The 111,652-nt window shown below is 43.6% G+C and overlaps 11 protein-coding genes across 12 annotated transcripts; 5 read left to right on the top strand and 6 right to left on the bottom strand.

Moving 5' to 3' along the window:
* The first annotated feature begins 742 nt into the window (after nt 1–742).
* Nucleotides 743–6,486, top strand: LOC128302994 (phenoloxidase 8-like). The gene is made up of 10 exons (XM_053039845.1): nt 743–1,306; nt 1,367–1,822; nt 1,906–2,530; nt 2,588–2,828; nt 2,891–3,080; nt 4,150–5,040; nt 5,105–5,206; nt 5,275–5,902; nt 5,975–6,218; nt 6,285–6,486. Exons 1-10 carry the CDS (start codon nt 743–745, stop codon nt 6,484–6,486), a joined length of 4,143 nt encoding a protein of 1,380 aa, XP_052895805.1.
* Nucleotides 6,487–7,631: 1,145 nt separating this feature from the next.
* Nucleotides 7,632–17,453, top strand: LOC128302993 (uncharacterized). Its single transcript, XM_053039844.1, has 16 exons — nt 7,632–8,156; nt 8,237–8,590; nt 8,665–8,766; nt 8,841–9,468; nt 9,534–9,783; nt 9,860–10,049; nt 11,171–11,767; nt 11,829–12,284; nt 12,349–12,973; nt 13,037–13,277; nt 14,993–15,563; nt 15,631–15,984; nt 16,060–16,161; nt 16,241–16,868; nt 16,934–17,183; nt 17,252–17,453. The coding sequence occupies exons 1-16, from the start codon at nt 7,632–7,634 to the stop codon at nt 17,451–17,453; spliced, it is 6,075 nt and encodes a 2,024-aa protein (XP_052895804.1).
* LOC128302199 (phenoloxidase 8-like) lies at nt 11,198–13,594 on the top strand. The gene is made up of 5 exons (XM_053038957.1): nt 11,198–11,767; nt 11,829–12,284; nt 12,349–12,973; nt 13,037–13,277; nt 13,383–13,594. Exons 1-5 carry the CDS (start codon nt 11,198–11,200, stop codon nt 13,582–13,584), a joined length of 2,094 nt encoding a protein of 697 aa, XP_052894917.1. The 3' UTR covers nt 13,585–13,594.
* A 1,197-nt stretch (nt 17,454–18,650) lies between the features above and the next one.
* Nucleotides 18,651–19,995, bottom strand: LOC128302992 (odorant receptor 82a-like). The gene is made up of 4 exons (XM_053039843.1): nt 19,517–19,995; nt 18,990–19,428; nt 18,771–18,923; nt 18,651–18,704 (listed from the first exon to the last, which is right to left on the bottom strand). The coding sequence occupies exons 1-4, from the start codon at nt 19,993–19,995 to the stop codon at nt 18,651–18,653; spliced, it is 1,125 nt and encodes a 374-aa protein (XP_052895803.1).
* A 28,131-nt stretch (nt 19,996–48,126) lies between these two features.
* Nucleotides 48,127–65,315, bottom strand: LOC128300174 (uncharacterized). Its single transcript, XM_053036145.1, has 7 exons — nt 65,251–65,315; nt 53,964–54,080; nt 53,132–53,208; nt 52,208–52,722; nt 51,954–52,086; nt 50,136–50,584; nt 48,127–49,918 (listed from the first exon to the last, which is right to left on the bottom strand). Exons 2-6 carry the CDS (start codon nt 54,061–54,063, stop codon nt 50,141–50,143), a joined length of 1,269 nt encoding a protein of 422 aa, XP_052892105.1. The 5' UTR covers nt 54,064–54,080; nt 65,251–65,315; the 3' UTR covers nt 48,127–49,918; nt 50,136–50,140.
* Nucleotides 54,824–58,159, bottom strand: LOC128302991 (odorant receptor 9a-like). The gene is made up of 5 exons (XM_053039842.1): nt 58,068–58,159; nt 55,780–56,319; nt 55,196–55,640; nt 54,977–55,129; nt 54,824–54,886 (listed from the first exon to the last, which is right to left on the bottom strand). The coding sequence occupies exons 1-5, from the start codon at nt 58,157–58,159 to the stop codon at nt 54,824–54,826; spliced, it is 1,293 nt and encodes a 430-aa protein (XP_052895802.1).
* Nucleotides 65,316–80,423: 15,108 nt separating the features above from the next.
* On the bottom strand, nt 80,424–82,823 carry LOC128302990 (ionotropic receptor 75a-like). Its single transcript, XM_053039841.1, has 4 exons — nt 82,488–82,823; nt 81,802–82,194; nt 80,926–81,744; nt 80,424–80,807 (listed from the first exon to the last, which is right to left on the bottom strand). Exons 1-4 carry the CDS (start codon nt 82,821–82,823, stop codon nt 80,424–80,426), a joined length of 1,932 nt encoding a protein of 643 aa, XP_052895801.1.
* Nucleotides 82,824–83,478: 655 nt separating this feature from the next.
* Nucleotides 83,479–87,380, top strand: LOC128305493 (uncharacterized). The gene is made up of 5 exons (XM_053042962.1): nt 83,479–83,933; nt 84,145–84,233; nt 84,304–84,595; nt 84,655–84,938; nt 85,402–87,380. The coding sequence occupies exons 1-5, from the start codon at nt 83,687–83,689 to the stop codon at nt 85,492–85,494; spliced, it is 1,005 nt and encodes a 334-aa protein (XP_052898922.1). The 5' UTR covers nt 83,479–83,686; the 3' UTR covers nt 85,495–87,380.
* A 373-nt stretch (nt 87,381–87,753) lies between these two features.
* On the bottom strand, nt 87,754–94,447 carry LOC128305492 (serine-rich adhesin for platelets-like). The gene is made up of 6 exons (XM_053042961.1): nt 94,339–94,447; nt 90,503–92,388; nt 90,024–90,415; nt 89,834–89,953; nt 89,669–89,771; nt 87,754–89,599 (listed from the first exon to the last, which is right to left on the bottom strand). The coding sequence occupies exons 2-6, from the start codon at nt 92,381–92,383 to the stop codon at nt 89,534–89,536; spliced, it is 2,562 nt and encodes an 853-aa protein (XP_052898921.1). The 5' UTR covers nt 92,384–92,388; nt 94,339–94,447; the 3' UTR covers nt 87,754–89,533.
* A 346-nt stretch (nt 94,448–94,793) lies between these two features.
* LOC128304579 (DNA polymerase epsilon subunit 4) lies at nt 94,794–95,540 on the bottom strand. 2 transcript variants are annotated; one of them, XM_053041781.1, is made up of 2 exons: nt 95,147–95,540; nt 94,794–95,071 (listed from the first exon to the last, which is right to left on the bottom strand). In XM_053041781.1, exons 1-2 carry the CDS (start codon nt 95,538–95,540, stop codon nt 94,812–94,814), a joined length of 654 nt encoding a protein of 217 aa, XP_052897741.1. In that variant the 3' UTR covers nt 94,794–94,811. The 2 variants fall into 2 exon arrangements, with proteins under 2 accessions (XP_052897741.1, XP_052897742.1); XM_053041782.1 differs by having other exon boundaries at nt 94,794–95,062; nt 95,147–95,536.
* A 227-nt stretch (nt 95,541–95,767) lies between these two features.
* Nucleotides 95,768–96,443, top strand: LOC128304416 (uncharacterized). Its single transcript, XM_053041605.1, has 2 exons — nt 95,768–95,895; nt 95,954–96,443. Exons 1-2 carry the CDS (start codon nt 95,849–95,851, stop codon nt 96,369–96,371), a joined length of 465 nt encoding a protein of 154 aa, XP_052897565.1. The 5' UTR covers nt 95,768–95,848; the 3' UTR covers nt 96,372–96,443.
* Nucleotides 96,444–111,652: the final 15,209 nt, after the last annotated feature.

The raw sequence follows: 111,652 nt of genomic DNA, 5'->3' as shown, positions 1-111,652 counted from the left end.
AAATAGACGATCTCTTTGATGTCCTTATCCTTACTACTCAGATGAACTCTAGGTTGCTGAAGAAGCTAACCGCTCTAGAAGCCTAAGAAGAACTAACACTTTGCGTTACGGGTTGCAAGATCAACTTTAAGTCGTCGACCCACAATTTGAGCAGTGTGTTCAGATGGAACTCCTGAATCTCATGTCTTTTCGAAGGTTTTTTGACATCTTGGATATCATTAACGGTGCTGGCACAGACCCATAGGAACAGAATCTATCCTATAGATCTTGTACAGTACGAGCTAAAGGACTTCTTTATCCATGAGTTTCGTCTCTGTTTAGCTCGAGGTTAAAAACTAGCTGTGGTGGTTGGACATTCTGAAGCTGCAGATGGTCCAGAACACTACCTGAATGGTACTTTTGCTGACACCAGCTGAGCATAAAGCAAAGACGATAGCATGGTCAGTTCATCAAGATTTCAATTTCTCAAGCATTCGAGCTACTAAAAAAGCGACTATCAGTTGTCCCCATTCTGTCTAATGCCCAGTTTCCTCTTCGGGGTTAAACTTAGCTAAACTCTCTAAACCCTTATCAGTGTGTGTTGCGGTTAGGTGCGTAAAATGTGTCCAAAATTAGGCAGAGCAACAATTTTTGGCAACGGATATAAAACAGCTCGATTGGCAAGCACCCGAAACAGTAGCATTCAATCTACGACCCCAGTGTGTCCGGTTTCGCGTCCCCTTGGCAAGACGGTGTCAGCACGATGGCTACGGTACGGGACAAATTTCGCGGGCTGCTGCAGCATCCGTACGAACCGCTGTTTCTGCCCAAAAACCAGGGCCAACTGTTCTACGATCTGCCGGAGAATTTCTTCACCGAACGGTACCGACCGATCGGGCAGAATTTGATCAATCGGTTCGGTGCGTCCGCCATACCGCCACAGGGTGCGAGCGCGGACACGCCTGTGATGAATCGCGTCTCGATCAACAGTATCCAGGAGCCGGATTTAGCGTTTGCCGAGGCCATTCCGCGGCGTGGTGCCTTTTCGCTCTTCATTCCGGCGCATCGCCAGATCGCGGGACGCTTGATCGCGCTATTTCTGGAGCAACCGGACGCAGACACGCTGGGCGATGTGGCGGCATTCGCGCGTGATCGTCTGAACGGGCCACTGTTTCAGTACGCTCTGTCCAGTGCGGTGCTGCATCGCACGGATACGGAAGATGTGCCGGTGCCTTCGTTTTTGCACCTGTTTCCAGACCGGTTTGTAGATCCGGCCATATTCCCACAAATGCTGGAGGAAGGTCGTGCTGTTTTGCAAGCAAACCGGGTATGTGTTACTGTGTGGCTGGAATTGTCGAGCCGATGATTGTATTGTATCTCCGTACAGATGTCCGTAGACATTCCGATGAACTACACAGCCTCAGAACGTGTGACGGAGCAGCGGTTGGCGTACTTCCGCGAGGATATCGGTGTGAACCTGCACCACTGGCACTGGCATCTGGTGTATCCCGGGGATGGGCCCGATCGAGTAGTGCGAAAGAACCGCCGCGGTGAGCTTTTCTACTACATGCATCAGCAGATGATTGCCAGATATCAGGTCGAGCGGTACAGCCAGGGGTTGGGCAATGTGACGCAACTAAACAACCTTCGGGCACCCGTTCCGGAACCGTACTATCCGAAAATTCTGCGAAGTGCCAACAATCGTACGTATCCGGCACGGTACACCAACATGACGATGGAAGATGTCCAGCGCGCCGACGATCAGCTGCGGGTGATCATTGCGGATGTGGAGCGTCAACTTCAACGCATCGTCGAAGCGATCGATGCGGGCGTAGTCGTGCAGGTAGGCGCAATCTCGGATGAAGCAATGCGGGATATCCGGACGACGGAAGTAATCTTGAGCACGATCCCTTTTTTTTTCGACAGCCAGGAGGACAACGCACCCAGCTGGACAATTTCCGGGGCATTGACATCCTGGGGGATATTATTGAGAGTTCTGCCCTGTCGGTTAATCGGGACTTTTACGGCGATACGCACAACAGCGGACACATTCTGCTTTCCTTCATCCACGATCCGCGGGGCGAATTTCTGGAGAGCTTCGGCGTGATGGGTGACGTGACGACGGCCATGCGCGATCCCATCTTCTACCGTTGGCACACTTACGTGAACAATCTGTTCCAGCGCCACAAGCTACGGTTTGCGCCGTACGGTCCAGCTGACCTGAGCAATCCGGGCGTTATCCTGAACAGCCTCGAAACGGAGCTGGATCGTCAGGGAAGTGTGAAGAATTTGTTCCTCACGTTCTGGCAACGTTCGCAGGTCGATCTGGGCGCGGGGCTGGATTTCGGCCCGGAGGGCAACGTGTTCGTTACCTTCACACACCTGCAGCATGCCCCGTTCAACTTCCGGCTGCAGGTAGCTTACACTGGCCAACCGAAGCCCGCGACAGTGCGCCTCTTTCTCGCACCGAAACGCAACGAACGTGGCGCGACGCTGACGTTCGAGGAGCAACGACGGCTTGCCATCGAGATGGATACCTTCCGGGTGAACTGTAGGTATTAAAGCGCTCGAAACAATTCCACCCAGCTAACTGGTATGGTTTTTGCAGTGCTGCCTGGCACGAACAACATCATACGCCGCTCGGTGAACTCGAGCGTCACGATCCCGTACGAGCGGACCTTCCGCAACGTGGGCCAATCGAACGCGGGTGATGAATCGTTCCGGTTCTGCGGGTGCGGATGGCCATCGCATATGCTTGTGCCGAAGGGTGATGCAATCGGCGTGGAGTATGATCTGTTCGCTATGCTGTCCAACCACGAGCGGGATGTAGTGAATCCGCTGTTTGACGAGTGAGTGATCGAGTGAGTTCGTCGAAAGGTACATAATTCATCTGTACCTCTTTTTTTTCCAGAAAAATGGGATGCAACGATGCACATTCGTTCTGCGGTTTGCGTGATCGTACGTATCCGGATGCCCGCAACATGGGTTTCCCGCTCGATCGTCGCGTACCGAACGGGGTTCAATCGTTTAAGGACTTCATTGCGCCATATCCGAACATGCGTGTCGCCACGGTGACGGTTCGCTTCACCAACACGGTCGTGGCGCGAACGTAAGTATTCCAGGATGTGCAATTTCTGGATCAAATAGTAATGACGATCGCTTGTACGACGCTTTTTTTTGCTAGTAGACAGAACAAATGAGCTTTGGAAATTTTTGGAAATAAAAAGCATTTTTTTGAAAAATTATACAAGTGGAAGATATTTTTCTAATGAGTTCTAGTTTATATCTTAAGGTATAGACATTAGAAGCTACTGATGTATAAGGTCTATACATAAGTTTTGACGGTTTTTATGCTTATTATTTATGGTTTATTTTATGTTTAAAACTTCGTCCCCCGAGAACCATCGTATAATGAGAGAATATTATGGCAATCACGCTTTACCGGAAAGAACGCGCCAGAGGTGGTTTCAACGGTTTGTAAGTGGCAACTTTAGTATGGAAAATGAAGAAGGATAGAATGAAAGATGGAGAACTGGAGACAACACTTAATAAAGACCCTACAAAAACACAGCCTCAGTTGGGAAATATGTTTTGGGTTACTCAGCCAGCCATTTGTCAATGTTGAAAAGCATTAGGCATGATCCGGCAGGGCATTGGGTGCCACATGAGCTAAAGCAAGCTCATGGAGCATGGCTTGACCGCGCAGCACTTCCAGAATTGAACCACAACCGGATTTCTTTTTTTCTGAAGGAATCTACAATCTACCCAAATGATGGGAAAAGGTTGTACAAAGTGACGAAAGTTACTTTTCTAAATAAATCCGAAATCGGGGCTATGATGGCACCTAATACTAATGTAATGTAACGCTTTTAATCTAAAGACAGAACGGCTAAATCGCTTATCTGCTTGTAATGCGCAAGCGTGCACAGGAAGTGCAATGTACTCGCCTGCGGTGTAACGACTACGATAAGTAAGTTATTCAACTTTCGTTTAACAACATCTGTTGCTAATTGGATTCTAATCAATGCAGCTAACAATTGCATACGAGTGTAAAACGTTTTAGGTATAAATATGTGGCCCTTAAGCTAGATTAGCCAGTCACTTCAGACAGTGCTTGAAACCCTCTAGAGGAAAGTTTCTAGTGCACACAAGTTCTAGTTCCCAAAGTAGCGCAAAATGTCGGACATCGAAACAGGATTCCTGTGTCTGATGACACGTCCAACGGAGCCACTGTTCTATCCAAAGTACAACGGCGAGATCTACATGGATCTACCCAGCGAGTATCTGCCGGAGCGCTATCAACCCATTGCGGACGCCATTAAAACACAACACGGATCGGTTGCGAAGCACCACATCACCATCAAACCGGTTGCCGAGTTGCCGGACTTCAGCTACACGGCCCGTGTACCACGCGACGGTGACTTTAATCTGTTCAATCCCGCCCAACGGCATACCGCGGGCCGGTTGATCGCGGATCTGATCGCCCAGCCCGACCCGGAAACGATGCTATCGGTGGCCGCCTATGCGCGCGATCGTCTCAACCCGACCATGTTCCAGTATGCGCTGGCCGTCGCGTTGGTGCATCGGAAGGATACGGGCAGCGTACCGGTGCCATCGTTTCTGGAAATGTTTCCCACCCGGTTCGTCGATCCGGCCCTGTTTCCCAAGCTGCGCGAGGAGGGTTTCGCCGTGCGGCAGGGGCAACGGGTGGCAATCGAGGTGCCACACAATGCGACCGCATCGGAGGCCGATCCGGAGCAGCAGTTGGCGTACTTCCGCGAGGACATCGGCGTGAACTTGCACCATTGGCACTGGCATCTGGTGTACCCGCAGGAGGGCCCGCTGGAGGTGGTGGGTAAGGATCGACGGGGCGAGCTGTTCTACTACATGCACCGTCAGATCACGGCGCGCTACAACGTGGAACGGTTCTGCAATCGGATGCCAGCGACGAAAGCGTTGAAAAATATGCGCGAACCCATCCCGGAGGCGTACTTTCCGAAGTTGCTGAACAGTGCGCTCAACAGAACGTACCCGGGCCGAGCGGCCAACATGGTGCTGAGTGTAAGTGAGATCGTGGGATCAGGGGCAAAGAGATTCAGATTTGTAAAAATTAAATCCCTCACAGCATGTCAACCGTCCGGAAGATGACGCCGTCACGACCATTCTGGAGCTGGAAGCATCGCTGGGAAAGATCAAAGAGGCAATACGGTCAGGATTTGCCCTCGCGGTAAGGCAATGCTCTTTTCTGATCTCCGATCTGTTTCGCTTCAGTCGATTAACACTTCTCTTCTGCAGGAGGACGGCACGCGAGTCCCGCTGGATGCAACGATCGGGATCGATGTGCTTGGAAATCTCATCGAAAACTCGGATCTTTCGGTGAATGTGCCGTACTACGGCAACTACCATTCGCTCGGCCACGTCCTCATCGGGTACATCCACGATCCGGACAATCTGTACCACGAAGGGCACGGTGTGATGGGTGAGTTCACCACGGCGATGCGCGATCCCACCTTTTACCGTTTCCATCACCACGTGGACGATGTGTTCGATATGCACAAGCAGAAGCTTCCGGCGTACAGCGAGCCGGAGCTTTCGTTTCCGGGCGTATCGATCGCGGACGCCACGGTACAAATAACGAGTGGCAAGGCGGCCCGAAACCGGTTGCTCACCTTCTGGCAACGGTCGCAGGTTGATCTGGGGACGGGGTTAGATTTTGGCCCGCATGGTAACGTGTTGGTAACGTTTACCCACCTTCAGCACGCACCGTTCGCGTATCAAATCATGGTGCACAACGAAACGGCCGAACAGAAGAAGGGTACGGTGCGGATCTTCCTGGCGCCGATTTACGATGCCCAGGGCGAACAGCTGCTGTTGAGCGAGCAGCGTCGTTACGTGGTGGAGATGGACAAGTTTGTCGTGAGCTGTGAGTATTGTGTTGCTGGAAGTACTGGAGAGGTTATGTTCGCTTCTTAACTCATCGCCGCTTCGTCCACAGTGCATCCGGGTGAAAATAGAATCATCCGACATTCGGAGCAATCGAGCGTGACCATACCGTACGAAAGGACTTTCCGGCGGGTCGATGCCTCCAACATGCCCGGCTCGGAAAGCTTTCGGTTCTGCAATTGTGGCTGGCCTGCTCATATGCTGCTGCCCAAGGGCCATCCCGATGGGCAACCGTTCGAACTGTTTATTATGGTGTCTGACTACAAGGATGATGCAGTTCGTCAGGGTTTTAATCCGTAAGTTCCCAGCTTGTCTCATGTAGTTTCTTTGCATTAAACATACGTTTTTCCATACCCTTGCAGGAACGAGAACTGTAACGATTCACACTCGTACTGTGGCTTGCGGGATCAGCTGTACCCCGATCGTCGTGCCATGGGCTTCCCCTTCGATCGTTTGCCGTCTTCCGAAGATCATTTGATGAGAGATTTTGTTGGTCGATTTTCCAACATGAGTCGCACTGTGGCGGAGGTACTGTTTACCAATACGGTCATTTCGCGCACATAACTGACTACCGGATATGGATAAAGAGAAAAGTCGACGGACATTGAAATCTTCAAATTGTGCTATGAAGTAGGAGAAAATGGGACTATCAAAATATACTTATAATTGAGCATGCAAAACAATGTTTCTACATAGCTTATATTTTATCTGAAATACGACAAAATGAAATTAAAGAACGGATTGAGAAGAATTCTTGGACCCCTGCATGTGGAAAGAGCACATGAGTTGTACGGTGACTTCACTATCAAGCCTTGAATTTTACTCGTCTAACTCCGGTGAGCTGGTTATGTCATAAGATTGACACCGGACAATCAAGCTTGGAGAGTCTTGCTGGTGCGTCAACACACAAACAGGAGGAGTTTGACATATATTTAGACTAACATTACGAAGATATCTTATATCACAAAATGAGAGCGTGTAGATAGTTAGATTGTTTAATTTGTTCTGTTCTTAAGAACCTACATGGCGGTAAGGTCAAGGCACCTATCTTCACATGACAAGACTCATTCCCAATTACATCCGGAGTGATCAACCGAACGTAAGAATATTGGTCAGAAATGCCTTAAAACTCACTACAAATACCAAAAACATGAGGAAAATCAGCTTCCATGAGCGAGTACCGATCAAATATTGGAATCGATAAGAATACTCTTGCCAGTACAGTCAGAAGATCCAAACCCCAATCCCCAGTAAGTTGTATGCTCCAAATATATAAGAGAAAACTAATCAGAACTCATAAAATTTTAAACAATATTACTATACATGCAATAATCTTTTGACGTCCAGGCTTTGCAGTTTCTTATCCATTTTTTTTTGTTTTGAGAAACCCACCGCACACACTAAAGCGATCTGAGATTTCTGTGTTGCTCCATGGGCCTCAAGTATGTTGCTTACGCCGATGCACATTAATAGATGCAGATAAAAATGCATTATCGCAATTGCAGTGGTTTTCAACCGCAAACAAACAAAAAAACTCATTTTTAGCAAGAGAATTGCATGCACGCGTAAGATTGCAGCGCCATCGCGAAACGGTATATAATGCAGGCGAGTATGTGCTGCCAGCATCACAAACGGTGTGTGCCACAGTAATCGAGTGTACAAATAACGACAGCAAACTCTTGGGAAGCGATCTCCGTGCGCAAGTGAAAATGGCTGACAACAGGAAACTTTTGGCATTGCTGCAGCGCCCACTGGAACCAACGTTCTACCCGAAGGACAACGGTAAAACGGTGGTGGATCTTCCGGACAATTACCTTACCGAACGGTACAAACCCATTGGCGAATCGCTGCAAACCCGGTTCTCGGAGGATGTGGATACGCGCATTGCGGTGCGGGCAGCGGCACTGCCGGACATTTCCTTCGCCGAGGTGATCCCGCGGCGGGGCGATTTTTCGCTCTTCATTCCGAAACATCGCCAAATTGCGGGTGATCTGATCAACCTGTTCATGAGCCAGCCGGACGTGGATACGCTGATGAGTGCCGGATCGTACGCTAGGGATCGCTTGAACCCGATCCTGTTCCAGTATGCGATGGCGGTAGCGATCCAGCATCGGCCGGACACGAAGAATCTACCCATTCCCAGCTTTCTCGAGCTGTTCCCGGACTCGTTCGTTGATCCGACCACAATCCCGCAACTCCGAGAGGAAGGTGCGGTCGTTGCACAAAAAGATCGGGTAAGGTTTACTAAGAGGGCCATTTTCGAATATTTCCCGAGAGCGTCATGGAATCCTCATGCGAATTCTTGATATTATAGATAACCATAGACATTAAAATGAACTACACTGCCTCGGATCGTGAGGAAGAACAGCGGTTGGCGTACTTCCGCGAGGATATCGGCGTGAACCTTCACCACTGGCACTGGCATCTGGTGTACCCGGGTGAGGGACCCAACAATGTCGTGAACAAAGATCGTCGCGGGGAGCTGTTCTACTACATGCATCAGCAGCTGATCGCTCGCTACAATGTGGACCGGTTCTGCAACCGGTTGGCTCGTGTACGCCCACTGACCAGCTTACGGGAGGCCCTGCCCGAAGGATACTTCCCGAAGATTGTTCGTAGTTTGACGAATCGTGCGTTTCCGTCACGTCCGCAGAACACAATCCTGCGGGTAGGTTGGATCGAGATTGGAACGATGGGGCACTATACTATTTACCTATATCGCACTTCGCATGTTCTTTGCAGGATTTGAATCGGATCGAAGACGATGTGGTTCTTACGATAAACGACATTGAGCGTTGGGGTAGTCGCATTGCGGAGAGTATCGATGGTGGTTACGTTGTTGCGGTAAGTGTAGCAGTAGAAATGCAACAGAGTCAGGAGAAACTAAACGGAACTGCTGGTCCACTTTTGTTTTCTAGCCTGGAGGAAACAGAGTTCCGTTGGATGAGCAGACGGGTATCGACGTGCTGGGCAACATCATGGAACCGTCAGCCCTTTCCGTCAACAGCCAGTTCTACGGCAACTATCACGGCCATATGCACAATCTGATCGCCTTCAGCCATGATCCGGAGAACCGTTTCCTGGAGGGATATGGTGTGGTGGGCGAGTTCCAGACGGCAATGCGTGATCCAGCATTCTACCGTCTGCACGCCCAGGTGGACAACATGTTCCATCGCTACAAGCGTACCCTTCAGCCGTACAACGCTAACCAGCTGGGATATGCCGGTGTGCAGATACAATCGTTTGGTGTACAGTTGAATCGAGCCAATGCGCCGGCAAACGTGTTGCTGACGTACTGGCAACGATCGCAAATTGATTTGGCCACCGGACTTGACTTCGGACCGCAAGGAAATGTGTTTGCGTCCTTCACGCATCTGCAACACGCACCGTTCACATACCGGATCACGGTAAATAACACTAGTGGTGCGGCACGCCGTGGTACTTGCCGCATTTTCATAGCACCCAAGGTGGACGAACGGAACACTGCGCTGACCATGGATGAGCAGCGTCTGCTGATGGTGGAGTTGGACAAGTTCCGCGTCAATTGTGAGTGTCTCCCTCTATCAGCGACTGTGACTCAACAGTACCTCACTCCGCTTATCTTCCCACAGTGACTCCTGGAACGAATAATCTGGTGCGTCGCTCGGAACAATCCAGTGTCACCATCCCGTACGAGAGAACCTTCCGCCCGATGGCATTGTCCAACATAAATCTACCAGAAACGGAGCAGTTCCGCTTCTGCAACTGTGGCTGGCCACATCATCTGCTGCTGCCGAAGGGTTCTTCCGAGGGTATGAAGTTCGATCTGTTTGTAATGATCTCGAACTTTGCAGATGACACAGTCAACCAGGAGTTTGATGAGTAAGCTCTTCATGGGACATCGGTCGTAAAGGAAGTAAAGGCACTAATGGGATTGTTTTGGCTTCTCGTGCTTTAGGAACATCAACTGCAATGATTCACACTCGTTCTGTGGCATCCGTGATCAGCTGTATCCGGATAAGCGACACATGGGATTCCCGTTCGATCGTCGGATTCCTGTTGCGATGCGTACACTGTCCGATTTTACGCGCCCGAACTCTAACATGACCAACATTGAGGTGAACGTTCGCTTCACCAACACCGTCATCGCCAGAACCTGAGGCATCCATTTGAAGCTTTAACAAGGTAGGCCGTCCCTATTGAGTGTTATCGTTGAGTTGGGTTTGAAACTAAGCAGAGCAGTTGTAATCTTCGAATACCGCTCTAATTTTAACCCGTAGCTAAGGCTCTTGACATTGCTGAGATGGATACAGATACACGATCTTATAACGCATGGAATCTGATGTTAAAAACGAATGATTATAATTTAATAATAATAAAGTGCTGCATATGAAAAATGTACGTAGGTGTACGACCATTCTTACTGGCGGCTAGTGATGTCAGTTGCTAACCACTGCGAATGATAGTGTTTCGTATGTAAAATATTTGAGATATCTCCATGTCTACGAATCACAGCTTGAAATCGAAGAATGTACAAAGACGTCAGGTGGATCTTGATTACTGGAATTTCCAATGGCAAGAATAATTCTTCGAAGATTTTCTCATTGTCCACCGTTTAAAATTGTGGCTTAAATTGCCAAATTGTGACTACTTGATTTATTTGGACGAACATTTGGGTGTTTATGAGGGGACAATTCATTAAACATCTCATCAATCCTCGGCTAATATCCCATTTTATTATGTAAAACCCTCAAAACAGTTACAGACCTTCGTTTCGAGTGTAGTGACGTGTGTCAGTAATTATTATTTTTGCATTATCTCAGGTCGTGAAGCGGCGTGTGCTTGTGTGGGAATCTTCATATAGACAACTACTGGCAATATTTGATGCATAAAAGTCGTAACTTTAAACTATCCGGAGGAATTTTTGCTGAAATAGAGGGTGATTATCAGTTAAACATGTACTCAAAATCAATCACAGATGAAGATCATTGCACTAATACACACTGGTAGATGATGCTGCACTTTAAAATTCAACACACTCAAGGTCGTTAGAAGAACGGAAGCCTCCAGCTTTTGGCAGGGTGATTGTTACCAAAAATGATTGCGGTTTTTTACTGCATGTTTGGGTGGCATTTTTATCATTTCTGCAACACACAAAAACACACCACCACCATGCACTAGATGTACTGCAAACTGCATCAATTAAGTTGTATATATAGCGCTAATGTAGATAAAGGGGAAATTATTGTTCTACTTGTCGCGCGTTAAGATTGTTGCAGCATTGCAAGCAGTTAGCATGGCTGATTTAACACAAAAGTTCCATGGCCTTCTACAACACCCACTGGAGCCGCTGTTTCTCTCTAAAAACAATGGAACGCTGTTCTACGATCTACCGGAAAGGTTCCTAACGTCCCGGTATCGTCCGATAGGGCAAAATCTGGCCAATCGCTTCGGACCGAACGCGTCATCTTCGACGCAAGTTAGCAACGATACGGGCGTGCAGCCCACGGTGGTAACCATACGTGATCTGCAGGAACTCCCGGACCTATCCTTTGCTTCGTGGGTGCAACGTCGTGACGCATTTTCGCTGTTCAATTCCGAACATCGGAAAGCGGCAGGGAAGCTGATTAAGCTCTTTCTCAACCAACCGGACGCGGATACGTTAGTCGATGTGGCTGCTTACTCGCGTGATCGGCTAAATGGGCCCATGTTTCAGTACGCACTGTCGGTGGCACTGTTGCATCGCCCGGATACGAAGAGCGTGCCCGTACCGACGATGTTACACCTATTTCCCGATCAGTTCATTGATCCAGCCACCAATCCAAAGATGATGGAGGAAGGATCGATTGTGCTGGATGAGAACAGGGTGAATGTTTAAGGTTAATCCGTTCCGAAGTATTTTTACAGAGTGCTTTTCTCGCCTGCAGATGGCTATTAGCATACCGGCGAACTTTACCGCAAACGACAATGAACCGGAACAGCGGATGGCTTTCTTTCGCGAAGATATTGGCATAAATCTTCACCACTGGCACTGGCATTTGACGTACCCCGGTTCCGGCCCACCGGAAGTCGTACGAAAGGATCGTCGTGGAGAGCTGTTCTACTACATGCACCAGCAGATACTAGCCCGCTACCAAGTGGATCGTTTTGCCCAGGGCCTTGGACGACTAGAGCCATTGGTGAATCTACGGGAGCCGCTCCGTGAAGCTTACTATCCGAAGCTTTTGCGCTCGGCAAACAATCGTACATTCTCTGCCCGTTATCCCGGAATGACACTGAGCGATGTGGTCCGAACCAGTGACCGAACGGAAGTTAGAATTGGCGATATTGAATCATCGATTACGCGTCTGCTAGCGGCGATCGATGCCGGATCAGCCATTAATGTATGTGCCGGAGTGTGATTTTTACTATCACAACGTGTTTATTGGTCATCTTCAATACTTGCAGACTGATGGAAGCCATGTACCGCTGGATGACGCTAAAGGAATCGACATATTGGGCAACATCATCGAACGATCGGCTCTTTCGATCAATCGCAGTTTATACGGCGATCTGCACAATTCGGGCCACACACTATTGGCCTACATCCACGATCCCCGTGGCACCTATCTGGAGTCGTTCGGCGTGATGGGAGGAGTAGCGACCGCGATGCGCGATCCCGTGTTCTACCGCTGGCATAAGTTCGTGGACAATCTCTTTGTCAGGCACAAGGCTCGGCTCGCTCCGTACACTTCACCCGAGCTCTCCAACAGCAACGTTACGCTGGTTGCACTCGAAACGCAACTGGATCGCACCGATGGCGCTAAGAACAGTTTGGTGACGTACCTTGAGCGGTCCCAGGCAGATCTTGGCTCCGGGCTAGATTTCGGACCGTCCGGTACTGCCTTCGTTAGCTTCACCCATCTTCAGTGCGCACCGTTCGTCTATCGACTCAGCATCAACTCATCTGCACGTGGGCGACGCGACACGATACGCATCTTTTTGCTGCCACGCCAAGACGAACAGGGACGCCCATTGTCATTTGACGACCGACGCACGCTGGCCATCGAACTGGACAGCTTCCGTGTAAATTGTGAGCATTGCATAATTTTCATTAACCCAACGGGAAAGATAATGAATAATTTTGTTTCGCCAGTACGCTCCGGTATGAACACTATCGTACGACGATCGGATAGCTCCAGCATTACCATCCCGTACGAGCGGACCTTTGGGAACGTTGTGCAGGCCAATGCGGGCAATGTGCAATCGCGATTCTGTGGTTGCGGTTGGCCAGCACATATGCTGCTGCCGAAAGGGAATGCGAACGGCGTTGAGTATGATTTGTTTGCCATGGTCTCCCGGTTCGAGGACGATAACGCTAACGTGGAGTATGATGAGTAAGTCCGGTGGAGATTGCGACTGGAAGGCATTTGATTGGTTGCTATGGTAGCTGATATGCATGCTGGGTTTCTCTTTTTCTCCCTTTAACCAACTAAAAACAGGAACACTGGATGTGACGATTCGTACTCGTTCTGTGGATTGAGAGACCGCGTCTATCCAAGCCGCCGTGCGATGGGTTTTCCGTTCGACAGACGAGCAGCAAACAGCGTACGATCAGTTGGCGATTTTGTTGCACCATACAAAAACATGCGACTAACTACGGTCACCTTACGGTTCATGAACAGTGTTATCGATCGACCATAATGCTGTTGATAATGATGGGACTTGGAATGGAACTACGGAAACTTTGCAATAATAATGAAATTTTAAATAAACACCTATAATGCATTTACAAAACACTATAAACAATGAAATCACTGGAATATTTCGATAAGACAAACTGCTATCTTACTTCAGCAGATGAAAGAATTTATTATATTGGATGAAATAAATGTTAACATGTAAAATAATAGGCTTAACATCTACAGCGGAAACCGTTTAGATTCGCGAGATTCGTTCCCTCCCAAGATGTTATGGGAATAATTGATTATCTTTAAAAATTTCAAAATATATGCTCATGTGCTGAAAGTATGATAGGAAATATCAACGTAATCTTTATTGAATTTCATAATACAGCGTGTACAAATAAAGACGGCACAGAACAGAATCAATCTAGCAATTGAAACGGAAAATACTTGTACTCTGATTTCAGAGTTCCAAAATTTCTACTTTCAAGTAAATTAGTTTTTAATAGTCAGCTATCTTCTAGACCTTCTAGCCAGCCCTTTGTCTGGTTAGTTGATAGTTTTTGTGAGCTAAAGAACCTGCATCTCATAATTCATGCTCGTTTACGAACTTTCTTGAGTTTTACGAATCAGGCTTGGCAAGCTCTTGGAGCACTGCATCATGTCATTGAAAAAAACACCGGATAACCCAATTATTTAAGTATTTTGAGTTGACCACACGGAATTGACAAACGGATGTCTGAAGGTGGAGGTCACTTTAAAGGGAAGACAATAACGTTGAGGTGAACGAGTAAACGATTTACATATTTGTGTATATTCTAACTTAACTCGACAATTAAACTATTGACAGGCCGTTTTTCATTCTGCGGATATAAATAATGTTGTAAAATGTTTATTAATATTGGATTAATATTGTAATGAAGTATTACAGTACCAGGTAATACTTTAAAATCCTTGAGTAAATAAAATAGGAGTAGTAATAAAATTCTTTTAAATATTGAACAAGTATTTTGATCTTTTTGTCACGTTGTAATACAAATGTTAAAGATAAAGGTAAAGATGTTGGTCTGATCCATTAGTCTAACCATCCAAAGGTAATGGAAGCCTTCAGATCGATTGGATTCTAAACATAATTTACTATACACTTCAAATAAATATTTTATAGTTCTAGCAAACATGGTCGGATGCATGCTAAGCAGAGCAGTAAATGAAATCTTGATAATTTTCGGTTAAATTCGTTCGTTGAACCGAACCGCAGAAGGCAAGCGATAGTGGCGGTTGAAGTCAAAATAATGCTTCTAAATTATCGTCACATTTAGGCTAGTTTGTGGTTTTCGTGCGCAATCTAACTCGGTATATAAGAGCGTTGCAAATCGACAGCATCATCAACAGTTTGACGAGGTCAGCCGACTGTAAAGCGTGTGCAGAAATTCAACAGTGCCCCGTAGCATCATCAGCCAGCGTCCAGTAAAGATGTCCAACAACAGGAACCTTCTTGCCCTGCTGCAGCGCCCACTGGAACCGACGTTCTACCCGAAGGACAATGGTAAAACGGTGGTCGATCTGCCGGAGAACTTCCTTACCGAGCGTTACCGTCCGATCGGTGCCTCGCTGCAGAGCCGCTTTGGTAATGATGCCGATACGCGCATTCCGGTGCGCAACATAGCGCCGCCGAGCATTTCCTTTGCCGAGGTTGTACCGCGCCGGGGTGGCTTTTCGCTGTTCAACCCCAAGCACCGTCAGATTGCGGGAGACCTCATCAACCTGTTCATGAGCCAGCCGGACGTGGATACGCTGATGAGCGCGGCGGCCTATTCGCGTGATCGTTTGAATCCGATCCTGTTCCAGTACGCGTTGTCGGTTGCTATTCAGCATCGGCCAGATACGAAGGATTTGAACATTCCATCCTTCCTCGAGCTGTTCCCCGATTCGTTCGTTGATCCGTCCACATTCCCCAAGCTGCGTGAGGAGGGTTCCATTGTGCAGGCGGAAAACAGAGTAAGTTGGGGCGAGTTTAGCGCCGGAAGATCGCATGTCTAATGTACTCTTATTGTCTATCGCCTAGATGACTATCGACATTCCATTGAATTATACCGCCTCGGATCGGGAAGATGAACAGCGGTTGGCGTACTTCCGCGAGGATATCGGTGTGAACCTTCACCACTGGCACTGGCATCTGGTGTACCCGGGCGAAGGCCCGAGCAATGTTGTGAACAAGGATCGTCGCGGGGAGCTGTTCTACTACATGCATCAGCAGCTGATCGCTCGCTACAATGTGGAACGTTTCTGCAACCGTCTTGCTCGTGTGCGTCCGCTGACCAACTTGCGTGAGCCTGTGCCGGAAGGATACTTCCCCAAGATCATCCGTAGCTTGAACAACCGTGCCTTCCCACCACGTCCGCAGAACACGGTCCTCAGGGTAAGTGCCTTTCAGCAAAGTATAGAACCTTCAGTTGGGCAAACACTGTAGCCAGGAATGTATTATTCTCGTCAGGATATCAACCGTGTGGATGATAGCGTTGTCTTCACCGTAAGCGATCTCGAACGCTCGGAGGCTCGTATTGCGGAGAGCATTGACGGTGGATATGTTGTAGCAGTAAGTTGATTAGTTTATTTGGTTTAGTTCACTTTCAAAGACAATATCCTTTACATTCTTGAACTCCTTCCTACCGTAGCCGGGTGGTAATCGAATTCCGCTGGATGAGCGTACCGGTATTGATGTGCTGGGTAACATCATGGAACCGTCGGCCCTTTCCGTCAACAGCCAGTTCTACGGCAACTATCACGGAAACTTGCACAACATCCTTGCGTACAGCCACGATCCGGACAACCGTTTCCTGGAGGGTTACGGTGTGATTGGCGAGTTCCAGACGGCTATGCGCGATCCTACGTTCTACCGTCTGCACTCGCAGGTGGACAACATGTTCCATCGCTACAAGCGTACCCTTCAGCCGTACAACGTCAACCAGCTCAACTACGACGGTGTCCAGATTCAGTCGCTTGGAGTTCAGCTGAACCGTGCCAATGCGCCGGCGAATGTGTTGCTCTCGTACTGGCAACGATCGCAGGTCGATCTTGCCACCGGTCTGGACTTCGGACCGGAAGGTAATGTGTTTGCGTCCTTCACGCATCTGCAACACGCACCGTTCACCTTCCGACTGACGGTGAACAACAACACGGGCGCCACCCGTCGTGGTACATGCCGTATCTTTATCGGACCGAAGGTGGACGAACGGAACACTGCGCTGACCATGGATGAGCAGCGTCTGCTGATGGTGGAGTTGGACAAGTTCACCGTGAACTGTAAGACAATTGCGCGCTATTGCAATTGACCGATCGTAACTGATATTACCGATGTTGCTTTTCAGTGAATGCCGGTACGAACAACATTGTGCGCCGCTCGGAGCAGTCCAGCGTGACCATCCCGTACGAGAGAACGTTCCGTCAGGTTGCGCTGTCCAACATTAACGAACCGAGCACGGAAATGTTCCGCTTCTGCAACTGTGGCTGGCCGCATCATCTGCTGATCCCGAAGGGTTCACCGGAAGGCATGCAGTTCGATCTGTTCGCCATGATCTCGAACTATGCCGACGATACCGTCAACCAGGAGTTTGATGAGTGCGTATTGCCCTTTTTTCAATTATCCTCTTATTCTCATCAACGAATTTCTTTTTATCTATCTTTAGGAACGTTAACTGCAACGACTCACACTCGTTCTGCGGACTGCGTGATCAGCTGTACCCCGATCGTCGTGCGATGGGCTATCCGTTCGATCGCCGCATGCCAACCACTGTTAGAAGTTTGCCCGATTTTACCCGCGGCAACACCAACATGGCTACGGCACAGGTGCAGATTCGCTTCACCAACACCGTCATCGCCAGAACTTAAAAACATTGAAGAGATTTTCCTGGAAAGCGGGGTCGCTTAAGACATTTGATTCGAACGGGTTCGACACTTTTATAATGCATTTATTTTATCCCCAATAAATTCAATTTATTATTCAATAGCATTCCTACGCATTATGCTGCTTGCAAACTTAAACTTGAAAGAAACTCGTGTTGATTTGAGATGCGCCTTTATTAAAACATTCAATTGTGAAACGATATTTGTAATGTTGTTGTTTAAGTAATATAATACCAACAGGGTTTTATTACGAGCCATGTTAGGCTGTGATTCTAATAACGTAATTCAATATAACCTTAATAACACAGAATAATATTCAAATTGTGGTTGGATAACTTTGCAGAAGAATCATTCATATGAATCTCATTCATTAAGGAATCAAGGACGAGTCAATTCGTCGAAGATGCATGAATCTCAAAAGATTAATAAATTTGTAAAGTTTATAAATTCTGAAATATGTTGAACATCTAGGAATCCATAGATTTAAGAGTTTCCAGTTGTCCCCTTGCAACTACACTTTGTAAACATTTTTTGCGGGGGCTGAAATGATTTACATTTAGCACTTATTTATAATTTAGGTATCGTGATATTGTTAAATAAAACTAATAGTTTAATTTGACTACAGTAATCAAAAGAATCTTTAGAGATTCACGTACTTTTGAAGGGTTGTTCGCAATGTTCAATAATTTAGGAAACTTTAAATTAGAAATTCGGCCTGTTCGGTGGTGTATTGGTAGCGGCGCGGGTTTTCACACAACAGGAACCGGTACAAAATCCCATCCGGACCAATCATCCCCATAAGCAGAACGGACTATCCTGCTGTGGGTAAAACAAAATTAAAGAAAGCCAGAAAATGCAGACCTAGATCGCTTGAGGTTGTTGTGCCGGTAAAGAGGAAGAAAATAGAAATTCAGAGTCATTCGTCTTAAAGATGCATTCGAATTCATGAATCTGATTCCGATTGATTCAACAATAGTTTGAATTGGTTAATTAGGCCTCCTTGATTCCCATGTAATGCCAAGGGATTTAAGGAATTTCTTTCGGCATAATTCTTTAGCGCATCTTTAGCATATCTTTAGCGACCCACCTCCCAGACACAACCAACCAGTGAGTTGACGAAACAAATGAACCAAAAGTGAAACGTTGATAGCAGCTGCAGAACTCACTATGCATGCAGCCATTCTACTCCATCAGCGACATAAGCAGAGCTACGTACGATCCAGCGGAGTTCAGAATCTGTAAAACGTGGTGGAATAAAATACTGAAGCTCATATACTTGTGATCGGGCAAGATATACCGTACCGCCTTCAGCGTGGGCAGCGATGCCTCGGTAAATCCTGACTTGGCGTTCACCGGTTTGTTCGCTCGCATCATGCAGTTGATCAACATTTTTTGCGTGCGCACATCCGCCTCATACCAGTTGCTTTTGTACACAGCATCGTGCACCAGTGTGCTCTGGAATCGAATCGATATTGCAGACGAGCGCTGTGTTAAGCCACAAATCACACTGTATTCCTTTACCTCATGATACAGCTGCGAGCCGTAGTAGCAATAGTAGGTAATCTGTATAGTGATGGCCGTCCCGTACGCTACATAAACCACCATAATGCTGGTGCCCGCCGAAATGACCAACTGGAACCCGAGCATGCACAGCAGCACCGACGAGATGAGCAGTTGATTCAGGATGACGTTCTTGTACGCATCGATGACACGATCCGCCAGGTGCAGTATATGCTTGTGGTACTCGATGAGTTTCCCGAGCTGGCCGTTACCGACCGCATCGAACTGCAGGTTCTCGAACCGCTGCTGTATGATGACAAAGTGTGCCACCAGGCAGGAGGAAAACGTACCGAACGAAGCATCACACGCGACACAATCCAGCACGACCCAGAATATGGCTACGCTGCACCAAACAAAGAAAGCCGTGAAGGTCACCGGATGTTTCACATCCAGCGGGAAGCTGTTCCGGAGCGTGGGAACAAAGCGCAAGAGAATGAAAGCTTTCGGTTTGTCGTGGCTCAAAAAGGAAAGGCAGCAAAGAAACTTACTCCATCAGCAGTGGCAGTTTCCAGTCCGCCTGCTCGGACAGGACGACCAGCACGAGAGCAGCACCCACGAACAGTATACCGGTGGACATGGCGGTAATCAAATAAGCCCACGCAAGGAAACGGTCAATGCGGTTATACTGTCGTACGATCCGGACCTCGTTTGGCTGGAGCGTACGCTTGAGCGCGTCCAGCTCGTCCACGATGTTCCAAATGTCGGTCCGGTGGAGGCGCAGATTGTACTGGCGCACCAGCCCCAGGTAGGCGGTACAGGTCGGTCCCAAACAGTCGCACAGCAGCATAATTTCGTCGATGTGCCTGACGGCAAACATGACCGTGCCCAGCTTCATGACGAGCACGGTGAAGAAGCTAAACGCGTACAGCACACTGTCAGCGCCCGTTTCCCGTCGGGTAATGCCAATGGCCCGTAGGCAGTATGATTGGACGCGAAAAAAGTGAACGGTTTGAGCGGCTTTTAGCATGATTGATGCGTTGAGACGTTCGCCGATACTGATGCGTGCGCTGGTGATGGGAAGCCATTTTAAACAGGTGGACGATTGGCAAAACGCATACAGCCAACGGCCCACATATGGCTAATCAGTACTCGCAACCAATTCGTTACGTTTGATATGCGGTAATTAAGCTGTCGACGGATGTCACCGGCAAGGGGTTCGTTTGTGTCTCAATTCTATTACAAGACAAAGCCCGATTGATTATTTGCTCTCACCTGGGGGTTTAGAAGAAATATGTCTTTGAAATGAACATGTTAAGGTTCGGAAAAATGAAATATTCGACAGATTGTTTTTATGGTTATTTAATTTAAAAGAAGGAAAACCCACTAAGATATATGTAAAACCAAGGAGATACAAGCTTGGATGAGCTTGAAGCACAACAGCTTTAATGACGGCAACCAGCGGCGGATCAAACGGTAGGCGGAGTAGGCGGTCGCCTAGGGATTCGCCGTGTTAAGGGCCACAAAACAATTGTGCCGATTGTGCGATTTTTGGAAATTTAACAGCAGAGTTAATTTATATCAAAAAAAAATTAATTTAAAATGTAAAAAATTGATCAAAAATATCTTCCTTGGTTATATAAAACATTTGTTTCTATGCGATAAATTAAATGCACAAAAGAATATCGACTCTGTGACTTGAAAGTATAAACGAAATTGCACCAGGATTTCCGAATGTATAGTACCAGGAGAGCATCCACGGAAGAGGTAGCACCTGGTATTTTGCCCGCCTAAAGGTATGCAATAATTAAACACTAACTTTCCATACAAACCAGCTGTTTTCAGATTTCCGATACCAGGAGAGCATGTTTTTCAAGAGGTAACACCTGGTACCAGCCGAGCCAGCACAAATCACGCGCTTCCCGGTAGTTGCAATCCCAAGTTGTTGCATGTAAGATGTTGCATGCCAGATGTTGCGCAACATATGTCGCGCGACATATGTTGCGCGACATATGTTGCATGCCAGATGCTGTGCAACATATGTTGCGCAACATGTGTTGTGCAACATCTGTTGTGCAACATCTGTTGTGCAACATCCTGGTTATCGGCTGGTACCAGGTGTTACCTCTTGAAAAACATGCTCTCCTGGTATCGGAAATCTGAAAACAGCTGGTTTGTATGGAAAGTTAGTGTTTAATTATTGCATACCTTTAGGCGGGCAAAATACCAGGTGCTACCTCTTCCGTGGTATGCTCTCTTGGTACTAAACATTCGAAAACTGGTAGTTTTTGAAGCAGTTTTTCGGTGGTTTTCGAGTAAAATTGCTGTACTAGGTGCTACCTCTTCCGTGGATGCTCACCTGGTACTATACATTCGGAAACTGGTAGTTTTCGAAGAAATTTTTCACGACCAACGGGAAAGTTAGTGTTTAAACATTGCATACCTTTCGGCGGTTTTTGAGCAAAATTGCTGCAAAATTTTACTTGACCAACGGAATAGTTAGTGTTTAAACATTGCATACCCTTCGGCGGATTTCGTGAAAAATTGCTGTACTAGGTGCTACCTCTTCCGTGGATGCTCTCCTGGTATCGCAAATCTGAAAACAATTGTGTTGTTCATCGCCTAAAACATCAACATGAGCGAAACAGGTTTCTAAAAAAATTCGCAGCTTGTTACCGAAGAAGTAAACCGATTGGAAACTGCACCTTGGGCGAAAAATCGTAGAAGGCGTTGGACTAATCAGGAATCGTAAATGTACGTAAATCGTAGAAAATGTGATACCAGTAGTGGCGTTAACTTACTAACTTACTAACTAACTTACTAGGCCTGTTTACAGGTTTACGCAACAGAACTCTGAGGTGTACGCAAGGGAGCTTTCTTTCCGAGACTTTGCTGGAGTTGTTAAATCATGTTTGAAGTATACCTCCCTAACACCGATAATGCCGTAGCAAAATTATAGGGCCTCCTTTAAAAATTTTCTCTCTGGGCCTCCAAGGGGATTGATCCACCACTGACGGCAACTGTCAAATTGTGTGGGTTGTTATTCTCTAAGGAAGCCCCTTTAATCCATCATTAAAAATTGGTTACTAGATTATACCGCTCAAACGAAGCTTCCATCAGCCCGATAGACAGCAAGGGTCGGAAAAACTAAACAAAAACAAAAAAGAACACACCCACAACTGAGTTCAATACCCTCCGGCTGATTGAAGTGCCTTGTATTAAGAGGATCGAGAATGGCTTGAAGACTTTACCGTTGCGCTTCAATGCGTTTCAATTCGCCGCCTTTTTGCCCACGCACCAAGCTGTCGGATATGAATTCCGAGTGAAAAACGATCACCAACACCAGCAAATGAAGTACCAGCGCTCACCGTAATGGCGGGCGGTAAACCAGCAAAACCCCAAAATGGTTTGGGATGTAAAGTAAACCTACCGGAACAATCGTTTCGGGTGTAATTATAATACGTAGGGCGCACCGGTGGTGTACCTTGGACCTGGCGGGTATTTTCGCTCGAATGGTTTTTGCAGCCAGCGAGCGCAAAACAGGGTGCCGTGTTTTGTCTGTGGCCCGCCGTAAAAACAATCAGAAAACATTTGACCTCATCGACGCGGAAAGTAAACACCAATTTTGGGCGCACTCATCGACCGACCGTGAAGCGGTTCGGTTGCGTTCGTATTTGCCCCGGGTTGGCAGACATTGCCGGGGCACAGTTTAATATTTATCCTGCATCCCGCAGTTTAAACATGTTGCCCTATTAATATTTTACAAATAAGGTACGACAAAACTGGAAAGAAACCACACAAACACAAACTGGTTGTTTGTGTTGGTAGACAAATAATTTGTCTATGATAGACTGGGTATGTTGATTGAGTGGTAGGTTTAAACATACCGAACAGGATTCGAAAGAATATTGGTTCTCTCGCTCTCTTTCTCTTACATTCTCTCCTTGGCAACCTTCACGGGGGTTTGCAATTGCCACCGGGACGTTGAATACCTGTCCCAAAATGTCACGCTGCACATGATAGCCAACAATTTATCGCTGATGGCTTCCTGTGAACATCAATCAACTGCTGTCATGTATCCATGCCTCCGGACGCACCACTCTCTGATGCGTCCCCGTCTCCCGTGGGTTTACAATTAATAAAGCTTTATTTGGGCGTTTGACCACCCCGGGTGAATTGATGGTCATGGCGTTTTGACCTGGGCGATGCAAGTGTAAAGCGTACGCGGCCTGCCAGCACGGAAGCAAGACGGACTGATCGTAGTGTGGCATTGGGATAAATGTTTGATGCATTGCTTCCGTCCCATACGGAGAACGACGGATTTCAGCTCGTTACAGGACTTCCGGAATGCTTTTGCAACTCGGTTCGTTACTATGGAGCGAGCTGTGTGAACTACTGCCTGCCTATTATGTGTCCCGAGGAAAATGGTACTGAATAAAACAAAGCACAGGCGAGCTTCGGTTTAGCATGGGTTGGGCTTGGAACAGGTCCCTAATAAATGGTGTTTAAACATTGGAAACCCATTACAATTCGGAGGATACCTATTGGCGGTGGGTGAGGGTTTGTTTAAAATGTACAGATGGTATTTTGCTATGATGCATTCAAGTCAGTTATAGGGCCGCCATAACCAAAATCATTTGAGTAAATTTTATTCATTAAACATTAAAGGGAATTTTAAAACATTTCCCATACAACACACATCAATTGCAAAACGTTTACTTAGTCAATGACGGAATAGAAATTCAACATTTGAATGAGTAAATCTATAAAACCAAATATTGAAAGTTAAATAGTTGCAGAACATGACCCTTCATAGGGTAGAAACCTTTCCCTTCTATAAGTACACAACGTCTTGTTCTCATCGTTCTCGGAGTATTAGCACGGTACGAGACAGGGATTCATGATTTCTGGATCTTTTTGCGTTACTCTATGATTGTGCAGGGGTTCTACTAGCTTTGTTGGTTAATGGACCCTCTACTTAGGGTCATATGGTCATGTATAGTGTCTTGCAATGAAATAGATGCTTTATGAAATACATTTACACAATTGAATTAGTGAAAACTTGTTGTAGGAAAATCTTTAATAAAGGTAAAAGTGCAATATGCGTCAATAACTAACAATTTCTCATCTGGATTTACATATTGTATAAAGTACATCAGTATGTAAAATGTAAAATGTAAAATTCCTTTCGTTAAAATTCGCACTAGAATTGCATAAAAAACCTTTAATTTGGCAATGCAATGCAGATATAGAAACAGCCAATTTAATCAGGTTGACAAGTAAGAGGCAACATCCATGGAATTACTCGTTATCCTTGCAGATCTCTAGCACTTATCTATTACTAACGGATCCACAACAAACATATCAAGGAGATCGATAGTGTAGGTGAGACTCGTGAGGATGAATTTGAAAAGTATTCTTTATCTTTTTCCATTTATTCCGTCGATTTAGTATGATTCGAATGTGATATAAATAGCCATAAAATTCATGATCTTCGAACCCTTAAGATGTATAAGTATAACTTTCTAGGAAGCTTGTTAACTGATAGCATGCGACAAGGAACAACTGTACACAATAATAGCATGTCATCCAACTGTCTGCGAGATGGGGTTTAGGAGGAACTCTTGCGGATGTTTTCATAACATACTACAATATTGAACAAGTGGTTTCTGCAGAACTTAACATCGTTTTCCAGCTCCGGGGGATTTACGAGAAGATATCTCATGGCTTTAAAAGAATGCAAACAGTATTAAAACCTGATAAAATTATCAGATTCCTATCACTGAGTGTTCATACTGTTAATAAACTTTATACGAGTAACGCCCATTGCCACAACTTTTCGGTCTAAAGGCCGTGGTGAAAGGGTCGATTAAACGAAAAGTGGCTGAAAACTTAATTACACCAAGTTATAAAATGAATTTGGAAAGATTTTAAAAGGAATAAGGCCAATTTGATAGAATGTTTCACACAATGAATAGAATTAACGAAACAAAGTGCTTAACAAAATATGCGTGACACTAACCAATTGCCTTTAATAGACTTTGAAAGGAAGGAGAAGAACAGCGCCAAATACGGAGTCGGTTCTGTGAAAGTTTTACTTTTGTCATAGTATATAAATAATATAAGTAAGCACTAAGGTAACAAATGAAATAACCTTGTCACAGTTCCACTGCTTCGCTGAATGCACCTTTAACCACGATACCATAAGAAATACAACAGCACAACGCACGACAAAATCGTAAAATTTCCTACAAAGGGTCAATGGAAGCGGCAATTGCTAACAGAAAAAAGGCATTCAAAAGCTTCCATAAATAACATACGCATGGATAGCTACTTACATGCGCGATACCCTATTGTGTGGGATAGGGATTTGCTTTTCGGTAGAAAAAGGTATTAGATTGGTGAAATATTAGACAATTTCGATGGGTGTGCGTACCTCTGTTACGCGTGTTATGTTATTTTATTTTGAAACTTTTTAAATTACTTCAAATTCTTTACAACTGTGCAACAACAATAACGAGTTCAAGAAAATGTTTCAAGGATTGATCAACCTCAAACAAATTCTTCGTAGTTTAAAATCCCTCCAATCACTCAAACGTGTTCCTTTCTATTCGGCAGCAAATGATCGTGTACCGTGTTTACGTTTACCTTCGCTTGCGTATGTAACGCTTGGTAATGTCTCATTTAGCTCGCGGTTTACCCATACGCCCCAAAGTTCCCAATCATTACGGGCAGCGTGGCTGTAAAGTTTGCAGCCGCCGAATGCTAACCCTCACTTAACTTTCTGCACCGCACATCACCTAAGGTAGCAGTATAGTGGCACCCAAATCTCGGCGACACACGCAAACTTTTCACATAGTGTCTTAATCTGCCTATCGATGCTAACAACTTTTTCGCTCTCGATACTCCCCACCACAGAAACCGCCATCGTGCGCCATTGCCGCAAAGTTTCGATGCGTATCGTGCACCATCGTGTACGGATCGTTCAGGGCTTTTTCCGATAAAAACCCCGCAACACCCGCGTGTACACCCGCAGTGAACAATAACTCGCAAAGTTACGCTACGGAAAAGGATTTTAAAACATTGATGGGATCTGTACGTTTCTGTGTGCGTGTTGCGGTTGCGTAAGCTCATGTAAGAAGGGTATTGCGTACTGTGTAACGAAGGTCGTCTCCTGAGATGCAGGGGTTCAACATTAAATCTGATTAAAGAAATAGTTTCCTCCTCCTCATATCATCAAATAATGCTTGGATTAAGCGATACCAATAGAAATAGATCTTCTCTGTTTTGCAAATGTTTTTACCCCATTTGCAAATGTTCAATTACGTTAACCAACAGTAAATGTTGCAATATATCAACATAAGAGAAAACAAAGTTTCTTCTTGGCCAATGCGCATCAATAAAACCAGCGCCATTTGCAATCAATTTGTATCGTGCCGTAACATAAAGTATGGATTATCCATCTATCGATAGTAAACCACACAAATACACACACACAAACATACATACACAACGTTACATAATTTCCATAGGATTGCGATAATCCCTTCTACCTTTTCATTCCATTCCACCGGTACGCGTGCATAATAAATTTCGGTTTGATACATTCGGCTCACAATATTTCATTCGCTTCAATCTTTTTCATTACCGGTACACGCGCGGCCATCGTCGATCGAGGATTGCAAAATGGTGCAGCAGTGCCTTTTGTTACGAGTTCGTACGTTTTATCTGTTTGGCCGTTTTTCGCGCGGGATTAAGCTGTCTGGAGATGGTTTACTGCCGCGGTACCGTACGCTGTGCCGTGTTGCTTGAAGCGTTGCGCGTTCATTTTCATTGCCATTGCGGGTGGGATGAAAGTTAATTACTCGGCACGTATGCAGTGCCGGCAGCGGGAAACCATAAAAAATGCACATAAACCACCAGGTTCGTCTCCCACCGTAGCTATTTTTGTTTTTTTTTTTTTTTTGCAAGCATCTGCAAACCCGTGCCACATTTTGCTACTCTCGGCTTTGGTGGATGCTGCGGTCTCAATTTGTTTTGGTTGCGATCGAGCGCGGGTAAACAATTCGACAAAGCGTTTTAATTGTCATGGTAGCGTCGCTCAATGTGGTGTGCTTTTGCGATAGAAAAGCACCCATTTGGTGATGCTTTTTTTTATTTGTTGGTTGTTGTTTGCTGACGTAACCCAATCCACAGCCTGCTGTTTTGGCGAAGGTAAGAGGAAAATCCAAATAATGCCCCAAGCACAATTAAAGTGCAATTAAATTAAAATGTGAAGTGTATTTAAATAATACAGGGTTTTCGGTGGTGAATTGATGAATTTTAGAGTCATTTCTCAAGATAATCTGGAAGTTTGGATAGAGGTAGGTGCGTCAATTCACCTATATTGAGATCTTTCTATGTAAAACTCCCTCAACTCCCTCAACTTGACATGACAGATGTGACAGTCTAGAAAGTTTAATGAATAATCAAACTCACTGTGAATAAAAACTAAAAAATCGGTAGAATATTACATCTAACTCAAGGTATTTCAGTTCAATCTGTAAAAAAAATCAGAAATAGCTCCAGCTCTACCTCTTGAATTCCGTATTACCAAGCATTTTAATTAAAGGGGTTTCGAATTATATGATATTATTAGAGGCATTTCTGGAATTTATTCAAGTTGATCTGAAGTGTGTGGAGATCATTTTAAAATCCTTCCAATTTTCTATAAATTTCGTCAGCTGAAATCCTGCGCAAAGCTCTCTCAATTCAGGTATTTGTAAAGCTTCCACTGAATCTACTTCGATATAATACAGAAGAATACAAGAATTGTAAATGTAAATCGATACATTATGGTTTATTTGAACAGAATCTAGAAATAGCTTCAAGTTACCCATTAGAACTTGTATTTCCTGCAAATATTGGTGTAAAACAATTTGCAATTAATATTCATTTATCGCTCAGTTTTTAACTATATCGAACAAAGAATAAGATCACATTAATGAATGGTGACATTCCGGTGAAGCGTAAATGATCTTTTGCTCGTACCGATTTGATCGTACCGATTAACGCTAATCGTCTGTGGGAGTTTCACGAGAAATAATGAGCATAGGAACGTTAAGCCCCGGGACGCACTCGAGTGTATAAAGTAATCTTGCATTTACGCAACATGGTAATCACATCTACCCGTAAGCACGCATTCCAGTACCGGTCTCCGTATGCGCCGTAACCATAGACCTCGGCGGTACCATTCAATGTTAATCAAAATGCTGGCGAATATTTCCCTTCGGTGGGACGTAATAATGAGTCCTGGGCGCGACGGAAGTGATTACTGCAAGAACCGAAACGGGGCGATATTCGCGATGGCCCGTGGTGTGAACGTCAACGCCGGGCGCCCCGGAAACTCCGAAACGTCGTATAATGGCTGTCTATTGCTCGTCACCGTGCGGTGGAAACAACTGAAACTGAAGGCATTATCTATGCCCTCCTGCACGACCACCATTTGACGCCGCATGAATATTGATGAGCCCTTCGGACTATTATTTTGAGAGGGGGGGGGGGACGACCACCGGTAAACGCGATGAACTCACACACACACACCCACAAGAACACAAAGAAAAGGGAATGGAAAAGAACGCACGGTTGGCAGGCCATAGGCAATCGTTCTGCTTATCATGCATTATCGTGTCTCCCAGCACCGTGTGGCGGGGACTGTTTTAAGAGAAAAGGAATTTTTCCGGGTACGCCAGGCAGTTTTGTTGTTAAGTAAGGTGGCCCGTGCCATTCTTCGGCGCCTGGCTGTTTCCGCCACCGGTAGTGACCCACCTTTGCCGTCCGTTGCCATTTTTTTGTTGTATAAATTGGTACGAAATTCGATTGCATATAAATAAAGCTACGTACGTACGCTGGGCGAGCGTGGGGGGGGCATATTGTGGATAGATTTAATAAAATGTCTTTCGGTCATGGTGCGCTCAACAAAAACCCGAATAATGTTCTGAGGTTGCCTGCATATGATCCCTTCCTTTGATGGAAAAAAAGTGTCAAATATCTTCATACGCGAAACGAGTTTGAAAATTTAATTCAAAAATTTATTCAATACCTTGGCTTTTGTTTTTCATGGCAGTTGTACGTACTTTCTTTCTCAGATATGCTGGCAGTATAAAGCATTGAGCTAAATTTTGTGTTGTGAAGCACGTAGTTCGAAAGTTTACTCTCGCTCGTTGTGGAATACCTAGAACAAGCTTAGTAGGCAACGAGCAGATACTTGGCAATTGTTCTACGCTATCCATCACCAGTGGTGCTGGTAAGATAAAAAAACATTAGTTTTACATGAAACACACGTAGCTTAAAAGCATATTCAGGCTCTTGGGGAAATTCGGAGAATTAGCTTGGTAGGCAAAGACAGGCAGACTTACCGATCGCTGAGCTGGTTCGTAGAAACTTCATGCTTAAAATTACCACCAGCTGAAGCAGTCCTTGTAACGAGTAGTCCATCATTTTTCCCTGACAAATTCTCTACTACTTCCTTGTGAGAAACTCCCATGCATTGGGGAGGTTAATAACACTTGGGATAAACTAACCGGTCACTGTTTTCAGCACCTCGTCGAATAATTAGTGCCATACTTATAGAGCTAGATCTCGTAATCAAATTAAAAGACGTGGGATTCTCATCACGTTGCGTACCGTAAACAGCTTGCGGCGCATTTCACGACCGTAGCTCACGTTTCCATTTCGTTGCGCTCAAGCCCGTACCGAAGTGCCCTCAGCGGCACGAGTGGTTTCGAACAATTTCTATCGCTGAGAATTAATATGCCAATTTGATTCCACCCACCTTTCGCCTGCAACCGGATCGACGACCCCTGGGTGGGTGGGTTGAGAATCAAAGCACGACCCGTTAACAAAAGGGGGATAGGGACGTGAAAGATTAGAGCGGCAATCGGTGGCTTGTTTCAGCGTACCTTTGATCTTTCGAAAATGCTGCACTGTGTATAATTTTACACGCTATTTGCATCTTATCCAAACAACAGGTAAGAAAAGGTTTTGGCCCCTTTTTTGTTTTATGTGTGTGGTTTGTAATTTTGTTTCAAATTTAATTTATGCATTCATTAACTAATTAGTTCATTCACTTCATTAAATCCGTCTTTCTTTATTACTTCATTTATTATTTTTTTCATTTCTTCATTTCTTTATCTCTTTATTTCTTCATTTCTTTATTTTTTCAATTAATTTAATCTTTCGTTTGGTTTTTTAACTATGTATTGGTACATTTTGAGTACTTTTTATTATATTTTCTTTCATTATGTAGTTTGTATGTAGCCTCATATCATGTAAATATTCTAGAAACATAATTAAAATAGTAGATTTTTTAAAATTAGCATTACTGTCACACCGTTGATATAAATTTTCATTATTATCTTGCTCAATTGCCAAACCAAAAGGGTGATAGACTTCATGGAAGGTTCAAAGAATAGAAGAAAAGCGTCATCGTCAATGCACGTTGTATATCATATCAACCCATTTTATGATTTGTTTTTTGTCCATGCAACCTTTATTATGCTTCGCAGAAGGTTAATTCCACGCAGTCTACCTGGGACACCTGGTAGCGAAGTGGAAAAAAATGGACACTCAAGGTACATTTTGTTCCACTTACAGCACTTAAAATCTCTTAATAATGCATTTTGCTTGGCTGTACAAAACGAACAGCTAGAACGCTGAAAGCTTCTGCGTGGTGGAGGACGTACTTCAATTTGTATTATCTTACGCTTCTATCCTACAAAAGCAATCAGAAAACGTTAGGCAGCTAGCATTAGCATCGGTTATTCTGCCCGAAGCACCCAACATTCTCGCATGGAAAACGTTGCCCAATTTTTGAACCTTATGCTACCAGCCTACGAATAAACAAAACTTTGCCAAAAACCCCCAACATATGACGCCTGGGTTTTTGGTCACACCGGCAGAAAAACAGAAAACCCGCACAACCCTGAACTAGCGTGTAGCACACGAGCCCCGTTTTATTGATTTCACCTTTTTCGCAGCTTTGGCAACTTTTCGCTAAAGCTACGACCATTATCGAGCGATTATCACCGCTGGCCGTCAGGCCGTAGAATGGGGTGAACATTCAGCCAGGCATGCTTTCCCACACATTGCACATAATTTGCACCCAACTAACTAACTAACCATTTGACCCAACCGCATCGTAATTGGATCGGGGAGGAGGAGGAGGAAAAGAAACCACGCCGATCATTGCAGTGCGATTGCTAATTGTCCATAGGGTGGCCTTTGGTACCATCAATTCATTCACTCCGTCGATGGGAATCAATCGAATTGAATTAACGCCCATTATGGTATGCAAAATGTGTGGCGGCAAGGCGAAAAATGACACAACCACCACAATAACCTTTCGCACACATGGTTGCGGATGGTATTTGATTATTGCTTAATTTCACATTCAGCCATTCCCGGCCCTTCCACTGATTGGAGCGTGACGATCCTTACCGACACACGGTGATAAGTTTATCTTAATCACTTTATGTAATCATGCCATTAGCATCGATTCGTTCGACTCAAAGGGAGCATAATTTTATTGCGCGAAAGAAAAAAAAACACAATCCCCAAAAAAAAACAGATGTCGGAAACACTCACACTGACGCATACAAGAAAGATATTGCATTGAAAGGTTATTGATTTCCGCACAGGGGGGGGGGGGGGGGGGGGGGGGAATAAACCTTTTGTCATGTTTTATACGCACTGTTCCGCATTGGTGCCATCCAATCAAAAATTCACCTTCGCCGGTTTGTAAAATGAAAGCCTGGTGCTGGAACACACGGTCCAGAACATCTTCATCCAGGCGCATCGGAAATCAAGATGCTTGATTGCGGAAAGGTTAAAGGTTCGAACGCCGGTCCATCCTTCCGTACCCGAGAGACGGAGGGGCAGTCCGGAGTACCGGAGTGGAGTTGTTTTTTTTAATGCTATTGGAAAATGAAATAACACCACCAACAAAAAGTTACATCAGTTGTAAACCGATTTCCTGCTCTGTGTGTGTGTGTGTTTTTTTTTGTTAAAGAACGATTTGAGAACATCATTTGACATTGGGAAGGCAACTGGAAAATGTGATCCCTTTCTCCTTATTCCGTTCGTTTGTTTTGGGTGTTGTTTGTGTGTTGAGAATTTGTTTTACTTTTTTGTTCGTTTGTTGTTTTTGTTACGTCCGTAGCAAATAGTTTCTCCATCAGCAATAAGTTCAATTTTCCGAAAGATGTATCTCAATTTCAAAATCCTCTGTATATGCCAACGTACCCCCACGGGGTATGGCAAACGTCTCAATTTAATGACAGTCGATGCACGCCGAAACACAATTTTTATTCTATCGTACCGGAACGTCCGATAGCTGGCGGAGGACAAAGGATGAACCGTAAATGAAAGACTTATCTGGCACACTCGAAAGCTAACAGGGTTTTAAGGTTCGGTTGGCTGTGTTGAGACGTTCGGCTAACACGAGTGCCCGAGCGTGTGTTGTGTTTCACCGTGCTGCAGGACTTCATGACGCGGCGAAAATTCTTCCCACTCGGCATCTCGGCAGGTGCCTGGCAAGCTGCAAGGATGTAAGGGATTTGGACGATGCTTTACACATTCGCGGCCCCACATTCGGGCACGGCGAGCGTACGGAATGTACTTATGTAAGCAAATTCCCGGGCGCAATAAATACTAAAACCTCCCCCGTAAACAGGCACCCCGAACGCACGAGGAAACGATGGTCTAACGATGGTAAAATGCTGGTTGGTTCGTTGGAAAGGAAACGAAAGGGATGGACCATTGTTGAACGGGGTTTTCTCTCGAACACGGATGCAATCATGTTTGCGAAGGTGGTGGCTCTCGTTTCAGAAGAAACTTTACCCGAAACTATGCAAAAGTTTGTATTTACTTGCCCTAGACCTTGTTACATAAATTGAACACTCGATACCTTTGCCCGATACCATGGATTGGGCCCCGGCCGTGCGATCATCGGATACGGCCACCACCGGCCACCCTACTTATCGGCTACAAAACGGCTAAACATTGAGTGACCTTTTGCGAACAGTAGTAAGTTTCTTGTTTCGTCGTCCGAAAAGGACACCGGACCGGTCCAAATGTACCCCTGTTACCCTCCCGGTCTGGAATTTGGGTCAACTGGGATCCTTTCACCGAACCGGATGAAGTAGTAGTGCGACGAAATTCCACTACCCATGCCACGCTGCAGACCCCCCGAGCTCCAGCCAAAGTGGATAAAATATTAGGAGCAAATTTGTCCGCCTTTCGCTGCACTTGACAATGGTTTCGGAGGTGATGTTGGTGGACGGTGCCAACCAACGAGGAACCATGTGGCGTAGGTAAAAGCATCGCACCGATCTCTTGGTCTGAGTTATAGATGCCTAGCCCACCAGTCCACACACACACACACACACGGTGGGATAAAAGGAATTTGTGAGAAGGAAAACCTCCGAAAAGGTACCCAACGGTGCCAACCCTTACGATGCAGCTATCTAAATTAGAATTTTCGGGTGGATCAAAATCCGTCAATTTTGTATTCATTACACATGCATGGAATCTACCATAGTGGGGGGGGGGAGGGGGACTCCGGTACAGCCGCTTACGAGATAAGGGCCACGATAAAGCGCTGGGAAAATCGAGAGCTTGCAGGATCACTTGCCCTGCTTGGCTGGTTGCCTATTATTTACCAGGTTTTTCCTTTTTCCCAAGCCGGAAAATGTTCCTTTTCTCTTATCGCATTTCTTCGCCATGTGTGCACGGGCATTGGGGGTGTGTGTGTGTGTTTTTTTTTGTTGTTGTGAATCTCTTGTAAGGTATTCCTACACAGTATGCTGCAAATAGGGAATAGGAAACGAAAGCAGCTTACTCTTTTTTTTGTGGGCTAGTTGCTCTTGGTTGAGTTGTTTGTGATGTGGCATACGTTTCGTTTTAATACTCTCCACAAACGAACGTTCCGGGAAGGCTTTATAAGATTACAATAACTATCAGTAAACTTGTGTCTGAAGATAGATGATCTGAAATGAGCTTCACGGGTGTTGATATTTTGGTTTATGTGGAAACCCCGCAACGGATTGGAAGTTAAGGGACGACCTGAGCAAACAAAGGCACATGGTAAGATTGGTATTTCAAATATTCGTTGCTTCCATGCGTTTTCGGTAGCAAGGAGTTTGTTGTTAAAGGAAAATGCGATGATACTGCTAAAGAGCGGTTCAGGACGGAATCAAGTTAAGTGTTTTGCAGTATAAACAAGGAGTATAAATATTTTATAACACTTGGTAATAGAATATCAAAGCATGATAAACTGTATTACCATTTAACCGTAACAAAATTATTTGAAGAATCAAAACGATCTCATAAATCTGCGTTCATTGTGCATTCTGAACAGATTTTTTACGTTTTTTATTTCTGAAGAGCTTTTTATGATGGCGATATATTGTTACGCTGTATTAATGTTGTATTCCGCACAATTAGGCATAGTGTAAAATAGTTAACATCACATGTAATATTTTTTATTAGAGGCAACTGTGTTTAGGCAAATATTTATGAAATCGTAATATTGAAACTTAAACGCAAACAACAACTGAATATCAAAATTATTCTAGCAAGCATATAGTAAAGAAAATGGCAAAGAAAGGAAACTAAGTAAATAAGAGGAATAAGTTAACGATGGAGGCGCCTGGTGTTTGGCTAGAGCTTAGAGCACACGCTCTAACTTAGCGGAGAATGAGAATGAGAAGCTTAGCGTTGTAAGTGAAGTGCATGAACGCTTTAAACCACTCACAGACGAGTGGCATTGTTTTGACATTTCTAGCGAAGACATGAACACCATCGGTATCCTCAAGTCGTGTGATTAAACCAGAAAAGCAATGGAGGCGCCCAGTACTTGACGAATAGTGCTTTTTGTAACCATTTTAATTTGTTTTCGAAATATAATAAGTTTTTTATATTCTTCTATTCTTTAATAAACTTGTTTCATAAATAATAAATATAATTAATTATTATATTGTTCAAAAAATAAAAGTTTTCGAAAAAACTTTGTCTTTGTCATCACGAACATTGACACATTGTTACTTATCATAATAAACATGCAATAGAGCATCAACAAACTACCTACACCCTTCGTAGAAGAATTGAGATATTACATCTTTTACACTGCTACAGAAAACTGCTGTTTGCAGTGCAAGCGGCACATTGTTTCACAATCTATGGCGGGGTGTAAACATTCCGTATTTTACGTTTCGCTGCCTTTTTTCAGTGCAATCATGTATGTATTCATCCCGTTGCTGCAAATTTCACAGAGTGCAAAGATAAGGAGCGAAGCTACTGACGCGAAACAATTGAGTTTGCTAGAACAAAGCAATGCATTCAGCGTGGGCAGTCATATCGAAAAGCCATTTACGCGTTTTGATGCTGCAATATCACGAGTACGGACGACTGGAGCTATTGTGTATCAACCGGTCGAATTTTTCCTACGTGTGGATGAAACAAAACACTCGAGTTGCAGTTGGAGAGAGAATAAGACTGCTTTGTACTAAACTTGTAGTTGGCAGAAACGCTCACATACATTTTTATTTCTTTTTTATTGGAACCTGTCATCCATAACTTACCCTCGTCAGCGTCAGCAATTGTCTTGTAACGAGTATGATTGAAGATTCCCTCCCCGGCATATTCATTAATGTATTTTTCCGGTGGTGCGAGTGAAAGTTTACTCTCTTGCCAAAGTTATAAATCGATCCATACGAAATGCATGAAAATATAGTAAACTTTTATTCGCTGCAGAACAAACCAAACCGCACGATCGAGTTTAAGCACGTTGGGGAATTTTTCAGGATGGGAAATAAAAGTTATCGCTTGACAGGAGGTAGTAAAAGTTTTTTTGTATAACCCACATGGAATTTTCTTTAATTCTCATAGAGTTTTTCTATTGTTTGAAGCGTACATGGGTCACATTGGCTTCTCTTTTCGTTCATTTTTGACGCACTGCTACTGCTATATGACTTATTTTAGGATGGGCTAGAACGTGAATTATTAGACACTACTTAACGACCAATTTATAAAGTAAACAACAAAAACTTTCCTCATTATCTTACAAACGACAGAGAGAAAAAACTTTTACGGGCATTCCGTCTAAAACAAATCTCTTCCACAGCCATACATTTTATTTCAAATTTCTGTTGACCTAGGCGGATATGATAATATTTAATCTTCTGAATTATGTCCTTCCGTTCTTCGACCGAAAAGCGAAACAGCGGGAACTCGCCGAGGTGCATGAACTGGCAGGGGCAGAAGAAGAAGATAAGCACAGCATCAAGGGATACGAACGACTGTTTGGGTTCTGTGCTAGAATGTAACACCGAAATGCCCTAAGTAACTAACCTCCAACTGTGGTGGCGAAAACACTGGAAACATCATGCTGAGACACCGGGCGAAGGAAATTGAATAGGAAATTGAAAAATGAAATTTGTGCCTCTCTTTCCCCCACACTCTGTTCCTTTCGCCTTCTTGTCACAGCAACAAAGTAGCACCAGCAAAGCTTAGCAGAAGAAAAAAAAACTGCATACGGCATAGGACGGTCCGCTAGAATTCGAAGCTAACTTCAATGGGATTATAAAGTCTATTGGATTACCGCCTAATGTCAAAACTGCCACGGAAACAACATCGATCGATGAAGAAGTAGCCGCCGAATGGCTGAAATGTCCTTTTCCCCGGGGGAGGAATATTTATGTTGCTGTGGAAATGAAGTCACCTGGCTCCGTTGCTAGGGAGAAGCAAAAAGATAGCGTCCTCAAAGGCGCGAGCTTTTCAGCGCTCGGTCCAAGTGAACAGTGAACAGATTAGCGAGCTTTTGTTGCGACATAATTGACATGCAGCGTTTTCCGTGATGCCGTGAATAATACCATGATGCCCTGGTTTAAATGGTTTGTTTTTTAAAAAAATCATACACAAACAGAAAAAATATTTAGCAAAGAGAGACAGAAATAGAGAAACAAAATGGAGCGCGCAAAATCTCATTTGCAAACAAGATTAACTTTCTGCACTTCCAGTGTTTTTCAATGTTTCAAAGCACATCATCGATCCGATCCGTATGGTAGTATGCACTAATTTCGTATCGTGTCACAAACGCCGGGGTGCTCTGCTCGCTTACTCACAGAACTGTCCGTCCCTGTGGTAAGCCACGATATATTTCATCCACAAAGCTTTCAGCTTAACACGCGCGCATGTGTGTGTGTGTGTACAGTGTGCTCTCACCATCATCGCTGTCACGAAAGTTATGCAAGCACAAAAAGAACGCAAAAAAACAACAGCAACAACTGCACACAGTATTTCATCCGATTTTATCCAGTCCGAGAGAGTCGGGTTTGTTTGTTTTTTTTTCCTTACCTCCATCCAGTTAACTCATAGATAACTCATTTGTTCCATGTGGTCACTCCCATACATCGGTTTTGACAGCACGGTTTACCGATGATACCCACTGGAAACTTTATCGTCTTCATTGGCAAACCGGATGCCGAATGCTGCCATATGGCACGGAACAAATGGCAGAATAAAACAGATTTAGCCAGACTGCCCTTGCTGCTGAAGCTGTTATGTTAAATGTTGCTTTTTTAGAACTTTTGCTTATTTGCTATTTGTTTACTCCTCTCGCACTGTTGGAAGTAATTAGTGCTGGCACAATAGTTGATGGCGCCGTGCCTGAACGCATCACATGTTAAACCGTCTGCTTACGTTACACGTTAAATCTTCCAGTGGGTTGTGGGTTAGGCAACGTCTAGCGCCGGTTGTGCGGGCTGTGACGCGATGGTATGGTTATCGTGTTAATAATTGATATTATAATTCTGGTTAACCTTAATTTGCGCGTTTTAATTGATGCGGTAGAGTGTTGCGGTGGTATCTAGCGAAGCTTGCGGTTATTTACCTTACGATATCAGCCATTTGTGGAGCGATAGATGCGATAGGAATAGGGATGTTGGCGTAGTGGTTGTATAATGAACTTGTGGTTACACGTACCACATATCTCGCATCCTATCTTATTCGTAGTTGTACATAATATACTGCTGGGAATGGAATTAACAGATACATACTTATCGTCTTTAATGAGAATTGACTTTTTTGAGCAATAGTTCTTGGATTCTACAGTTCAATAAATAAATAAAAAGACACTTAATGTTTGCCAATAATCATAAAAATTTCAAGAAATGAATGAAAGGTATGCAATGATAATATAGAGAACAAAATTATTTATATCTTCATGCACTTTTGATATTTTTACCTTTACTATTATTCGTCCTTCATATAAGTTTCCACATCGTCGTACTTCCAGTACATTACGGGCATCATTGCACCATCATAGCTGGGCATTTTGTTAAAGTTATTTGTGCTTTTGAGTGACATCATGTCAAACATACAACAAAGCGTCATTTAGAGAAAACTTTGCAATTATTATATATTTTCAATTTGCGTGTGTGGTCTGCCATTGGCTCCAACATATTAATTACGCCTAATTTAAGATATATTATAAAATCAAACAGGTCCAAAGTGCAGTGGGCATTCTCAATCGACAACAAACCACTGACAGTTATGATGGAATCAATCATATTTTACTATCTCGTTTTTCTGAGTGGTTAAACTAGGCGATCATTGAAAGAAAATTACCCGAGAATTTGACGCTAACCATGAGTCTCTAATTGTCCATCACAACAATTAATGACTCCATCTTACTGCTTCAATTAGCAACTATTTGAATCTGGAACTATTGGATTATTATGGATAGTATTGTTTTCAAATGGAAAATGCTACCTCGCTTACTGTACTGTCCCGTTATCACTTGTTACAATCGATGCAAAACACTCTTTTCGGAATATGCTTTTCTTAGAGAATTAGAGAGAATTTTAAAGACGAAAATTTGTTTTTGGCTGGATTCCATAATTTAACAAAAATGTGAAAAAAGATAAAGTTTACTGTAGCTGATTCTTTAAACAGAAATAATGTAAGTATTTTTGACAATAAGTCTAAAAATTTTGAAGATAAGTCTCTTTGGCGTTATGCTATGTCGAGCAAATTTCGTCGTAAAACACCTACACCAAACACCAAAAACAAATGGCCCTGTAGTTATGTTACGGACTGTATATTTATCTATATTCTAATCGAATGTTTGATGTTTACGAAGTGCTTTGATGTTTAGAACAAATCATGCCCTTAATCCACACATCCAACAAGCGGGCGAAAATTAATTAACCTACACCGACCTGATTTATTTTCACATTTGAACGGTGTGGTTTTCTAACTTTCACCGAGCGATAATTACCGGCAGAAGAAAGCGGCCCTTACACTCTCATCGAAAGCGCATATCCGACGCGGCTAATATGCCAATGTTCGAACATCCGAAGATGGATTCGCTTACAGTGAAATTAGCAAACCAATTTTAGCAGCACTTATCAGCCTCGCAAACGTTCCGCCAACAGTTCCCTGCTTGATTAATGATGGCTTTAAAACCGAAACCGGTCGTTTCATCACATTCATAAATTAATTAATGACTTTTCGACGTTCCGTTTGACAGACGCGATGGCGTTCAATGGGCGTGATATTAAGCATTCAGTTGTTTGGGAAATTTTGGGAAGCTTTTGCGGCCTTTTTTTGTTGCTGGAACGAGTGCGAAACGGGAACGAATAAATTATCCCATCAGCTTTACGGTGTGCAATTTTGGTTCCCAAGGCCCAATAAATCCGGTGACTAATGTTGCCTTCATTGCAACATCATTTTAAATCTGACACCGAATTAGCGGAGATCTATTTATTGAAGTAATAAATAGCAAATCGTTGCGCCATATTTCATATTGTGCCGGTGTTCCGGGAGTGTGCGTCGTCTACACCGCTCTGCTGGAATCAGCAAAGACCAACGGAAAATCCCTCAAAAAAAAAACGGTCACAATCGCGATGATAAATTTCCTTGCGCTCCTCTTATAACGACCATCCGCAATTATGAGAAGCCCGAACCCAGTCACCGGGACAAACAGAGCAATCGCTTGGCGATGATTTTCGGCATGCAATGGATTTGTAATTCTCACCGACAGCCTATCAATTAAAGTCGAACGATGGGAAACGATTCACCACAGTGATGACGGATTAACTGACGCAAAAGGTCATCGGCAACACAAACGCGCGAATGAATAGTATTATATTATAGATGATTTATAGCTTTTTAAAGAAGGGCAAGAAAAAAAAGGCCGCTACCAGCTAAACCGAAAATGATAAATGATGCACGGGATTTTATTTTTTCCCGATTCCATATGAGCATCGTAATAAAAACATAATTCTCCGAACACGTTTTGGCTCTTCAAAAATTAGATCTCCCGATCCAGGATGTTTGCATCAGTAAAGTAAAGAAAGTTTGCATGATTGGTATCAAGATTTTGACGGCTGGCGTCGCCGATAACGGAATGGCAAAAGGAACATCAACATCAGCATCAAGCTACGTAAACGCAAACAGGGAGCTTTCATCTTCCCATACAAACAGGTGACCCCCGTGATTAAAACCACAAAACGCATCACAAAAAACAGACACTCACACACACACTAATGGAAGGTTTCTACTTCATTAAAATTGATCCTTTAACGTTGAGGAATCTGTCACGCGCAACAAAAACGGCTCCGGCACTCCACTAAGACAGACGGCTACGGGGGGCAGAGTAGCAGGCGTCGTCCACATGCGAATGAACATTCCCTGCTCACTTTGAAGTCCTTTTCAATTTGCTTTATGTAAATTTTACGTCACTCATCTCTTAAATGAAGGGATAAAATATGCATGCCAGTCTTGGTTCATCAACGAAATGGATCACCTGCTAAGGCACTTAAGAAAGCGGGCACACTCACACACCCACACGCGCGTGCACGCACACTTTTCCGAGTAAATAAAAAAGACGCCATTATAAATACATGACTCCTTCGGAGGGTGGGAGGGGTGGTGAGAGGGGGAGGTGTAGGAAAAAACCACCCAAATAAACAAAAGGCCCGCGGAATGGGAAGGACCTTACCACCGTTGATGGTGTGTGCATGTTGCGGATTGAAAACGTCGCTATCTTACGCCAAATTAATTTCTTTGATCCGTCTTTCGTTCGCTCCTGCGCTAATAGTCACATTACAGACTGCTGCTTCGTTAAGTAGCACAAATAAATTACTACCATATTGTTAATTACATGTGTGCTATTTTGCAGTAAATATTTTCAATGTAGAGCGCCATTGCCTATAGATCTCATATCACGCCTATCGCGCCTCAAATGCTGCAATCATCATTCATCGGCTACGTAATTGCATTTGCTTTGTGCTAATGACACTTAAACACCTCGGTAATTATTTTTAATAGCTCTCGAAAGTTGCGCTATTTTCCGGTCCTTCGTTGCACATGTGATGTGTTGCCATAGTGATACGTATCATCGTGTATGACACAAGGGGATTGATTTATGCTTTTAATGTATCTGCCTATTTTTTTACCGATAGGTAGGAGGACGGTAGAGACGAACCCTTTTACATCTGGGCTGTCTAATTGACTGTACAGAATTTTTCTCACTCAGTGTTATGTGCAAGTCGTAATGCTTGATCCGTGTTTATTAATAGGAAAGCATTTGCAACAATATAAAGTAGTGCAACATTTGCACCAACCTTCGATGAATCTGTAACTATCAGGCAAGCGATAATGGAGATGCCATCCATTTCTTTCGTGCAGCATCCCGTCAGGCTTCACCAGTGGCAGGCATCCATCACCGCATGCAGCCCGGTCGCATATTGATTTTCCTCCAATCCACAACGCGCAACGGTTGTGCCTGATTGAAACAGATTGCTTACGGAAGGAAGGAAGCGAAAAATTCCTGTCGAAGGCATAATGTGGCATACGATACTTCCGATGGAATGCTTCAAGTGCTTGTTTGTAGGTGGTGTCTCGTAATTTACACTTTACCTTGTAGGCGTTTTTCTCCCTCCTGCATGGTAATTTGATACATTCTCACTATGTTCGGAGTGCCCTACCGGGTTTCTGTGGGAAGCAAAAGCAACCATCCCGGTGTCGACGAAGATTTCTAAAGCTGTCTAAGATATTTGCTCTATCTTCGTTCAGGTTTTTTTTTTTTATTTTTGCATTCACTCGCCTTTTAACGCAGAGCAGAATAGTTCGAATGTACGGCACAGCGAAACTAGGGCAAGGAAGCTGTTATGCAAATTGAATTCCAACGTCTAGCCTCGCTTTTGGGGCAGCTTTGCTTTGCTTTATGGTTTTCCCGCTGTGCCCTGTTTTCTTGCCGTACAGCACGAATGTCTAACAATGTCTAACAAGCGTAAGCCACCGTCGATCATTTGGGTTGAAAAGTTGAAGTTTGAACAAAAGGGCAAGGGTTTTTTTTAATTTTTTCTCACTTTTTCTATAGCTCTTTCTCGCTTGTTTGTACCTATGTGCACCGGTCGGATGGTCGGGTACGAGCTTGTGGGAATTTTGGAAATGCAACCAGGTTAAATTAATCAGCATATCCTAGATAAGTTTGATACGCAGCAGATAGCTGAAGGCATAATGGCTTATCAGCAAATAGACACGTCCAGCTGCTACATCCATATCGAACCATCATCGGACGCTATAAGCACGGTTTTGGGATTTCCCCTCCTAAACTTTCTCCCACTACCAGGCCCTTCCGACTGATGACCAACGCTTTTCCACGCGATTGAATATTTATGATGTGTAAAAAGCTCAACCATTCTGGATCACCACGAACTCGAACCGAAACCTGGCTTACCAAAAAATTGAAGCACATTACAATGGGAAAAAGCCCACCACCCATCCCACAAGGAAACCATGCAAATGCCATTTATCATCCGGAATTTTTCGTATTAAATCCCCGACTGTGTGGTTCTTACGGTGTGGGGGCGATTTTTTGTTTTGTGCTGGAAGCTAGCCAGGGTCAGCATCTCCCATACGCTTTGATGCAGGTTATAACAATGGCACACGAGCCGTAACATTGGACGTAAATTGATTTGCATGGATACGAGATATCATGGTGTTTTCTTTTGGTTTGAAGAAAAGCGCCCGTCATGTGAGCTTTCGGGGAAAAAAAAACCAAACAAGAAAAAATGGAATACTATTTTACTGCGGACCAAATGCTAGCAAGTGAAAAATAATCGGAAAGGAAGATGAACAAAAGCAAACGAAACTAAATCATTTTGATAGAATTTTAAGACCAATTTTGTAAACAGCGCTCGTTCGTTTTGCATGTGAGTTTTCGGTTGTTTTTTTACCGTACAATGCAGTATAACTCAGAATAACAACCCACGTTTGAGACATGCATCTGACAGGGCAGCTTTTAAGCGCTGACACTGTCCCTCGCCCGTTTCCCCGTGATGGGGCACAGATTGTTCCACGTTGAGTTCCACAATCGCTTTGTGTATAATTCAGGAACGCTGTGGAGAAAAACGTACAACACATATCTGCCCTGACTGATGGGTGTGCTGGTACGAACTATTTCGTAAGTGAAAAAAATGGAAAACACAAATATGCATTTTCTGTTAGTTTCCATCCTTTGCTAGAGTCCTATTTAGGGACATAAACCACCACTCCCATCTTGTGAGATCTGTTTTGAATTGTTGTAGTGAAGTGACTCTTGAGACTGCTTTTTTATTAAAGTGCATAATGGTTAGAAAAATAATTTGAATTAGACAACTAAAGGAACAATTTTACAACTTTCTATGACAGTTACATTACCACTGTGCACTGTGCCTACCTTAATAACACATTTTCCTTCCAGCTTTTTCAAATAATCTTTGCGTTCATTAAAATGGTCCACAAAAGAACTCATGAGTTGCACATTAGAATGGCTATGAATTGCGTCCATTCAAATGCAATGTGTGGTGAAATGGAAATAAAAAATAACACCCCATTCGTACCTTTCCCGGTTCCCAACGGGAGCATAACGATGTGTGTTCGTTAGACATACTCGTGTACATGGTCATTAATATGATGTTCATTAAAGCGTACCCTTGTGCGGTGATTATCCTGACTAGAGATGTAGTTTTTTGTAAGATGCATGCTGAAGATAAAATGAAAATGTTTTAAGACACGAAGACAAGTGTTATGAATTGTTCGTATTAATTGAAATGTATTATATCAATTTCGAAAACAACTCTTAAAATGTCTTTGGATTGTGGTACTACATTTGATAATTATATATTTATTGGAATACATAATTCAAATGATTTTTACAAAAAACCGAAGCTTGTTGTATGAGTGTTACAAGTGAGATAATAACATCCTTGAAAGTACACCCAGCAATTTACAGGCAACGAATGGAGGCGCCTGGTGTTTAGCGAGAAAACGATCAAGTGAGTGATCGATAAGTAATCATATTAAAAGGTTATAAGTTTTCACGTTACGTTTTAGTTTTCACGTGAAAAATTATTGCAACAACCAGCTTTATCTGCTGTTTAATGGATAAGAACTGTAATTGAGGACCACTAAGCATTAAACAATAAACTTTATATAACAGATCATTTGCACATCATAAAAGAGAGATCACCATCTTGTTATTCAACTCATTGATCAAACGGAAGCCATTCCCAAAAATAACGATGATCTTGAACAAGATTAAATTAAACTAATTGCAATAAACTAAACTATCCACGCATGAAACTTTCGAACTATAAATTTACCTTAAAAATGGTAAAAGATGGGTTTTTTTTTGGCTAGATTATTTGCCAACGGCGCAGTGAAAAGTATTCCAAAAGCTGCCAAGCACCAGTTATTTTCCACCAGCCTGTCATTCACTAGCATTGCGAACGAGCAACCTGAGCGAGCTGATATGAACTGACAAATATTTAATATCTCTTCCGGCTGCGCTTCGGCAAAAGTTTTTCCCGTAAACTCCTATAAATTACTGCACTCGAGCGGGAAGTTTTTTACCACGATCGTTTAGTTAGCCTACCAACCCAATGGGGCGGCTGTAGGCGGAACGATAGCCGAGTGAAACATTTCATTCTTATATCCGTGCCGTTTTCTTTTATTTCCCACCAACGCCCCCGGGTACCCGGGGGCCGGTGCATCAAGCGAGTGAAGTAATCTGCTGAAAGTACTGTGCCACTGTGGACTCTTTCTTTCGGGAGGGAAATTTAATGGAAAAACTTTTCCGTACGCATTTAAAATCCTTGCACAGCAAGTGCAGGCTGGAAAGTAGTTGTCGCTACCGCAATGATTCTAATTTACTAGCTCGCTTTTTTCTGCTTGCTGAGGTGCGACTTTTTTCGCAGTGTCAGCACATGCACCGTAACGAACAGGAGCATTCCTTTATTTGTTGCATTCATTGGCAAAAACAAACGGTGATAGAGTGTAATGAAAAATACTTTCAATGCCATTAATTAAATTATGTTTGCAACCTATGCATTCCTGTTCCTATTCACGCATCAAGCTTTGCTATTCATGAATTGACAGAGCTCTGCATTCAGGGGAGGTCTATTTCCAACTTAGACATCTTAAATTATTGACGTACAGCTCACCTCTATCAAACTGCCTCCCATCCAGCATGATCTAACGCACACGTTCCAAAGCACAGTGCCGAAAACTTCGGAACCATGGCTTGCTTGACTCCTGATGTGCCATAATCAATAATGTCACTCATTGCGATGGGCGTGTGAGCTTGACGATCTAGCAAACAGATTGTCCTTGGGCCACCGTCAGGGCAACCGACACGCCAACCCGGGAAAGTCCTCGAACAGCTAATTTATGCGTTCTCAACTCCGGCGAAGGCAAAAGGTCTAACATATGAGTACGCCATCGATGTTGTGCCCGAAGCCATACTACACTCGTGACCGGCCACGATGGCACATATTGGTAGAGGCAATGGGAAACGAAAGTGCATCCTCTAATTTATGGTTGTGGTTTGACACGACGCCAGAGCAGGTGACACGTAATATTAATTACTGCACACACTGGGACGGAACATTTCACTCTATTTATCTGCATAAATGGTTGTTGTTGATAAAAGCATGTCCTTTACTGTGGTGTCTTTCTTAGAAAGGGGATGTATTGCTATGCTATGATGTCAACTATGTCCTCTGCAAATGACGTATATAATGAGAATGGCAGTGATTTACACCGAATACTCCACATGAGAAAATTTTACACCATTTCATTATTTAATTGATGTCTGGTTCCCCTTTGTCTGTTATCGTAGTCAGTAAATGTTTATCAATTGTAATATACTTTGGTAAAATAAAAAAAACATTCTCGGGAAACCGCACATGGAGGAATTAGTTAGCAAATATTTATCTCAAAGTTATTTTTTTATGAAAACAATATAATTTTAAATTATTTAACATATTAAGGTAATGTATAATTTTTTTTAAAATGCATTGATAAACGAAAGAATTAAATTTCTTTTTATAATAAATGTACCCGTTATACTCAATACTCAATACTCAATATTAGTTCCAATAATCTTTATAATTTAATAGCAGCAGTTTCTTCTCAAGCAACTAATAGAAAGAAAATGTAATCAAAGGTATCTATTTCAGACAAGTGCACTGAAATATACACTTTAGGGTTGAATGAGTTTGAGTGTGTGGAGAAAGTTTATTCTCGAGCGATCATATACTAAACCAAGTGAACTTGACTCACAACAGTATTTGTTCGTGTTTGCCGCAAGAATACAAACATCAACTAAGGAAAGGTCTTTCCGACCCAATACCTATCGCTGCAGCATAACTTTGTGATGGTATTGAGACAAACCAAATAAATGCAGTCTTGTCCAAACAAGCGATCGAGTAATACAGATTCGAGGGGACAACATTGAAACAGTGGGCAAAACAAGTTTATCAGCACAAATAACGGGATGAAAAGGAAACAGACAAACTGAACAGAGAAAACACAAACGGTAGCAGCTGTTTACAAAACCAAGAGTAATATTTTCCGCTTTGTCGTACTGGAGAATGTCGTTGGCGAATGGCACGACATGTAATTGAATTCTTTTTTTTTGTTTGTATTTCAACAGCATGTGCGTTGGCCTGTCTTTTCCTGGTTTTACTTGACGTTTACTTTCCCGTTCACGAAAAGGGGCGCGCTCCAGATGGGATTTATAAATCGGGGAGCGATCGTGGGAAAAACGAGTCAGGTACGCATGAACTACTGGGCGCCTCCATTCACGAATTAAGTTAATTTATTTGCGTAACATTATTGTTTTGTTTGCGTAATAGGAAATTCAGTCTAGCTTATTTCTATCGTGAATATTATAACACCAAATTATCTTATAAAAAAATCTTCATTACCAAAAAAGATAAGGAATATGTCAACTCCATTCGGGCTCAGTTTATTGTGCAGCAAGACAAACAAAAACTTTTTTCACTTAGCACGATAAGGTGATAAAAATTGCAGGACTATTTTTTTACGCACCAGCTCCACACCACAAAAAGGCCAAAGTGCCCACAAACCATTAGGCAAACAATCACAAAGCAAACCAATAAAAATGTCCATATGCCAACGGGCGACAGGAACAACAAAAAAAAGGGAAACCTACCCCCTCGTATAAACGACAAAGCACATCCGTATCCCCAAAAATTGGATCACTTTGACTTGCATGTTGGTGAATGGGCGGGGGTGGTTGGGCTCGAATGGATGACGGATGGGCGGCCGGTGCAAGATGTTTTCTCATGTCCTATTTATGGTTACCCGAATCAATCGCATGCCAGGCTAGCGTTGCATGGGGGAAAATATTGATTGGACGATGGACGCTTTCCTCACACATCGGAACAAAGTTTTACAGCACCGGGCGCATGTTAGTTGACAGCTGGTGCGCCATCAGTTGTTCTTTCCTGCTGGGATGCCGTTGGAAACGTTTGGAAATTTCATTAAAAGATGTTATTAAAATTTGAACCTTATTTTCGTGCTACTTTACCAGTTTCAAATCATTTGCAGTATAATGTAAATAAGCTTGTTATACAAGTTTGTTAAAATATTCAAAAATTTCAATAAACAACGTTAAGTTTTAAATATAAACGATCGATATAAAACTAAAACAAACAAACTTACCTCTTATCAATCAGTTTGACTTACCGTCAGTTCGATTTTGAATCGTATATAGAATGGTTCCACAGCATAAAAAACGCCAGTATGGGCAGTATCGTAGGGATAGTTTAAACTTTTATTGAAAGTATCATCATTACCAACAGCTTTTCTAACGCTTAATAGCTTTCCGCTCGGCTCTTTCACCGCTTGTCCTCCCACCATTTTGTTCCGAATCTTTATACCGAGTAAAGTGTCTTTGAGTGTGTTTGTTTGTGTTGGGGTACATAATTGTTTACTGTGTTACTTGATTTGGCTCGTTCGCGTATTTGCGCTATACCCTTGCAATAAATCCTCTCTTTGGTTGCTGCGACACATACAATATCATCCTAATAATAACAATCGGTTCGGCTGAATCGAATAGAGTTTTGGGTAAAATATAATAAATAGGGTTCACTCGCTAAGTTAATGGCTTGGTGGCCGGTAGCGTATCGCTTCCACGGTTGGTTGTTTTTCCTTTTCCTTTTCGCTCATATTATAAATTTAGCTTTGATTTTCATGATTTTGTTTGTTTGTTTTTTCCACCCATTAAGGTACAAAGGCATATACAATGTAACAAGGATTTCATGTACTTTGATGCACGACACATTCACATTTACACATATTTATTTAAGGGTTTGTATATTTTTGATTTTTGGTTGGTTTTGGCAAAAACGTTCATAGTCATATGCAGAATGCTTCACAATACGTCATCTTTGGCTCACTACTCACCTGCCCATTTGCAACGAGGGAATGCGGAATTTAATGGTTCGTAATACCTTAAGGAGCGAGTTGGAGCGTTTTTAACGAGTCGTTTTAACCAAGCAGTTTGTGTTTTAAACTTTTTCCTTTGTTTTGTTTTGCTGTTCCGCCTGCTGTTCTACTAAAACATCGAACTTTATCCTACTAGTGCTGCGTGTTGGGGTTTTTTTTTTTATTGTTGGTCTTGTCGGACCAAAGCAGTTGGTCCATTTAATGGAAAGTATTTAACAGTATTTTTTTGTTTTCGATCTGCTTGCTTACTTGCAGTAAATTCTTTCTCACGTCATGCTTCACGTCATGACTATCAGTTTGAACACTTGAACATGTTGGGCATGAGATATTGGGGTTTTTTTGTTTAAAGATAGAGAAATGATATTGTTTCCTTCGGTGGCTTAAGTTTGCATTTTTTTTATTGTAGTTGTTGTAGTTGAAGATAGAAACGTTAAACAAAACATTTCACCGTGCTTGATGATGGTTGATGATTTATGTTGAATTATATTATTTACTTGCGTTATCATTTAAGGCGCTTCATAACAGGGCCTGGAACGTCAAATGTGCGACTGCAATCGATGATACCATATTTACGTATATCGGGTTGAAAACATTAAGTACCAAACGGTTAATATAAACCCGTGCGCCGATATAAACGAAACCGACACACAATACGTTTAGCTTTTTGGTAGCAAACGTTTTTTTCCGTAAACGTTTATCCTCCGCACGCAGTCAAGTATGAATTATGCCACTCGCCATTTTTCTTTTTTGTTCGCTATTTTTTTTTTCAAAGCCATTACATGCAATACTTTCGTGGCGCACTCGTCAATCACAGCTTTACAAAACGAATCATCAGCACGTCCCCGTCCCGTCTCGGGGACTAATTTAGTCCCGGTTTTTTTTTTTGTTACTTTACGAGCACAAATTATTGCTATCATTGGCTATCGGGCGAAGTGTAAATAAATAAAACGAATCGAAAATGCTAGCAGCCCGAACAGGCGCACTCCTTCCCGGGTGCGCCGGTACAGCTGTACCCATCCACCGTCACCAGCACGATGCTTTCCTCCTCCTTGACAGTGGCTGAAAATGTTGCTGAAGTATCGTCGTTGGCTTCTTCCAAAGCCAATGTCCTGCAAATGGATTGCACAAAGTGTATGTAATTTTTTTACCATTAAAACCCACACTTTTTTTTGCGGCGTAGAAAATTGAGCAACGAGCATCAGGAGGGCAGACGAGGGAACGCAAACGCTCCCGCAAATCACTGCACACTGAATACCAAAATCAATAATTGTACCACCAATCGGCAGTCCTTTCTGTAAAGTGTCACTTAAGGCTGTATCCACCTACCTGTCTCATGCAACCTTTATGCCGCTGGCACATTCCTCATCGGACGGTACAGCCGGCACCGGTTGGTGGCTACCGTTGGGGCGTTCGGTTTCGGACGTATCAATTGGCAATTGAGATCGGTCGTTTGCCGGTAGCTGTCCTGCATCCAATGCTAAATTCAATGAAGACGAATTGTGGGTGCTATGCAAATAATGTTCGCATTCATTACCATTGACATCATCCGGCACCCCGTTGCCCTCCGTGTCCCAGCCGTTGCCATTGTGTGAGGCTTGGTTCAAACGGTCACTGATGGTGGTGGTACCGAAGGTATCTGCATCTGGCACACCCGGCTCCGTCGAGAGATCATTATAATATGATCGATTCGTGAACAAATTGTCCTCCATGTCGAACGACTTATCGGAATATTCCGAATATGCGTCCGCGTCATCGTCACAATCAAAGTACTGACTCTGGAATGAATATAATTGCACGGTAACGTGTGGTAATAAATCGTTGTTTAACATTAGCTTATTAGCGTGAGCAATTATGAGATTTGGGTGTTTTAAGTAACAATGTACTGAACATTTACTACACCTCAAACTTGTGGTACACTGTAGTTAGGCATTTTGGTAGAGCAAAATTCATTCGTTCCGGGAACGTTCGTAACAGTTGTCGATGGTGTTCATTTTTTCTTCATTTTTCCATTAAACTCCATTCCATCAGTCTTATAAAAAATCAGTTTTTGGTTGCAGATTATATGCAAAACGGACTGAAAGGACGAATAAATTTCCCGTTCTTCCGCTCCACAGAAAACGCTCGAGGAGATGTGAGCCATTACACATTGCGTATTTGAATTTCAATTTATTCTGTTCAGACATTTTACAGGATTTTATATTGTAAAATAAAACAAAATAGATTTAGGCTAAAGAGTGGTTTATTGTTATGCTTAAGGAAGATACTAGGATACTACTTTGGCACACTGATGCTTTAACATCGAAAAAAGGTTTTGATAGAAAAATCTATTTTTCAAGATGACGATGAAAGCGCCCTCTATCGCTAGTTCCACGAGGCTTGCTCAGTAAGGATCTGCAGTGGCCTGGCTCGACTCCAACGATAATTTGTCATAAAACAAGGCTTGGTAGTTGTGCTAAATTAAGAACTTTTGTTTATTCGGTATTTTAATTTATTATTAAATTAATTTATTTTTAAAAATGATCCAATTTTGAAATTTGGACAATTTATTTGCACAAAAAACTGTTTTAAATAACTATAAAACAGCTCTGTATTTTTTTAAAGAACGTTTTATTTTCATTTTATTTCAGTTCTGTCGTAAAAAAGCCTATTCGGCATCATAATATTCGCTAATAAATTAAAACTGATTGGAAAATTAACCATTGAATTCGAAGCGTACAGTGTGTAATGGTCCTATAGTTATAAAATAAGCTTTCGCATCCTAAACGAACGAATTAAGTGTAAATTTTTCATGCGTACTAGTGTAATGATTAAAATTTATAATTAAATTTGCTCCGGTAAAAAAAATAAAAAACCGTTCCGGTTCATTTAGAGTTTCAATAATCGATAGTCGACCCATTTAATTTAATATTTGTCAATTAAGTAGTATTAGTTCCATAGCTATCGACTGTCGAGAACCAACGAATTGAAAAAGATCACTAATTAAAGTGGTTTAAAACCCATAATAATGTCATTGAACTAATAACACCGACTACTGGAAAGTGATCTTATCAAATATTTGCAATCTACTTGGCAATTTGACCAGGACGTCCTAGATCTAACAAACGTATCACAAGGGAATTCTATCCCTTTCCAAAAAGCACTCACCTGACAATCTATGCACCGGCAGCTGTCGGTCAGGGAACACTTGATACCTAGCAGCTGGGCCGCCTCGCTGTACAAATCATTTGCAGATTTGTCAACCGTTTCCACCCGCTCCAGCGGTGGTGTTGCAACCCACCTGCTTGGCCATCGATAAAACAGAACCGAAGAAAAAAAAATATCGCTCCAGTTAGTCTGGTGCCATAAGGACGCCCGGCACCGAATGGCAGGTCCCCGCATAGGTCCGCATTAATATTTACCTTTGCCGCAGCTTATCGCCGATTCGTTCCGTGCTGTTAGCCTTCCGTAACCGGTCCTCGTCGAAGAGCTTCCAAAATTTGGCCATTTTCAAATTGTTTCGCCTGTTCGCCGGTTGGTCGAGATGGGCCGGCCCAGTTTTACTGCTGCTAATGTCGGCGCTTTTACTGCTACATTTGTTGCGAAAGGCGATGGAGGTGACAGACGGTGCGGCCTTGCTGGACGATGCAAATCTAATGAATTCGCTCGATTCGATGAAGTGATGCTGACCGGCGGTGGTGACGGTATCGGGCCCGCTGATTTTGATGCTGCTGATGTTGGCCGGATGGAGGCTACCCGTCAGCAGACCACCGATCGTGCTCGGGCACAGATGGGAATCGGTCGTACTGCTGCTGCTGCTGCTGCTACTTCCGCCCGCTACGGTCCGACGGTTCTGGTGCAATTCGGCTGCAGTTTTATTATTCACCGTCAGCGCACGGCCAGCCGGCGTACCGAACAGCTCTATCATGTCCATGTTCTGTACGCACCGGGGACAACGGGATGTCAATTAAAATCGGGTATCGGGCGCGATACGGACTCAAAATCGTCAGTAACCTTTAGATGGAAGGCTCTAGGTGGCAAATTTAGCAAGGCACCGGGTGAATCCCGTTCATGAATCATGCACAAAATTACGTGTTAATGAACAACCTTGGTAGCTGCTGAACTACTAGCAGCTAGTGGGAAAATTCTCCCCCACAGCAGGGAAACACAATTTCTCTCGACTTTAATTCCTTCCCGGTGAAAAGGCATACCAAGAACGTAAAGTATTTCAACAAAGGTTGATGGTACGCGGTGTCTATGTACGTACGCCACGCCAATTCCCAGGCGCATAGCACCGATGGCTATGAACTTATGGACTTCGCTTGAGAAACATCTCGATTACTTACCCCGTATCGGTAGCTGGAATTCAGCACATAGACGGTGTTCCTATTATTGCATTCCTCCACCAGTATATCATCCATCTCTATTAAATCAAAAAGAAGGAATTCCAACCAATAAAACCATCAGTACCGATGTGAGGAGAAGATGTTTAAATCACAGCTGGATGAAGTTTACCCTTTAACATGCAGCCACTAATTAAATGGAATTGTTGTAAAGTTTGACAGTTTAAGTTTTTTTTAATGTTTTGGTTTATTAATATTTATTTTGTAAAATTTTGGAAAAATAGTGTTTAGACCTTACAAGATTTCATTTCTGTAAATCTATTATATTTTTTTTTACTAAAACAAATGATCAGAATATCTTTGTAGCTCTTTCAAAACCTTATTTAGTCAATTAATTCACAGTTTTATTGAAAAAAAATTACCGATTAGCAAAAAGTTGTTTTACAAAATACTAAACCATTATTGCTAGATATTCTTGAGCACTTGAACAGTAAGAAATATCAATAAACAATATTAAATCATATAAAAACTGGAAAATACGGCATTGCCGTCATAATATAAATTAAATAAATAAAAACTTTATATATAACCACGTTTAAAATCATCATAAACTAATCTATTTCGTTATATTATTTACTTCATCATAGCCATTCTATTCTTCAAATCACAAACAATAATTTAATAATTTAATTTAATAACATACTAAAACGAGCTTCGCACGAGCATGTTTTGAGTAAACTTCATTGAAAATTTTCAACGTGTCAGCAAAACAATGCTCCTCAAATCCAGTAAATGCAATAGAGAAAAGCGCACCTTCCACTCGTATGCCATTTACCTTTGCTGCTAAAGTTCGACGTGTACAGAAAGTTCGCCAACGCCTTTGAAGGATACTCGTCCCGCTGACCTTGGTTCCAAGGGCTGCAAAGCGTAGTCATCCACAGCGATTGGAGACCTGCGATCGGTGGGGATGGGATGGTGTAAACACAATGCTTAAATTAGTAACGCCAGCGTTGTCATCATTTACCGGATTTTATCAACAAACAGTTCCCCGACCTGCACCGTTGGAATCGCCGGCAAAAACCAGGTACGTGGAAGTTTATTGGTAAGAAATTGTAATAGAAGTTGATTTAATACGGCAATAATCGTCTTAATGAACACAAACGGCACTTTAGTGCTGCTGGCTGGCTGGTGTTTGTTTGTAGCACAACGAACGGTGAACGGTGCTAATGAATGGAAGTGGATTTTGTTTGACATTTGCGATTATTTACTACATTTCAGTGGTAGCACAATCATAGTTAAAGCAACTGCTTCAACACCATCGAACGGAACTTTTCTCATCTGTATCATTTATTCAGTGCGGAAGTGTCAAAGTTAAAGTCATTTAAATTCCACATTTATTTAGTGAGCAGTTCTACACAACCGCGCGTGCTGTGATCGTGCCTTAATCGAGCAACTAACGAGCAGGCAGGTTACAATAATTTGTAACAAAATGTTTGCATATCTCCACGTGCGCTAAGCTTCTCGGCCAAGGGTGCGCAACAACATGTCAGCGCTACGGTAGGCACGAAATGCTGTTAAATGATGCAAGCGCTGCCACCCATAGTAACGTGCTTGGTGCTTCCAGCGAACCTGTAATTGGCCCACTCTCTGTGGCCAGGTTTGGGTGTGAGTGTGAGTGTGTGGGGTCTACTGCTACTACTGCGCCTCTGTTTCTAAGGAGAGCAGCATGGTGATGTATGATCCCGTTGAGTTTAAAATCTGTAACGAAATTTGCATATCATTACATGCTGCTACACGCAAAATCCTTATCAATGTCTCAGCTCCATCCACACACACACACACACGAACCTTCTTGAGTGTGGGCAACGTTGCCGTCATGAAGCCACCTTTGGTGACGATGGGCTTCTGGGCCCGCATCATGCATAATCGCAGCAGCTTCTGTACGGCCGGTCGAGCCTCATACCAATTGCTCTGATAAATCGCGTCCGCCACCTTCAAACTCTGGAAGAAGGTGGGTGGCACCGGTGTTACTTTTTTCATTCCCCTGCCACCCCCGGCCAAACATACCTCGTCGTACATCATGGACCCATGGTAACAGTATATGACGGCCTGCAGCACCATAACGAACGCCATCGATGCGAGCATCAGGACGCGCGGCGTGTTCATGAATATCACAAACTGATAGCCAATAACGCACAGTAGCACCGAGTCTAGCAGCAGCAGGTAGAACACGGTGTACTGGAACAGGTCCGTCATGGCCAGCCCCAACTGCAGCACATCCTTATGGTACGCCACGACACTTTCCAGCTCGTCTTCCGCGGCACCGCCGCCGGTAAAGTCAACGGACTGGAATCGGCGCTGAATGAGCCGAAAGTGGATCGTAACGCTTGTCGCCAGCTCGGAGAAGCACGTATCGACACTTCCGCTAATGAAGATGCTCATGTGTATGGAGTCACAGTTGAACAGGAACGTTAGCGCAAACATGGCCGGATGCTGGTAGTTGTGCGGGAAGCTAGTCTCGCGCGGTTTCGGGTGAACCAAAGAGAAAGTGAACCAGACACAGAATATTTTATTCCCACGACACAAAATCATCGCAAATCTGTTCCGGGTGTATTGTGTTTGTTTCGCCCGGACCCCAGGTTCATACGTACGCCATCGGTGCCACGAACTGCACCCGGTTCTCCAACATCGACCGGGAGATGCCCGCCACGACAGCGCTCAGAATGTAGAACCAGCCCACAATCAGTGCCGATGTCATGTAGATTTTCGTCAGCTTCGCGTGGAACGCGCCACTGCGGCGAAAGAGCAGCAAATCGTCCACGGTCGCGCGCCGTTCCAGCGCTTTGAACGAATCAATCAGCGCGAACATGGCCGCCGGGTGGAACACGAAGATGTAGAACTTCGAAATAGCCACCATGCATATGACCAGCGTCGGGATGGCATCGCAGATCATCGCGAAGTGGTTCACGTGCCGGAATATGTAGATCGATTGCAGCACCATAAACACGACCAGCACGCCGAGGCAAACGTTCAGCCGGATGCCGGCAACCGTGCCTTTGTCCCGAAACACACCACAGTACCGAAGATACCACATCTGCGCGTCGAGAAAATCTTCCACCCGGGGCATGGTGCTTTGCGCGAAGCGTAGACCGAACTGGAACCGGTCGAACGGTTGTTCACAGTTTGTGCAACTTTTTCGCGCGATTGACATTTTCATTACGCCGTAATGGGCAGCTCGAATGGAAGCTACAGTGGACAGTGGTGTGAAAATCGACACCCCGAAATGGGTGTCCGCGTGCTAAGAACGCGAACAATGGCATTCACGCTGAATGGTCCCACATTCTTTTGCTTCCCATGGAGAGGATTTCTTTTTTGTTCGACAAGTGCTTATTAGCGATGGCATCGAAATTGTAGGGCAGCCTGCAAAATGCTCGTCCCATTAGGTGTGGAATTGCTTACCTAGGCTTTGGGAACATTTGTATTACCAAAATACTTTGTTCTTTGAAAGTGCTAAACGATTTTGTTTGCTTTGTTGTTGGATGTTTGTCGATCGATTCAACCTACAAATTAATACAAAAAGGAAAAAGCTTTGCCTAATCAACGCAGGACAAATGAAAGAATAGCATAAGCTACTGCATTATGATATATTTATAACTTACTCGATTACAAGTAGGATTGTTTTATTTCAAATTAATACTTAAACCTATTAATACTTAAAACCTATCTTACGCAGCATAGATAGCTTATCTTCAAAGTCGTCTAAAATTGCCCCTATCTTACATCTCAAAGATCAGCATAGACAACATTGATAGAGAGCTTTCTACAGACTGTGGAATCTTTTCTACTCTAACCATCTGTCACGGCAAACAAAGCTGCAACTATATAGAACTTGCATAGTTATACTAGTACAGTACAGTAGTATACATACTAGTACAAGTACGCCTCTCAGACGTGGAATAACCGAAGATTAACGAACCGTCTTAGCATCGCTTAAAAGATGCAAAGTTCGAGTTCTATGAATTGTTGGATGGTCATGTCATGAGAATGACTCCGGACAACCCAATCCGTAAAGTCCTTCTAGGTCGTCGACATGAACGTGGTAAGTATAAATTAAGATAGCAGATTGAAAATTCTAAATTTCTGCTTTGTTTTATTGAAAAAACTACGTTGCTTAGTTTAATTTAACAGAATATTAGCTGCAATTTACTACCCCTGAAAGTATACTATCGCAACATTTCAGCTTAACTTTCAACATTTTGAAGTCTTCAGCGGAACTGATTAGTTATCAGTTTCAATAGCATTACAACCTTGATCACCTTCCAATCTGACCGTTGCGAAGAATTTAAGTTAAAAAACACATTTACTGGATTTTTAATCGTTCTTCCGTAGGCGTCAAATTACATTTAAAAAAACTCATCGCGTTTGTTTGCAGCTATCAGCAACGGCCAGATATCAATTCCCTTTTTATGGCCCTTTTAATTCTATTACTGCTGATTATTATGCGATGGCAATTAAATTTAGCACCACCAGTCAATAAAAGCTAATTTGCTTGGTACTGAGCCAGGGGACAATGCTCATTTTCATCACGGAATCGCTTAAAATTGCTTAATCAACAACTCCACCAAAAAAAAACTCCTCTCAAAGCAGCAAGGACACACAAGGACGACAGAAATTTTTTGAAACCAACGATGCTAATGTCATAAAATTTTGACACGTACTCGGTGCAAGCTCGGTGGCAGCCGTTATTTACGTAAGTCTATCAACAAACAACGCCGGCGTTACGATCATCAGGCGTTACGAGGTGAAGCGGTATTGCATAAATTCAGGCTCACGCTCCCAAGACAAAACGCCGCGATAAATCAACGCAGGAAGTTATGTGCATATTATTACACGCATTTTTTGTTTTGTATTACTTTCAATAATTTTTTCTTTACTTTACACATTTATGCAAGTTGAAATCATCGTCAGATTAAAGCCCCTATGATACTCCTTTAGGAAAACATTTTCGCTTTTTTTGTTCACGCCACACATGGCTGTAAAATGATTGCCAAACTTCGTGCCAAACAGAAGCCAACGTTAATCCGATTTGCATCAATGATAAAGAAAATACTGTCTCGAATTGAAATCCACAGCGGTGCGGATTGAAATGAGTGTGTGTGTGTGGCACAGTGTGCCCGCATTTGGTAAATTTCGTTAGCGTTCTTGTCTTGTGCTATAGCCGCTGTTAGGAATAAAAAGTTCGCACCATTCGCCAGTGTAGGTAAGCATAATTGTACATGGATGTAGGATAGAGTCTTTCGCACGGTGTAACATCTGTGTTCGCCTCTTCCCGTGTGTGTGCATTGGTGCTGTTCCTCGTTTCCCGTTAGCGCCCACAGTAAGTGAAGTTGGAGCTATTCGCTGCTAGGATTTTGATGATGTTACCCTCCCGCAGCAGTGCTTTATCGGGCGAAATCTTCTGCTTAAAAGGCCTCATCGTAACCGAACTGACACAAAACATCTGCAGTGTGTAACATGCGTTTCAGGTTAACATGTAACGTACACGTGCGACCACGTGTTTTTTTTTTTGTCGAAACCATTTTCTTACCGTATGGCATATCGTGAAAAACAAAACCCCAGCTATTTCAACGTTGGCCTCGTAATGTGACCACCCACTTGCTAATGAACGAGGCGGATTAAATTGAACAAAAGGAAGGAAAACCCCACCGGCATAGGATAAAGACAAGCACGAAAGAATGACTCCTTGTCGAGTGTGTTTGTCTTGTTCACGGTCATCATGCAGTGAACATCTTAGACACTCGCGACAAGGCCAAACTGAGTAAGGATAATCTTTAGGGCGGACACATGTGCCACGGGGTGAAGTTTACTTAAGCCAACATTTTAAGCTGCTACCACGACGGATCCGACGCAAAACGGGCACTGAAACAAACACCCCGTGATATCACAGCGTGCTGTAGGGCGGGGTAATTATTTCGATGCATTCTTCTCCGCTTACTCGCAATTGTTTTCAATTTTGCTCATCGTGGAACTTTTCTGAATTAATTTCTTTGTTTTTTTCTTTAAGGTCTTTAGTCTGCTTTAAGCATATTTTTAATCCATCGCTCTGTAGCAAAAGAATAATTGCACGCGCAGTGAAAGCTTTTCAGCCCATCCCCATGCCCAGCCCGAGCGTCGGTAACAACAGCCCCGTGCGAGCAAATGATGGCTAGTGGCATGGCAAAATTAGTCTTACTTATTGCCACGCCTCAACCTTCGCTGGATTGCACCGACCCCGGCAAGAACGGTGGCGGCGACCGGCCACCGGAACCCTTTTTGTTGCGACGTAGCAATTTATCCTAACGGTCCCTATTAATGGACCTGGATTAATGGACACGTTTATCTAATTACTCACTTAGCTGCGGCCATGGAATAAGTGTTTCGAGTTTTTTTTTGTTTTGCTGTTGTTCCCATTGCCGCACTACACGTACAGCGCTTGGATATAATTTAATTTGTACGCTCATTACTAACATGCAGACGGTGTACAACCCACCGATGATTACGCGAACACGGACACGGTACACTCGGCATCCTTTGAATGCACAGTAACACACTACGGGCAAAAACCGGGCAACACAAAAGCTTCCGAGTGGGCATTTAAAGTTGGTCGTGGTAGTTTATTTCATCACTGTCCGTGAAGTCTCGCTCATATGCATCATCTCCACACTGCCCGGGCCTTCATGGGTTTTTTTTCACGTACAATGCAATGACTCTCGCGTTTAGCTAATTGCTGCAAACCGCCCATACACACACCCAAACCGCAGTTAGCACAATTTGTAGCAATGGCAATAAATATGCCCGGGCGTGTGTGTTCTTTTAGTCCTCCGCTTTGCTCACGAACGCATGCTACTGACACTAGTTTTCCGGTAGGATGCGGGAAAAAATAACATTTTCCCCACGAACTCTGGGCAGGTTCCGGTGCAACCGACACCGATGTATGATGAAAGCATTTCAGCTTCCTTTGTTGTAACTGGGTTGTGGTACGTACTCCACAATAGCGCCCCGTGAATGAGTGCTCTATTATGGTGCAAAAGAAGAATTTGCGGCAAAACTAACTGCACTATCATTCTAATCGGAGATTAAAAGCTTTCGGTAGAAACAAGATCATTCCATCCCGTCGATTCAGAGTGGTGGAAGCATTGGTGGTTGATGTTGTTGTGTGATCTAACGAATGTAGATCAACTGCAGTGTGTATTATCGTTGCACAAACGGTTTTATCTGTTTAGTACAGTTTAGAACAAGAAGTTATTGCAGGGTTTTCAACGGTGGAGGATCAATCCCCTTGGTGGCCGAAGGGCGGAATTATAGTTGGGGCCTCTAATTATAAAAACGATGCAGGAAGGGGGGGGGGGGCATTGTGTCTCTTAAAATGAGACAAAGCGAAAAGCGAAGTAAGAAGGGGCCTGCTCCGCCTACCGTTTGATCCACCGCTGATTGATACAGTGAAGCGCTGATTGAATTATTGCAGTCAGAAGATTGTTGTAGAAAAAAACGCCAAGTGAAATAAGATCAGGACGAAACAGTGTGCGAGTCCACATTGGTTAGAAAGAAAAATGGCCGTCAGAAAAGCGGAAAATCGTAAAAATAGAGGGTGAAAGGAACGCTTTCGCTCTCTTTTAGAAGAATATACGGCAATAAAAGTCCATTTTGGGGTTGCTAATATTACAGCGCAATCTTTTCGCCATTTTCTTTCACAACCTTGCAGCATACAAAAGCTACGAGTTCAAGTGTCATCGTGTATTACTAATCGCTGTTCCAGTTGCTCGAAAAAGAGTTTTGATGTTGATGGGGCATGTTTTCCAACTTCTGTATTTTTTCATCTTTAAAGCGTTTCTATTTAAATCATCAAATGAACCGACTGAAAATTAACTGAAGGTGTTGTAAATGTGTGAATTCAGTAGAAAGGAGTCACCAGAGCTTCCTCGGATACATTCACATTAATTTTAAACAGAAAACTCCGAGTTTGCTAGTTGAATTGGAAAACCCTGTAAAGTCAATAAAAGCTCTAAACATCACAACCAAAGACACACCTTCGAGAGATTATTACTTTACTAGTGATAACGATTTTATGCATTTCTTATATAATGTGTAGTTAATCAAAACTGTTTAATCTGGTTATTGTGGAAAAAGTTTTATATACCTCCAACTACCAACAAGTCCCGTGCTTTTGTACTCATATGTTTGAGCGCTTTTCCGTGCACTAGTTTATTTGAAAGCAACTGCAAAAAAAACACACACCACTCCCTCTCGCACATTGCGGCCCATCCGTGGCAAGGAGAATTTTAAGCATAAATATCCATTGCACTCAGCCAGCGAGCACGTTTCACTGTCAGGAATTAATTGCTTTCTAGACAAAGCATTCACTTTTTGCCTTGTTTATCATTTTGCAAGCGCATTGCACAACAGTATCCGTAACGTGGCGTGGCAGCGGGCTAAGCGATATTGCATCCGGCTAACGAAGCGAACGTTGCGTTGGTTTATTTGCTATTTTTTTTTTCTCTTGTTGTATTAGACGCTTTTGTACTGGGCAGGGGAAGGACAACGTGTAGAAAATACAACATCAAACCTTGTATGTTAGTGTGTGTGTGTTGGTTTTTTTTTAATGTTTATCTGTCCAAATTTAAGTGAAATACGATATTGCTTCGAGTGTGGCCTACTTGGCACGGCCTTCCCATATCACATTATCTAATCGTACGATCGTGTTTGTGAGCGCTTCCGGTTTTTTTTTTGTTATTTGGGCTATAAAAAAACGGAGAGAGGGAAAAAGCTTTTTCCCTATCGAAATGATACCAGGAGTGCCATTTTCTTTATCCAAAAAGCTTTCGGCTTTCGGTAGTTAATTTAATTGAGTGTTTAAATTGAGAAATGAGCCACAATCTATCCATTGTGTCGCCATTTAGTACCATTTATATCGAGCCACTGCGAGAGGTTCTAATATCGTAGCAATGCTGTTTTGCCCCGTGTGCCGGTGCGGGTTCATGTGGTGCCATTGTCACATCGTAACTAGTAGCGGTAGCGACAAATTGAAAAATGTTTTTCCATTTCACTGCATTGACCACCGCAGCCTGTGACAAGGTACGGCCGTACGAATGCGCCGCGTGATCTTAGGGCCGAAGACGAAATGGCAGCAGCTTTTTGTGCTAAAATGACAATAACAAACAAAAACCAAAAAAAAAACGAAGCAAAACAAAAGTTCAATAACAAATAATCGAACACCATAAATTTTATTGATTTACGATATGTCGTGCCTTTCGGTTTCCTTCTCCGGTTCGCAGAAGGTACGTGAAAGATGCGGTAGTAATAAATTTTAAAGCTTCCACGCGCGTTGATACTCGCCAACAGGCGCGGCTTCAAATGCGAATGCTGTGCTGGTTCGCAAACACCCAGCACCAGACCAAACTAGCCCACAGATGGTGGAAGCAGTGGTGCTGTTTGTACAAGCAGTGGAGCTTTTTTTGCCCTCCCAATTCCCACTTTTATCTGCATTAGGATGTAATATTCTCGCGCACTTCCTGGGATGGGGTATTTCTTTTTTTTTTGCTTCTAGTTTTGTTTTCTTTGCCTACTGCTGACGAACGTTCAACAAGACACGGACACTCCGACACACTGGCCCCGTCAGTACGTATCACCATCATCACCAGCAACCGGAAATTGTAAATGCGGGTGATCAAAGACTTGGTGCTTGGTTTCGTGTGTTCTTACTTTCGACCTCGAATTTTCAAGTAATCAGCAGACGGAAGGCGGCAAGGGCAAAATTGCTATACTGACTTCCGGCGGAATCGTGTGATCAGTTACATCATGCTAGAAGTATAATCTACTCTGTTGCTCCGAACGCATCTCACACGGCTCGCAAACGATCCGCAAAGCGTTGACCTTCAACGGCACCGTACACTTTTATTCTAACCCAATTACGCAATTCGGTTGCGGAACTGTTCGGTAAAGATTTTCACACCACTTACACACACACACACGCTGAATACAAATTTGCAACCAGCGGCATGCCTCGCGCACACTGGAACACACATGATTCCTGTGCTGTGTGTAACGAGATGACTGCGAATGAAAGTGTAGCCAACCGGGCCACAAAACAACAACCGAAAAAGACCCAACGATGTGAGAAGTTCGCTTGCTTCCGCAATCGTTTGGTCCCATTTGGCCGCCGGGTGGTGCTGGTGTACCATTTGCGACTGCGAAGCAAACGGCATCTTACACCTTTAGCGTTGATTTCTTTTTTTCTCTCTCCCGGCATCCACGCCACCGAAAACTATTTGCGAGACAGTAACGGTGGTTTGGGCACTTCCGTTCTGGGGTGGGGGTGGGGAACAGGAATTGCAAACGAATTGAGTAAAAGCTTATGAATTTTCATGCCCTTTGCACGGCGCTGCATACGAATGGGATTAAAATTGCTCTCGACACGCGACCATTGCCGCCGTAACGCTTGCTGACACGTTATTTAATGGTAGGAAACGATTTTATGCCATGTTACGCGTACGTTAAGTGGATAAATACTAAGGTGTCTGTGTGTTTTCTTTTATAGCATAATACATAATGAACTTTATAGCGAAAGATGGCTGCAGTGACTAGTGTAATCGCTCATCGTTTGTATATAACACTTGGAGAAGCTACTTTCCCCGGCCGCGGAGCAACAGAACGCCTAACGGTAATTGAAATGCCAAACGCAATTCATCCGACTCGGCTCAATTGCTCCGCTGTTGCTTACTTCAATTGCAGGGTCTGATTAGTGTGCAGCACTGCAGGGGGTGAAGCATTAAGCCCACAAACCGGTACCGGTAAGAGTAATGTAACACTACACCCATAAGCTCTGTCCGCTCTTCAGCGGAGCTTTCAGGTTCCTTCCCTTACAAACGCTATGGAGGACGCTATTTTTCCACTGAATAAACTAAAAACAAGAAGCAAAAAAAATCCACCCCTCCAGCTTTCCGTATGCCACACGGAAGAACGCAGGGAAGAGAGATATATCTCATTCTTTTAATTTAATTTACAGCTGCTGCTGCTGCTGCTGATGCCGGGTTCCCAACCAGCGCACTATCTACGGACGGTTCTAAAGGAAGTTTACTTCAAGGTCTTACTGCTTGTTAAATAAGAGATTCCAACTTCAACGAGAAGCTGGTAGCAAATGTAGCGATGAATAAGTTTACGTTTCAACCCCCAACCGGTTCACCTCAATTTTCCCCCCGGTTTTCCCGCTATATTGGGTCGCGTCTTCGCTGTACCGAGCAAGTAAAATGAATTAAAAGTTGCCACAACCTTAGGCTGTGCGGAACGCACAGTATTTACAATTATGATGGACTAAGACTGCGTACGCAAATGAAGTGCGGAAGACTCGGGGCCGGGTCGCCGATGGAACGGTAGTCTTTCCTCCCTTCATTTGTCCGTAATGCTCAGTAGTATACTAAGTAAAGATTATTACTGCAAAGCGAAGTAGAAAATTTAATAATGGACTAGAATATTAAAAAAAACACACACACGCACACAAACAAGTCGGGAATGTTTTGTAAATGTTTATAAATGGTGGCCGTTTTCTGTTGTAATGGGAAGGAAATAGATTCGTGGCCTATCCGTCGCCCCTGCCAAAGAAGGACATTAATTATGGAACGTACTTAATGGACAATACCATCTAGATACGCTTGCTTTCGTAACCTCCGTGACGGTGTTTGCTTTGGTATGTTCCCGCAGCGAACGGAGACGATTCACGGTTACAAATCCACGCCCCCAAACACCCACACTGCTATCCGATGGAGTCTTTTGTCGTCCCGGTCGCCCTGTCGTACGTTCGTGTGTTTTATTTTTATGAACCTTTCGGTTCGGTGATGTCCGTTCGGTGAGTTAACCAAATAAAACGAGCACACAAAGCACCGCATGAAAGGCTTTTCATTTTTTTTTTCTATATTGTTGCTTGTTGTTGTTGCTCACCATTCCTGTCCCTGTCCCCAGCTGGAGCCACTCTGGCATTTGATAATGGAACAATGGTACCCGCGAGGGGGGGGGGGGGGGGGTAGGGGAGGGAAAAAATAGGAATAAAGCGAAGATCCGGCGGAAATACACCGTACGCTTCTTATCCTTACCTTTCTTGATTTCGGCCCACGTCTTGGCGAGTTTTTTCTTCCACGCTAGCACGAGAAAAAGGGAATGGCACAGACACACACACACACAACGAGAGCCGTGAAACGTGATGTAGTTCGTCTCCGATGGTCACGATCGATAACGGTTGATCTTACAAGCAGCAGAAGCTATTGCCTCAACTTTTCAGGTACTTAAGCATAGCACAAAGGCGACCACAACATCAACAGTGACACTCGCGAAACGACACACACCACTAGCATAACAAACTCATCCCTTTCCCCTTCCCCCACCCCCACTTTCACCCCCTTCCCCCACGCAGCAACACGGGGGGTGGTTTGACCACACGCGCGCGTTCGCCCGTTCAACCACACTCGGAACCCGTCCGGTGACCGTTTGTTGATGGTTCTTGCGTTGTGTTGTTTCTGCGCTTTCCACTTTTCTCGCCCAAGCTTTTCCCGTGCTTTCCTCTTTACTCGCACACACACACGCACACTCTCACACACTTTCTCACGGCCTGCTTGTGGTTCGGTATCGTTTCCGTTCGCTTGCCGATACCGAGTGAATTCGAGTGGGAAGAGGGGGGTTCTTTTTTTCCCTTTTATGCCACCACCCGAATTTCCCAACCCGTGACAGCTTCTCACTGACCTGTAACCGGATTAGGTTTTTTTTATCTATTTCCACGCCGAACTAAACGCGCACGCATCAATGCAACCACAACAACGGTGCGAAATATATGGCCAGATTAAACAAGTTCCGGTTCTAGAGGTGGGGTGGTTCTGTGGTGCTGGAACAAAGGCGCGCGCTGGGAAACTCGGACGGCCTGCAATCGCGTCGATCGAACCACCGTGAGATAATTGATTGATACCGCTAGACACGGTTATTATTAGCGTTCTCTTGTTTTTCCCCTTCGCTGGTGTAAATATACGCGCCGTCGTCCTTGAAGGTCCACTGGCACACTTTACGCTGGCCGTGTTGGGGACACTTTGCGAACTGTTGGAGATGCTGGTGAAACTATCGCGACCCGAAAGTTCTGTAACAATCACCCCCAGAAATAGCAGCGTCAGCAGTCGACCCTATCCGACTATAGATGGCCAGCTCCAAAACAGCTGTCGCTGGGTATTCGCTTCAAACTGCACGACCTCCTGCTTCGGTTCTGCCTTTACCAGCCAAACAAAAAAGACACCCAAACACCCAGTTCCGATACCACGATACCACGATGTCACGTCTACCTGGCCAGCTAGGGGGCTAGCTTCTCTGAGAGGGTTTTGCGCGTGGCTTTACCGTTGTTCGCTTTACCGAAGACGACGAAAAACTGACTTCATCCTGGCCGGGTCGACTCGTTTTTGAATGAAATCCTTGGTGACCGTCGCGTCTTCCACCGCGTGGCATTGGCTGCTGCTGATGCCCTGATGCTGTCTCCCCGAGTGATGGTAACCGAAGGACCAACCAGCAAGAGCGACACTCGCGAGAGAGCGTAAAGAACCACTGGAGAGAGTGTGTACGAGAGCCCACCAGCGGGATGTTGGATGATGCTTACCACAGCAAGCGTTTTTCCGCGCGGTCCATATCGATCCTCCCGTAAGGCTCCAGGAATCTTGTCTCCAGATTCCGGCTCCGGCGGGTCTCGTCAGCCCCAGCCGCGACAGGTCACTCCCGAGCGACACCTGCGGGCGTACCCGGGGAAACGGGGTGTATTGCCTTTCACTCGAGTGCCGTCCTGCTAGTAAACAACAAACACTTTTGCTCGCGGCCGATAAAGCCGAAGCAGGACGGAGCGCGAGAGTGATAGAGTGCGAAACACACACGAGAGGCGCCGTACCACAGCAGCAGGGAGAGCGAGAGTTGTCGAAGATCAAACTAATGGGGTTTTATCAGCAAAACAAATCACATGGTCTCTGGCAGGCTGGGTGCTGGCTGGTTTTTGAGCTAGCGTTCACGAGGGTCACGAGTGGAAAATCTCATTTTCCTCTCTTGTGATTCGACACACACCGACACACACTCGACTCGACTCTATCTCGTGCTGTCCAGTATGGCCTACTAAGGACAGTTATACCGTTCACACCAACTGGACACTTTGCTCCCTTCGCGTGTGACCGATAAGTGCTGGGGATGGAATGGAAACAAATTGAACATAGAGTTTTTGGGGCAACTGATAGGGCTCCGAATGCTATCGCGCGAGTTCGCAATGGGGTGCTGTGATGTAGTCAAATGAGGGTGGAGTATGAGGGGGGGGCGGGGATGTTGGAGGGATAAACGGAGAAAGAGGGGACGAATTTTCCGACCGGTCGCTAGGGGAAACACCGTCCAATTATAGTTGATCAAAATGTTCGCAATAGATGAATGGGAAATTATCGTCCGTTTTGGGATGGAATTGACATAGCGGTGGTCGCCGAATTTTGGTTTCCAATTTCATAACGATTATTGGCGTTTGTTTTCGTTTTCGTTTTCTTTTTTTTTGTTTTTGATTTCATGCCACAAATAAATTATGTTTCGTTTGCCATTACAAATTCACGCTAACGAAGTACGACACAATAATACCAACAACAAAAAAATCATGATGATTTTGCCTTTGCTGTAAAACAAGATTCGTACTCAATTATGTTAGCATACTCGTTTTGTTTGTAACGATTTGCGTATTTGATTTCTGCCTAATTGTCGTTTTAAGCCGAATGTCAATATTTTCATGATTCAACTTAAAGCATCTTGGAATATCTTTGATTGAGTATATATCTTACTTCTACAGGCCGTATAAAATGCATACAATGTTATGAAAAAGCCACATTATGTTATGTGTTGTACAATATTTCATATCTCAAGTAATGGTAATTAATTTATCTAGCCTGAACTAGCAAGTATGAATATCTAAATCAAGGAAATACCTCTTCCATCGATCAAAATCTCGCTTAACGATCATATACGATAGGATTATATAACTTTTTATGCTATTCAGAACATTGTGAATATTTGTGACATGTAAAGCTCATAATAATGCCAATAGAGAACCAACCGTTTATATGTTTTGTGACGTTTGTCGGACATTTGCAGTTGGTATTTGAATGCAATCATATCGGTGATCTTCTAAAGGATTACGTGGAAGGCTCCGAAGAACTTGTAGAATTATTGAGATCTAGCAAAAAAGCTTCTGGATCGGAATATAAAAGCGAAGATCAAAAATTAATTAAAAACATCGTGAAGTTATTTGACGCTTTGAATATCCTTTCCTCTTCCTCGGATTAGAATTTCTGAGAATTATCAAGAGCGCTACATGTGTATGACGTGTGCGACAAATGTTATTTCACATTTTCGATTATTGCAGTGTTACTTAACCCAATTAAAAACTGTCTTCATGAATATCAACACCATCGATAGCAATGTGGACATGTATTGTTAACAAGCGACAGTGTTGAAATTCATGGCAACGATTTGAAGTTAGGTTAAGACACACTGTATTATAACAATGTCAAAAACAATTGATTATTTGAGCATTTAGACTTTTCATTTTTAAACACATGGAAAAGAATTTCCCGTATGGCGAGTTTTTGGTATAATGACTTCAACTTCATTCATCAGGAACATTCACCAGGCAATACGGTTCTTAAATATTGGATATCTATTTTCTGTTCCGCTTCATTAGAACTGTTACCACCATCTGCATCCACTTAACTGATCGATACTCCACGGCCTGGACCGATAAACACGCTCCCGGTTTTATTGTCTCTTATCGTCTATTTTCTTTCACACGGTGTTATTGCTATAAAAAAAAATGATTTACTAAATCGTCTCGACGATCCACCGAGCACCATCGGTACCATCAATACAGGCAACGGGAATTGATATATGTACGCAACTTGCACCCGACGAAACAGTAAGTAATCATTCCGTGCGATAACAAAAGCAATTCAAAACAAAAGCAACTCTTGCAAAAAAAAAAACAAAACAAAACACTTGTGCACGCGGAACTGTTCCATAACCAAACGGCACTGTCCCATCGCCCTTTGTACGACAGCGTGCCACAATAGATGAAATGTTTTTTTGATCACTTGTAATGGGTTTCCCATCTCTAGATGTGGGAATGGCAACGATAGCCAACATTGTGCACGTGTGAAGAAGTGTTCCGCGGGACCTCAGTTTTCGCTCATCATTCAGCAAACGATAATACGATTTCGGCTGCCGGCGGTGGGATGCCGCCCCAACAGCAACCATCGTAATTCCATCGATAATAGACCAAATGCATAATGAATTACACACCCATTAACATGAATGTGGCCAGCTTACCCAAATCGACCCATATAATATTTATATTCACATTACACCCGTGTTGGTCGGTACAGTAGCGCCCATGCCCCGGTGAAGATCGGTTCGGAACGAACCTAGGACCGCCCCAAACCGCCCGGAGGGCTACAAGGTAAAGAAAGAAAGCGACACGATGAAAACAAAAAAAAAACACTCATCCTCCGTAAAGGTGGGCAGAAAGAAAAACTGTTTGAGAATGAAACTTTTCCCGTGGACACACATGGACATGGTGGGGTGGCTGGGAGGGTTGGGTGCGCACCAGGATTACGCTAAACGTCTACTATCCGCCCCACGCTGCACCGTGTCGAGGCGTTCGGTCTTCGGAGCGGTCGGAACGATATACGACCTGGACCATTACCGAGGAGCCATCCTTCGAAATCAACCAGCCATCGTCATAAGAGCACCATACATCATTCACATTTCGATGGCCCCTCCGGGAGTACAACTTTTCGTCCGACCCCACCACAACACACACACACACGAAGTCACGCCGACAGTGCTGGTGGAAAACCTTTCACCATGCCCAGTCATTTTCCACACGCGCATTTCCGCTTTATCCTTCACCTTTTTATTCCACCCACTGCTTTACCGACTTCTTTCAGATGCTGCTGTGGGCCTGGTTTCGCTTTCCATACGTACCGCCTTCGCACATACGTGTCCGTCTGCCCTCTTCTGGCTACCTGGCACCCTCCCCCGGTTTGACACTCCGGAGGGAAAAATGCTCGACACCATCGGTGTTGGATCGGAAAATTCGCATCGCCTGCTTTTTCCATTCAACAGCCACAGCCCCCTTCATACCTTTTTGCGCGCACACACACAAAAAAAATACTCCCCCCTCTGGTTCAGGCGCGTAACGTAGCCCGGGTTAAAGCGGCTCCGAATGGAAACTAAATTACTCGCTATTATTTCTGCTCAACGCGCTCCGGCATTCATCATTTTGTGCAAAAATAAATGGGCTTCCGAAGCGGCTGAAGGAAAAGACAGCCAACAAGCGGAGGGACGAAAAGTGGCATGCAAAGGAATGTTTTTCTATGTACTCGCGTAAGCACCCTAAGAACCGCAGCATCCGACACCGACGGAATCCGCGCTCAAGCGTCTCAAGCGCTCCGTACTCCTGCCTGTTGGGCTGGCGGAAACGGATTTTTGTCTGCTGTCAGAATGGAAACGGATGGTTTGATTTCATCATCAGGCCATGTCTGGGAGGGGACCGCATAAAGGGGACCGGAGATGGAAAAGGAAGCGGAAAGAAAACTAAAACCCATCACCATCACACCAAATCAAAGACATCACGACATCACGGCGGACGATTTATGAGGATTTCGTCTGCTGTTTCGGTGCCGTGTTTGTGTGTTTGGAATCGGGCGCCCAGTCTCCGTTTCACTCGTTCACGGATGGGTGGGCGGGCTTGAAGAAACACTTGACTTACAATCGGACGGATTCTCGGCCGTCTGCTTGCCGTTGTTCCGCAGGGTGACGTGTTTCGTGTTTCGCCAACGTAAGAAAGGACCGCACCGCAGAGTAATATTCGTCAAGTGGTTTGGCCAGCACCGGAAGCACTTGGTGGAATATGACGTGCAGCATGGAATCAATTTGATAGCAAGGTCTCTCTGGTCCCTAGCGAGTGCCGGAGAAGGAGATCAAACAAACAATTACTGTGCAAAACAATGGAAGGAAGTCGAATGAATACAAAAACCATGAAACAATGAAGGTTATGGGCATAGAAGGTTGGAAATAAATTTTTCATTGACCGCAAACTGAAGGATGGATATTTAATCTGCTAGATTAATGCCAAGGAAAATTCAAATCACAATGTCTTTATCGTTTCTGCTTTCCGACTCTGTAAATAGTAAAGATTTATGAAATAGATGTGGAAAATTTTATGGTTTCGTTAGCCTATTTCATACCAATGTAGCTAGTTGTTTTTTTTTCGGTGCAACAATCTCAAGAGGATCCCAACCCAATCCTGCGTACGGAGGATTGGTCCGGATTTTGGATCGGTCCTGTCGTGTGAAGACCGGTATTGCTACCAATACACCACCGGGCAGCCCCTGATTTATTTTAGGACAGATTATTTCGATTAAGAAAGCTTTTTTGTTACAGTTTTTATAAGCATTAACCTGTTTGTTTATAGAGCTGAATGATAGATTTCTTTCACTATTACATAGAATTGTCTCGACTCATATGCATCAATTAACAGACTATGTAATCTTTAATTTTCAGGAAACACAAAAAAGTTAAAAAAAACTCCGCAGAAGGTGGCGAACGTTACTTTGATTGCAATTATTTTCAAAATTCGCGCTCTGCAAGAGCAGATAACATAAAGTACTGGGCGTCTCCATTACCAATTATTTTTGTAGTTGAATTTTAAGAATAGTTTTTTTCCATTTTTTTCTCTTCTGGAACTTTTTGCTATCAATGCATTTTAAGTTCTAGAAATTTTAAAAGTTGAATTACAATAAATTATTACAAGCCCGGCCGAATACACCCGGGATAAGGTGCACTTTCGTTGTTGGAAGAAAAAAATGTCTCCAAACTAATGCAAATTGTGCCTTAGGTTAAGACTTCATACAAAAATAAATATAATTAGCTTCCCGAATGAGTTTGATAAATGTTGGTAATATTTATACCACCTTTAGATCTTTCTCGACGTTGTTACAATTGGTAGAAAATGCTCACTAGTTGTTACAAAGCGTTCGGCCAAGTGCGTTGTAAATCTGGACGATGCAAAAATTGTGTTTATTTAAATATTTTGCTTTCCAATTCTGATACTTCTTCTCAAGCCAAAAAAGAACATTGAGAAGGAGTGATACTAAATACACTAAAGCTTGCCCTTGAAAGCTGGTAGCCTTACTTTAAAGGATCGCGCAATCACTAAATTCAATCAGCCGAACAAAACATACCTTTTTACTATGATCAAAGCAAGCTTATAATCAACAATAAAGTTCACTTTCCACTGTATGAAGGTAGCGAAAGAAATATTGTCCTATTCGGGGTACTACACCAACCAACGCTGGGATCAAAACAACACAGATCGGTTCGGAAGGTCGAGTTCGGGACCTCGAGTGCAAAACATTTCAATTTTAGCAATGAGTTGGATTGCAATTTCAACAAGACCATTCCACCATAACCACACAACCGACGCACCGACGGAAAGATTCGACTCCGTTCCAGTCGGGCAGATCTTGTTCGTAAAACTATTCTAATATTAGTTGCTCCCCGTGCCGTGCTACGATCATCAACCCACCCACCAGTGTGCAGCTCAACCTAAAACAACACGCTGTTAAATGAGGGAGTGATTTCGCTTTCGTGCTACCCAATGTTGCTTTGCAGCGCCATCAAATTCTATCAAAACCAGTGAGCAAACTCCGATGTCTAGATGACGGGGAACGACGGGACGACGGATGGTATCACGCAAACCATCCCTTCGGAAGCGTACGAAATCACTGGAGCAAACAAATACGGCAAAGGCCAAACCGCACACTAGTGTTCATTGTTACAAGCTTGTTCTCCCCGCACTTTTTTCACATCCGCCGTGATCGGGCACCGTAACTAACCCACATCTCACAAAATCCCTTCATCCACTTTTACGACACGACTGGACCTTGGTTAGTTTGCCAACTTCCTCGTCGATCCGGCCAACTCCACCCATCCGTCCGAAATCAATAGCAGCCGCACACCGCTGCTTGGGCAAAAGGTTTTCGATTCTCCGTCCGAATGCCGTGCAAAGGTTCGGGTCACACCGTTTCGACGTCGGTTGAACTGACGACGGTTTGTGAGTTTGAGTTACACATGAAATGTTCGCATCGCAAATGGAAACCCAGCCGCGTGTGTCGGGGTTGGTTGTGATTTACAGCCATGAATTGGGGAACGCTCTGCTCTCTCTTTTGACCGCAAAACCGAACCAGTGTCTCGGTGCTCGATGCACTCGACCACCAAGATAAAGGCGGAAGTGCAATAATTCATCATCATCGGGACGCGTTTGCTGATTATGCTGACTCTGCGGTGAAGCGAAACGTTTTGAGTGCGATCCGTCCACTGCATGCACGAAGCACCGGACAAGTGATGGAGATAATTAAAATTATATTCCACTTTCTCAGCATCGCTGATGCTGATACTTTTTCAACATTGAATAATGCAGCAAATGAAGCATTGATTATGCTCATTTTATATATTTTATAACGATTTAATTGAAAAACTCCGAATCTCTTTTGCGTCAATTTTGATTATTAAATTTTATATCGCATGTGAAAGCGGGCTTCATTATGTTTTGGAGAGGGTTTTTTCCAGGAAACGGTGAAGCACCTACACTTACAGAAACATTGTTTTGTAATGCCTTTCATATCAAGCGTTTGAAGCTTTTGACAGTCTTGCCCTTCTGTGAGAGTCCTCGGAATTTGGTTTCGATTTGTTCATTCACAAGGGTTGTCAGGTATTATTCTATTGACTTGACCAACCTACGCATGTCCGGAGGTTCTAATTCATTGCACACTGGTTTAGTCCTTATGCAGCTGTCAGAGCTAGTGATTGTCCACCTCCATTATCCTTTCAGACACACGGGGTCAATTATCTTTCAGGGCATTACCTTTCCAAGAAAGATTCGTATTGAAAAAAGCCCGTGCTTCAAAGAGGTAGGTGAGTATTGGTTCTATATCAATTTTGTAAGATCCCTACTTTGACTGTTGCGACAGATGTTTTAAGCGGAGTAGTTTTCTGAGGGTATATCTTAAATGTATGACGTTGCTTACAGATAGGTGAAGTTGTGAATGACTTCAAAATATGGTACGTGTCTGGACATCTCTCTCTTCTTGGCGTTACGCCCTACTAGGTAAGCCTGCTATCTCTGGATTACTAGACTTATGTTACCACGTAGCTGGATAGTCAGTGTCCTAATGTCCTAGCATCATGCGACTGAGTCGCCCCTATCTGGACATCACATCTGTGTGAATAATTAGCAGATGTTATCTTCTTCTCCTAGGCTCGGATTACCCTCTTTCGAACAAGATTGAAGATCACAGACTCTTAGTGATAGTAGAGGACGCTCTGTGATGCTTTCCATTCACCGTTACTTGGCTTGTGTCATTGGTAGTTGCCCTTCTTACACGTATGGTAAGCACCAGCAGGATACCAGGAAATAAGCGAGACTATTGTTTCACTATTCTTTACAACATCTTCCGCAAAGATCTTCGTCTTGGGTAGCGGTTAATTGTCGCTTCATGACCAGTGTTCTCCAGTGAAAACCTCTGTAGCTAATGGAACATTATGGATCTTAGAAAAGGAGTTTTAATCATAAACGCATAAGGACTTCGTTAATTTGAATCCATTCAATAAAAGCTCATTTTAATACTGGGTAAAGCTTTTTACGCATAGCGCATAGCTTTTATAGCATCTCCGAGACATGTTTACAGCATATTCCACGCAGAACCAACAACGAAAAGGGTCAATTCAAAATTGGCACATGCGTAGTAGATTGTCCGTTTGACAGCTCATTCGATGCGTATTCGAATTCCAATTGATAACAAAACAAAAGACATGTTTTTGTGTATGAGTATAAAACCATGTTCTTAATCTCCAAACAGTTTAATGATTTAATGTCCATGTTTTTCACCTGGTGGGTTCAAGATTACCAACAGACAAACCAGTATACAATCAGGATCTCTTAAAATTCGGTTGCCTATTACACACCTGTCAAATAGTGTGTCAAAAGGATATTCGTCTCTCACACTCTCGCGACACTTTCTCTCTCTTACTCTCTCTCTCTCGCTCGGTCTTTCAATTCGGTCTCACAGCTACCATGACTTTCCCGCTGTCAAATTTCACACAGACAGCACTCCTCGCGACGCTGCCGAGTCCTTCGAGCGCGTTGTTCTACTTTGCTAAAAGCCAGACGATTGGTCACGCCATAGGAACGCGGCCAGTTTTACTACGCAGCATTCTGCGGAAAGTAATTCCAGCATCCAGTAGTAGTACGGTTGACCACACCACCATCCTCGGTGCTCGCTCGCTTGGGATATCCTGGTGTGTGTGTTTGGTTTTTCCTGTATCGGTAAGTGCGTGTGTGTGTGTGTGTGTGGGGGTAAATATCTGCCAAGGTGTGCTGGAGTGTACGTGTTAAGTGGCCCGTTTTTCACCCGAAGGCTACTAAATCCCTTCCCTCGGGAGAGCGAGATCAAAGGGAAAGTGGTACGCGTTTTCTCGATAGCCTCAAACCGTGGCCCCTCAATCAGCTGTTGGTGGAAGTTAATTGTTTGCACTAACATTTTCTATCCGCTCGTCATGGAATAGTGTCGTCGATGTGTCGAGGTTGCCAATGAAGAAGCAACAAAAAAAAGATAAATCCACCCCGTGATAAACAAACACATTAAGGAAGTGGATGATAGTGCTGGTGTATTGATTTTCTCTGTGCAAAATATGAACCCTCCAAACCATCGTCTTCATCGTGCTGCTGCTGGTGCTGGGCGAGTATATTGTTTGGAGCTGTGCCCCGGAACGGAACCTACCCCGAACATGGTCCAAAAGCGTTTGTCGCTTTAGAAAACTGCAACCCACAACACCCACCAAGGGTAAGTGCATCAGTACCGTTTTTCCGTATCTTTATGCCCGCATTTTTCCGTACGATTCTAACGATCGCTTAGTTGTTCTGTAGGTTTTGCTGTGTTTTGTTTCCCTATATTCTTTCCATACCGTTTTTGAGTGAATTGTGAGCTCGGGCAGTAGTTTGGTTTTGCCGTATCGGGAAACGCTTGAGTAGAAAGTTGCGTAGCTCATTTTGATGCCGAACATACACACCCGGTTTTTGTGGACACACACACACACCACTGCTAGCGATTTGTCCCCAAAAACTTTTCATCCGTTTCTCTCCCATTTGCTACACCACTACGGCGTAAACGTGCAAAACCCGTGCGTGTCGTGTCTGCGTATGTGCGCGCATGGAAGGACATGTGTACGCACAAAGCATTGGAAGCATTGGGTGTTGTGTACTACCACCATTGTTCCCGACTAGACCCCATGTCCTTGAAGTGGAACGGAAATGCACGCACTCTAGACGGTTGGCTGTTGTGTGTGTGTGTCTGTGTGTGTGAGTGTGAAGGAGATACGACGGTGTGCTTTAGGCATCTTAATCTTCATTTCCTTTACCCCCAATGTTCACCACCCATCGGCGAAAGCTTGAATCCGAGGAAAAGCTACACGGCCGTTACCGAAAGATACCAAAAGTGACCGATTTTGTGTACATTCGCTTTGAAGGATATTGAGTTTCACGAGTCCTTCGCTGTACATTCGCACACACACACACACACCCAGACACATACAAAATGTAATGGAGGTATATGCCGCTGCTAAGAGCACTTAATTAAACCTTCCCTTATTCCCTTTTCCTTACTGCTGGATTCCCTCCCTATTGCTCTAAAAGAGACCACCAACCACCAACGGTTGGAGCACCGTTTTTTTTTTGTCTGCAGTATCCCGTCACGCTTTACCGGGCATTTTGGGAGGTGATAGGATATTTGATATATGATGAATTATCACCATTACGCCGTAGACAGATCTGACACGTGGGATGTCCATGTGTATGAACTTCATTACTCTATCCCACCGTTGTTTATGGTGCCTGATGTTATGACTTTTATCGGGTGGATATAGCATCAGATTCAAGGACAGAACAACACTTTCCGCTACGCTCAATATGTTATTATTTTGTATAATATTATGTACATTGTTTGTTGTATAGAGAACGGAGGTGAAAATTATATGAGTTATAAGAAAAATAATAAATTACAGAAATTATAAGAAAACCAATAGTAAAGATAGTATTCGAGATACGCATTTTTGTCACCTTTTTGCTTAGATTTTGTTCTATAAACTAATTCTGCTGTCGAATTTCCTAAAACCACGTATCTCGGGGACTGCCTGTACATATTCAAAGCTAATTAAGCTATAGAGCTATACGATTGCCTTAACGAAGCTATACGACTGAGCTATACGAATTAAGCTTTACGACTGCCTGTCGTACCTTAAGCTATAGAGCTTGCTCGAATGCTTAGCACAGCTTAGTGAGTAAGTGTCCTAACACACAAGAATTTGTTTCTTTTTTTTGGTAATGAGCCTAAATCAATAATTCATTATTTAAATTTAAGTTAATTTAAGTCGTTTTCAACGTTTCTCCCTTGAGATAAACGACCAATAATCATCATCTACCAGGCGCCTCCATTGAGGTCTTTAATCTAACACACAAGAAACTCCCAGAAAGTTAGGTCTGAGCTTAGTTTCGTTGAGCTATGGCCGAAAGGGAATATCGTTAAAGTAGCTCATACTACAATTTTGGGGTGCATTTGTAAAGGGGTGCATAATATTATGATAAAAACCACTGCACATTACAACTATTGACATTATCAACCTTTCAATATTCAGAATTAAGCTCCGGAGTTAAACTTATATTCCGTAATTCTAGCATTTGACACTGTCCTCCCTGTTCAGAATAACAGCAAGATCTTCTGGCAACAAATAAATGTTTATTATCTATTATCTATGTTAGCACAAACTTTTAGTTTTATTATCAGAAAACTAGTGACCTTAATTATGTTAAGCACTGTTTTTTTGTGTATAGAGCAAAGAGTTCCACTTTGCTCTACTCACTAACGCTATCGATCAGTTCCTGGATTTGGGAAGCTAATAGCCGAAGATTTCATTTGCCTTTGAATCGTGAAGCCAATTGAACCAGTCTTCGAGATTTTGGAAAACATGATGGAATTTTCTCATCTTTTATTATTTCAGAAATAACTCTCTTGAACCCAGGCCTATGAAATCGCTATTTGGAATAATATTTACAAGTTTTTTAACTGTTTGTTTAAATAACCATTATGCTTTACATCATGCTAGAATCGACTATTGCTTTTCTCGTACTTTTTATCGACTTTTATATGTACCGATTGTAACTATACGTTGAAATCTTCGATCCATACCTACGAATGATGGATTAAGGTGTCATCTTACACATCTTTCCCTGTTCCAATTCCCTGACCCAATGTTCACCATCCAAAACGTCTCGATTGTTCGCAACTTAGCCAAAAACTATAAATCATCACCGAACCATCACCGGCCGGAATCAATCCTCCCGAAGGCTAACCCGCCCGGTAATAAAACTTTTGACTACACCACCGAACGTGTAACTCCCGCGTGGATAGACATGCGGTGGGAAAATGACACGGTAAAACCCCCACTTTCAAGCTGGAAACTTTTTAAAGCCTCTTGACATTGCTCAGCCCATCCGGGCGGAACGGTGGGGAGAGGGAGAAACCCCCCCCCCCCACCGAGCAAAATAAGCTATGTCATTACGGGGTTTAGTTCACGACAAGTCCCGGCGTCAACGGCACTCGTATGTGATGTGTCCTCGTAGCGTAGAAAGTGTGCTGCCGCGGGCGCACGAGTTTCGTCCGTCCGTTTGGTCCATTGGCCGCGGGCTGCACCGCACCGACGCCGTGTGTACGATGTAAATGGTGTCCCTCTTGTCATTCACGGAAGAGGACGTACTTATTCAAGAATGCATTAGCTATTTGAAAAGCACTTGACCCTGGCGTAACCGCCGGGAGCGGGTGAACCACAAAATGATTGTCAGCGAAAAATCCTTCTGCTTTTGTATGAGCTTTTCTGCGCCCATTTTCTTTTTTCTTCCTTCCTTTCTTTTGCTGTTAACACCTTCCCGGTCCCGTCTTTTTCCTTTTTTGCTTAATTCGCGCAAGTGACAAACATGTTTTTCACGTGTTAAATGCCGCTCTAATAACTGCAACCCATTGTTCATTCTTTGAGCCCATTCAACCGTATTATGTGAACGGATCGGTGTGAAAAATATACTTCATTCGCTGCTCCACACTACGCTACGCTGAGCTTCCAGCATTGTGTTGACTTACATATTGGCTCCGTCCCAGTGCGGAGACTTCCCAGTGCCAACGGGGCGAAGACCAACGCCAGCATTTGATAGTTGCCATTATTGGTAGCAAAAGTTGCTGGTTCTACCTTCCCATCAGGGCACGCTTTTACGCCCATCAAAGATGGCAAGCAGCAACAACATTGGCAACACTAACAGCACCGCTGCTCGGCTCTGGCCCTCTCGCTTGCGTTGCCACCGCTTTGCCGTGGCTGTGGTATGCTTTTTCTCGGCTACTCCGTAAACGAGTAAACTTTCGAAGGACGAGCCCCGCCAGATAATCGATAACCGATGTCAAGAAGAGATGCTCGATGTGAGTTGTTTTTTTTTTTGTTACCGCTCCAAGTCATGAACCTGAACTGTGATGGGTTAGCGCTGGTACCGTGAATTGATTGTGTATTTCCCCGATGAGAAAAATGGAACGGCATTTACTGACGTACACGGCAACACTAGTTTGTTTGGATTATTGGAATCGAAGAGGGTTTTTTTTTAAACAAAATCAATAAAAACATACCAAATTGTAGCATGATTTAAGGAACTCTAGAAATTCTAGTAGATTTTGTGATCTAGAGTATGTAATGTTTACAGTATAGTTGTTCTTTATTATGTTATAAATTCTTTAAGCTGGTGCCTTCGATGCTTTATATTAAATATTTCTATTAAATGACTTATCAAACATTGATTTTACTACCTAAAAATGCTTGCACCACGTTGCCCCAAATCGATTCTTCCAATTTTGCGTTTCTCCAACCATACTTGCCATCAAATGAAAAAAAAAGAAACAAATTCATCATAACGTAATGAATTCAAAAGCAATCGCTTCACCAATTGCGCTACACCACCAGCTCGCTTATCATATCGATCACATCAACCGCCCCTTATTTTCAACGAATAAAACTCCAAAAAGGCGCGAGGCGCGAGGCCGAAACAGATTAAATTTTAAGCTTCCGATTTTGCGTTTGATTATTTGCCCGTGCACGGTTTCCATCGCCTCGCCACGTCCTGCCACCGGGACCGTTCCACCAGCAGCGTCACGAGCGCGGCCAGAAACCCGACGGCGAGAAAGAAATACAAGTAGCGCATCTCCACCAAACCGACCGAGCTGTAGCCCGCGTTTTGGTTTTCGCACTGTGGCTTCTGGTGTATCCAGATGATGTTGAACCGCCGGATAATGCCGACCTCCCGCTGCCACATCAACCGCTGCCGGATCAACTCCCGGTACTTGCTGCCCTTTACGATCGGTATGCCGAACGGTGGCAGTTTGATGGCTTCGAGTTCCTGCAATTTGCACACCTCCTCCGGTGCGAACGTTTCCTTTATCACCTTGTAGGCGGCATTCACTTCCGCCTGGTCGCCACGCGGTTGGTTGTGAAGGGGTGCGAGATGAGAGGGAATCAAATTAATATGTAATCCTCGCTTCCAAAAGGCTCGAAGGTGGGTTCATTGCACCCCTATCAAACCATACCTCGAAGGCATACAACTCCTGCTTTACCCGCGCAATACCTTCGCCCGCTTCCATGAACGCCTTGTCCCCGTGCGGTTTGATCTTCTTCCGATAGAGATCCTGTACTTCCGGGTCTTGCGTTTCCTGGTAGTACACCCGGCCATAGCTAGTGTCCATAACACCGGCCTTCAGCGGGGACCGCACCAAATCACCGACACTCACAATCGCCCGGCTGGGGCTCTGCAGCAGCGCCACTATACTCGCCGAGTAGGACGTCACTATGAAGAAGCTGGTCAGCTGCAGCGAAAACATCAGCAGGCGCGTCCCATTGAAGTGCGGCACCATATCGTATCCCCGCTGGCACATGGTACCGAAGATGTAGACCAACGTTTCAATCGGCGTAAACTCTTCGGCGTGCCCCAGGTAGCGAAAGGCCAACATCGAAACCCAATAGATGGCCATCATTGCGAAACAGCACGCCCACACACCAACGCTAAACGGCAGCTCGAAGATGTTGGCCACAATCGACAGTGGCGGCTGCCGGAAGATGATGCTGCTCTTGATGATCAACGTGACGATCATGAAATCGGCCACCTCGAGCCGTTCGGTGCGCATCAAAGTGCCCAGACAGCCGAGCTCGATCGAGTGGTTCTGAAACTTGCCCATCACACCGCTGAAGGTGCCGTTGTGTTTGTAGCCCACCTTGTCCACCTGTACCATGTTGAGCGTAAAGTTCAGATCGTACATCAGCTCCCTAATGAACGGGAAGTTGGCTTTGGTGAACAAATCGTGCACATCGTTCCGATCGTCCATTCCTTTGAAGTATTCTGGAGATGTCGTCTAAAACCGAACAACATATGGTGACACATTGAAATCAACGCCAAACCACATTCTTACCGCTGTTCCACATGGCATGGCGAATCCTTGCAAGTTGCGACGCCGTCCAGCATTGTCTCGCCGGTTGACTAGCCTTTCGCGGAACTCCTCGTAGCCATCGATCGTGGGCGTGTAATTGGATGCAATACTTTCCATCGACAGTAAGGCCTTTCGGTAGGGTTTGAACAGTTCCTGCAGCTCCCAGCTAGCGGCAGCATTCGGGAATGCTAAAACAACACTCGTGTAGGGCATTGCTTCGAGCGTGCGGAATCGTTCATTGTACAGCAACTCCAGAGGCGCCGGTAATCCACCGATTATTCCACTTTCTGAGGTCGGTCGCCTTTCTAAGAGCACCGGGTTTTCAACAATCAACCAATGCAAATTTCCCACCAGAAGTTTGTTCAGAGCATGCTCCTGTTCAAAGGATATAATTCGAGAGCTAAAATGTACCAGTACAATATCCACAAGACCACATGCTAGTGTTGTGCTTAATGAATCTTTAACGAAGAATCAATTTAAATCAGCCATCGACTCTCAAAAGATTCACGAACCCTCGAAGATTCTGGATGAAGAATCCTCCTTTAAGATTCATGAATCTCTAGGAAAATCTTGAGGATTCACGAATCTTTAGAATAGAGATTCAAATGCATTCATTCAATTCAAAGATTCATAGGATTGAATAGGATTTACCCATCTCCACCACTTACCATTTGCCAGAACTCCGATATCTCCATTCCACAGGATGCATCAATCAAAAGACCACCTTGCGATATCCGATTGGAGTGTAGCGTAACGATCGACTCTTCATCCGTTGGTTCCATAAAATTCACCATCAAACCAGCTTTCGTTATCAAGCGAAAGAATTCGTATCGCTCGTCAGCATTCCAACAGCTGACCACGGTCACCGATTTCACATGCCTTGCCTGATAATAGTTCACTGCCAGTGTGCTTACGCTTTGGGTCCACATTTCAATGGCCCAACCGCTCGTCCAGAACACGGGCAAACACATCAAACACACATTTTTACCCACAAACTCTTTCATGGTAGGCTTATTAACTTCTTTAAACTCTGCATGCGTGAAGATGATCGACGATAACTTCTTCGTGTTTTGTTCCCGTAGCTTTTATAGTGACCTTCCGAATGCAATTCCTAATAATGTCATTAGGAACATGGTACAATTATAGTAATTACGGCAATTGGTACCGGCCATAAGTACTGCGTACGAGCATTGAATGAAATTGTGGCGCTCAACAGTCGCATGACTCTTAAATTGCTTTCGTACGCCGCTCATTTATAGATGGTTGAACTGATTATGCTAAAACAATTGAAGTATCGTTTTGTAATTGCTTGATCTTACCTTTTACCTCAGTATTGTAGTACTGTTTTCATTATTCTGTATCAGCTTTTGTTTCATTGTTACATCTTGTTGCTAGATGCCTCACAAATTGCCCTTTTGCCTATTTCAAATGCTACTTCACTAGCTTCTCTTGACTTTATTACTATATGCTCCATGCCATTAGATTATGTTTAAGGTTGTTTTAATGCCCATTAATGAATTAATCACACCAATAGATTTGCCGTGCCTGATCTTTCTGACCGACACTCTTTTACCTTGTTTACTTTCATCTGTCCATTATGTTACCTTATCTCTTCAATATCCTTTACTCTACTTCCAGTGGTGGGTAACACAGAATCGCCACACCTACTACTTTGTTGCCTAAATTGTCGCCTAAAGTACGCGCCAAGCCTCGAAAAAGTTAACAGTGGTACCGTGGTTCCGCGCCGTGGTCAGGTATTCCGACGAATAAGGGCTGAGCAGAGTAAAAGATCACAACCAGCCCTAAAGCGATACGGCGCTGTGGAACCGCCACCTTTCCCACGCAATTGATTGTACCGTTCAATGCAATGGCACCCTTTAAGCTTAAGTTCCGCATGGGTAGTGGGTCGTCGCGTAGTACCTCTCAGGAGCAGGATGTCGTAGTAGATAGTCAATCCAATCCCGTCGGACCGCTTTTGAGCAGTGCGAGCGCAAATGATTTTGGTAGCAGCACCACCCTTGATTCAGAGCAGAATAACGATAGCCTTGTGTCGATGAGCAACGATCGGCGCGCCTTAATACTGACCAGTAACACTACCAACGAACCAATACTAGGTAAATTGGCAACAACAGAAAAAACAATCAAAATGGGCACGCTTGCGGGCGTGTCGTACCGTGGCCATGCTACGCACACAGTGCTCGACAATTATTAACAACACACTCACATTATACCCGTCCATATATTATCATTTACGCGCCCATCTTGTACCTGTTGTACACTGCTCGGTGTTTTGAATGCGCTCCTAACGACATCCTTCCATTGCAGGATATGACAATCCTTCGCTCACCAACACTGAGCCTGCGAATGTTATACCACTAAGCCCACCGCCATCGTACGAGCATGTGTTAGAAGAGGTAAGGTTATTAAGATATTTTGTCACCAATCTAACCCTAATGTGCGAATGTTTCCTCACTCCTCCGCCAGAATCGACTCGCTGCTTTGGATAAAGAGAACAATCGAACATCGTTACTGAACCTTTCACCCACTGCGCTCGGGTACGAGATGATGTCCAACAATCAATCGGCTGGGACGGACCATCAACTGCCTTGCACGGAGCAAGGTACGCCGGGTGAAGCGAAAAAGCAGGAATCCATCGATTCCTCCCTGTACACCTGCAGCTCCACCACCACACCGTCGCAGGAGAACCTACTAACCTGCACCGGATCCTGTGACCCACTGTACCAGCTGAGCTGCAACGAAGGTTTACAGGATTTGGGTGCGTATTGCACGCTCCGTTCGGTTTAAAGTGTTGCTAACGGAAGTGTTTCATTACAGCGGAAGAAATGGAAACGATGGCGATCGATGAAACATGCCTATCCAACGAAAACCAAGACACACTCTCGTTGGACGAGGAGTGCAGTTCGTACAGCAACTCACAACCGATCTACGATCCACACACTGCCCCGAAGGCGGAAGTCAAGGGCCCGGAGATACTGTACAAATCGAGCAAACAGCTCTACAAAGCGGTTGCTAAAGAGTGTGGCATCACGTGTAAGATGTCCGATCAGTGCCGCTGCTTGGACTGTCAGAGCCGTTACTTTGACTGTGAATACGATCAGGTGAGTGGCACACAGAAGGCATCTTCTGATGGAAGAAGATGGAGTGAAGTGGTAAAAATGAGTGGTGGATAAATCTGATCATCTTTATTGCAAAGATTCATGAATTCCCAAGGCTCTGCAATCCTCAGATTCATGAATTTTCAAAGATGTATGATTCTTCAAGATCCTGAATCCTCAAGATTCATGAATCTCCATTGATTCGTGTATCTCGAGAATTGATGAATCTCGAGAATTCATCCTGAATCTAAAGGATTTATTAATGTAATTGATGAATCTTGGGGATACTAGAATATTTGAGGATTCGAGAATCTTGAGGATACAAGTATCTTTGAGGATTCATTGAGGAGTCGACTCCTGATTTGAATGACTCCTCACGTAAAGATTCATATGACTCTGACTCTGCGCAACAGATTCATTAAGCACAGCGTTAAATAAATATGCATTTGTGGTCTCCATTTTGCAGAACGAAAATGAGAAAACTGATGGAGGATTAGGTGCTGGTACGCCTATGTTCATCAGTGAGGTCATACACGGTACCGCCTGCACCATACTCTAAATCTACAGATGAAGATACGCTACCGAACCACTAGCCTCCCCCTCCCTCCTCCAGCTCATGCACAATTACCCGTGGAATAATTGAACCAGCAAGCTCATTGTCGAACCCCAACCACAACCGAAATCCCAGGCAAAACTATCGGTTGCACAAATACAGTCCCGAGGAGCAAGTGTGATACGGTCTGCAACAATCGGCACGGCATCAACAGATAGATTTGCATGCACATCTTCCTACCAGTTCATACCGCGCCCGCTCTCGTCCGGCTGGGGTTACCAACCCATTCTAGTTGTCCATGTTTGTCCTACAACTACAATGCACAACGTTTACGGATGCTAGACCTACCATAGGATAGATAGATAAGTATAGACACATCGATGGCCTTCAATGACTTGCGTTAATGATTCTTAGGGCTAAAAATTGATTTTACCAACGAATTTTTTTTACATCGACAGTATATAGGGCGAGAAACGGTGGTGCAAAGGATAAAAAAAAACGGACAGTTATAAACATCGGGCACTATATGTGGAAAGGCCAACCGAAGTTTTGTTTTTTCCCCCTTAAATTAACTCAAAATGGTGATACTACTAGTGCAAGCATACCCAACAAAGCCTGCATATTTACCGATAACCATATTGATGTTTAGTATTTCCTATCCCTAGTACCGTAACAGTAGAAGGCAACGCATTTTGAAAACGGAAACAGTATTTAATCGTAAGAAATCCACTGATCATTCTGTGCTGCAGAATCTCTACATTGAAACACTTTGAATTGGTATACATTTTTGAACGAAGGTAAAGATAAAGTAAACAACAGGCTCGGTTCAATTGGGGATGATCGAAAGATCTTCTGCCCATTCTACAGAGGGTCACCTAATTGTTTGTTCAGTTGCTGACTTGTTGTGTCACACAGCAGTGTTCGAAACAGGAGTGTGGTTAATATGGGTAACATTTGCTGCATTGAACAAACGTATCCTTCTATCCAAGTATCGTGTTAGTGCAGGATGTGCAGGAAGACACTAAGAGCCAAAATTCCGAAAACACGCAACTTGAATCTCCCGAACAGAACGAAGCATAAAATATATGAACGGTATATATTTTTGTAGCAAACAGGCAGGCAGGTGTGGGTAGGATATTAATACAACCATGGTACTGATATGAATATATATATATATATATATTTACAAATAGCAAATTGGAGCATAACGGAACAGAGCGAGTTATGCAACACGGAAAGCATTATTGAGAGAAACACAAGTACGCGGTGTGGGGACGATATTGAAATTGATGTCATCCTCAGCAAAAACCAAAACTGAACCAATCCTTGGCTTTCGAGGCGTTAAGCACAACACTCATTCCCGTGACAACCAGTTAGAGAGCTATTCTTTCGAATCATCTTTCAAACCCAAAAACAAACCAAACGAAACAAACGAACTAACAGCGATCTAAATCAGCGGTCTAAATGCAAGCAAACGTGATGCCTAGATTACCGATCAATACTGACCATGGTAGTCGTTGCTACTGTAAACCGTTCAATTTGCACGGGTCAATGTGGGTATTAAAATGAGCGATCGCGTAATATGTTAGAAAATGAACGAACAAACATATAACCAACACAAAAACACACACCATCGGGGTACCCCACAGAGCGTGCATATAAGGACGGATAGTAAACAATTACCGCTGAACGACGTGCAGCATGCCGCACTTTACTACTAGTTAACCCCATTGGCGATAAAACTAACAGTAACAAAAATTTAAACTACATATACAAAACGAATTCAACACTTAACGACTGTCTTGTCTTGTGTCAATCTGCAAACGCGCTAGTGTAACCTATTTTAAATCTGTTTGACCTAAAACAATATGTTTTGAACCCTACTACGTTCCGAACGCTTCATTGGAGCTGGCGTTAATATTATGAACGTCAGCTGTATTAATTGTCCTGTTAGACTGGTGTACAAACAAAAAAATGCAACAAAACAACAACAACAAAAACCAACAGCTAATGGTATGTTACGTGAATTTCACGACAACGACAACTTTTGTTCCAAAAACACAACTAAAGTTAGAAAACTAAAAACAATGCACTAAATAAATACCGACAACCAAAAATTTGAAGAAACTTCCACTGTGGTTAAAGTTACATTATATGATTTGTAGTCTATCTGCATGCAGTTGATTGGAAAGAAACAATATAGTTAGTGTACAAAATTGTCATCCTGCTACGCCTGTAGCTAGGCAAATTGTAGTGCTGCAATCATTTTAAGAGAAATAAATTGTTTATTACATATGAAATAATTCTCATCAATACAGTAATCAAATATGACGGAAGAACGAAGAGAAACTGTAGTGTGTTTGCTATAGTTTGTGGGGCACGTAATTAGGGCGATTGAACGCTCGATTTCGATCGAGAAATAGCGGATCATGCGAGAAATGATTCTGCAAAGCTGATCATTCTAATTTTGTCGCAAATGCAGCCTCACAACCTTTTACTCAAACGGCCAAAGCGCATACGCATGAACATGGCATTTGTCGGCATTCATAGAACATCATAAACCTTTCTCGAAATGAACAATAGGTACGCGTAATCCTCTCTATTATTAGGAGATATTTTTCTATACACGTTATCATGAAGTATGAAACATCACACCTTCAAGGTGGCCTGTTGCGGTATTGAAGAAAACAGATTGAATTAAAGTTTCATATTTGATACCTTTTACACGATTTTCTCTCCTACACTTTCACTCCCTCTTTCTCTCTATCTCAACAAAACAATTGCATGCTCCATCGTGGAAACATGTTTCGTAAATCCTTTTTGTACAAACATTGCTGAAGTCATTTGCATGAGTTAATAAATAAAAATATATGTATATCACTACAAGCTAGGTATAATATTTAAAAAGAAAACGGAAGAAACATTTTCATGTAACAATGTTTGATCGATCTGCATAATCGTATGATCGTAATAATATTAACTTTCTCGCTACGCTCTTGCTCTACGTATGTGTGATCAAATATAACCAGGAATTCCATCGTAACTAAAGCATTCCTACCTTGCATTCTTCACATTGCAAAAATTACTTTACTTAAGAGACGACGCTCTATCGCGTACCTGTTAAATATTATGTTTCATTGTTACATTTAGACTAAGTGAATTTAAACTGCGTGTATTGATATATGTATGTAATTCATGTGCTCATGTTCAGCCATATAGTAAGTAATGCATCTGATACTAATATTGTTTTTTTTGTTTGTAATTTGTTCTGTTCACTATGGCATCGTTCCGTTGATTTGTTTGTTCGTTATTATATATCATTTATCAATTATTTTGTCCTATCGCTTCTTACAAGTATCAAGGGACGAGTACTGAAAAATTGCAACGATACCGCATTAAATAACTTATAAGCAAAAGCAAAATGAACGTACACCAGTACGCGTTCGGTTACAAACCGCTATGCTGCTAAAGTTGTTTCTCATATTGCTACCATTATTGATTAAATCGAATTTCCTATTCTGCTCCCGCCTTTTCGAGTATGGGGGTGGATTGATGGATTTGTAATGATGAGTTCATTTGATGTATTCTTTGAACATGTTTGGGATGTGTGTTAGCATATAATTCCTTAAGTAAATTTGTCATTTAAACTATACGCTTGTGCATAACGCGTCCGTATCTTAACGTATCTTGTTCATACTACTTCTTTTTTTTACTTGCATTAACATGAATGTATCAATAACACACACAAACCAACACGCCAAGTGTTCCCGCGTACTTCTCATTCGTACTTCTACTAGCTTTACACCACGATTTGATTTTAGCTGTGTATGCTTATTTAAAGAGATTTGTCCGGTGTAACTAAACGTCGTACATAGTAAATATTACTTGAGTAATTATGTGTTTCAGCATATTTCGTTTGACGACGAAGGTTTCATAGGAAAACAGCTCATTCAAACATAATTGGATTTAAACGAGTCTTATACAAAGAAGTGAGATTAAATATATGTAAAAAAAAACAACAAAAGTGCACCGTAATGGAGTTGCCTTAGTCCGGTGGTAGAAACGAAAACAGTCGGAACTTTTCACGGATGTGTGGACGAACGTCTTCGCGCTGAAATAATTTGTTGGAAAGTGTAAGACGATATGTAACAAAACAAACCAATACTATCCCACAACTTACCATTTCCACAAGGCGTTCCAAAAACGGTAAAATTTTCATCAACTCCGAATCGCTTTGATTCTCGAACCAGCTCTCTATCGGGATACCATTCTCTAGTTGGTATCTGCAACAGTAACACGACATTAGATATCTTTCAACAGATTAAGTTCACTGTCTAGTACGTACCCAAATGCCTGGGGAGAATTATCTATGATAATGGTCTTGGAGAGATCTCGTCCCAGAATAGTCAAATCTTTAATGTAATTCCCGTTGACTAGGACACAATGTTCGCGGAACAAACGATACCTAGAGGGTAAGTAAGAAAATAAACCATTAATCGACAATGTACACAATGTACGCGCAAACACACACTTACTTAATGAGCCGTCGATCAGGATCAAGCAGATTGAGTAGCTTGTCGGCATAGACCCGCTTCGAGGCTGTGAAGAGAATCACCTCGAACATCTGCGATACTTTCTCGAGAAACTCGCGAAAAAATGGTCTGGTCCGAACGTACACAGTGTACTTGCATTCTTGAAATAGCACCGGAAATTTGAAGCTCGCATCGGATAGTTCCATCAGGCTGCAATGAACCAACGTTTCGTCCAGATCGAGCACCAAACTGAACTCGGGACTGGACCGTGTCTTTAAGGGCAATGCAGGACATTTGGAACGCATTTCGCATGTCAACGGAGGAAGCTGTTTAATGAACAAATAAGGATCAAAAGCCCTGTAAGCCGCATCGTCGTGTTGCCCATCGTTTGATTCCTGGAGAAAACAATAGGGAAACATAAATTTTTAACGATCACGGCTTAGCAAATAATGCCCTATATTTTGTGACAGAAACACACTTACATCCATTTCTATGCATTCGTTGTTTTCAAGCTGCATAGCTGCCTCAGTGTCATCGCCGCACATGGGAATTGATTCATTGCACTCAATATTGTGGATCAGCGATTCCTGCTCGGATCCATGCATTGCTCGATGATGCTGCAGATGGAGCTGTTGCTCCTGATGAACACCGCCGTATTCCGTCATATATCCCACCGTCCCAAGATTATGAGATGTATTTGCACTTTCGTCTAGCATCATTCCATCCATGTTATGGCCAATACCCGACAGAGACGTCAATGCTTTCAGATTCTCGATTGCCGTCGTATTGAGCGACGAGAAAAAGGCGGAATCGTTCAAACCGTCCGTGCTCGATTGACCACAGTTCAAGTTTAGCCCCGCTGCAGCTGCCGCATCGCCACAGCTTAGCAGTGCCTGGGTGATCAGAGCATTGTAAGTAAAATCCGTGAACTGGCCGAGATCGGTAGCATTTTTGTAGTGTTCTTCGTCGAACATGGAAATCAAATCGGACGCTACTGCAACGGCTGCCGCAGTCTGGCTTGGCGAATAGCTGGATTGCGGTTGCTCTTCGTACCCTGTGGCAGACAGTGAAGAGCAGTTGCTATACGCGATGGGTTGGAAGTTCGATGACAGCGAGGAAGCTGCCATCGACACTGCGGATACTGAAGCGCCTAGTGATGTATTGCACGAAGATGATGAGGACGATGTCGACGAGGATGATGACGAAGCCGACGACGATGAGGACGACGAAGACGAAGATGATGAAGATGACGACGAGGACGACATCGATGTGCCAGCTAGTCCGATGGAAGAAGCGCTTAGAGGGAAATTGGCGATCATATCGCCGTCCATAAGATTAACAGAAGACGTATCCGGAGGTACCGTGTCCGTTGTTGAGTCGACCTCCGGTACAACGATATCGAGCGATTGAGAAGATATGATTGCACTTGACTTTGGAAAGTTTCCCTCAGACGATGTGGACGGCAGGATTGTATCCTCTTCCACGCAGCAACTGTCGTTTACTACTACATCCTTAACATTACTTATACAACCGCCCGATACATCGTTGCCCAGGTCCGCCGTTGTACTATCGCATTCGGTGATGCATTTAGAGTTTAGTGGTTGCTGTTCTACCTGCGAGCAGGATGCACCGGCAACGCTGCTCACGAACGAAGTACTGATCGGTGGCAACACGATCGAGTGACCCAACAGTGTGTTTTTGTTGGAATCGTACGAAATTATACCGAACTGGTTAAGCGCATCCTCGGCCGATCCCAGATCGTCGGTAACTTTCTTCGAGTATAATCCACAATTGGTGGGGTCGGTGGAATAATTCGGTTCGGTATGCGGTAGCCCATTGTTGGAAGAAACATCCTCTCCAGGCAGATGCTGTGCAGGACAGCCGGAGTGTGTGGGTGAATCTTCGATGTGTTTCTGGTCGATGACGGTGGTACCATCAAACAGGGTGAGATCGTTATTATCCTGCCAGCAATTCTCCTTGCAATCGTCCGTAATCGTTACGACAGCTGCACGGCCGTCCGCCTTACTACCATCGTCACCGCCAGCAGTTGGGCGATGGTTTCTCGTTGCCTTGCCGGTTGTGCGCCGGGAACCGATCGATCTAGAAGGTGTAGCAGGCGCGGCGGTTTTGCACCGTCCGACAACGGTGGACGACGGTTCGGCGGCAACTGTCGTCGACACATCCGTGCGACATTTGGACACTGATGATGAAACAGCACGCCGGGACGAGGACACTACGAGTTCGACAGCGGAACTCTTCTTTGCCTTTTGGCTAGCCACCTTGAGTGATGATTTGAACTTAACCGCGCTTCGCGTACTACTTGAACGTAGTCTCCGATCCCTAGTTTCGCTTCGCAGCCACATTTTGACTGAAAAGAGATACCGTAAACAATACGTCGATAACTATAACGGAAGCTCTTGCTGTAGAAAATAAATAATGTAATCTACTTAGAAGCGTTGTTTCTTTAAAACATTATACCATAAGAATTCGATTGGCTCATGTCACAATGTGAAATATTACATCAGCTTAACAAGCTGTAACAAATATTGTAACAATCAATCAACATTCCTAGCTACAAATATTGCGGGCATTTACAGTTACAACAGCTTCCCAACAACTGATTTAAATATTCTCATGGTCAACTGCGTGTCAGTTGACGATCGCAAAATTACATCGAGCCAGCATTGGTTCGAACTGAAACATCATTCCATAGCAGCAGTGCGCGTGCCCGCGTAGTAGGAAAAAAATAATTTCTCGCGTCGCATCTATTATCGCCATTCAATCGCGTTCAGGTCCAGCGTTAAGATTTCTTAACTCCTTATCCGTGGAAAGACCACGTTTCTGTTAAACGGGCTGCCGGAGTATGCAACTGCTAGTCACAAGACAAGAAAATCTATTAATAGACATAAAACGTGAGTAATCCACGCAATATCTCTCCTTCCGCGTATGCAACGTACTCTCTTGTTGTAGAGATTTTAACGTAAAAACAGTTTGTGATCTTCCTCTCTCGTATGTTTAATTGGATCTTATTCTCAACATGCGTTTGTTTGATTACCTTCATAGAACATATGAATATTCATGTTAAAGTGCATTAAACGTGGGTTTGTAAATTTGTTTTCAATGTTTTGCAATGCTGGCAATGGTAATGTACGTACTGGCAATGGCAATGTAAGCTCGACCATCAAAAAGGGCCAAAACAATGTGCACAGTCGGAGGAATTCGATGCGCCACGATGCTGGTGAAACTACTCCGGAACTACGTGACAGTGAAAATGCACCCGTTGGTCCGATGCGCCTGCCGCAGCGAAAGTGTACACACCGTCGCCAAGGGAAGAATCAGGTGAAAAGCTGATTGCGTTCGAGGCAACAGATGAATTCATCCATGCACAAAGAGAAGGGAGAAAAGGTTCGCCCTTTCGCGTCCATGCGAGTAAACGAGGGCCTCGAGCGAGCAGGAGAAATTTAAAGAGCGAGACCCTTCTAGAGATATCTTAGCGATGCAGTTTCTCCTTCCACTGCGCTGATGCTGGCCGCGAAAAGCATCGCGACGACGGCCACAAACAAAACGCGCTGATTTCTGTTTTTATTCTCATTTTCGTTGCGCTTTGTCGCGCGATATTTCGCGTTTGTCCTCCCCCGGCCATGAACCACCCACCTCCGCTAGTTGACAACAAAATGCTCCACTCCCCACCACGAGCACAGAGCACAGTGGCGCACTGTCACTGTTTTGTTCGCATTCGTCCCCCTCGATCGAAAATTTCAAATCCACTTCTCGACCATACGCGCATTCACGCACGCACGCACATCTTATTTTAGCGCTAATCGAATCTTTTTTGCTTCACACGCACGATGCTTGCTCGTGCGTTTACCCGCGTTTCGAAGCGACCACAGGCTGGCGCACTTACAGCGGCTCTTCCTAACAATAAACAGATATTTGATTATAAACAAATTTGCTACCGAGAACTCCTCCCGCACCCTACCGTGTTAGGTCGACGCTTAGCGCGCTTGTAACTCTCGCATGCTCTGAAACGCACGACAGTCCTCCCTCAGATACTGGCGGTTTTTTCTATGTTCGTTTTCAACGGCAACCTAAGCAGGCACGATTTTTCACTCCCTGTAAAATCGATTGTCGTTTCAGTCGAATGTTTTCATCAATTTCACATAGGGTCTCATATACACCTGACGCTTTCGCTAGTTGTGACCAGAGCACGCCGATTCGGACGTTTTCGCCGCGAAAAGATTTCCCCCTTGCGAGATACCCGCACAGAACGCATTTGGGCACGAAATGCGTCCTAATCACATGGAAACTTCACACTTACCTTGCACAGCACACACTTCCCACCTGTTCAAAACATTTCTAATATGCTCATCACCAACTAAACACCGAATTTTGCGCTTTCACGCGCTCCCACAGAATTTTCACTGTTTTGATTTTCTAAAATGGCTACTCTTTTGACATCAAACTGCTGCGAGATCACGTACACCATACCGGAGCGACTGTAGTGGTGTGTACGTACACGAGCGGGCATACAATTCTACTGGGAGTGTGAGTGATATTAGCGCTGTCAAATAGCCGCCTTCACAAAAGCGGCCGCCAAACGCGCCCAAGGTACATACAATGGCGGCTAATAAAATTATATTAGCTCTGCAGATCGCAAAAAATTTTAATAATTTAATGACTCTGGATTCTACTCTAATGAACAAAATACCCTACGTAATAAAGATCTTCAATGAATTAGAAAATACCCTGTTTAATAATAACATAACTTACAGCATATTTCATTCCACAAAGCTACACATTCATCATTCCCTCGAGAAACATCAGTGCGTCCACATTATCTATTGCTGATTCCACATCCTTCTTGCTCATCGTTTTCTTTTTGGAAGCAAGTGTGTGCGAGCTGGTATCTTTCGCAAGCGTTTGAAGGAACAATTCGGCCGCTTTCGTCACCACGAATATTGCCTCTGCCGAGACTATTCCAACGTCGGGATCCAATTTCATGATTTGCTTTATTCGGGCAAACGGAAACAGAGCCAATCGCTCTGCAGGTGCTAAAACCGAAAGTAAAATCAAGCGTTAAATATTGTATAAACTCATCAACGCATATAAGCACACTCTCGTACTACCATTAGAGCTTGAGACGTTTTCTCCCTTGGGTTGAGGTGCATTGGATTCTGTGGCCTCGTCGGATGTTTCTGGTTGTGCGATATTCTCAGCATTTTCGTTCGATTCAACAGCTTCTACTGCATCAACAGCGCCAGATTTATCTGAAGCATCGATAGCCTCTTCGCAATGTTTATCAAAATCGATATCTTCAGAAAAAACAAGATCCGGAGTATCCTTTTCCACCGATGCTCTCGCTGCTTGTGCTGCACTGCTGGACGTGTTTTCTGATGTCACAGGTATTAAATCTTCTTCCATTGACTTTTCAGGAACAACGTCCGGCAAGGAATCTGCGTTTTGAAACGTGGCTTCATCTTGCGTACTAAATAATTCCTCTGAAAATTGAGCCTCTTCCATTCTTTCGCCAAATTTGCTACAACTTTTATCTGGCGCCAAATTCCAACTGTCAGCAACGGATAAGCGCAATAGAAAAAGTAAAAGAAAAAACAAAACAAATCAAAAGCACGTGTTTATAACCACCAGTTCCGTTACTTTATCCGCACAATTTCCATACATCGCGCTCTCAGAAAAGGCATATCGCTCAAATGTCAGCGGAGTATAAAAAAAAAACAACACTCGAGAATAAATCATAACAAAATCGCATCACAACATTGTGTAATTTTGGCCAATTCGCAACCAAAAAGAACCCAAAACTAGGTTTTATTATGGCACAAATCATAGCGGCCCGTAGATTAGCAGCGTTGCTTAAAAGGTAACCGGTTGTCCTCAGGCCGTTCATAACAAATGCGGTAACATATCTCTGTTTTTAGCACACATCGTTCCCAGCTTCTGCCGGTATCAGCAAATATCTCCTACAGTGTTTCTCATTGGAAACAGGAAAATCCGAAAGAGGAGATCAATAACGAACCCATCAAATACTTCGGAAGTCAAGCGTCTCGCTGGACGGCACAACGCAGCCGGGAGGGACCCAAAGGGCAAGATATGCCTTGGTTTCAGCCGTATGTGGTAAACTTTAGTGTAGCGATATTTCTAATTTATTTTTGCGTTCTACGAGAAGAGAACGACATTGACGAAGGTTTAGGGCGATCACTGTTCGAGCATGTGCCCGGTTTGGAGGAAAAACAGCTCATAGTCAGTTACCATTACCACAAGGAAAATGGTCTATCAACGCTTGATATTGAGAACAGGATGAAAGAGTTGGGCATGAACTTTGGAAGTGCTAATTAGAAGACTGCTGCTGTTGGATGTGGATTCCGTGTTGTGTATCATAATATAGCCTTTAGCGTAATGAAGAAAAATAAAAAAAGGTGGCGAAAGTGCAAACTTTGCCTCGTTTGAAACCAAATTAAAAGCGCCTTTACAAGTTCAATTAGGAGTTAGAGAAATATTTACTAGCCACTACTTCGTTTAAGCATTTAGTAATTTTCACTTCTATGAAACAGGCACAGGTGGAATGGTTTCTAAATATCGTTGGTCCTGGGTTCAAACTATGTGATATTCTACTCGCTTGCAATTTATATATGTTAAAAACATACTTACATTCTTAACAGACTTTTTGCTGCAATCTGAGTTGTAATGGAATCAAAAGCTTCCCGACTTTCATACAGCTAAACAGCTGCTAAACAGCTAAACCAAGCATTATCAATAGAATCCAACACTACGCTTCGGTCCGGTTTTGTAAACTAATTGATTTTATTTGCTCTTGTGTATACTTCACATCATTTTCTATTTTGTTGTACACTTACGTTCTAAATGCGGGGTTTGAAATTCTTCCTTTTTATCATTTGTGTTGTTTCAACAGGCAATTAGGCATTGCTCTCTGCAGCAATCGGCAATCTGCCCTATGCTCTTCGCCTGCGCGGTATATATACCATTCTACCAACTAATTTGTAGTTGCTGCTAGCAAACAATAAAACAATTGTTTAGTCACCTTTTGGTGCAACAATGTGTAGGTGTGTGCAATTAATCGGTGCACTTCTTCTATCACCGAACCATGTAGTATCATAAAACAAACATCCTTCTGCAAAGCAATATAGTATCGTGTGGATTAGCATTAAAAGATCGCAAATAACTAAAATGTGAATGTGTGTGTATGTGTGCATGCACGGTTTTATTACATGATTTATTTCCTCGCATCAAATGTTTCTGTGATTGTTCCTCGCCTGTTCCCAACAAAACGCCATCAATTTGTTGTAAAACATGGAAAACACACTAGAAGACAACGTGGCACTTGTCCCCCACGTGTCTTGTCTACTTTACATGCTGTTACTTCTACGAAATAGAATCTTTTATACAACCTCGCTCAAAATGTTCAAACTTCAACGATAGGATAAAATTGTTGGTTGAAAAAATCCTTGAGAAAAAAAAGGAACCCTTTTGTTTCGGTGATTACTAAAGATTGAAACGGATGGAAACGCCTAAATTTCCCCTTTTTCTCTTAGATGTTACTTGCTCAATGTTTTGCAATGGATACGGTGTTTGGAGCGGGATGAAAATGGGAAAATTTAAGCGAAAACATCGCATTTCATTGTACCATCTTTAATAATCAGCAAACCAGCGGCTTTAGAATAGGAAACCTTACATCCTAAATCCCTATACATTTAAATGGTCCTAATGCGTTGGTGTCCCCGCTAAAGAAACCACCAATGCCGCTTTTAAACGAATCAAAACAATCCTCGCTTATTGCTTTGCTTCTGTTAATCGCGTGCAAGGGTGAAAACTAGCGAGAACGATTTGCGACCTGATCGTAAAGAAATGAAAAACCAAAGCTCCTGCTCGAGTCGTACTAATAAGATGAAACCAGCTAGCTGAAACCAGATCCGTTATGAAAACTTCAACCTAATGAGCCTTGTAACGAACTGATGCAGGTCTGCTGGCTATAGTGTCGTTGCGGTATTACTGTAGAGCCAGCAAGTGTCCACGATCAATCCGTTCATTCGTCGAAGCGTTTGAGACAGTTCAGCATCCTCGTAGTTGTGGTCAGTTTCGGGCTCGATCCAGTCAGTTCGATCCGTCCGCAACCAAACCCAATCCCGGTGTACGGTTCCCTATCTCTCTATGGTGGGCTCCAGTTTGGGCACGATTGCGGGCGGCTCGAACCATCCAGTCGAGTAACGCGAACAGCCCTGGGTGATCCATGCCGAGTGTGGCTACACCGTACATAATCGATTACCATCCGTTTGCTAGCTGCCACAAAGATAGTCTGGACGTTGCAGCCGATCCGAGACGGGACGAAACGTGTGCATGGAAATAAATAAGGGAAGAAAGAGGTTTAAATTAGTTAAAATTCCTTACACTCATCAGCTCACGTTTGTACGATTTAGCCAGGGTCCATGGTCCCCCTTGTTCGCCTTTTCCCAACCCCCCGCCCGCCGAAAATCCCATCTTTCATTAGCTAAATGAGAGCGACTGTTAGCGGGAAAATGTGATTGGGAAGAAAGCAAAAAAAAGCACCCTCCAACTACCCAACACTTTTCTGGCCATGGCAAAAAAGGGGCGCAATTGGTAACGCATTTCATTCGCCAACGGGTAGCAGAACCGTGCGCAATGATACGAATGTTATGATCGTGAGTAATTATTGTTACCACGAAGAGTTGGAGGAGAGGCCCGGTGCAGCTGTTAGTAGGAAGAAAGTGTTCCGATGGTGAGACTTTCGAGGAGATAATCAATAGGGCGCTAGAAGCGAATCGCACAAATTAGGTTCAATCGTGTTTAGTTTAGGGGTAGAGTGAAGATGCTAAGAAAATATGATTTTGCGTTTGTTTATTGGTTCTCTAGCTGCTACTCTATCTACTCTTTCGAGTTGTCTATCAGAAATCAGGGATCTCACGGGTATTTTAACGGGGGATTTAAGAGTCTCCAGAATATTAGATATAAAAATCGTTCTTTTAGAGTCATTATTACGGACTGGAAATATTAGTTTATACTTAAATTCATTGAGCACAAGATGGATTCTACAGTGACGAATTTTTACAAACAAATTCCAAAGTGTGCTGATGAGAAACATTAAAAAGACGTGCTAAAGAAATGTATATCCCCTGGTATCTAAAATATACCCTTGTAAATTACAATCTTTCGGAAGTCCAAGGTGTCTGACCAAAGAAGACGATTGTCCCATGGAACAACAATCTCAGAACTCATTAGTGAATTAGTTATTCTTCTCAAGAGATCGGGGTCCTGATTGGAGGAGCCTTGATGGAGAAGATTGATGCTGATTTAGTAGATCAGTGCAATATACTCCAATGTCATCAGTTCCCAGTAACCACAGAAGATGTGAGTGTTTAATTAACAGTCACGACTTAAGACTTATTTTAATCAAATATTTTTTTTAGCTTAAGTGAAATGTATTTATGATTTTGTTGAATAGTTCAAGTAATGATACAACTATCTGCATCCATCATTTATCCCATGGTTAGTAAGAAAATTCAACCGAAAGAACGAAAGCGATCGTGTGGTGAAATTTACAAAAAATTCACGCACGAGTGTTTAAATTGAAAAATAATTTTGCTCCAGCAGAAAATTAATGAGTTTTTCATTCCTCAATCTTAACCCCTAACGCGCTCGATACACACCCCCACCTTACGGTTCCCTCCCGTGTACACTCGCAATTGTTGCGGTATTGCGCCCGCTACGTGGTGTTCCAACCTTCCCGAAACCGAAGCCCACGGTCCCTCCCCTTGCCCAACCAATGAGGCGCGGGTGCTTTTATTAATGGGTGTCTCATTCGCTGCCCTGCCTTTTCCGCCGGTGCTTTCCACCATTTTCCACCGTACTGTTCCACGCGCACGCTCGCTCAACAGCCGTGGAAACATTCTTCTTTAATTTATGCTTAAGGGCAGCATCGTCATCACCACCACCACCAATGCCACCCTGGTCCAGTTCCACCCACCCCAATAACCTGCGTCATGAACGCGATCAACATTGCCTATCAGCTGCCGGGAGAGGCTGCAGATCATTATTAACCCGGGCGCTGGCAAGCACAAAAGGGGAGCGATACTAACCGCGAATCGGAGCAATGCCCGGCCCGGGTGAGGAAGCATCGATCAAATTCCATGGAACCATAAAGTTGTTTCCAATCTTCATGCCCTCGTTGCCATCGACTGCCCGGCCGGATCGTGTAAATTTCGTGCAAATGAAATGAGTCTCGGCATGTACGAAAAACCACCGCTGGGCTGGTGTTAATAGTCCTGCGAGCCGGACGTTTTATAATGAGCTGCGCTTCGTCTTTGTTTGGGGCTGTTTATGTTTACCCTACCTGAAAACTGTACGATATTATCATGTAAATAGATCCATTTATGAGGGAAATCCTTTCTGATTTATTTTCATGCTGTTCATACGATCGAAAGCTTTGCGTGGGGAAAATGGAGTCAATGCCATGTTCTAAATGCACCCGCTACATCAAAAAACCCTCAGCTCATCGAAACAGTCGCCTAAAAAATAAACCACCGGCAGTGGAATGGCTGGGCATGGCTGGTAGAGGAAATTATGAACCGAGCTCTTAATGCCACTCGGTCAACAGCGGCCCAACATCCCGGCTGGACAGATAGATGGGCATGAGGACGGGATAACCTTCGCACAAGCGAACCGCGATGCATTCCCGCGGGCAACAAAAGTGCATAATTCACCCCCTTTATAATAATATGCACTAGGTGGCGGCAATTCGTGGCGCTGGGTAAGGCAAAATGAGGCATAAATAATAATAAGCAAAAATCAAAGTCAAAGCACTTACACACCCCGGACACTGGGCGGGCGGGAAAAGCCACAGGGCGGCCGGGAGGGAACAAAACGGAAAAGATCCACCGGGGGACGATCGGGACGAAAATGTAATGCTGCGGCGTCCGGGAAAAGATTCTTTCACCCATTTGCCATCATCATCATCTTCATCCCTCCGCCGCCACATATTCCCGAAGGGTCCAATCCAACCGGCAAAGGTCACGTCAACGTTGCGGATTAAAATCGCACCAAACAACAGTGCGGTGCCAGTGAGTGAGTTACGATGACGGGATGCAAGTGAGACAAGCAAATGAGCAAAATGAAATAAAATAAAAATGAAATGAAGCTTAAGCGAAACGGAGGGACGGCCTGGGCTGAATGGTAATTCACGAAATATAAACCTCATCCACGCACCCGATCCGTTTCAGCTACACTGGCAGCACCGGTGCAAAACCACCGCTGGTTTGGACCCCGCAGAATCCGCGGAACGGACCAGATGATTGGTTTGCGGTGAAAATAAACGTAATTACCTCGGGTGGACAATTATTCCGGTCAGTCGCCCCAGCCCAGGGTGGCGGGCGAACAATAGAGCAACGTAATTGTGATCAACGGATATGCAATTCCGTTGCTTCCCGGTGAGGTACATGGGGAGGTTTTATATTATTATATTATACTGATGAGGATATTCTGGAAGTTTCAATTTTTAAACAACACTAACAGCATAAAGGACACTTTTGATTAATTTTTGTACAACTTTTGTGGTAGGATACTAAAAATTTGGGCCTAACCTTGTTTAATTACTTAAACGTTCTAACTCTCGATAATAAATGTTAACAGCATTAATATGAATGATATTTAAATGTAGAACAAGAAAAGAGAAAGTCAAAATTTGTTAAGCATTAAAGAATTTCTATCCTTTACTCCATTCAATAAATGTGTCATATAAAGCGTAGGAATATATAATAATAAAAATCATTTAAATTGTTACACATTTTCTCAAAGGATTGCTGAGTGCATGTGAGAAATTTTCAACCAATTCTCACTTAAGTTGAACTAGATTCCATGGAAGTACATTTAGAGTTCTTCTCAATTGCTGAATCTTGCTTAAACCAAGAAGGATTTTTTAAAAGGCCTGCCATTTCAGTAAGGTCTGAAAGCTTCACAAGTTTTATAGATTTACACTTTACTTCTTGTTTTACTGTTTATATTCTAGTTTTACTTGAAAAAAACCCTCAAAATGAACTTCAGTGTCAGTGTCTATATCAACCATTAAAAGCCTTAAGGATCCTGAGCACATTGAAGTTCTTCCTTCACATCTGGGTGTTCAACTTCAACTTTCAACGGTCCCAACTTTTTTTCTGCATCTTATTATAATTATTATTACACTTTAAACTTTAAATTCAAACTAATAACACTAATGATGCAGCTTTCTAGTTGAAACGATTAAAAACGATAAACCCAACACCTAGTTTCATGTTTCACACGCCTTGCTACACCAGGTACCTTCAGGATAAGTGAAGCTGGCGGAAAACACAAATTGAAGAATGAAAAGTAAATCTCACTCAACCACTAAATGGAGTCGCAGGGAAAGAATAGGGTTAACAAGAATAAGTGCTGCCACAGCTTGATTACCAAACAAAGAGCTGAAGCAAAATAAGTTGGCACGGATTGGTACCACCGGCCAAACAGAACCGTACGTTCGTTTCGTACCGAACGGAACGGACGTGCTAGAGGAGGTAGCGCAGGTTTATAGCTCCTCCCCGCGTGGACGACAGGACGGCGCAGGAACGCTCCATAACAATTCCGCACCTCGGTATCATTGTCACAAGCGTAGCGGTTCATTTCGAGGACGGGTTTCCTACCCCGGCTGTCCCCATCGTGCCCGGTGCATCCTGTGGAGCCAACGTCGAAGTTAATCCTTTAATTTTGCATTAATCTTTTTACCTCCAGCCGTCCGTCCGTCCGTCCGTCCGCTACATTCGATACTGTCCACACCGGGGGCGGGCATCGCTGGGACTGTTTTTTTTTTTGCTTCTCTCGTTACTGCTCCTGTACTGCGTCAGTGCATCCCAGACCTGGACAGTTCGGTTGGGAATAAATTATTCCAAAACCATAAACGTATTTGGTTCAGCTGCCCATAAGAAACCTTTATTATCGGGCATTTCCTTATTTTGCCGTGTTGGATAAATCTGGTTCTACCGGGTCCCGAGTGGGGAGAGCCTCCCCAGCACCCCACTCACACACACTCCGGGCGCACGCAGTCGATCCGAGTTGGAATCCATCAACTTCTTACTTATTTCAAAATTATTGTAAACCACTGCCACTCATCGTTCCGTCGTGGATTCTATCCTTCCTGCAGCAGCACAAACCCATTCGCAGATTTCTTGAGCCGGCACGTATGTTGGCATCAATGGTTGCATTCCCCCTTTCCTTTCCCGAACTGCTCCACTCTTCCGTTTCCCTCTGTTCAGTCGCTACTGTTTTTCCTCCGCTGTCTTCGGAAGCTGCTGCACCGTAGTCGGATAGGGTCTATACATACAAATGATCACTGTTTTCGCTTCATTCTGTTTTTCATCGATCAGTCGATGGGTCAGCTTCGAGTGCAACTACTGCAATGCTTTGGTGACATTGCCACCGAGGAAGTGCACTCCCAAGCACGGTTTAACCCTTCATTCGGTTCTTGCTAGTCCGGCTTGTTATTAAATAAAGTCATATTTTAATTGAACAGATTACAAGTGTATTTTATCACGCGATTTAACACAAATTAAATCAGTGTTTGCAAGGTTTGAAGTGACGATCGTTTTCGATCGGATCGAGCATGTAGGTCCGTGACCATGTTTTGCCAAGTTTCTGGGTAAATTAGATTAACATAATGGACTTTACAGAGGTTAAGAATTAAAAAGTGATAAATTCCTAAGCCATTTATGTATTCCTTCAAAATATCTGGATCTTGTTTAACATGAAATTGATTCTGCGTGAAAACTTTCCCTACTCACACATTCATGCATCATTTCTGAAAGCAAGATCAGTACTTTGAACCAGCGAAGAAACTTTGGACAGAATCCAATTCATCATGCAAATATTTGAGAATTGAAGAAAGATTCCAAATTTACCTGTTCATATTTCCATTCAACCTGAAGCTATTCAATTCAATTCAATTCAGCAATTTTTAGTTTGAAAAATATTCCACAAAAGACTCCAACTTCATGATTTGAACATGAACTTACAATAAAAGTGTTAATTATTATTAGATTAAAATTTGACAAAAGAATATGAGCTGTTGTTCTACAAAAAGATTGGTAACTGAAAAACTCTCTGCTGTATTATCTGATGGGAAATATCCAATACATTTTCAGTTGTATTTCATCATTTTAAATCATGATTTAATTAATGGAAGAAATCAACAAACTTCTCACGCATGCAAACAAATCCACAATGTTCGATTGCACTTTAAGCTCCATTGTTTTTATGCAATCGAGTCGTGAAATGGCCGTGCCATCATCAATTTGCGGAAAGGTTTCAGCAACCCACTGGTACAAAATCCGTCCGTCCAAACGGGAATGCTAGACACACGAATCCCGGCCAACTATCGTCATCGATAGTTTAAGAAGATTTACAGGCTCGTTCGCACAATTCACAGCTCCCTCGTGCTCCCAATCTCCGCAACACCGCGCGATGCGTTAAGCAGCATAAATCTTTACCACCATATCTCCCGCTTCGCAGTGCTTTCCGTTGCCTTCTAAACCTTCGGCAGGCTCCACTGGTGCTCCACTAAAACCGTACGGTGCAAGAAACGACGCAAATCAAGCGCAAGAACTGACCGAACCGAACCACAATAATGGGCATCGTTGGGCATCGAAGCATCGAGAGCCGATCGATGCACTGCCATCGATCGACCGTCGCATTACCGAACCCCGGTGTGCCTCGGTATCGACCGCGATCGATCCCGGTTCTGACAATTCATCGCCAGGGATTGTCTTTGCAAGGGCTCTGCTTGCGCATGCTTCCATCCCTGGTGCCTTTCTTCCAACGGCAATATGTAAAATAGTTCCCTTCATCGATCCCTTTACCAAGCCGCTCGCATCGCCCTTCCGTTCCGTTGGTAGTTTGATTATTTATATTTTCTCGTATTATTTCTATATTCTTTATTGAATTATTTGATTCCCATTGTATTCGAAGTTGGTTTGGTCGATTGAAGCGTTTTTTCTTCCTACATTTAACCAGCTTGACAGTTGTTTTGGTATCGTTTCATTTCGGTGGTCCTTCTGTTTGCTTGCCTTCAAATACACTCATTTTGAATGCTTTTTTTTCGGCACTTAACAAAGTTTCAAAACAATTTGACTGCATCTGCATCAAGATGCTTAAATTAAGCAGCTAAACCTGAAATTTGCATACATTTAGGCTGTGCTTATACATATTAATGTTTTGGATATGTCCTTATTATTTGTCCGCTTTGTTTAGGTTGAGCGAGAAAGCAGCATTTGTTTTTGGTAACTTTAATTGATTTTATTTCCCTTACGACATTTGCAAAACTTAGTGAATGAAACGCAAAAGAAACGATTCATCGCTAATATAAATTAAATCAATTCAAGCTATCAATGTTTTTTTTTGTAATCAATTTTATACATTGCTTACATTACTAACTTCGGATAAAATCACAAGGTATCGAAAAAATTGCCTATCTTGGCGAAACAACCTTATTTACGGCATTGAAATTAAATGCAATCCTTTCAAAAAAAAAGAGCGTGTTTTCTTTTAAAACTCCTTTGAAAAAGGACAACTTTTATTTTAAAAAAACCATACACGCACGGTGGGTGTAAGGCAACCTTCAACCGTATGCTCGCTTGCCCGTCTGATCGCCGCGAGACGGCGGGATCATAGCATAACAGCCCGGACCACGAACACCCTCGAGGGTGCGAACGCACAAAGGCGCGAAGAAAATCAACGCAGCGCACCAATGCCGGACGACGGGCCGGGTTAAACTTATTTCGATAATTATTGAATAATAAATTACACCTACAGGGTCGCATTATGGCGAATCGATGGCGGAGGATTAAGCGAAGCCACCATGATCGCCCTCGGATCACGGTGTGTGCTGTACGCAAGAAGAACGTTGTTACACCTTCTCGCCCGTGAAAGGTATCCCTGTGCTCGAGGCTGCAGTTTATATATGTATTTTTTTTTTTTGGTTTTGTTTAAGGTGAGATTGCACCACTTCATTCGCACCAGTTCACCTTTACATGTCCTCTTTGCATTTAAACACAATGAGAAATTTCGTATTGGAAGGGTGTCTAAATTAGAACAGCAAAAACTTCTGAGCCTCCATGATAAAATATGAACTCGTTCACCAAATAAAAACTAATATATAAAATAACTGCATTTGAGCTTGAAGCAACTCAAATTAAATTAAATTAAAAATTGGTGCTTTTGACCTAAAAAACAGACGATCCCCAAAGCTTAATCAACTGCATCTCGCATGTACGCCAACGGCTGGGCCAAAGCGAAGACAGAAAATGGAACCACCTCCAACAGCATGGACAATACGTTCTTGCACATCGAATTCTGTCCTCTTCTTCTACAGGAGGGCTTTTTCCCTGCGTAACAATGTCTTCCCACCTTCCTTCAACGGCATCCCGCACGTTACGCATCCCTTGCGCGACGATCACTGATTTACGCTCCAAAATTCACGTCCCCGAGCGCGTGGTTCGTTACGGAAACCGCGTTAGCGATGATTAAATAATTAACGTTCCTGCTTAATTGCGAATGAATGCAGGAATGACCCCACCCCGCACCCGGACGCGTATCAGCTGTATCATGTCGCGTAAAGTATGTAAACGTTAATTTAAGTAATTGGATATCCTGGTTTTTGCTATAAAACGAGACATGCTACACGGTGCTGTTGGCCAATCGTAAATAAATATATCACGCTGTACTGGTGTACGTTGGATTGTTCTCAATTGCTTCATTATTAATGTGGTACTTAACGTGTTCTCTCGAGAAGAATCATTACTGTGAATCTTTGATGATGAGTCATTCGAATCATGAGTCAACTGTCAAAAAATTGATAATATTTTGGAGAACAAGGAATCTCTGAAAAATAAGGATTAAGGGCTTAAGGAATGCGTAACATCATGAATCCTTAGAGACTCATGAATCTTAAGAGAGTCCGCAGAGATTCATAAACCTTGATCGATTTGTAAATCTTCAAAATCTTGAAAAAAATCACAAATCTTTGAAGAATTATGAATCATCAATCCTTAGGGATCCATGAAACTTATGGAGAGTTCAAAGCTTCATAAATTTATGAATCTTTAAATGATCATGATTCTTGAAAGATTCTCGAATCTATGAAGAATCATAAATCTGCGTCTAGATTCAGAATCATTCATTCGGTTCAAAGATTTATTCAATGCAACGAATCGGAATCAGCTTTAGCCAACAATGTTCATTTATGTTTCTGGTAAATTAGTTTGTGAAAGAGACTTTTTAATACAAAATAAATTAATAATGATAGGAAAACACAATTGATTGGTGGCTACAATTTTGAACGCTTCAACTGTGCTACTGCTCCAGTTCCAGCGCGTGACGCATGTGACGAAGACTCTAATTGAAAATTAACATTACGACAGAAGAAGAAAAAAAAGTCAACCATGTGTGAATCCTGCGTAATAAAAATGCACGAAGGTTCAATTATCATCAACCAATGAACAAACTGGAAAAGCAACGAAAAAGACACCCGAAATGAGAGCAGCCGCCAAATGCGCGCTAATTGCGTCGACAAACAACCGAAAGCGCCAGCCAAATCATGAGCTAAGATTTAACTTATTAATTTGACACAGCCAACGGCCCAAAACGTGCAGGGGCCAACCGACCAACACGTTATGCAAACTCCGGGCGCAACATTTAACATCCGGATCCCGGCGTCGGCGGCTAATCGCGTTCTCATCTGGTACCTTCGGACCACAACGAGAGTGCGCTCATTTACATTACAGATTATCTACACTAATTGATATGCGGATATATATACCTTTTTTTTTTAGCCGTACCCATTGATGAACCACGTGATAGGTGGGCTCCGTACGCGTAGATTTCGAGTTGACAGTGGTATCCGCACCGGGGAGTAGGATGCCCCGGCCAAGAACGCAATAAAAAAGGCAGACAACAAATCCCAACTGTCGCTGTATGATAATTGTACATTGTAAATACAGACGAGTGACGTGTTCTGGTCTGGTTTTGCTCCGCTCTTCGATACTGGTCGCTCCATTTTTCCAATGTTCGACCCAAAGATTTGGTCGCACCGTCCGACATTTGATGGTGCGGACCAACGCTGGACGGGCTCTATTTGTGCTTTCGTTTCCGATCCGATAAGCTTCGGAAACGCCGAACAGGGAAGATGCTACCCCGTGCCGGGTTGCATTAGGATTTATGCTAATTGCGATTGAAGGTGGACAAAAGGCGAAGGCCTCTGCGGCGATACGTACGGGGCCGCAAACAATTCACGTCTGCATTCTCCGGCTTTTAGGTGATCGCTTCGGCGGTGAGAACCGAAAACAAAACAAAAAACCCAGCAGATAAAAGGGTAAAGGGAAAGAAAAACATCCGGATGTCAACGTCAAAATGACGACATGATGCATGTCCATTTGATTGTCAGCGCTTGCGGGATAAGCCATACGGAAAAACTCCTTTTTCGAATGAAAATTGCTAGTGAAAGGCAGTGTGTGGTGGCTCCCTTAATTCGCACTCATCTCACCACTGACTCATTAAACCAAATTTGCAACGATCGCTTGCAAGACGAGCTTTTCGCACCGTTAATGGCTGGCAGAAAAGTTCACCTGGAGTTTTGATGGGCAAACGGATTAATAAGGTCCCGCATTCAAACTGACAAAACACCAATCAATGCCAACCGTGTGTCCTGGCCATCGATCGGACGCGAACGTTCGACGCCAGACCCGCACGAAGAAGCGGAGGTGTATATATTCAACAAAAGAAATCCAATTATAATTTCGTTCATTTTCTTCTTTACCCAGCGCCCCGGCCCAAAGCCCAAGTGGAAAGCGCACAAGCAATCCGTTTCCGCAGATAAACGAAACGGAATTGTCCTTGTCCATTTTGGCGGTAGGCGAGAGAGATGGTGAGGAGCACAGGTTCCGCCCGGCAATCCATCTGGTCCAGTCGCGCGAGACCACCGAAGGTCTTCCCATCTTTATAATGTCATTCCACACCTTTTCGCCATAACAGATCCGATCCGTCCGTTTGCCCCGTTGCTGGTAGCAACGGCTTTATGTATGTATATGTATTTTTGCTCTTGATTTTCCCAATCCCCTTTACCTAATCGAGCCTTTACCGGGCGACGATCTTCCCGACTGGTGCAGTTTTGAATGATTAAAAGAAAAGGAACGAACGAAACGAACGGCATCCAACATCCACCGTTAGTCTGGTCGCGGACGGCTGTCTGTCCGGGCATTGATTTTTTTTTTTGGCAGCCAGCCCATCAATTATCAATAAATAAAATACTACGGGGATACGAAATCTTTACCATCGGGGAAAAGTTCAACTGCTGCTTGAAGGAAGGGGATGGTCAAGATTTGTTATTCGGGTATGAAAATAATAAAAAAGGCTCCAAAGAGCGGGTGAAGAAGGGTGGCCAATTCAGAGGAGGAGAGGGGGTGGACTGTATTATTAAACGAAAGAAAAGGATGTCAACGAATCGATGAATGGAATCGTGAATGGTTTACAATTCACCCTTGCACATTATTCACGGCATCAAAATGGCGAATAATGGCATAATATTATAAGACACACCAAATAAGGGCGAAAGGATCACGGAGACAAACAGTTGATGAAGCACCAAGATCACCAGTTGCTTTGGGATGCGAATTACGAAGGGCTTTATGAGGTTTTATCGCGAATTAAATATGTCTATGAGAGACAAACAAAATTGGCTTCTTTGGTAGCCTTCAGCACGGCGAAAAAGTGGGAAGAATTAAAACAAAAGGCACGGGTTTGATTAACGGGTTTGATGCTCAGGACAGAAGACAAAACAGAACCAGACGGCAGCTTAAACTTGAAGTAATTAATTGTAAATCATTCCCTTTCTGATAGCGATCCTGCCACGATCTTGATGATCAGCTTACGAAAAATTCCAAAACAAACCTAACGGTCTCGAGATGATAATTAATCATTCATTTGTAGTTTGCCGAATGCCGCCCTGTGGTCGCTTAATTTATTCGTCCCCGTGATGCTTACACACGGCGACACGGCAAAATAAAACACTCGCAAAACAATGCCTCTACCCAGCACCACGGGTTTTAGCAGCATCCTGTCAGCGCGCTACACCAACCGAAAAAAAAACCACCAGCGGAAAAGGTGTCTCTTTCGCGTCTCGGTGCGCGTCGACGAGTCCGTCCGCACTGTCGGACGTGAAAAACAAAACCAAGAACTCAAATCTCGTCGGGTCCTGGGATGGTGGAAAAATGTGTGAATGGTACCCCCCCGTTTTACCCTTCTCACGACACACTGCCAGGCATTGAGCGGTGGCGCTGGTTTTGTTTGCATTCAAAGCAGCGCTATTGAAATCGAGTGGCCCTTAATTAATGGGGAACCGTGAATGGATCATCAACTGCAGGACGATGCATTGTGGCAGAAGGGCAGAAGAATGCTTTTAAAAAAAAAGCGGAAAAAAACCGCAACCCGTATACATAAATTCTAAAACAACGAAAATGGACAACGGTACGTTCAGTGTCGTGGGTTTGCTTGCATAGCTGCTTAATCACCCTTTGTTGTTTTTTCGGGGGGACCAGGGCAGTTTTCGGCCAACGGTGGTTTCGTTCTGTTTTTTGTCGTCAACCAAAAGGACATTCAAAACTTACGAGCGCAACAGGAGGAACCCTCGGAACGGGAAGGGACCGCGATCCCGGACTGCACTCTTCCGCTCGCATGAATTTACTCCGTCGTGGATTGACTTAATCGACTTACAGCTCGGACTGGACTGGGTTCCCAAAAACTGCAGCGCCAGCGCCTTCTGCACGGAGGCTGGATTTATTTCCTATCGCAACCACCAACCTCCCGCTCACCACACGCGACGAGCTCACGTATGGACCCGGTATGGACATGAGCCCCAAAACAAATGTGTGATGATCGTCATCGAACGAACCCGCGCTGAAGCCCTCTTTATTTTAGCTTCATTTTCGAATCTTTAGCGTTCGCTTCATTACGCTCCTTTCTTGCGAGCTGCGAAATCGGCGAATATTGAATGGATTTTCAATGCCAAAGTGAAATGACACAACGGCTTTCCCATTGTGGATGGGATGGTCGGTTTTTGTGTATGTCCTCCCGTCCCCTCCTGTTAGCCGGACCAAGGCTGCTGATGTATCGATTTAATGGTTCTAAGTGTGTTTATTTGTTCTGTTTCGTCATGAAACCAGCTCGTTTTCGGCTCGTTTTGACATTCTGTTCGTCACGTCGAGTCGAGAACCCGACAAGCAGAGGGAGGGAGGGCACGATCAGATCTTAAAGTACATCTTCTACTAAAACGTTCTTGCTGCCTCTGCTTTCGGGCTGCTTTCAACGCTACGTAGGGCAGAGAAGTAACTGGTAAAACAAACAACAACAAAAACCTCTTTTATTTCATTCAATATTTTCTTCACTTTCGAATAAGATGCCATTCACAGGACAAGAAACTACATAACCTTTCGCGTAAAGAAACAAGGTTTCATTCATTGACTTCGTTCGGTTTCTGTTTAGTAAACGTTAATGTTCAGAGATATAAACTTCTACTTGAGACTGTAAAGTATGCG

This window comes from Anopheles moucheti, chromosome 3, assembly GCF_943734755.1.
Source record: "Anopheles moucheti chromosome 3, idAnoMoucSN_F20_07, whole genome shotgun sequence".
Classification (NCBI taxonomy): Eukaryota; Metazoa; Arthropoda; class Insecta; order Diptera; family Culicidae; genus Anopheles; species Anopheles moucheti.
The sequence above is the reverse complement of the archived record's forward strand: the minus strand, read 5'-3'. Positions and strand labels throughout refer to the sequence as shown.

Coding starts and splice junctions, on each gene's coding strand:
- LOC128302993 (XM_053039844.1), top strand. CDS start 7,632: ATGGCTGACAACAGGAAACTTTTGGCATTGCTGCAGCGCCCACTGGAA. Junction 9,784..9,859: donor GTCAACCAGGAGTTTGATGA/GTAAGCTCTTCA, acceptor CTCGTGCTTTAG/GAACATCAACTGCAATGATT. Junction 17,184..17,251: donor GTCAACCAGGAGTTTGATGA/GTGCGTATTGCC, acceptor ATCTATCTTTAG/GAACGTTAACTGCAACGACT.
- LOC128305492 (XM_053042961.1), bottom strand. CDS start 92,383: ATGTGGCTGCGAAGCGAAACTAGGGATCGGAGACTACGTTCAAGTAGT. Junction 89,772..89,833: donor AATTCTCCCCAGGCATTTGG/GTACGTACTAGA, acceptor TTACTGTTGCAG/ATACCAACTAGAGAATGGTA. Junction 89,600..89,668: donor TGGAACGCCTTGTGGAAATG/GTAAGTTGTGGG, acceptor AAATTATTTCAG/CGCGAAGACGTTCGTCCACA.
- LOC128302990 (XM_053039841.1), bottom strand. CDS start 82,823: ATGAAAGAGTTTGTGGGTAAAAATGTGTGTTTGATGTGTTTGCCCGTG. Junction 82,195..82,487: donor TATCGGAGTTCTGGCAAATG/GTAAGTGGTGGA, acceptor TCCTTTGAACAG/GAGCATGCTCTGAACAAACT. Junction 81,745..81,801: donor CCATGCCATGTGGAACAGCG/GTAAGAATGTGG, acceptor GTTCGGTTTTAG/ACGACATCTCCAGAATACTT.
- LOC128302992 (XM_053039843.1), bottom strand. CDS start 19,995: ATGCTAAAAGCCGCTCAAACCGTTCACTTTTTTCGCGTCCAATCATAC. Junction 18,924..18,989: donor GCTCGCAGCTGTATCATGAG/GTAAAGGAATAC, acceptor ATTCGATTCCAG/AGCACACTGGTGCACGATGC. Junction 18,705..18,770: donor CGCTGCCCACGCTGAAGGCG/GTACGGTATATC, acceptor CACGTTTTACAG/ATTCTGAACTCCGCTGGATC.
- LOC128304416 (XM_053041605.1), top strand. CDS start 95,849: ATGGCACAAATCATAGCGGCCCGTAGATTAGCAGCGTTGCTTAAAAG. Junction 95,896..95,953: donor TTAGCAGCGTTGCTTAAAAG/GTAACCGGTTGT, acceptor CTCTGTTTTTAG/CACACATCGTTCCCAGCTTC.
- LOC128305493 (XM_053042962.1), top strand. CDS start 83,687: ATGGCACCCTTTAAGCTTAAGTTCCGCATGGGTAGTGGGTCGTCGCGT. Junction 84,234..84,303: donor ACGAGCATGTGTTAGAAGAG/GTAAGGTTATTA, acceptor CTCCTCCGCCAG/AATCGACTCGCTGCTTTGGA. Junction 84,596..84,654: donor CGAAGGTTTACAGGATTTGG/GTGCGTATTGCA, acceptor GTTTCATTACAG/CGGAAGAAATGGAAACGATG.
- LOC128302991 (XM_053039842.1), bottom strand. CDS start 58,159: ATGTGTGGCGTGAACAAAAAAAGCGAAAATGTTTTCCTAAAGGAGTAT. Junction 55,130..55,195: donor GGTCCATGATGTACGACGAG/GTATGTTTGGCC, acceptor ACCTTCTTCCAG/AGTTTGAAGGTGGCGGACGC. Junction 54,887..54,976: donor CGTTGCCCACACTCAAGAAG/GTTCGTGTGTGT, acceptor ATTTCGTTACAG/ATTTTAAACTCAACGGGATC.
- LOC128302994 (XM_053039845.1), top strand. CDS start 743: ATGGCTACGGTACGGGACAAATTTCGCGGGCTGCTGCAGCATCCGTAC. Junction 5,903..5,974: donor GGACAAGTTTGTCGTGAGCT/GTGAGTATTGTG, acceptor CTTCGTCCACAG/TGCATCCGGGTGAAAATAGA. Junction 6,219..6,284: donor GTTCGTCAGGGTTTTAATCC/GTAAGTTCCCAG, acceptor ATACCCTTGCAG/GAACGAGAACTGTAACGATT.
- LOC128300174 (XM_053036145.1), bottom strand. CDS start 54,063: ATGACTACGCTTTGCAGCCCTTGGAACCAAGGTCAGCGGGACGAGTAT. Junction 53,209..53,963: donor GTCGAACTTTAGCAGCAAAG/GTAAATGGCATA, acceptor TTGATTTAATAG/AGATGGATGATATACTGGTG. Junction 50,585..51,953: donor GCCGGTGCATAGATTGTCAG/GTGAGTGCTTTT, acceptor TATTCATTCCAG/AGTCAGTACTTTGATTGTGA.
- LOC128304579 (XM_053041781.1), bottom strand. CDS start 95,540: ATGGAAGAGGCTCAATTTTCAGAGGAATTATTTAGTACGCAAGATGAA. Junction 95,072..95,146: donor AAACGTCTCAAGCTCTAATG/GTAGTACGAGAG, acceptor TTTCGGTTTTAG/CACCTGCAGAGCGATTGGCT.
- LOC128302199 (XM_053038957.1), top strand. CDS start 11,198: ATGGCTGATTTAACACAAAAGTTCCATGGCCTTCTACAACACCCACTG. Junction 11,768..11,828: donor TTGTGCTGGATGAGAACAGG/GTGAATGTTTAA, acceptor TCTCGCCTGCAG/ATGGCTATTAGCATACCGGC. Junction 12,285..12,348: donor ATGCCGGATCAGCCATTAAT/GTATGTGCCGGA, acceptor CAATACTTGCAG/ACTGATGGAAGCCATGTACC.